General features: G+C 42.2%; 1 protein-coding gene across 9 annotated transcripts; it reads right to left on the reverse strand.

Moving 5' to 3' along the window:
• Window positions 1-2,086: 2,086 nt before the first annotated feature.
• On the reverse strand, window positions 2,087-116,957 carry ECPAS (Ecm29 proteasome adaptor and scaffold). Of its 9 annotated transcripts, none has more exons than XM_070055535.2 (50): window positions 116,662-116,908; window positions 107,286-107,389; window positions 93,037-93,167; window positions 88,207-88,323; window positions 85,584-85,702; window positions 83,958-84,107; window positions 78,728-78,896; window positions 74,782-74,921; window positions 70,890-70,971; window positions 68,352-68,471; window positions 60,131-60,216; window positions 59,845-59,923; window positions 58,043-58,092; window positions 56,982-57,048; window positions 56,417-56,539; window positions 52,676-52,779; window positions 50,160-50,283; window positions 49,152-49,232; window positions 46,316-46,541; window positions 45,794-45,885; window positions 44,139-44,273; window positions 43,219-43,381; window positions 42,647-42,819; window positions 40,753-40,854; window positions 37,521-37,644; window positions 34,707-34,852; window positions 34,222-34,276; window positions 32,576-32,690; window positions 31,865-31,933; window positions 30,408-30,525; window positions 29,970-30,137; window positions 28,596-28,675; window positions 27,341-27,446; window positions 25,831-25,878; window positions 24,842-24,963; window positions 22,772-22,922; window positions 21,107-21,172; window positions 19,097-19,186; window positions 17,413-17,479; window positions 16,490-16,581; window positions 15,933-15,999; window positions 15,545-15,736; window positions 13,444-13,652; window positions 12,593-12,636; window positions 12,305-12,497; window positions 10,124-10,262; window positions 8,089-8,194; window positions 7,814-7,902; window positions 4,177-4,248; window positions 2,087-2,374 (listed from the first exon to the last, which is right to left on the reverse strand). In XM_070055535.2, the coding sequence occupies exons 2-50, from the start codon at window positions 107,305-107,307 to the stop codon at window positions 2,235-2,237; spliced, it is 5,523 nt and encodes a 1,840-aa protein (XP_069911636.2). In that variant the 5' UTR covers window positions 107,308-107,389; window positions 116,662-116,908; the 3' UTR covers window positions 2,087-2,234. The 9 variants fall into 9 exon arrangements, with proteins under 9 accessions (XP_069911636.2, XP_089157728.1, XP_069911634.2 ...); XM_089301602.1 differs by having other exon boundaries at window positions 28,596-28,671; window positions 29,966-30,137; window positions 116,662-116,873; XM_070055533.2 differs by lacking the exon at window positions 116,662-116,908 and adding an exon at window positions 116,044-116,385.
• Window positions 116,958-138,100: the final 21,143 nt, after the last annotated feature.

Below are 138,100 nucleotides of genomic sequence, written 5' to 3' on the forward strand. Positions count from 1 at the left end.
TGAATACTTCTAGAAACAGACTAATAGTCTGTCCCAGGAGCTTTGGAAAACGGGGGCTGGTGACATGAGCATGTGTGGGGGTACTTATGTCAATGATTCACCAGTAGCAATATTCAACAACTACAAGCTCTCCGTTTGTAACCCTTTAAATAAATATGTACACATGTGCACAATGAGCAGCAGCTACATTAGCATTATGAAACTGTCAGTGGTCAAAGGTGAAGCATTAAGTGTATAAACTGGCAATGTCTTACAGAGCTAGAATAAACGTAACTCAACAGCACTAAGCACTAAGGTCTGGGTGTCTCAGCACCACTCTCAGCACCAAGGGGAATTCCCTATGTAGTTAATAACAAAAAGCTTAACAGTAACATAAAATCTGATGAGGTTCTAACACTTGATGTGATTCAAGAGCACAATTCTTGTCCATACACTTACTTCATGAAAATATCTTTCCTGCCCAGCATTCTTGCCAAGAGTGTTCCAAGGTAATTTAAGTACCTTAAGTAGTACTTAAGTACAACTCCCAAGAAGCCAGCTTTATGAAAAACATCCAAAGTAGAGTTTTCCCACAGCAAAAAGCCATGCTCGAGTGGAAGACCATGAGTTTAGTTAAAACTCACGATGCCACTAAAACTCACAATTATATTTCAGTATCAGCAGAGAGGATGTTTTGGTATAAACACTTAAGCTTTTATTTTAAACCCTTTTTCCAATCGGAAACAACTCCAAAACATAGCTATATGTGAGTGTAGCCAGTTTAGACACCACGTACAGCAGTGTTTCTCAAACTGAGTAGCAGCCCAGTTGACAGTCAGGAAATGAATCTGGTAGGTCTGAAGAGCATTTCAAATAGGGGGAGAGATCAGAGTGTCACACACAGGAAGATAACATATTATTACATAAAATATTTATTTTGGTTAAAGATTTTATATTCAGATATACATACCCCCCTCCACACACACACACAAACATACACACAAATAACACACACATGTTGTTCTGGGTCATGATGTAAAAAGTCGTCTTTGTCACTCAAAAAGCCTGAAATAATACATTGGTCAATAGAGACCACTAAAAAATAATAAATAATGGAGATTCCTGGTGTTAATGTCAATAAGGGTACGTACACTGATCTTGGACTCTGGAATCCAAGGTGAGCCAGAGTTCTCAGTCTACCATGAACACTATGTTAAACTTACCCTACGCCTTCAGGCAGGGGCATGAGTGTAAGGAAGCAAAGAAACCCTCGCTGCAATTACTTACTCGGAGTGGTGTCATGCTGCATTGAGGAAAGGCTTCTTAAAAGAAAAGAAAAGAAAAAGAAACTCCCAAATAGCTAATTAAAAGGCTTTCCTCCTCCTCTGTAAAGTCATACTGTTAGCAAAAAAGTGAGTAGAAAATTTTAAGTAATCACTACAGTTTTGAGATTATAAAATAAAGGCAGTCTGCGACTCTGATTTTACTGTTTTTGGTTTTGCAAAATATGCAGCCATAGATACAAAGTCAGAATGAGCAATTTTGGCCAAATCTCTTTCCATGTGTCTATAAGAGGACTTCATTCAGAATTACATGGAAATAACCCATGAAGCTGCTAAACAACTGTTTTCTAAAAACCAGCTGCCTAAACACAGTACAAGGCAATACCAGCTTCTGATGACAAGGGCCAGTTGGGTTCTGGCGTGAGGACTGCCACAGTGGGAGTGGCCTGCAGCGCCAGCACGGATTCTGCAGCAGGTTGTAAAGTAAACTGTGCGATTCAGGACATCAAACACCAGCTCTGGACACAGCACGGCCTAAGAAAGGAAGCTACATCATCTCGGAGCATATTTTCTCAGGTATAAAAGAAGGGAATTAAACTAAATAATTTATAGGATCCCTTCTTGAAATAATTTTATTCAACATGGATGCAGTTTTAAGTTTTATCCAACTTCCTCTGCAACTCTATTAATACCTTTAGTAGCAGCTTTAATAACTAGTTCTGCCAGTCGCATTTACAACCATCTCTCAAACATCCAAGGTTCCATAAGCTCACTCAGCCATTACTTCAAAATATCAAGTAAAATAAAGCAAATAAGGAACGAAATTTAAGGCTCTTCTTTTATTATTATTTCAGCCAAGGAATGATGCATGCTACAGATTAATCTTTACTTTTCCCCACTTGGTTTGTCAAAGTATGCCACCATCTCAACTCCCAAGGAACATGGCACTTGTTTGTGTCTTCCCCTTTTAACTTATTCCAGATTTTCAAGTGTCTTCTTCAGTAACGATGCTTTCTCCTGCAGCTCTGGTCTGCTGTCTGTCTCCATAGTGGCTAAAGACTCAATCAGGAGCACTCTGCATTCAGATGTCAAACTCTGCCATTGTTTAGATTCTAATGGAAGAAGAAAGAATGGAGGGAAAAAAAAAAAAAAAGAAGCCTTACAGAACAAGAAGAGAAATTAAAACTCTTCCATATACCCTAGTCCCAAAACATAAAGCAATCCCCTGATAACAGATAAGCCTCTAACAACCTCAGGTTTAACAGGTATCTTAAAAACCAATTACTGACAACAGCCTGAAAGCACATCGGGAGTTTCATCCCCTTGCCCCAGTATGGGCAGGACCAGGAGAAATAAACCATCCTGAAGGAAAATGGGAAGTATTAACAATGTAACACATACAGTAGCAAAACAGTCATTTCAACAGTAACAAAAGGCCACTTTATAAAATATGTTCAATAAAAAAATCTTTTAAAAAATTACACAATTGCAAAGTCAACTTAAGTAAACATTTTATTATTCGTCAAGAAAAGTATCTGAGCACTTTATACATATTGAAAAATTTAGAAAATAGTGCATCAAATCTTCAATCTTATTTACAAGGTTCTGTCCTTTTCTAGTGATGTGGCTTCAAGCAAGCAGCTTATTAACCTTTGAGCTTCACTGTTCCCATCAAGAATATATTAGCACACATCTGGCAACTCGAGAATTTGGGATTATAACGAAGTACTCACCTCTTCTTTAACAAAAAAAAAAAAAATACAGGTAATGAAAGGTATAAAGGTCTGCTTTATGGAGCCCTCAGAGAGGTGTTTTAATTACTAAGCAAAGAGAGGAGAAACAACAAATATACAAGGTGGTAGAGACCACTGCTCCATCTTCCCAGTCTTAATTCAGGGGATCAAAACAAACAAAAAAGAGGCTTCCTTTCAAATGAGTAAGTTACATCAATGGGGAAAGTGCCAGCAGTTCTCTTACAGTTGATGTAGCAGACCACCAGAGGAACCTGCTTCTTGATAAGACTTAGAAACGAAAACTCCAAAAAAGTAAAATAATATTACGAAAATTGCTACTATCAAATCTAATGACTCAGGGAAACAACTGTTAAAATGTTTTCCCAGCTCCTCTTCTTCGTATGTCAGCTTGTTTATTTACATGCAAACACCACTATGCCGCAGTCAACACTCCTATAATTAACTAAGATTAAGTCACAACTCACGAGTGAAACAAAAGCTATTACTTTGAGATAACTAAAGCTGAATAATACATTAAAAGTATATAAAGTAAAAGAGTACCAAACTTAAATACTCAGTAAAATGTAATAGTTTCAGCTTTATACATTTTTTTTCTTATATGTGTATTTGGGAGTCCTCAAAAAGTTCACAGAAAATGCATAGTATAAAACAAAACTGGGGCCAGTGCTATGTATGGCATGGCGTGGCGGGAAAAGCCGCCGCCTGCAGCGCAGGCATCCTATATGGGTGCCAGTTCAAGTCCCAGCTGCTATACTTCCAATCCAGCTCTCTGCCATGATCCGGGAAAGCAGTGGAAGAGACCTGGAGGAAGCTCCTGGCTTTAGATCAGCACAGCCCCGGCCGTTGCAGCCATTTGGGGAGTGAACCAGCGGATGGAAGACCTCTCTCTCTACCTCTGCCTCTCACTGTGACTCTGCCTTTCAAATAAATAAATAAATAAATATTTGGAAGGAAAAAAAAAAACTATGTGTGAATTTCAAGTTTTGTACCAATATAAAGTTATCTTTTAATTTCATTATTCACAAATTTTCCAAATTCCTCCCTGATTTATTAACTTGTATTTTAGATTATATGCAATACAGAAAACAAAAATTTCTAAAACATATGTCATAAAGTGGCCTGCATGACTGGCCTTCCAATTACAACTATCAAGAACTCACCTTCAAGTTTTTTAAGCAGTAATTCTATCACAGATAAAGCTTCTGTTCTCACAGATGAGTAGGTCTTATTTTCTAAGAACAAAATCATATAGTTCATATGAATGCCTTAAAAAATAGAACCTCCAAGATTAAATTAGTGTTACTGAAAGAAAGGTGTTCAGAAATTATCACTCCATGAGAAGATAAATCTGTTTTAAGTAGGTTTCCCTTGGCTAATTATCACCAAATACTCAAAATGTGTCATGTCCATATTTCCTATTGTAGGTGTGTGGGGGAGATAGACCTGTCAGCCAAATACACACACACACACCCCCCGATATATACCAATATATGCCACCATGAATGGCAACAAAGGGCCAACTTTAGAGGGAGGAAATCAAAATACACTATCCCAAACAAAGTCATCTCCATCTCACACCTAAAAATGGTCTTTAGGTTTGCATGACTCTCTTCATTTTACCAAAGAGCATTACACAACTCAATATTAAAGCCATTGCAGGGACACCTGGAACCCTGTAACATCAAGTTTGTTAGTTACTGGTTCTTTCTGCATAAAATCAGGCTACTTCCAATAACTGCAGCTGAAACATGCTCCTTTGGAGTCTACTCTGACACAGCAGCTAGTTCACAGAGAAAATTTTTCACCAAAAAATTTAACCCACACCAAGCCCAAGGCAGGGAAGGAAGTGCTAGAGAGAATGATGGTGACCTGTTAAAAAGGACAGCAGAGTCAGCCTAAAGGGGTTCCCACTGGCCAAAGCTAGACAATCTGAATAACAAATTAAGTAACTAATCATAATCCGTTGGGAGATGAGGAGAGTGGAAGGAAGCCATGAATCAATAGCAGTTAACCAGATAAATACAGGGGAGAAAAATATTACCTACAACAGAATGTCAACTACCCAATGATAAATGTAAACAAAGTGCTACAAGTGGAATTATCTTCGTAAAAACTGGTTCAGAAGAGAGCTATCAATGAATGCCAAGTCTAGAGAACCAAGTTTGAAATCGAGACCTATGTGCATTGTCTTCTAAGTGTCTTCTCACAGCCCCTTGCTAGACACAGTTATAAGGAGCAGCAGATTACCTGAATGGCCTTAAAGTGTGTTCCACCATGCTGCTACTTACTATACAAAGAAGACAATCAACAGTCCTTTAACCAGGAAATCAAAATTCAGATCACAATGAACACAGACAGATAATGTGTGCCTTTGGATGTGAGGCCAACAACATGTCCTGTGCAGTTTCCCAACTGGGAATTTATAACCTGCACCTAATCATCAGGAAACAGACAAATACCCAATGAGAAATATTTTGTTTTGTTTTTTCAAGAATAGGGAAAAGGACTTTCGTCTTCAGGTTTATCAATGCCATATAAAAAGGGCTAAAGAAGTGTTACAGATTAAAGGAAACTAAGAAGATATCACAACTAAAATCATTGAATGATCCTGTACTGAATTCCTTAGTAGAGGGGGGAAAACAAAGGACATGGCTGGTAAGTGATACTGTGTCCATGTTACACATCCTAAACCTGGTAACTGTACACTGAAGAATTTAGCACTAGGGGTATCATGTGTTAAGAAACTGGCACAGTTGTAGCCAGGTGGCCGCATGGCCCAGCTACCTGAGCTAGGCTCCACTCCCATCCTAATGGGATTCCTATGCTCCTGCTTCCCTGCCCGCCCTCAGGCAAAGTCTTAAAAGGGCCTGTTCCTGCACACGTGCTCTCTTGGCCCTTCTCTCCTGCTCTCTCTCGGTTCCTCTCTCTAGCCTTCTCCTCTGGGCTCTCGGCTCTTGGCCCTTCTCTCCTGCGCTCTCTTGGCTTCTCTCCTCTCTCTTCTCCCTCCTCTATCTCTCTCTCACAGTCTCCTTCTCTCTTTTTCCTTCGCTGCCCCTTCACTCTGGTCTGTAGGGTGTTCCCCAATAAACCCTTTCCCTTACTCCCGTGTCCAGTGTGCTTTGCGACGGCTAACATTAAGATATAACATCATGTAAGCAACCTATTTTCAACTGATTCAGAAAAAAAAAAGTGTGTACATTTACAGAAGGCCAAGTGATAAAGCAAATGAGACAAAATGTTCACAGCTGATCTGGGTAGAGTATATACTAGTATTATGTCCACTGCTGCAGATGTTCTATAAATCTGAAATTTTATGAAGTGTTTGTCATAAAGTCTTTTCTAAACTGGGTGCTCTCTGCATCCCCATAGAGAAGCCATTCCTGCTGGAACCTGTCCTGACTCCCCTTCCCAAAGATGCCCCTTTTCAGAGTGAAGCAGCCAGATTGATCATCACCCAGTTCCCCCAACAGATGTTAGGGTTTCCATCTTTGGGAGGAGGGAATGTGAGGATTCAGATGGGTTAATAGATAGGGGATCCCAAAGGAATTTGGAGTATACAATATTTGATTCCTTCCCCAAAACTATCTTTAGCAAGAACAAACAGGCCTCTCTTTCTTTCAGAATCTCCAAATTTACCATGAGAATCATAAGGGAGCTCTTTCTGAGCTCACAGCTTATTGTGAAAACAAGTTATCTATCCTCCCTTAGCTGGCCAGACAGAATGGAGAATTGTAAATGAGGTCTTTTGATGGTTTTTGTCCCCGCCCAGTAACTGAACACCAATCTGATTGTCAGGTTTTTGTTTTTGTTTTTTTTTTTCCTTCAAAATTGTACTTAAAAAGCTGACTGCAACTAGTCTCTTTGGGTTTTCATCTCTTGGAAGCCCCCCTCTACAGTGCTCTGGCTGGAGGTCCTTGATTCTAATAAATACTTTTAAATCTCAAAAATAAAATAAATAAAAAAACTAGGTGCTCACATTCTATTATAATTCCAGATTATAGTATTTCAATCTTAGGGATACATATAGATTCTATTAAGTAGGAAAGTTCAGTAGTTGTTCCAGAAATTTAGTTTAGGACAAGAGCAGGGGACATTTGAAGCTCACTCCCTTAGCTTTAAAATTAGGACTCTTGGGGCAGGCATTGTCACAGCAGTCAAGACACCACTTGTGGGCCAGTGCCATGGCACAGGTTAATCCTCCACCTGCAGCACTGGCATCCCATATGGGCGCTGGTTCTAGTCCCAGCTGCTCCTCTTCCCATCCAGCTCTCTGCTATGGCCTGGGAAAGCAGAAGATGGCACAAGTCCTTGGGCCACTGCACCCACGTGGAAGACCAGGAAGAAGCTCGTGGATCCTGGCTTCAGATCGGCGCAGTTCTGGCCATTGTGGCCATTTGGGGAGTGAACCAACGGAAGGAAGACCTTTCTCTCTGTCTCTCTCACTGTCTGTAACTCTACCTCTCAAATAAATAAAATCTTAAAAAAAAAAAAAAAAAAAAAGACACCACTTGGGATGCTTGCATGACAAATCAGAGTGTCTAGGTTTGAGTCAGTTTCACTTCCAATTCTAGCTTCCTGCTAATTCATGCCCTGGGAGGCAGCCGGTGAAAGCACCCATGTGGGAGACCTGGACTGGCTTCAAGCCTGGTTCAGCCCTGGCTACTGCAGGCATCTGGGGAGGGAACCAGCATCAGATGATCTCTGCCTGTCTGTCTCTTTCTTTCAAATAAATAAATTTTAATATAATTTAAAAATAAAATTAGGACCTCCTTATCAAGGTCTGTTGAGTACACTCACCTAAAGAATGTGTGATTGATTTACAAGTTTCGAGGAGAATTTCAGCCAAAGCCTCGGGATCTGCATGTTCTTCTTCTAAAAGCATTAACCTACAGAATTCAAAAAGCAAAACACAAACATTAATCACCAAGCATCACCCTAAGACCTTCTGGCACAAATTCTATCAGTATGTATCATTTTATCAAGTCGTTTTAGCTACTAGCTTAAAACCCTACAAGAATTTCATTGACAAGAGGAAGGAGTAAAATTAAAACCGTAACCATGAAGCAAATTACCCCTGAAAAAAGGCATTCATTGACTGCAGGACCCCTAGCTGCACCTTCCATGTGCTGAGTTTTAGCCGTTCACACATCAACTTGCACAGCTCTTGACGGTAGCAACCTGCGGAAAAGAGACAAAGTGGGACAGATCAGGAGGGAGAATGGGAAGGATTAAGAGACACAGCAAATGAAGAATGGACAGACAGAGGGAAAGGAAGCGCACTAGAGGAGGGAGAGGGGAAGGGTGGGAGAGAGAAGAAGGGTGAGTGGGGATTAAGGCAGTATCTTTAATTAAAGCCATGACGTTTCTGGGAAGTTCAGCATGACGGTGTACCCAATTAACAGATAAAATGTCCTTGACCACAAACCCCCACCCAGGTGCCATGTAGCTGTCCATAAATGTTGGCTTTCAAAGCATCCCACCCTGAATGAAACTGAGACAGCACCTCAACCACATTCCCTTGTGCCCAGGAGACAGTGGAAGAAAGCAGTTCTGGAGGCCAGCTCTCTAGATAAGCCCAAGATGCAGCAAACTGCAGGTTTACAAAGGCAATACTCCATTATCACTAATTTGTTAAGCCAACTGCAACTGTTAGTATAATTACACAATTAATATTATGCTAACTGACAGGTCAGGAGTACAAAGCTTGACAAAGGAGTTACTTCTTAAATGCTGTAGAATTTTAGTAGGGCTCAAACAAATGTAAAGATGAGGGAAGCAGTTAAACAAAATTCTGCACTTGGATTGCTTTTCTAAAAGTTTATGATTTCTATTTCAAAAAGCAAAAACAGAAATTGTACGTGATGAGTAAGACACAAATGAGAAGACAATCTGTAACAGTAAATTCTCAAAAGAAAGCCCCTGGCTCTGAATAACTGGCAAAAAGATAGCAATTTCTATGTCATTTATTAAAATAAGCTGCTTTGTAATTATATCATCTTTTTAAATATGATTCCTTACTTTCTCTACCTATCAAGTAGAAGAAAACAGGTCCTAACAGTGTCAAATAACTGGACTTCCACTGCAGTCCATAACATAGTACCAACAAATAAGACCACTTAAAATGTGCATCTGCTGAGAAATCTTTCCTGTGTTTATACAGCAATCATGTTTTAAACATAGCAAGTAATTAAGTTCACAAAGAGTGACAGCTCAAATAAAACCCTAAGTCGGATTTTAGACATAGTTAGTCACAAATAATCAACAGTATTTTTATACTACTTCAAGAACACTGAGAGGTTCAGTGACATGCACTGTGGGACCCAACACAACTTACAAGAGTAAGAGTAGCATCCACCTAAGTGTAAGGCTCCCATCAAACTACAACCTCATCCTCCAACAAGGGCTTAGTGCTATTCATCTAAGCCTCTGGAAATACATGTCCAATAATGGAGACATCAAGGAATCGTGAGTTTCTCAGGGAGACAAATTTCATTTGCTCACCGAAGATCTGGTAGGAAGGCCAACAATTTTGAGATGAAGAGATCCCACCAGTAAGTTCTGTAGATTCCTCAGAACAGATTCAGGGTCATAAGAAGAGTAACAGAACTTTCTTATAAATCTGTATAAAATGTATCATAGTTCTCAGGGGCTGAATTGTGTCCCCTAAAATTCCTGTGTTGAAGTCCTAACCCCTAGGACCTCAGAAGATATGAGAAGATAGGTGTTTACAGGAGTATGTAACTGGTGTCCTTATGAGAGAAGATGACAACGCAGGGGGAAGACACAGGCAGAAGGCCATGAATAAGCCTTAGAGAGAGGCCACAGAAGAAGCCAGCCCTACACACATCTTGATCTCAAATACCTATCTCCAGAACTATGAGAAAACAGTTTCTGCTTAAGCGAGCCTTACAATAGCCCTAGCAAAGTCATACAGTGATTGATGAGATTATTTGCTGACATGGGAGTGCAGTTTATAGTGGATAATTCTCAGTTGATTAACCAAGTTCTACAAGAAACAATAATTATAATTTGTCATACAGAAAATCTTTGCTCTCATTAAGTAACCTCTGGTTATAGCACTTCTTCAATGCAGGCTCTGGGGCTTACGTTGAGTCTCCACGTTTCGGGGCCAGGCTTTGCCCAGACTCTCAAAGGCACCCAGCAAACACTCCAGTTGGAGTTCCCTTTCCCTCTCATTGTCATCTTCATTTTTACTTGTCCGGACCCCAGTGCTTTCCAGTGAGTTCTAGGATTATCAAAGAAATAAAAGAAAAATTTAATTATTTCCTCCTTTAAAGATATATACTATACTATAAAAGCAATTCTTCTCTTCCTTGCCCTGGCCTCTAGCCAGGAGGGCTAGATGCTCTTCCACATGGCTGGTCCCTGGTGCTCGATATGAACCCAGATTTACCTCTCTCTATTAGATAAAGCCCTCATTCTCCTGTGCATCTTTCTCACTAAATAAAAGCTTAAAATGTAAAAAAAAAAAAAAAGAGAGAGAGAGAGAGAGAGAGAAGAAGAAGGAAAAGAAAAAGATAAGAAAAGAAAAGAAAGCAATCAGGGTACCAGTGTGGGAGAGTTCATTCACTGCTAGGGGCAGGCATTGGGTGTAGTGGTTAAGTCACTGCCTGGGACTCCCACATCCCAGGTCAGAATGCCTGGGTTTTTTGAGTCCCAGCCCTGCTTCCAATTCTAGCTTCCTGATAATACACTCCCAAACACCCACATCCCTATCACACATGAGAGGTCCAGTCTCAGTTCAGGGCTCCTGGCTTTGGTTTGGTCCAGCTTAGTGTAGGCATTAAGGGAGTGAACCAGCACATGGACAATCTCTGTTTCCCTCTCTTTCAAATAAATATAAAGAATTTTTTAAAAATTCAAGAATTAAATGTTAAGTTCTCTAGCACAATTTACCTATTTATAACAAGAATTTGTAACAGGATACTGTATCTCTAGTTAATTTAGGAAAAATATCTTAAAGAAATCTGTAAACAAAAGTGAAAAATGGGGCCAGTATTGTGGCATAGTGGGTTAAGCTACCACCATCCCATATGGGCCCCATTCAAGACCCAGCTGCTCCATTTCCAATCCAGCTCACTGCTAATGCATCTGGGAAAGCAGCTGAAAATGGCCCAAGTGTTTGGGCCCCGCCCCCATGTGGGAGACCTAGAAGTTCTGGGCTCCTGGCTTCAGCCTGGCCCAGCCCTTGCTGTTGTGGTCAAATGCGAAGTTAATCAGCAAATGGAAGATGCCTCTGCCCCTCTGCCTCTGCCTTTCAAATAAGTAAATCTTAAAAAAAAAAAAAAAAAAAGAAAAGTAAAAAATACTGTGCATGTATTTTGAGCCCAAGACTTGCTTTAGAATCAGAGAATTAAAGATGGAAGGAACTTGGTAATGACCTAAATCCAAACTCTTTCTTAAGGTAAAGGGAAACAGAGGCCAGAAGCAACTCATCCAGACAACTGGTGACAGAACCTACTAAGACACCAGTCTCCCAAATCCATCCACTGTCATTATGCATGTAACAAATTATCTAAGCAGCCTAATTACTGAAAGGAAACAACTGCAAATTTGCAACAAAAATGTTACAAATGCAATTTCAAATAGTTAATGCTTCACAAATAGGTAAACTACATTCTTCTTCCTCTCAATGTCCAACCTTTAAACATGAGTATTCATTTTCCAAATGACACCAGTTTTGTTTTGTTTTAACCAAAATCCCTCAGTGCACAGCAGAGGCAATCGCCATGACACACTGGCTTCCTGTCTTCACTCTCTAAGGTAACTGGGGTGGATTCTGCAGACACACCAAGGCAAAGGTCATTACGATACTACAAATCCACTTGCCCCTTCTCCCATGGAGGGCAAACCAGTGCCCAAAACAGACTGCTTTCCCTAGCTTCAATTGCCACCAAGGGTGGCCACATGGCCAAGCACTGGCCAATGTGATATGACCAAGTACCAGAAGGCAGCTTCCAGAACTCTCCTTAAGAAAGAACTGACACATCCACTGTGACTGCTTTGTCTCCTCTGCCAGCACCTGCTGAGAACAAAGACAGGACAATGCCATTCCCCAGGGATGGCGGAGTTGGGAGCTGCAAGGAGCCAGAATCCCAGAAGACTTTGTGAGGCCCCCAACTACTAGTAAGAGACAAACTGCCCATGATATTTTGAGATTTTTCTGCTATTTGCAGCTAAACTAATACTAATAAAACAAGCACTCACGACACAGGAAAATTTTTTTTAAGTATAAACCAGACGAGAGAGAATATAAGTGATTATTACCTTCTTTATGAGAGGTATGACAATGTCAGAAAACTCCTGGAATCTGTCTTCTTTGGTGGCCTTCAAGACATCAGCTGCACAGCTGATTGCTACAATCTTGTACTTGAGATTCTCTTTGCAACACTCCTTCAGAACAGCCTGAAGAATTTCATTCGTGCTGGGTTGATTGGGCACGGACTTCTCTAGCTCTGCACTGTACGATCCACAAAAAATAAGAAAACCATTAATAAAGGCTGAAGCGTTCAGGCTCCGTTTAAGCAATGCTATCTTGAGGGATAGAACAGTTACCTGCAAGCTGTCACCACACAGGCAATGGCTTTCAGTAGCTCTTCCTAAGGAGTTGGTAGAAGACAAAATAGCATTAACTCAAACATGTCATTTACACTTTCTCCATGTTCACTCAACTTGGAATAGTTAGTAACTGTGATAACAGAAATTCACAAGAGTCATCTTATCCTTAACGCACTTCACTGTCACAGGCACACCCACTGACTCTGACTCCCAACCACGGATGCTCTCCATTTCCTAGGAAGGGTCTTCAGAAAGTTCTTGGAAATGCACATTATCTTTTGATTCCACTTCCCCATGAGTTGCTGACATCCCCCTCAAGGCCAAGTGAACAGATGTGACCCAGGTCACACGGGCACAAGTACCACAGAGTAAGACACATGTGAAGAAGATACTGGATAAAGGAATCAGACAACTCCGCATCATTGGCCACCACTGACTTCTACATGCGATTCTTCATTATATTCAGATGCTACCACAAGCTCATGTGCCCTGCAGACTGTCCACTGCATGTATCTTACTACAGCCCTTGTGGAAGAATGACTGCTACTAACTTACAGGCCCTACGTGTGAAACAAGCTTGTCTTGCTAATCATTTATGCCCAGCCTGGACCTGATCATAATGCCAACAAACACAAAATAATGACAACCTGGTTTAAACAACTTGGAGGCTGAATATGTGAAATAAATCAATCTCCATCATTACTCTGTATTAGTCAGACACACGGGTTACACTTTCAGATGAACTATCACAGTTAATTAGATGAAGTGCACCCGTTTATAGAAAACAAAACGGAGTCATAAGCGTTTCAGGAACCCTGTGATGTAACAGGGCACGAATGGTTCTTTACCTTCCCGGCCCACGTTCTCCCAGCCAGGCCTTGCAGCAGTGCACTCAGGACCATTCCTAGGTAGGGAGGCACTAGGGAGCTGGTTTGTTTTGCAATTGATGCCATGGCAATTGCACCCTGGGCTTTCATTTTCCAGGACTGAGACTGTAAAGCCTTCTGGGTAATGGTAATCAACTCCTGCAGGTATAATCGGATGCCACCAAAGGAACCTAGGTTTTAAAAAGTAAAGTTAAAATAACTTGTAAGTGACAAGAAAAATTAACTGAATTTTCTAAGCCTGAATAAAAGTCAGTGACCATCAGTCGAAAGCAGAAAATACATGCCACCCTCTCAAAGGGAAAGACAGTGAGTGGCGCTGTAACTTCTTTTTACAACAGAACAACTTTAAGAACTTGCATACATTTGCAGGAGGGTGTTATGTAAATGGTCATCATCTATTAATATATGTCAAGGGGAAAAACACATCTGAGAAACTTTACCCTGAGGCAGGCATTTGGCCCACCACTTAAGATGCTCACATCCAATACTGGAGTGCATGGGTTCAAGTCTTGCCTCTACTTCCAAACCAGCTTCCTGCCAGGGCACACCTTAGAAGACAGTGGGTGATGGCTCAAGTACTTGGGTCCCAGCCACCCACATGGGAGACTGAATTCTAGGCTGCTAGTTTTGGTCTGGCCCAACCCCAGATGTTCCAGGCATTTTGGGAGTAGATGAGAAGATGGAATACACTTCTTTTTTTCAAATTTATAAAAAATAAGGAGGTAGGGCTGGCGCTGAGGCATAGGTTAAGCCTCTGCCTGCAGTGCTGGCATCCCATATGGGCACCTGTTCAAGTCCCAGCTGCTCCACTTCCTATCCAGCTCCCTGATGATGTGCCTGGGAAAGCAACAGAGGATGGTCCAAGTCCTCAGGCCCCAGCACCCACATGGGAGACCTAGATGAAGCTTCTGGCTCCTGGCTTCTACCTGGTTCAGCCCTGATCACTGTGGCCATTTGGGGAGCAAACCAGTGGATAGACGACCTCTTTCTATTCTATATTTCTTTTTTTTTTTTTTTAAAGATTTTTATTTATTTATTTGAGAGAGAGAGTTACAGACAATGAGAGGGAAAGACAAAAAGAAAGGTCTTCCTTCCGTTGGTTCACTCCCCAAATGGCCGCAACAGCCAGAGCTGCGCCGATCCAAAGCCAGGAGCCAGGAGCTTCTTCCAGGTCTCCCACTTGGGTGCAGTGGCCCAAGGACTTGTGCCATCTTCTACTGTTTTCCCAGGCCATAGCAGAGAGCTGGATGGGAAAAGGAGCAGCCGGGACTAGAACCAGCACCCATATGGGATGCCGGATCCACAGGCAGAGGATTAACCTACTGTGCCACAGTACTGGCCCCTCTCCTCTATATTTCTATCTTTTGAATAACTAAGTAAATCCTTTTTTAAAAAGAAATAGGAAGCAAGGAGTCAATGCTGTGGTGTAGCAGGTAAAGCCACCACCTGGCAGTGTCAGCATCTCATTTGGGCACCGGTTTGAGTCCTGGTTGCTCCTCTTCCGATCCAGCTCTCTGCTAGGGACTGGGAAAGCAGTAGAAGATGGCCCAAGTGCTTGAGCCCTTGCACCCACGTGGGAGTCCCGGAAGAAGTTCCTGGCTTCTGGCTTCAGATTAGCACAGCTCCGGCTATTGCGGCCAACTGGGGGGTGAACCAGAAGATGGAACACCTCTCTCTCTCTCTCTTTGCCTCTCCTTCTCTCTCTGTGTAACTCTGACTTTCAAATAAATAAATAAATAAATCTTAAACAAAAAAATAGGAAGCAAAAATTTAAAAACTAAAATATATGCTAAGGCAATAAAAAATCACTATTATATTCCCAACTACAAGTAAAGCTCTACTTAATTTGAGTTTTTATTCCCCCTGTAGACTGAGATGAGCAAGCACAGAGAAAAGTTTCAGGGGTCAACCTTGAGAACTTAATTATTCCAATGGGCTTAAAATTAAATATGATGAATGTTGTTAAGGTCCTGAGGAAGTAGCAATAGAGGAGCTTATGAATAAAAAATTCCAGCAGTGGCTCCCAAGAAGCAGTTATAAATCATAAGCAGTGCTTACTAACCAGGTACATTTTCCTGCCACACTTCAGTCCATAAGTTACATTCTTCTTTTTCGGATTTCTCCTCATCAGCGATTTCATGCATGCCCAGAAATGCCAAAGGCAGAACTTCTTTGGCATGGTTCTTCAGTACATCAGGGCTGTATCGTCCAATTGCATGAATAGTCAAAGCACAAGAAGTTTTATAGATGGGTTCTGGGAAGAAGCAGAAGAATGCAAAATTTTTATGGTACTATTGCGCAATGTGTACCACAGCAAAGCTAGTAAACAGATAAAATCGATTAGAAATCTTTCTAGTTAAGTAAACAAAATCAGAGCATAAGACCTAATTTGTATGGTATTATTAGGTTAACATCTAAACTTAAAGACATAAAGGAGAAAAGGAGGATACCTTCTTTCTCCATATACCATGCATTGAGCTTCTGCAGAAGTTTTTCAGTGCTGCTATCCCGTGAAGTCTAAAAAATAAAAACAAAATAAATCCTAGTCATTTCTTTCTAATTATCAAAGTGTTTGGAAGCAAATGTTTGGTACAGGATTTAAGACACTGCTTGGAACATCTCCACATTCCATGTTGAAGTGCCTTGGTTACAGTCCCAATTCCACTTCCAATTCCAGCTTCCCACTGATGTGCACCATGAAGGGAAGCAGGAAATGGTTTAAAGTAATTGGGTGTCTGCCACCCATATGGGGGATCTGGACTGGGTTCTCAGCTCCTGGCTTCAGCCTGGACCAACCCTGCTGTTGCAGGCATCTGAGGAGTAAACCACTGAACTGAAAATCTCTCTCCTCCTGTGTCTGTCTTTCAAATAAATAAAGAGAAAAAGCTTTTAAAAAGCTGCCATCAGCAAGAAACCTCCACCTGGCAAATACTCGTTCATGCAGCATTTCCCTTTAAAGAAGAAAAAAAAAAAAGGTTTATTTAACTAAATAACAAATTCTACTCACCCGAACCAAATGGCCCATGGCAAACGCACAGGATTTCTGAATCACACTGTTCCGATCTGTCAGGCTACTAAGCAAAGCACTCATAAGTTTACCTATCAGAAATAAAGCAAAATATCTGACACTTGGTTGACCAAATGTTCTACTTTGTTTCCAAGACCAAAACAAATGTAATCTTTTAACTCATATCTGATTTAACCCTAGTAGTTCTTCAACTTTATGTTGCTACTATCTTTTGTTTTCTCTTACTTGATATAAAATTAAAAATTAACCTACATCTAAAATATTGTAGAAAAAGTTGCAAGAATGAGAGCTAGATGAATAAAGTTCATTAGCCTTATATAGGAGTCAGTCTAGGTTGGAAAAAATGTTCACATAAAATCACTTACAGGAAGCAGGCATTTAGCCTAGCAGTTACAACACCTACATCCCTCATCTGAGTGCCTAAGTTCCATTCCCAACACCAGCTCCCGCTCCAGACTCCAGCTTCCTGCTAATGCAGACTGGGAGACAGCATGATGAATCAAGTAACTGGGCTCCTGCCTCCCACTTAGAAGACCTGGATTGAGTTCCTGGCTCCAGGATCAGGCCCAGCCCAGTCCTAACCATGGCAGGGATTTGCAGAATGAACCAGCAGATGGGAGCCCTGTCTCTTTCTCCAAATAACTGTTTCAATTTTATTAGCTATATGGTGAGCAAATCCTACAGAATGGGAGACAGTGTACCTCCTTACACCACCGAGAAATAACCACATTTATTTGTAAGGCAGTGAAAACTTGCTAAACTCTGCATGTCCTGTATACAAAGAAATGGGGGGCAGACAGCTTCACAGGCATTTCTCAGTGGTTATTATTTTCCCTTTTAAAACTGTGTCACCTAAGACATGACTTTAATCAATATCACTATACTTCACTTGACAAACTCACCTGAGTAAGGTGTTAGGTCCTGGGGACACTGAGTAGTTAATGACACAATGACACTGGCACAGCCTCCCTGCAGGGTGACAAAAGCAAATATTTAAATGTGACAGTCACAATGTCCTACCAAATAATTTGGTTTAGGCACCAAAGACTTAAAAATATGATACATAAAGTTAAACATCTCTCCAGGATCAATGCAGAAAATGGACAACTCTTATTTTCAATTAGTAGTGCAGGGGTGGACATTGTGCAATGGCACGTTAAGCCACTGCCTGCAATGTTGGCATCCCATATGGGTGCCCATTCAAGTCCTGGCTGCTCTGTTTCTGATCCAGCTCCTTACTAATGCACCTGGGAAAAGCAGCAGAGACGGCTCAAGTACTTGGGTTCCTGCACCCACGTGGGAGACCTGGGAGAAGCTCCAGGCTCCTGGCTTCAGCCTGACCCACCGCCAACAGTTTCAGCCACTTGGGCAGAGGACCAGTAGGTGGAAGATCTCTCTCTCTCTCCCACCCCCTGTCTCCTTCCCTCTCGGTATCTCTTTCTCTGTCTCTCTCTCTCCACCTCCACCTTCACCTCCTCCTCCTCCTCTCTGTAACTCTGCCTTACAAATAAATAAAATATAAATCTTAAAAAAAAAAATTGGTATAATCTTCTGGGAAGGCAACTATACAATAGGTCATTTTGTCTATCCCTATGCTAATATCTCTATTTCTAGATATTTAATAAAAGAAAATAGCTTCCAGTGTGTTCAGATATTCACCCCATGCTTTGTTTTATCATAAACACAATTTGAAAAAGAATCATGTGTTGCTTGAAGGATTAAAATACATGCTGTTGGCCGGCACCGCGGCTCACTAGGCTAATCCTCTGCCTTGCGGTGCCAGCACACCAGGTTCTAGTCCTGGTCGGGGCTCCAGCTTCTTTCCCGGTTGCCCCTCTTCCAGGCCAGCTCTCTGCTGCGGCCAGGGAGTGCAGTGGAGGATGGCCCAGGTGCTTGGGCCCTGCACCCCATGGGAGACCAGGAGAAGCACCTGGCTCCTGCCATCAGATCAGCGCGGTGCACTGGCCGCAGCACGCCGGCCGCGGCAGCCATTGGAGGGTGAACCAATGGAAAAGGAAGACCTTTCTCTTTGTCTCTCTCTCACTGTCCACTCTGCCTGTCAAAGAAAAAAAAATACATGCTGTTACAGCCAACCAATGGTCTCATATAGCCTTCAGAGATAATACTGCAGAGACATATGCACAGAAAGACACAGGAAGCAAGGTCTCCAGAATTAAGCAGTTAACTTTGCATAGTAAAATTATGGTTAATTTTTATTTTTTAATTTTCTCCTGGTTTATAAATGCTGAAATCTTGAAACACAAGTGTTTCCCATGCTGTGAACTGTGCTAACCATTCCCTGAGAGCCCAATGATTATTGCCGTCAACTGATGATAAAGGAGAACCCCAGGGCATGCATCTGGCAACCAGGAAACAAACAAAGACTCCATCGAAAAAATAAAATGGTATTTCCTGAATCAGCTACACATTTTATTGTGCAACCACAGAAACAAAATAGTTAATACACTACAACATAAGGTTTTATTTTAAAAATATTATGACTTTCAAACTTATGCACTGTTATACTTTGGTAGTCAAAACTAATTAAGATGCACACTTCTTCCTGTGAAAAATACACTTACTCACCTTAGTTCCAAGACCTACACCACTTCTGATCAGTTCACACAATCTAGGAACTAGCTCACCCAGCACCGACACATCTAGATATTGCAGGCACTTTTAGGAAAAAATAAAGATAAAGGTAGACCTTAGCAAATTATTAAGTCATGTTCACTTCTTCAATCAAAAACTGCCTATGTCAAATATGTACCCACTTGATTGGAGATGAAGTTGAAAAAAAAAATCACAGGTTTCATTCTGTTCTGATTTCAATATTAAAATTATCATTCTACAAACAAATCATTCACCATGGCTCAATACTTAAAGGGGGGGGGGGGGCGCACAAGTGCTATAGCATAGTGAGTTGGGCCACTGCCTGTGGGCACCAGCCAGTTCGTGTCCTAGATGCTCCATTTCCAATCCAGCTCTCTGCTATGGTCTGGGAAAGCACTGAAAGATAGCCCAAGTGCTTTGGCCCTCACCCACATGGGAGACCCGGAAGAATCTCCTGGCTCCTGGCTTCAGATCAACCCAGCTCCAGCCATTATGGTCATCTGGGAAGTGAGCCAGCAAATGGAAGACCTTTCTTTCCCACTGTCTGTAACTCCACCTCTCAAATAAAATCTTAAAAAAAAAAACAACACACACACAGAGGGGCCAGGATTGTGGCTCAGTGGATTAAGCTGATGCTTAGCAATGCCAGCATCCCATTCAGAGCTCTGGTTGGAGTCCTGGCTGCTTCACTTCTGATCCAGCACCTTGTTAATACACCTAGGAAAGCAGAGGAAGATGGCCCAATTGCTTGGGTCCCTGTCTCTCTATGGGAGACCTGGATGGACTTCTGGGCTCCTAGCTTCAGCAACTGCAGCTATTTGGGGAGTGAACCAACAGATCAAAGATCTCTGTCTCCCTCCCTATCACTCTTTCAAATAAAATCTTAAAAAAAAAAAAAAAAATCAACAACAACACCTTGCCTGCAGCACCATATGGGTGCCAGTTCAAGTCCCAGCTGCTCCACTTCTGATCCAGCTCCCTGCTAATGCATCCAGGAAAGAACATCAGATGGTCCAGGTCCTTGGGTCCCTGTACCCATGTGGAGACCTGGAAGAAGCTCCAGGCTACTGGCTTCAGCCATTGCAGCCATTTGGGGAGTGAACCAGCAGATGGAAAATGTCTCTAACTCTTTCAAATAAATAAAATAAATGTTAAAAAAACACAGGTGGGGTGCTTAAGATGTCACTTGAGATGCTCACACCCTGCATCACAGTGCCAAGGTTGAAGTCTGGGCTCTGTTTCTGTTTCTAATTCTCTCCCCTAACCCTGCCTTTCAAATAAATAACATGAAAAAATTTTAAACATAAAATTAAAAAAAAAATCTTTGCTAAAGGAGAAAAAGACTACCCAAGAATGAAAGATCTCTCTGAATCTACTTTCTCTTTATTAATCCATGTTTAGTGTCAAAGTACTAGCCTAATACTGATCTTTCCAGGAGGCCTATCCCACCAAATCACTCCCAGTAAGTCAGTCTCTTTAGGTGAATTCCCTATAATTTGTTATCTATAAGTTTGAAAATGCACATACCTCTAAGTGCTTACTCTATGGTGTTCACTAACTGCTCCTTATTTCTTTAAGCTTTATTTTCTAGTAATCCAATAAAAATATATTATCCTTAGACTAAATTCTGGTAATGGTCTCCCAGGAGACACTAAAAAATATTTCTCTTGTCCAACTTTGTGATCCTGGTTAACTATCAGAGGACAGTTATAGATCTACAGAGGTTTCTTTTAATATGTTGTAGTATGTTGTTCTACCTTGCAACACAAATTTGAACTCATCAATTCTAGTATTTGGAAAATTATTTACTTCACTTAGAAGCATAGAAAAAAAAAGGCTTAACCCTGAGCTAGAACTCTACTCACAACAGCTGCATGATGCACCTTTAAATCTTACTTCATTCAACATAATGCAAAGATTCTCAAGAATTACACTCTAAAGTAAGCAAACCAACAGGCTTTCTCCTTACATTTAGACACTCACCATGTTGATTGTTTCCATCATGGGAGAGGATTTGGCAGCACTGAGTCGGGCACTATCCATTGCAGCCTGAAACATACCAATTCAAATCATTCAGGTCATTCAGTTACTTAGGAATAAGTCAAAGGACTTTACTCCCATCATAAAGAACTTTTAATAAATAACCCATTGGTATAACAAAGTCAAACCTAAATCTAACTCTGATTTCCTGTGAGCCACACTCTACAATTTACTTGTAGAGGCAGCATCTCACCAGGGTGAGATATTCAGAAACAGTTAGAAATGAACATGGTCTGACTGGGCAAGTCATCCAGCCAACCTGAGTCTCAGCTTTTCTATCCACTAAAAACAGAAGCAGATTACAGCTCTAACTACAATCTTGAAAAATTGTATCCTCCAAACAATAAAAATTTCATACATTTAGTGCTTTGACTTTGTAACAAGGCTTTGTAATTTGTATTTTAGTCTAATAACCATGCTAGAGGATTTACACCATCAGCACAAAATAAATGAAGAAAGTACGGCACAAAAAGTGATTTGCCTAGGGCTGCAACATTTGGGCCAGAAGTATGTTTCCTAATGCTCAATACTTAGTAAACATCCTAGGAGACCTAAGAATGAGAGAGTTTACTGCCGAAAAAGGAAAGAATAATGAATGAAGAACAGACTGTAATACTACAGGCCAAGGGAAAAGAATAAATTGTCAGAGCAGACGAACTGAGAGAAAACACACTGTACATAACAAGGATATAATAGTCTTTATAAACAAAGGCAAATGTAAAAAAACAAAGCAGTCAAGTAGAAAAACAGGCATGGACTAGAAACAATTCACAAAAGAAATGTAAGTGGCTAATAAAATTTGAAGAGACAAAGGACAATGCTAATAAAAGAAAACTACAAAATAGAATGACAAGATTCTTCCCTGTCAGATTGACGTTATTCAATGTTGGAAAAAGTAGAGAGAAGAAAGAACATTGTAACTTCTGATGTTGTAAAACCTCTCCCACAAAAATCCAAAAGCACTTCCCTAGATATGCATGCATTCAAGAGTGAAATAAAGCTATAAGAAAACAGAACATAGACAAGTTGCATACCAACTTCCACAGTCTGATTCTACTTTAAAATTCAAATGTTTGTTTGGATTTGTTGCCTATGACTACAAAAGAAATTGAAACAACACAAGGTTGAACCTGCTCAGGAGAGCCTGACAGGAGAGGAGGGCCCGAGGGAATTGTCATTTCATTCAGAAAGTATGTTTCATTTATAATTTTAAAAATTTTGGCTAAGCAACTATAGTGTATCTGAAAAGCAGAACAACTCTAGGTTATGCCAAACCTTCTACTTATAGGGCAGGGGGCAACCCACAGAAGGACTCTGAAGGTGTATATTCAACCTTTAAAAAAATGTTACCAAAAATGTGCTGAATATTGACAGTTTTTAGATGGAGATACCAGTTTTCATCTGATACATAAAACAGTCTATGCACAAGGCTCCCCCTCACCAATACTAAAATATGACGTGGTCACAGGAGAGGAGCTGTGTGAGGAGTCAAGGGCGGGTGGAGTCATAGAGTCCCAGAACCCTAGAGGGATCACACAGATGAATGTGGTGCATTACTAGGGTGTTTCTTTCATGACACTTACCAATAATCTTGGGTCATCAACTCACCTTTTCTTGGTCTGTAGCCCGAAGACTCAAATAATTGAGAACTTGGGGCTCCAACACACTTAAGGACTCCAACAGAGCTGGGATGAGTTTTGGTGCATGGGGTTTTAACATGGCTCCTGCACTTTTGCTGATCTTCACAAGGGTGTTAATGCTACAGACAAAAACACAATCCCTGAGGCCTTTTACCAAAGCTAAGGAGCCCTGCAAGTCTACTCCTGAACCTATTCTCTACATACAGGCACAGAGTTACAGAGCCCAGTCTTTCTACTCTTCTTTTTTGAATCCATTATAGAAATTCACACAAAAATATCAAAGTAGAAAGAAACATAAATGAAAGGCTATGTATTCTCCACCCAGTTCAACAATTATAAATAATTAGCCAATTTTGTTTCATTTATACCTCCTCCACTCATCCAGGCACATATACCCCTTACAACTGTATTATTTGGATGCATCCCATATATCTCCAAGAGACAAAGATTCTGTCATAATCATAACACCACCTTCACACTTCAAAAATATTAATTTTTAAATCATTCAATATCCTCATTTCTCTAATTGTTTCACTTCTTCTTCAGAACTGTTTTAACGCAGGAGGCAGCAATTTACTGCATTCCTGGAATCTCCATCCCTCCCCTTTTCTTATTTGTCATAGACTGTATTCTAGTTGTATACGATAACATGTTCCTCTCTCCTCTGTGCATTTCTATAGACTAAATCAAGTTCAGGTTCAATTTCTTTTTTTTCCCCATAGGTGATGCAATATGTGTCCTATTCCATCATATCAGAATGTATATCATTTTTTTAATTTTCATTTTCATTTTATTTGGAAGATAGAGACAGAGATTGTTCTTTATCTACTGATTCACTCTCCAAATGCCAGTAACAGAAAGGCCCGGGCCAGACTCAAGCCAAGAGCTGGGAACTGAACCCAGGCCTCCCACCTGGGTGGCAGGAACCCAAGCAATTGAGCCATCACCTGCTGCCTACAGGGTGCACATTAGCAGAAAGCTAGATTGGAAGTGGAGCCAAGACTCAACCCTGGGCACTCTGTGGAATACAAGCACCCATGTGGCATCTTACGGCTGTACCACTCACTCACCCCTATTTATCATACTTTTTTAAAAACACTTAAAATTTTTTTGATTGGCAATACTTGTATATATTTGTGGGGCACACTGTGACTATATATATGTACACATACACTATATGTGTACACACACATATACACATTCAGTATATGTATCCAATGTGTCCTAATCAAATCAGGGTTAATTAGCATGCTACCTTCTTTCCCCATTAAGAGTGATTAGAGGGTTCAGATCTGGTTGGCCTAAAGCACCATGAAGCTCCATCGGCCTTTCACCATGGATTTAGGAGCCTCTCAGAATCACTACTTAAATTACTGAGACAGCAAAACAGCAATACTAGTTAAGTGTTGTACACAACAAACAAGCCCCTGAGGATTTCTGACATAAAAGGAATCAGTGCTTCCTGGGACAGGAACAGATGATAATAGAGTTGAACACAACTCAAAATACAAGTGGGAAACAAGGTTCTCATGAAAATATTACTGCAAAAAAAATTTTTTTAAGCTTTATTAATTTACTTGAGAGGTAGAGTTACAGAGAGAAGGAGAGACAGAGACAATGATCTTCCATCCGCTGGTTCACTCCCCAAATGACTACAACAGCCAGAGCAGGGCCAACCTGAAGCAGGAGCCAGGAGCTTCCTCCAGGTCTCCCATGCAGGTGCAGGGGCCCAAGCTCTTGGGCCATCTTCCATAAGCAGAGAACTGGGTCAGAAGAGGAACAGCTTGGACACGAACTAGAGCCCATATGGGATGCCGGCACCGCAGGCAGAGGCTTAGCCCATTATGCCACAGCACCGGCCCCTCTGCAAAAAAATTCTGACTCACAAATTTTCATTAAGGCTTGGGTCACCTCAGTGTATTCTCTTCAACCCATTTCTTTATATTTTCAAGAATCTAACATTTAATGAAAAGAATTCTACTATAGGCAAGGAACTAAGCAAATCCAATACATTCATTTCATTAACTGATCCACACACCTGAGGGCTCGAACTTCCGTCACAGGACTCATCATTCCTTTGTCCAGAAGGCAAGGCAGAAGGACAGCAATGGTTCTCTGGCCAGCTGCTCCCTTGGCAGGGTCACACATTTTCACACAAACCTCACATACAAAGGACATGGACATTAGCGGAGCTAATAAAGCATAATCTGACCAATAAAGCAATTACTTGACAAAAAGCTTTTTTCTTTACATCTCAATAGGAAAGATTAAGTGAGTCTATTTCCATGACTCCATAGGGAGAAACAGAGGAATGAGACCTGATACTGAGACTTTGATCTGCCAGAGAATGTGGTAATGTATTTTACTCTTTAAGCTCTGGTCTTCTAATGTGTAAGTGAAACAAAACAGTTGAAGGTAAAATGAGAAAGTACACAAAAAAGTACTTTAAAATTGGCTTAGGCTATTAATATCAACATCCTCATCAATAATTTGGCGTGGCAGCACCATATAGTGGTCAAGAACATCAGTCTGGGGTGAAAAACACCTAGATTTAAAACGTGGTTTTACTACTAAGAATGTAACGTATGGCAAGGGTTATGCAATATAGAAGTGTCAAAGCCTTTGATAGACAAGTATCACAAAATCAAGTTCAAGTGGCAGCCTAGTTTCAAAAAGCTTGTTAGCCTCTGGAATGCAAAAAGTAGATCTACACATAAACACAGCCATGATAACAGAAAAGGCAGCTGATGCTTGATCTGATGAGTAATGCATTCTTCAGGGTCAAGTGAAAGTCACACATTAGTAGAAGTCCACAGAAGCTACCAATCAGAAAGACCAGGGGTATACTTTGCTTGTGATACTAGCATTCCAGTGTAATAGCACCTACTTTTTCACATACTCTAAGAGCAATGAAAACACACAGCTAATTACAAAGCAACTAATGTACTCACACTAGCAAAACATTATTTCTTATAGTCATATAGAACCCGGCCTCATTCCAACTCACTGTAAAATAGAAATTCTCACCTTGCTCAGAGTTTTCAGAGCTAATTCTGCTGCTTTTCGTACAGATTCCTAAAAAAAAAAAAAGAGAAAAGTTTAGTATCATACAAGTTGGAGAGTTCATTCTAATTCAGCCCACAATGCACACTTAGCTGTCTTAGGCCCTACACCAATTAGTAAAAAGCAATACTTTCAACATTAAGTATAATCTCTTTTTAAGTCATTAAGTTTGTGAACATTTTTGACAGTAACAATAGGTAATCAGACTCTCTTGTTACTTGAATCCTGGGGGTGACTGAAGTTCCATGAAACAGATGAGCACAATCTCTAGTGTTAAAAGTCAAAAGACTGAAGAGATCTGGGAAACTTGACAGAAACTCGCTAGTAGGGGCAACAACATACTGATCACTAGCTCCCTGATCCACAAATAAGTATTAGTACATGACAATTATTTCCTTATAATCATCATTATTAGAATATAAATAATGTGGTGTGCCTTTAAAAGCCATTTCTTAAGTCTAGATGGAATGTTTGTTTTGTTTTGATTGTGCTTTTCCAATGTTTCTAATCACTAAAGCCTCAATAAATTCCTTTCTTCTAAAAAAATATTAAATGTAAAAAAAACATTTTCATTAGACTTTCTTCTCATCATGTGACATTACAAAGCAATATTAATTTTTAAAACTCAGGTATGACATGATTTTGCCTTATATAACATCCATAAAGAATAACAGTTCAGAGGCCAGCATTATGGCGTAGCGGGTTAAGCCACTGCCTGTAGCGCTGGCACCCCATTTGAACAGTGGTTTGAGTCCTGGCTGTTCCACTTCCAATCCAGGTGCCTGCTAATGCACCTAGGAATGCGGTAGAGGACAGCCCAATCGCTTGGGCCTCTGCACCCACTTAAGAAACCCAGAAAAATCTCCTGCCTCCTGGCTTCAGACTGGCCCAGCTCAGCCATTACAGCCATTTTGGGAGTGAACCAGCAGATGGAAGATCTCTCTATCTCTATATCTCCCTATCTCCAAGAAATGCTGCCTTTCAAATAAATAATTAAAAAAAAAAAAAACAGTTCAGTAATTAAGTGTATTACACAAATATATTTTAAAAACTATGAGGATTCTCAAAGGCTTAATCTCTCATGAATAAAGCAAAAAAGAGGCAAAACAGCAGTGCCTAGTTTTAATCATTAGACACCAAAATATGCCTACAATTTAGATTGTCCAGATAAGTTTCAGAGGAATTGGTCATGTCACTAAAACTAATCTAAGTGAGTCATTATAAATTAGCTTAAAACTGTTATTCGTCCTTAAGCCAGTAACATGAGGTCTCTATTAAAGTATGTCAAATGATAGCTACTTTCTTTTTCTTTCAATCAAGTCAATTAAATTGCAATTTCAAGACATCTAATTGGAATTTTGGAGGGAAATTGTGGTCTCTGAAAATTATCTGAACATGGAATTTTGACACATATATTTTAGCAGTTCCAGTTTTACCTATCCTAAAACTTTACATAGATTTGTTTTCATGATACCTTGATATCATCTTGTACTCGAAAAAGTGTTTCCCAAATTTCTGGAAGTTTATCAATGATGTCATCTAAGGGTCTTCCTCTAAGTAAGTCATTCAAAGCTAAACAGCTGAAAATAAAAAAATTGTTTCAAATGTGTTCAACAAATTCAGTACTTTACTATATAATGTTCATATCAAACAAGAATATGGATTCTGCCCATATTTCAAGTCCTAATCCCCTTACCCCAAGACAGGCAGGATTACTGTCTCTTGGCAGTGTCTCAAATATATACGTGTGTGTGTGTGTGTGTGTGTGTGTGTCCACAGCACTTAAAATCTTCAGATGTTTATTTCTCACTACTATAATATAATCTCTGAGATAAAATATCGTTTTTCTACTGTGTGCTCCTAGGGCCTATAACATTGCTAGGCATATAGTAGGCACCTAATGAATGCAAATTATATACATATAATAAATGCTATAACACAAAGCCATGACAGTATATAAATCTTGATACCTACCAATTTAACAAATGGCCTTCAACTTCTTTAATCTTTCACTTACATGAAAGTATTTCAAAACATTCATGGAAAATTAAATCAAAAGACAAATTTTGGTGCAAAAAAAATTTATTAGGGGTGGTGTTTTTCTTTTCTTTTTTCTTTTTAAAGATTTTATTTATTTGAAAGGCAGAGTTACAAAATGAGAGGCAGACACAGAGAAAGAGAGATCTTTATCCACTGGTTAACTCCCCAAACGCAACAATGACCAGGACCAGACCAGGGCAGGCCAAAGCCCAGAGCCCAGAAATCCTTCAGGCTTCCCACATGGGCCCAAGCATGTGGGCCATCTTCTACTGGTTTCCCAGGCACCCTCACAGGGAGCTGGATCAGAAGCAGGCAGTGGGACTCGTACTGACACTCATATAGAATGCCAGCATCACAGGCAACTGCTTTAACCTGCTGTACCACAACATGGGCCTGTTTTTTCATGAAGTCTTTGGAGACTGTCTGCATGGATTTCAAAACTTCTTTGCACCAAATAAATATAACTTTTAATTTCACTTTCCACCAACATTTTGAAGTGCCCTTGTATAAATTCAGACAACTTCAGAAGACCACTGACATAACTGAAAAACATTAACTGTCTAACCTAACTAGAAATATGTTTCGTAGTAGTTTTAATATATTCAATTCGTACAAAGTAAAAAACTAACAAGTTTGAAGAAAAAAAAAATCAAGTGTATTTGACCAGTCTTATATTTCCAAAGTGGTACCTGGATTCTCGAACTCGCCACATATTGCTGGTAAGGTTCTTAACTAAATCTTGAAGAATTTCCTTCAAATATTTATCTACCTAATGAAAGCAAAATAGTAAAATTTAAAATGTGAAATCCACCACCAACAAATCATCCACCTTTCAACCACACTGACCATTTAACACTGTTTTTAACAGCATTAAGTATCTCTCTAGGCACTGTGGCCCATAAATCTCTTCCCACTTGGGTTGCTATATGCTGAGGGGGGAGTCGTTCTAAAATGCAGACTTGATTGTCTAGTTCCCTTAGTGAGAAGAATAAAGTTCAATCACCTAGGCATACATACAAAACCTCCAGGACTCAATAGCTACAAATAATAGTCTGTCTCACTGCCACTCACTGGCACACACCACCTCTATCTACACCACTTTTCCACGTCCTCCTTGCTTGGGTAACTCCCACTGATCCCTCCAGTGCAGACTCTCCTCTGTGTTCCCACAGCACTCTCTCAAGGTGCATCACACAGACCCTAAGCAACCATGCTGCTGCACCACACAGAAGACTGAAAAGCAATCATGACCTGTTCATCAGGAAAGCATGAGACAAAGAAGAGAGTGGACTTAAGGACAATTTTGGAAGCAGAGCTAAGAGATTCTGCTACTGGATTCATATGGGAGATAGGTGGTCAGACAGACAAAAATAAAGAATGACACCAAGTTTCCTTGCTTAAATAAATGAGATAATGGTGAGGAGAACAGAAACAAAAGGGTGTTAAGTCCTATTCCAGACATGCTAAGTTTATGGTATCTCAAAACAACATCCAAGTGAATATGTCAAATAGTTAGACAAAGTCTGGGGCTCAAGTCACATGCAAAGCCGAAGTATAAGGCTGGGAACTATCACAGTAAACACAGCACTGACATGCCCTGGAACTGACGCAGACGAAGTTGAGAAAGCAGAAGATACCCAAGTGAAAGCCAGGAGATATCTAAAAGCTGGACAGAATAAGATAAATGGCTAGATGACAGAAAACAAAGAGGAAAATACAGTAATTGTCTCTCCAACTTAGTGAACTCTTCAAAGATACAATCATGACTGCTTCTCCAGTGCATCTGTAGTGCCTATCAACATACAGTATTCCATTTGTGTGAATATACTGTCACTGCCCTAACCATCCACCTAGCAGACATTTACGCTGATTCCATTTTTGAGATTTCAATAAATGTTGCTATGAGGGTTTTTGCTATCTTGAAAGAAGAAAACAAAAGGATGAAAGTGTATTTTTATGAATAAATAAGTGTCCGAAGTCAAAAGAAAGATAACACTGGGTTTAAATCCTGTGTGTGATCTCAGAGAAGCTGTAGAGTATTTCCCTAACACAGAGATACTTGCCATGGATTTGTCAGTGACTAGTGCATTCCAAATACTTGTCATGGCCTGTCGAATGCCAAGGTTGGGATCAAACTGATAGCGATAAAGACGAGGAACTAGCTGAGGCAGAAAAGGAGCCAGCTGTTCTCCAGCTCTGGTGGCAATTACATTAAAACCAAAAGCAGCACCCTGAAAAGGAGAAGATGGAATTGCTCAGCACATGTGCAGTAGTTAACATATTAAATGTACAAGGATCACAAAATTCTCCCTCCCAAAGTGTCCCTACATAGAGCCTTATTTATTGGGTAGCCCAGCTTTCCTGTATGGTGGTTTCACTCTCTATACTGAAGCATAGACTATCACAAGACATGCCGCGTATCAACGGCCACTACCTGCCCATGTAACATGTTTGGTTTGGGAGAAAAGTCAAAAATAAAAACCTTCCAGAGAGTAACTTACCTTTCTAGAGTTCCACATTGCATGATGGTTGGCTAAATTCATAAATTTATACACCAGATCTGGCTGACTAAGATCACTTGCCAAAGAACAAAGCTCCTTGTAAGTAGAAAGGCCCTGGCTTGGAAACAAACAAGCAAAAAGAAGTGTGCAATCATATATATATTCCAAGAGTGATAAAAATTACATGATCAAAATTACTTGGACATTTTAAAATTACATTGTCACTCAATTCCTAACATTGAGTTATCTATCACCATGGAGACAGAAAACTCATTAAGAATACAAAGGGTCACCCAACTCAATTACCAAGCATTCCTAAGCCCCTCTACACTGCTGCTGCTAAGTAACTGATGCACCTGCAACGCCCGGGAGGTGGAGCCTCACCACCCTGGGAAGGAACTCAGTACTTCTGCTTCACATTGTGCATGAATCTCTCTCATCATCCTGAGATTCGGCTGAGCTGAAGACAACACGTGTCTCCCGAGTCTTTTCTGAGATAGACCACTCCAATCCTTGCAACAAATTCTTTGAGTCCTGTTTATTTTCCCATGAGCAAATAATATTTTGTTCAAATATCTCATCATTTCTCTTTCTATGAAAAATAACTTTTTAAAAATTCAAAAGGGAGTCTACAAGGAGAATGAATATGGAGTGAAAACAACTTTTAATAAGAAAACAGTGACTATGAGAGAATGAATGTCAAGGATGAAACAGAAAAATGCAGCCAACAACTCTGCATGACACACAGGAAGGCAGAGGGTTGCACAGATACGCCTGATAATTCTTACAGGAGGCGCAATGATATAACCACAATGGAAAAATAATAATATAAAAGCGGTAAAGCAATCGATTAACTTGAAATGTCAAATGGGTGGACTCTGGGATTGCAAGCTACACTCCCTAAAGAGCCAGGATCAGTGGACACTGAGCTGTGCGCTCAGATGCCCCTCGCAGATGCAGCTGCTGGACCCGACAAGTCTCAGCCCAGTCTCCAGCAACTGCCTCAGAGCAAGCTCACAGCCTCCCACTGGAGCAGCGCACCACCAGCGGCTAGTCACTGAGGGGATGTGAAGACCTTACAGGCGGAGGTGAAGCCTCAAAACAGGGAGGCGCTGATGGGTGATCTCATCCCAGCAGCCAAAGGTCCGAGAGGTGCATATCTGAGGAAATGATGGCAGAAATCCAGCCCCTTCCTCAGCTTCTGGCCCTATCCTGCTGCCTCACTCCACCCAGGGGTGATCCCCAGGCACTCCCCAGTAAACTGCCCACCTCAGTCTATTTCCCAGGGAAGCCAAGCTAAGCTAGTAGGCTTTTTCCATACAAGTTTTCTTCATCCACCAACACATGACATTTCCTAACAGGGTGGAAATCAACTTCATGAGTGCTCTATTTACCAAACTAAAAAATTATATTGAAAGATATCTACCATAATTGACTGATGGATTTGGCACACTTACCCATCTGGTGTTTTACCAAGGGAACCCCCTTGGAATACCACAGTCTCTCCAGAAACTTCATGTTTAGCTCTAAATCAAAACAAGAACTTAATTTAGTCCCAAGATTTTATACCACCATTCACCTAAAGATACATCCCATTTGCAAACTGATAAACTCCTCATCAAGTGCCTGCTGTATGCAAAATATAAAAGTCAACTACTCCTTTCCATGAAGCTGGGAATTTTACAAAAAGGAACCTAGAATAAATAAATTAACAGATGTGAAAGACATCTCATACCAAGTTATATATCAAATAGGGCCACTAAATTTACCTATTCTCTAAGGCAGGCAACACAGCACAGCAACCAGTTAGAAAATAACTCTTCACTCACTTTCACAGATCAGATTACAAATGATATACAATCAGCTCCTTCATATCTTAATTTTCATTCAGTCACAGGTAATTATGTTTCTTACTAATCCAATGCTTTAATTGTCCTGAGTCCACATCAATTTTTAAAGCTTGACCTACTACTGTGTTCGTGAAGCAAACAGTACACACAAGAATAAGTAAACTGCTATCCACAGCATAACAGCAAGTGACTTGTGATTTAGAAAAGGCTTAATAAATAGGAAACTGGAATTTGAATTTCGTCTTCCACAGCATGTTCTTAGTATGCACATGTATTTGCCCTATGTATTCAAATCTGGAATTTTTAAGTTCATCATACCTTTTGCCAGTCATAAGTGTTTCTACAAGTGTAGACACCAACTCCTGTTGATCTTGCTCATTGCCTAGTTCGTAAACTAACCCTAGGCCTTTTGAAGCAACATCTTGGCTAAGTTCTATTAAAAAAAAAAAATCAGACAAAGTTATAACACCTTGGGAAAAATTTGTCTACTGATTAACAAATCAATTTTTTTTTAAAAAACTGTGTTAACTTTAATCCAAAATTACACCAAAGATATAAAATATAATCAATCTATTTTGCTAAAAACATACTAAATCATCCTAGTGATGGAGATGGCAGCATGAGTCACTTTTTTTATTTAAAGAATACAAATTTCATGCATTTCCTATATACAAATTTAGGAACATAGTGATTCCTCCCACCCTACCTCCCACCTGCCCATGCTACCTTCTTCCTCCTCCCTCTCCCATTCCCATTCTTTTACAAAGATCCACTTTCAGTTAACTTTATACTCATAAGAATAACCCTACACTAAGTAGAGAGTTCAACGAATAGTATGAAGAAAAAAGAAACAAAAAACATGGTTCAACAGTCAAGACAAGAGCTGTTCAAAATCATCACATCAGTGTCAATCTCACTTCTATACATTACCTTTTAGGTACTCTATTATAGTTACCACAGTATTTGTCTTTTGGGGACTGGCTTATTTCACTAAGTATAATGGTTTCCAGTTAGAACCATTTTGTTGCAAATGACAAGATTCATATGAGTCACTTTTAATAAATGAAAACTATATGTACAGAGGTCCAATTCACAAACCCAGACAACACTGATGGACCCATGATGTCACTACACAGTAAATAGTGATAGAATAGCCAAGAAAGTTGCACACATCACAGATTTAAAAAAAAAAAGCCTCAATACACCCACATCCAATTTCTTTTTTAGAAATGAAACGGCAATATAAGACCATATATTTAAAACAAGGTACAAAACAAAGCTACTAATTTTTATTTATTTGAAATGGAGAAAGGCAAAGACATATCTTCTATCCACTGGTTCATTCCTCGAACACCTGCAACAATCAGGGCTGGGCCAGGATAAAGACAAGGACCTGGAACTCAGGTCTCCTACATGGGTGGCAGGACCTCAAGTATTTGAGCCATCACCTGTTTCCCACCATGCGTGCCTGCATATTAGCAGAAAGGAATCAGAAGTTGAATGAGGACTTGAGCCCAGGCACTTAGAAATGGGATGTGGGTGTTCCAAATACATCTTGAGCAGCATGCCAAATGCCCCGCCCACAAGGTTACTATGCACACAACTAACATACACGCATTTACTCTTTCCCAGCTTTACATCAGGAAAAGTAAACAGAAGTAGAAGAAAACTACTAGTAATAGTGCTAATGTTAAAAGAAAAGGGGGGTGGGGGAGTCTATTCCATTTCTAAATGCAAAGCTGAAGAACATACTCTAATTTATAAATAATAATCCAAGCTTCCTATATCCTAACCAGAAATTCTGTTTGTTTTTTAAGCCAGTAACAGAATGCTTATCCTTAATAATTAAAGTTTAATTTTGCCTTATTTTTATTGTTCAAGTTTTATTTTCATTAATTTAGACTTCAAAATTTAAAATACAAGATTAATAAAGTTCAGAAATCAAATATTTACCAACAACCTACCATCATTTTCTGAGAGTACTGAAACAAATGCACTCTGGATTTCCTTAAGATGAGACTGAAAGAAGAAAAAAAGACATTGGAACACTGAACCTCTACCCCTTTAGAGAGTAAGAATCTCCCTCTCAGGGTGCACAAGACCTGTGAAGTCTCCTGAACCAAGGCAGTCACACACCCTATTGTGTTCTCATTTTCACAAGTGCCCAAATTACCTGAAGTTGCATCACTTACAGACAGCCTAAAGGCAATCTGACCTTTGCTCCCATCTGAGCCTCCCCATCTTTCGTGCTGCTGACTTTACACTTTCAAGTTCAAAACCATCTTCCAGCCAACAGGTATCAGGGCACCACTGTCTTCCCATACACACAGCTTATTCCACTCTCTCTGCCACTGGCTGACAGCCTCCCTGCACACACTTTCCTTCCTACTTTTTACCTGTAATTACTATGATTTCCAAAAGAGCTTTTCACATAGACTGCCTGGCTTACCTTTACTTCCTTATGGGAGCTTAGCTTCCTCACGAGGGAAAGGAGCCAGATGCAGGCTGCTTGCCTCACATGTGGGTTTGGGCTGATGATATGTTTATTTAAGATTACATCCAACACCCATGGCACCACATCATTCACTTTGGCTCCTGGGGAAAAGCAAATAAACAGTTAAAATAATTCAACAGAGTTTCCTTTAGAAATGAATTTAAATCAACAATTAAATACAACAATGTTGAATTTAAATACAATGCCATAACACAACATATTAAAGTCCAAATGACTAAGGTGTTTAAAAAAAGTTGCTGAAGGAATCTATCAAAGGTACTCAGGTAACTTTAGTACCCTACAATGAAAACTTGCCCACTCTCTCCAGTCACAATTTTCTTTCTCTAGCAGACCTCATTTTCCATCTAAAAGCAAAGCTCTTTCTACTTCACTTTCTTTCTGCAGGTGCCACACTGTTTTTTTCCTTTCCTTATGACTTCAGTTTCCTCACCTCAGCACTCGGACCTGGGGCTAGATAATTCTGCTGGGGGCCTGTTCTATACACTGTCGAGTATTTAGCAGAAGCCTGTGCCTCCTCTCGTGAGACACCAGTAGCACCTACCTCCCCTGTATCTACGTGTTTTCTATTGTCCTCCGTGGGGCAAAAGTCTCATCCTCCAATCGAGACTTAGCACTTTCTGTTAAAACCCTCCGGAACAGTTATCTACACTATAGTCAAACTACACTGCTCATTTTTCTTGAACCCACTCCAGACATCTGCCTTTTACCTTCTCTTCTCCACAGAAATCACTCACAGAAGTTATCACTACCTTCCCGTGGCTAAGCCCAATGTCCACTTCTTAACTCAACTGATCCAACAGCAGTCTATGAGCAGTCAGTCTCCTCCACTTCCCCTGATCACAGTAATCTAGTTCTCACAGTGGGACAGAATCCCTTATTCTTTCACACAACCATATTGGGGGCATCTGCAGTTCTCTAATCTGAACAACTACAATCACCAAAGCCACAAGCCCTTATTAGAGCCCCACATGTGCCACAGATTACATGCTAAACACAACAAGATGGCCAAGACCAAGGCCCTAACTGGCTTCTCAAATGCTCATCTTTCTATTCACAAGATTGGCACACTATTGGGGCTGGCGTAGCTTAGCCATTAAAGCCACTGCCTGTAACACTGGCATCCCATATGAATGCCAGTTCGTGTCCCAGCTGCTCCAGTTCCAATCCAGCTCTCTGCTAACGGCCTGGAAAAAACAGCAGAAGATGGTCCAAGTGTTTGGGCACCTGCCACCCATGTGGGAGACCTGGTTGAAGCTCCTGGCTTCAGCCTGATCCAGCCCTGGACATTGCATGCAGCCATCTGGGGTGTGAACCAGCAGATGGGAAGAGTCTCCCCACACTGCCAATCCCCAACACCCACCAACTCTGAATTTCAAAATAAATAAATATTAAAAAAAAAAAAAAGATTAGCACACTGCCAACAAAAAATGACATCCAGAAGGCTGATTAATACTCAGATGAGAATGACATATAGAACATGGCATAATCAAAAATCAGGTCAAAGACTCATCATCACCCTCTTCTCCAAAATATTTTATATTTTCCTTTCCCTAAACAAAGACAGAAGAACCTTAACATTTAATGGACAATTTGGGATTCTTCTGGATGAATAAAAAGCCCAACAGGATTCAAGCTTCCAAGAAGTTGAGGCAACACAGAGGATGGTCAGAAAGAGGAAGACTAGCATCGATACCTACTAGTCTTTATTTACTACAGTGACTATGCAAACACCCAGGGACGCAGAAACATGTCTCTTAACAGCAAATCCACTCCTCAGGGCGAGCCCCTCCAATATTGCCTCTCACGTGCTACGTGAGCATTTCCACTTCAAGTGTGGTTGCCTTTAGTTCACAAGTCACTTCCCCTCTTTGAGCACTTCCTTCCTTTTACACAAATTTCTCCTTGCCTCAGATGCTTTCAAAAAGAAGCCTCAGAGAAATGACTCGAGATCAGCTTCCATCAGTCCACCCTTCTCCCAAATAGAGTACAAACAAGAGTGTGTTTTCTGTTTCCTTTACATCTTTTTATGGTAGCTAATGAAAAAATAAGCAAGCACATTATTGCAGTGTTAAATGTTTATAAATGTTAACTACAACACTAGGTACAGTGACTATAGTATTCATGATAGAAACAATTTATAATAGAATGGTTACCATGAGGACACCACCCTTTAATTTTTCTCAACTAAGAAAATAAAATATAAAGCTTAGAGTTTTTTGAATTAAAGAGTTTTTAAAATTCTGGTTCAAACACTGAAAAAATATCTTCAATTCCAAATTCAAATTAAGCCATGAGATATTCTGAAGTCACAGTTATCTCTAAGATACAGTCAGAACCTATGTATTCCTCCCATTATATAGTCATTAAGAGCCACTACACCTTCAGGACAATGGCACACTAGGAGAAGACATTCAAGGGTCATTAGAAAATAAAGGGTGAGGAAGACACACAATTTAAAAACTGCTACACTTGGAATTCTGAAACTGGCTAATTACTCACATGAGAGCATAATATTAAAGTGATCCACAGCTACCTTCCCTGTTCGCCAGGTGCATAATAAAAGTTCCTGTTAATTTCATGCTCATCAACTATTTTTCTTGACTGAACCGAACTGTGAAGACAGATACAAATTTTTGAAAAAGAATATGGAATGTGTACATAAGTGTGTGTGTTGCTATTGCTACGCTGTTCTGCTTCAAATGTAATGAAGAAACAGAAAAGGGTTACTGATGACTACAAATCCAGTACCAGCAGGGGGAGTATATTCTTCTTCAGTCATGAGCCAGGCATCTCGGGCAGCCACAGAACTAGTTCCAATTGCAGCACTGGTAATGGCTTCACCAACAGTGAACTGGAGCTCTATCTGCTTGGCCTGCAATGAAGGACGCAAAACCATGAATGAAAGAGAACATTTCCCAAAAGCATCTACTTCTTTTTTTTTTTTTTTAACAGAAAAATGGCTCAACTGTCTTGTTTCTTTGCAAGCTATTTGCACTCTTCTGTCTGGCTTCCTTTCAGTTAACCTGGTGGTTCACAAGCAGGGAAGCTGAGGGAGTGGAGAACGCAGGACTCACTTGAAGATGTGTTCTCAAGTCCATGCTGTCCTTCTGTCCCTCAGCAGAGGACCACTTTGGAAGCCTGGTAGGGGTTGTCGGGAGGACACTGGCCTCCACCAGTGCAAATTCTAACACACATGCGCTCTCTCAGTGACAAACCCTTATTTAAACTTCTCTGAGACTTAACAACTTCATCTGTGAAATACTCATTACCAGCTACCTCATAAGGCTGTAAGAATAAACTAGGTTAAAGTACATTAAGATTCTACTTTACAGTATGCTGAATTATAATAGCTATACAACAAATAATAGCTATTGTAATTTATACTTATTTAATTATTTATATTTATTAACTCTTTGTACTCTTAAATTATATGATTATCTGTAAGTTACTCTCAGATGATTCAGAGAAAAACAATGATAAATCAATGTAAAATGTTAAAATTTGGGCAATCTGGATAAAAGGTATACAGGAATTTTTTATATTATCCACACAGTTTTACTGTAAATCTGAAATTGTTTCAAAAGTTAAATGCCAAAAATTGCTATGTAGCATATAATCAAACATTTTAGAATTCGATGTAGAAATGTTGACATGCTACACAAGTATGAATCATTGACCCAACATGGAACTGGACGTGCCTTGTTCACTGTGAATTGGAAGAAACCTAAGAATTGGAGGAATAACGGAATGAAGGGACAGCAAATGACAGATATTGGAACAGACACCGAACAAAGCACACCAACAACAATTTGGCCGCTTCTACATTCACCAGCTGACTGCTCTAAGCACTTTAGCTGGGCGCTTGAGAGGCGTCAACTGCTGCTGCTACACAAGCTTCTAAGACCAGGAAAAAGATGAGGGCTTCCATAATACCATTTCCCTGGTCAACACTTCTCTGACAGCTGTTTCGGGGCTGCAACCTGTGATGTTGGCATGACATATGGGTGTCAGTTCGATTCTTGGTTGCTCCACTTCCAATCCAGCTCCCTGCTAATGTGCCTGGGAGGGCAGAAGATGGCCCAAATGCTCGGGCCCCTGCAGCCACATAGGAGACCTGGAAAAAGCATACAGCTCCTGGCTTTGGCCTGGCATGGCCCTGGCCATTGCAGTCATTTAGGGAGTGAACCAGAGAATGGAAGATCTCTGTCTCTGTCTCTTTCTCTAACCCTCTCAAGTAAAAAAATAAATAAATCTTTAAAAGAATAATAAAATCAGGGGGCCAGCACCGTGGCTCCCTTGGCACCGGCATCCCATATGGGCACCAGGTTCTAGTCCCGGCTGCTCCTCTTCCAGTCCAGCTCTCTGCTGTGCCCTGGGAGGGCAGTGGAGGATGGCCCAAGTGCTTGGGCCCTGCACCTGCATGGGAAACCAGGGGGAAGCACCTGGCTCCTGGCTTCGGATCGGCGCAGCATGCTGGCCGTAGCGGCCATTTGGGGGGTGAACCAACGGAAAAGGAAGAACTTTGTCTCTGTCTCTAACTCTGTTTGTTTGTTTTTGGACAGGCAAACAAACAAACAAGAATTAAGGCTACAGTAAGCAGGAGACAGATCTGGCCATGCTACTGCACCAGCTTCTGTTACTTCTGCTTGTGGTCTGCTCCACTACACTGGGCATCTGGGGACAGAAGCTAAATCACTGGTCTCAAGAATGACTGCAATACCAGTACTATGTACCTACACTTCACCACGTTTTATTCACAAACTGTTGGAAAAGATTTTTCCCTTATAGATGATTAGCTAATGCTCTGCCTATCACAGTGGTGAGCCTAAAGCCAAGTATTTGGTGAACAAATGAGTAAAAGTTTAAATAAAAATCTAGAGCAGGGTTGGAACTTGGAGCAACAGTTAAGATGCTGGTCAGAATGGCTGCATCAAATAGCAGAATGTCTGGGGTTTTGAGTTCTGGCTCAGCTTCCAATTCCACTTCCTGCTAATGTGAACCCTGAGAGACAGCAGGTAATAGCTCAAGTAGGGTCCCTGCCACCCAGAGTGGGGATCCAGATTGATTTCCAGGCCCCTGATCTCAGCCTGCCCAAACCCAGTTGCTATAGGCATTTGGGGAATAAACCAGCATATGGAGAACCTCTCTGTCTCTGTCTCTCTCTGCCTTTTTTTTTTTTTTTTTTTTTTTGACAGGCAGAGTGGACAGTGAGAGAGAGAGAGAGAGAGAGAGACAGAGAGAAAGGTCTTCCTTTGCTGTTGGTTCACCCTCCAATGGCCACCGCGGCCGGCGCACCGCACTGATCCAATGGCAGGAGCCAGGTACTTCTCCTGGTCTCCCATGGGGTGCAGGGCCCAAGCACCTGGGCCATCCTCCACTGCACTCCCGGGCCACAGCAGAGAGCTGGCCTGGAAGAGGGGCAACTGGGACAGAATCCGGTGCCCCAACCGGGACTAGAACCCGGTGTGCCGGCACCACAAGGCGGAGGATTAGCCTAGTGAGCCGCAGCACCGGCCTCTCTGCCTTTCAAATAATTTTTTTTTAAATCTCACAGAATGCAAAATGACAACTAAAAAATGCCATTTATTTAAAACACTATCAGGGCTAGCCCTGTGGCATAGCGGGTAAAGCTATCGCCTGTAGTGCGGGCATCCCATATGGGCCCTGGTTCGAGTCCCAGCTGCTCCACTTCCAATTTGGCTCTCTGCTATGGCCTGGGAAAGCAGCAGAAGATGGCCCAAGTCCTTGGGCCCCTGCACCCACATGGAAGGCCCAGAAGAAGCACCTGGCTCCTGATTTTGGATCAGTACAGCTCTGGTCAGATGTGGCCAACTGAGGAATGAGCCAGCGGATAGAAGACCCCTCTCTCTCTCTCCCTCTCTCTCTCTGCCTGTCCTTCTCTGTGTAACTCTTTCAGATAAATAAATCTTTAAAAAAAATAAATAAATAAGGCTACCAATCAAACAGTAATAATAAATACCTCCACGGAATCCATCAGACCTTGCAAGAGAAGTTTCTGGTGAGGAAAATCTCCATCTCCAACTGGAAAATATCCCAGTGTTTGGATTGCTCGTTCCTTCATCTGAAATAACAGAATTTTTCTTTTAACCAAAGGTGTAACAGCTTTCCCACAGAACAGCATTTCCAAAGGGCAATGAGAAGAGCAATCTCTCTAACCAACGCACCAATGCACACATCTTTATAAAAACCTCCAATTATACAGTTCTATGTCTCTGAGATATCAGAGGTAGAAAGACATAAAGTTGAGACCAGTGAAGATCAACAACCACAAAAAGAAAGCAAGCAAAAACCTATAGAGTTATCATCCTTTAAGCTCTCACAGAAAAACAGGTTCTGGGCCTAGAGGTCTTAAGACCAAATCACACCTCAAGCACTTACGGGTGTGTGGCCTGAGCAGGTTACTTCACTTCTCTGGGACTCTCTTTCTGCATGTTATCTCACACAGAGAGGGCAACTGTGACTCCTTCATTAGATTTTTTGGGAGGCTTCAATTAATTCATACATGGAAAACACTTGGCATACTCCCTGGAACATTACAAGTACTACACAATGGTTGATAATGAATAAAAACTACACTATGTAATGTTCTCAGTTTTAAATAACAGCTAAATCAAGAATAATATGCTTCTCTAACTTGTTGTAAATTGATTCTTCTGCTCATTAAGTCATACTCCAACACTAAGCTACTTTGATCACAAAGAATGTTTCTAAGTGTATGAAAGCATTTATTTAAAACTGAAAAACTGGGGCCAGAGCTGTGGCATAGAAGGTAAAGCCACCACCAGCAGTGCCGGCTCCAGTTCTAGTCCCGGCTGCTCCACTTCCGAGGCAGCTCTCCGCTATGGACTGGGAAAGCAGCAGAAGATGGCTTAAGTCCTTGGGCTCCCACACCCACATGGGAGACCCGGAAGAAGCTCCTGGCTCCTGCCTTTGGATTGGTGCAGCTCCAGCCACTGCGGCCATCTGGGGAGTGAACCAGTGGATGGAAGTCCTCTCTCCCTCTCTCTCTCTCTTTCTCTCTTTCTCTCTCTCTCTCTCTCTCTCTCTCTCTCTCGGCTGCCTCTCGGTAACTCTGCCTTTCTTTCTTTTTTTATTTGACAGACAGAGTTAGACAGTGAGAGAGAGACAGAGAGAAAGGTCTTCCTTCTGTTGGTTCACCCCCCAAACGGCCGCTATAGCCAGTGCTGCGCCAATCCAAAGCCAGGAGCCAGGTACTTCCTCCTGGTCTCCCATGCAGGTGCAGGGCCCCAAGCACTTGGGCCCTCCTCCACTGCCTCCCTGGGCCACAGCAGAGAGCTGAACTGGAAGAGGAACAACCGGGACTAGAACCCGACGCCCATATGGGATGCTGGCACCGCAGGCGGAGGATTAACGAAGTGAGCCACGGCGCCAGCCCAAACTCTGCCTTTCAAATAAATAAATAAATCTTAAGAAAAAAAAAAAAAAACTGAAAAACCAGCAATGTCCTTTAACTCAGGTTACTAGTGCCCAGACTTCTTAAAACCAAACCAGTTACAGGAGGTTACGATTTAGATTTGGTTTACAATTTCAAAAAACAAATAACATTATTATCTACCTTCTGTATGAAAAGAATATTTTTTCTGTTTAATTCAATACTTCACTCAAATCTTCATAGATTTCCAATCTCAAAGTGAACAACTGGATCAAATGATGGTTACACAGACTTGTAAAAAAAAAAAAATCCCTAACTCTAAAACACCTCGACTTTCTTCTTTATCATTCTTTTATCCATTAAATCCTTCCTCCAGCTACAATTATTCTCATTACAATTTGATTTTTATTGGTTTACATGTCTGTGAATAGAAACATGAGGAAAACAGAAAGTGACTTGCCTTATTTGTTTCTTTACTGGAAGGTATTCTATTTAGTAAGCTTTCTACAAGGTGCAATTTGGTAAAGCCAGATCCCTCACTTTGGATTGGGAGTGGACCATTTCTGCCAATCTCACCCAAGGCTGTACAAGCAGCAATCGCCAGGAGGGGCGACGTACTATCCAAAAATGAGCCTGTAAGCATAATTAGACACAACAGAGAGAATAATGTACTATTATCTTTGTAAGCCAAAACACCCAGCAATGTACTACAAAAAAAAGATAAAATCTAGTCTTTGATTAAAAATTGTTAACATTTATTCAATAATAAATAACTAGGCAACAGAGCACAAAGCAGTGTCTCTTAAGAATGTTTAAAATTTCCTCCCACAACAGAATGATCTATTGTATGCAAACATATAGGAGAAAATGTACACACACAAATATCTTTATCATTATTAAAAACACAGAATTTACTTAACACCTATAAGGTTTTATGGAAAAAACAAAAAGCAAAAAACCTTGTGCTGTGAAAAGAAATTAAAACCACATAATTCAAAAGTTGCAACGCCCACGTCAGCAGACATTAGTCACCTATGGTTTCTGTGGCACTCCGAATGAGCTCCTCCTGTTCGGGCAGGAAATCAGCATCTGCTTCTAGGTCTTGTTGCTCTGCTGTTCTCATTTTCTTTTTAGCCAAATATCTTCCCACTGTGAATCCCAATGCAAGCAAGGATCCATGCTGTATTTCGGGGCTCTGAATTTAAGAACATAATAGCAAATGTTTCTTTCTCTCACAAAGAATACACTGAAATAATTGTATATTACAATCATCTATCTGATAAAACTTAAGGCCAAAGAATAAAGTGACCACCTGAGGTTCCACTGGATGTGAGTGAGTCAGGGTTAGGGAACAAGAGGCACTCTGAGTTTCTAACACAGACAATTCTGGGAAATAAGGCAGAGTCCTGAAGTACATCCAGATTCACACTGCCTACTCCCAGTCCCACTCAACTCTGGGCCAGGTGACTTTCTTGTATGCTCTCACAGCTCCCACGCTTTCCTCTGGGTTTACAGAGGTTCTGTAACTATAGGATCATAATTTCCTAACAAAATTGCTCCCGATTGCCAACAAAACACAGGTTCTATTTCTAAATGCTAAAATCCCTAAACACAGAGTAGCCAATAAACTACTTGAAAACAGCTTGTTTTATTATAGGCACAATGGTAAACAGCAGATGTAGAAGAATAAAAGAAGCTACATTTTTCAGTAACAGGCAGTATGAGAAATTCTCCTGTGTTTACTTGCCACTGTCTTCCTAGCACCTGAGACAGTGCTCTCAAATTTGTTAAGTGAACTGACTCAATCAATGTCTTATTTAATCTTTACAGTTATAAAAAGACTCGAACTTTATTTTACAATGAGAATACAAAAACTAAAAACAGGTTAGATAACACGGTAAAATCGTACTATTTGCCATGGCAAAAGAATGAAGACAAAACTGATAACATACATGATTGTCTTTTGTAGTCTTTATAAGCTGTTCTATCATTGACTTCAACTCATTTCCCGACACCGTTGATACCACCACAGAATAAAACAATGCTGCCAATTCACGCATTTCTTCTTTACTGCTGTTCATCAGACTCTGAGCAGTATAGAAAAAGAAATGCATACATGTTATATAACCATATTTCTGTTGCCATCTAACATTTAAAATTAAACAACACATTGTAAGGTTCAATTTATTGGTATCCATGGGAAAAGAACACAAGCTATTTCAAAAAACAAAATGAAAGCTAAATGATATATCAAAATCAAGTACATTTTCATCAAAGATACAAAAGTACTAATAGGAGAAATTAAATACAGCTGAGGTAGAACAGAGGTCAGTGGTCTTTTCTGTGAAGGGCACAACAGTCTTTGGGGGCCATCAGGCCACTGCTGCCACTGTTCCCTTCTAGCGCTATGGTGCAGCCACTGCCACAGACCGTGCACAAGCCAGTGGGTATGGCTGTGCTCCAATATGTCATGGACACTGTAATTTCACACCGTGAAATGTTAATTGCCTTTTGGATTTTTTTTCTCCAACTACTTAAAACTGTAGAAACAATTTTTAGCTGGAAGGCCATATTTGTACTATATATGCAAATAGTATGATATCTCTGATCTAATAATCAAAGCTCAAAATTTACAATATTACTTTAAAATTTGTAAATATTCATAGAGAATACATGCTTTTTAAACTAGAAGCAATTTCACAAGACAAGATTTTCCAGAAAAGTGCAAAACTCACATTTCTTGGTAAATCACAGTCATGTTTTCACTCTTAAACATGTAATCTGTATGTTTTGCCATAATTCAAACTGCATTTCCCAAAAAGGACTGTTTTATGTAGCACAAGAGGTACATAAAACTATATGGACCATACTGTTACTAAACAAACTAATCACTGTTTATCTGAAACTCGAATTTAACTGAGCATCTTGTATTTTTATTTGCTAAACCTGGCAACCCTTTGGGTGCAACTGTGGAACAAGAATATTCTCACACATGGCTGGTAGAAGCATAAATTGGTCCCATCCACATGGTGGGTGTGGCATTATCTATCAAAATTACAAAAGCAAATGCCCTCTGACCCAGCAATTTCACTTCTGGGAAATTCATTTAAAAAATAAACATTCTCATAAGCAAGATGACAGACCATTCATTGCAGCAAGTTGGAAGTTCCCTAAATGACCATCAACAAGGATGCAGAGTAAACTATGGCACATTCATACAGAGGAAAATGACAAAGCTAAAGAGGATATTCCCTCCACAGCTACAGAGGACATTCCACTGTTAAGTGAAAGAAGATATAAAATAGTGTGAATAGAGAGAAAAATTTTAAGCATGTTTTAGTCTGTGTAATGCATAAATAGATTCCAGAACTGCTGATCTATGTATACTATCAGACGCAAGAGAAGAAAGGGCAGGACGCTGGTGGAATTTTGGGTAGATGGGAGATACTTACGGAAAGGAAATATTTTATATATTAATTTAACATGCAAATCTACTACCTTACAAACAACTTTTTAACTAAAGGCAACTTTGGTAGGAAGAAGAAATCATGAGGCTAAAGTTTGAAATTTACAGCATCAAAGAGAAATAAACATGCACAGGGCATACCTTTATCCATTCTGTTTTGTCTACAAATTTGGTGGCCAACTTTTCTGGATACACTGACACAGCTTCCAACAAACAGTACATGACTGGCAAACCTAAAGAATTCAGAACCATTTTAAGTTTCAAGAAAAGTAACAGACATAAAGGGATCACAAAATTCCTTTAAAATGTAGTTATTCTTTAGTATTAAATCTATAGGCAATATTAAAGTATGAGGCTACTATTATACCCTCAGTTCTATAAAAAAATTACACAACCTAAATATAGTATGTGATTCAGAACAGCAAATTTACAGATGAGTTATCTATATTAAGAGATGTCCTGTTCTTTACACCCACTTCCAAAGTAAAAATGAATTATCTATTGTTAGCATTTCTTTCTGAAAAGAGAAACGGTATTATCAAGGCTGAATCAAGTTTAGAAAAGAAACAAAGACAAATGCCCCCTTACACAAATGAAGGGAGAGAATATTTTGCGCTAAGTTTAAGTACTTTAGTGTGTTTCCGTAGCATCATGACTTCCTACCTCCAACACCCGCTAACAGTTGCTGAAGCAGGCCAATGTAGATCTGAACAGGGTTGGTTTCTCCACTCTTATTAGAAGACGACGAGGTTGTTGCCTGGCTGCTCGACATTAGAGTCCGTATGTAGCGCCCAATGGCTGGGGCATGATCTTGCATATCAGCCAAACTCTGAGAGGTGGGCACCACCCCAGCACTGTGAGCAAGACACATGCGCAAGTACAGAACTATCTGAAACAGAAGAGGAGGAATACCAGATACGCTTCCCAAAGGTAGAGGGGGAGGGGTCCCTTGAAGTGACAATTTCTAGTTAGATTCCCCAACATAAAGATTCCCCATTCCCCTTCATAAAGACATCACAATCCTCACAGAAGCCAGAAAATAGAACTCAATACATTAAGTAGGGACCAGCATTACGGCTTAGCAGGTAAACCCACTGCATATATACATGGGTGCCAGTTTGTGTCCCAGCTACTCTACTTCTGATACAGCACCCTGATAACAGCCTGGGAAAAGCAGTGGAAAATGGCCCAAGTGTTTGGGCCACTGATACCCATATGAGAGACCTGGTTGAAGTTCTTGGCTTCTGGCTTTGGCCTGGCCCAGCACTGGCCATTGTGGCCATCTGGGAAGTAAACCAGTGGATGGATGATCTATCTTTCTCACCCTGTCTCTCCCTCTCTCTAACTCTCAAAAACAAATAAACCTTAAAAAAAAAAAAAAAAAAAGACATGTTAACTAAACTATGGTGGAAAAAAATTATATAACAAATCCAGCGTGCTTTTAAATGGAGTCTGATGGAGTTAAAATACAAATTCAATTTTTGAAGTCTAAAAATCACAATGAAAAACATTTTAAGAGCTGTGTGTGTGTGTGTGAGAGAGCGAGAGAGAATAACACATGCATGTGTATACACACACATACACAATCAGAAGCCTAGAGCAAATGGCCTATTCCTATGGAATTCCAGTTGTTGCATGTCCACTGACTCAAGAATTTGAGAAAGTAGTTGAAATCATTTATAGAAAAACAGGACACCATAAAAGCCAGTTTTAAACTTGCTATCAAGGAGTCCTCTAGAAGCTCCTCCACTGGTAGCTAAGAAAGAACAGCCACAATTTATTGTGAGTATTCTTACTCCATGCAGGTTATCTTAAAACTTTGTACAAGTGATATCAAATAATCTCCTACCTTCAAAACTAGATAACTCTAACAACCTCAATAATATGGTGGCTTTAAAATCCAAAGTTAACTTGCTGCCCAGCAGTAGCACCCAGCATTGTGGTGCAGCAGGTTAAGTCACTGCTTGCAAGACTGGCAACCAGTGTAAATGTGCCAATTGATTTTCCAGCTGCTCCAATTCCAATCCAGCTCCCTGTTAATGTGCTGGGGAGGCAGTGTATAATGGCCCAACTATTTGGGCCCTGGCAACGCTGTGGAAGACCCAGATGGAGTTCCTGGCTCCTAGCTTCATCGTGGTCCAGGCTGGTTGTTATGCCTATCTGCAGAATGGAAGAAACCTCTTCCCTGCTCTCCCTATCATTCCTATGCCTATCAATAAATGCCTATCAATAAATATTTTTGAAGAAAAAAAAATCCAACAATAATCAATGTAGAACATCCAGTTATTTCACAAAGAGAATACCACCAAGATAAATACATAGACTCCACTATATATTAAGAAAATATCAAGTACTATTTTTTTCATTAAATAAATAACCTGGGGCTAGCGCTGAGGCACCACGGGTAAAATCACTCCCTACAGGGCTGGCATCCCATAGGGGCACTGGTTTGGGTCCCGGCTGCTCCACTTCCAATCCAGCTCTATGCTATGGCCTGGGAAAGCAGTGGAAGATGGCCCAAGTGCTTGGGCTCCTATACCCACATGAGGGATCCAGAAGAGGCTCCTGGCTCCTGGCTTCAGACCAGCCCAGCTCCGGCCGTTGTGGCCGGAATATCCACTGATATTCACTCCCTAAATGTAACTCTGATTTTCAAATAAATAAATCTTAAAAATAAAAATAGGCCGGCGCCATGGCTCACTACGCTAATCCTCCGCCTGCGGCGCCAGCACACCGGGTTCTAGTCAGGGCACCAGTTCTGTCCCAGTTGCTCCTCTTCCAGTCCAGCTCTTTGCCGTGGCCTGGGAAGGCAGTGGAGGATGGCTCATGTCCTTGGGCCCTGCACCCGCATGGGAGACCAGGAGAAGCACCTGGCTCCTGGCTTCGGATCAACGCGGTGCGCTGGCCACAGCGGCCAGTGTGGGGTGAACCAACAGAAAAGGAAGACCTTTCTCTCTCTCTCTCTCTGTCCACTCTGTCAAAAAATAAAAATAAAAAAATAGGGGCCGGAGCTGTGGCGCAGCGGGTTAACACCCTGGCCTGAAACGCCAGAATCCCATATGGGCACCGGTATGAGACCCAGCTGCTCCACTTCCCATCCAGCTCTCTGCTATGGCCTGGGAAAGCAGTAAAGATGGCCCAAATGCTTATGCCCCTGCACCCACGTGGGAGACCCGGAAGAAGCTCTTGACTCCCGGCTCCTGGCTTCAGATCGGCATAGCTCCGGCCATTGCAGCCAACTGGGGAATGAACCAGTGTATGGAAGACCCCTCTCTCTCTCTCTCTCTGCCTCTCTTCTGTGTTAACCCTGACTTTCAAAAATACATAAATAAATCTTTTAAAAAAGATAAAAATAAAGAACCTGGGAAAGAACAATACCACAATATGAGTTTACCTATAACACACACACACGCACACCCCCACCCCAGACATCTCTTTGAGTGTAGTGTTGTCTTTTCAAACCTTTATGAAAGCAAATAGAAAGACATGAAGGTCCTACCTCTCCAAAGGCTGCCGGATTAAATGGAAGGACGGTGGTCCCAGTCATGTACTTGACTGGAGTTTTCATCCGATGGGAAGCCTAATAAAAATAAGCCCCAAAAAAATATAATTATTGGAAAATGAAAGGCCGGTGCCCTTCCTCAACTCAAAAATAACTGCTTTTCTAGTTACATTATTGTACAAGATATGTTTCTCTTTCTAATCAAAACATTTTACTATTAATCCTACTGAGTGTGCATGTACCTCACAATCTAAATGGCACGAGCATTGCACTTTTCTTGCATTTTACCGGCTTGTCAAAAAAAATATATAGCTACTGAAGACATCTACTGACACAGTCACCCATGCCACTGCATCCAATCGTTTTAATAATGGAGGTAGGAGGAAAATACGAGTACAGGACACCTTTGGACCACAAACAGGACTGTACTACAGAAAAGCGAATCATGGCTGCTCCAATAGGCCCCCAGCTCCCCTAAAAGCTAGGATCCCCAGCAAAGGTGAAAACCAACTCTGATGCAAAAAGTGAGACAGAGTCAAGGCTGGGGGTCATACTTCCCATCCTCTAATCTGTCAGCAAAAAACACTGTGCAGAAGCAAAGAGCTAGAAAACGTGACGGGATACTCTGTGACGATCACTGTGGAGACAACCTGAACTGTTCCCTACAACAGCCTCCCGTGTGCCATCCCAAAGAGTGCCCACAAAAACAAGACAAGACAAGTATGCTTAGGCTCAGCATACAAAGAGGAAAAAACTGTCAAAATGCTGACAAGTATGAAAGCAACTGCAAGTAATTCAGATTTAGGTAACACACATCAATCACATTTAAGAATCATACTTTTCTTCTTATTTTGTACCTCCTTCATATTCTAAATATGACCATTGCTACAGAATGTACTGCTGTTTAACATTTACTGATTACACTTTTCACTTTTAAAATGTTTATTTTTATTTTCCTCATCCATTACATAATTCAGGCAAGCTATCTGAAGTTGGGTGCCGTACCTTTTCCTGGATGTAATACACCATCTCTGGGAAAGAAGGCATCTGCTTAGCGGGCCCTTCCTTTCTGTTCCTACCAGGAAGACACCTCAGCACTCGCTGTGCTTCTCCATGAACTTCTTCTCGTCTTTCAGAAAGAAGAACAAGAATAAACAACAAATTTCACCAGTGGGAGAACGACCATTTGAAGAGTAACAACTGCAATGTGTAACTGGATTTCTGAGAAAGCAGCTTAAATATACTCATGACTATCTAAACAAAGAATCAGTAAAATACATTTTTTAAGAAATTACTTTTTTTTAGGCCGGCGCCGCGGCTCACTAGGCTAATCCTCCGCCTAGCGGCGCCGGCACACCGGGTTCTAGTCCTGGTCGGGGCGCCGGATTCTGTCCCGGTTGCCTCTCTTCCAGGCCAGCTCTCTGCTGTGGCCAGGGAGTGCAGTGGAGGATGGCCCAGGTGCTTGGGCCCTGCACCCCATGGGAGACCAGGAAAAGCACCTGGCTCCTGGCTCCTGCCATCGGATCAGCGCAGCGCGCCCGCCGCGGCGGCCATTGGAGGGTGAACCAACGGCAAAGGAAGACCTTTCTCTCTGTCTCTCTCTCTCACTGTCCACTCTGCCTGTCAAAAAATAAAAAAATAAAAAAAATAAAAAAAAAAGAAATTACTTTTTTTTGGAAATGTCTTAGTATTTGAAAAGTCATCTGTCTTGCATCTGACTTTACTCATAAGAAAAAACAAAGCAGGATACTGCAATTCACTATGTAAATATTTATGTGTGCACTTTCTCCTTGTTAGAGGCAAATTATAAGTAATTATAATCCATCCTTTATGTAAAATTCAGTGACTGAACAGTGCTCTATGTATGTGGCTAGAAGTCTGTGCTAGTTTGTAAAAATGTAAAACCCAACCAATTACAGCCCACATGGCCATAGTCTTATTCACATACTACATAAATAACTTTCTAAGTCTTTAATTGCCTTTGATCTACGCCCAATTTTCCTAACACAAAAAAAGACGAGAAGAATTAATAAAGAAAACCTGAAACTGCCGGAGAATTTCCCTTTATAATTTGGCAGTATTAATTAAAATAAAGAAGGAAAACTGAATGAATTATGCTTTGGTTTGGGGTTTGTAAATGAAAATAACTTTCAACACTTGGAGATAAGTTACAGCAGTTAAAAGCTTTGCTCAGCTCCCTGGAGTTCATGATACAGTCAAGGCCACCAGGTCCTGGGGTGTCTGGCCTGTGGTTGGGAAACTGTTGTAGAAAAATGAGAAGCAGCAGAGCTGCAGAACACAGCTCAACAATTCAAAGCCACTTTCACCAAATCTAAATGCAGCTATATGAGAAGCAGCAGCCATGATTAGAAGTGAAAAGCAGGGCCGGTGCTGTGGTACAGTAGGTTAATCCTCCACCTGTGGCGTAGCATCCCATATGGGTGCTGGTTCAAGTCCCAGCTGTTCCTTTCCCAATCCGGCTCTCTGCTATGGCCTGGGAAAACAGATGAAGATGCACCCAAGTGGGAGACCAGGAAGAGAAACCTGGCTCCTGGCTTCAGATCGGCACAGCTCTGGCCAATGTGGCCATTTGGGGAGTAAACCAACGGTTGGAAGACCTTTCTGTCTCTCCCTCACTGTCTGTAACTCTACCTCTTAAATAAATGAATAAAATCTTAATAAAAAAAAAAGTGAAAAGCTAGAACCTAGAAATAACTTTAATATCCAATTAAAATTCCAACCAAAAAAAATCACAGCAAAATATATACAAATTATCAAGAAAAAAGGTTATCAGGGACACACTCTTGGAGCAACTAGAATACTGAAACTGTTATCAAGAAATCATTCATTTTTAAAGAAATGGACTGTACAAGTTGATAAGCAAGTGTATTCACCAATGAACACATAATTTTATGTAAGCCATTCCTCAGCGTGAATGAGGCTTTTTAGTCTTCCAAGGTAAGGCTAACTCTGATAACACAAAAGAAAAAAATATATACAAAAGTCTCACTTAAGAAATAGAAAGCGGGCCAGCGCTGTGGCACAGCAGGTTAACACTCTGGCCTGAAGCACCGGCATCCCATATGGGCTCAGGCTCAAGACCCGGCTGCTCCACTTCTGATCCAGCTCTCTGCTATGGCCTGGGAATGCAGTAAAAGATGGCTCAGGTCCTTAGGCCCCTGCACCCAAGTGGGAGACCAGGAGGAAGGTCCTGGCTCCTGGCTTTGGATCGGTGCAGCTCCAGCCGCTGCAGCCAACTGAGGAGTGAACCAGCAGATGGAATACCTCTCTCTTTCTCTCTCTGCCTCTCCTCTCTCTGTGTAACTCTTTCAAATAAATAAATAAATCTTTAAGAGAGAGAGAGAAAGCGCCTAAATATTCAATGCAGTTGTATAAGTCTATATCATAAAGGTCATACTTTTAACTATTTAAAAAATTGCTTCTAAATTTCAAGCTACACAAATTTTTTCAAAACAATTAAAAATGAACACAAACTCAAATTAACACCTTTAGAAACTTACGGGTCTCCAGCAGCCAGTAGGAGCAAATACCTGGAAGGTATATGATCTGAGGGAAACACTGTGCTGGCAAATTTCACAGCCACCTGTCGAACTTGAACTTCAGGCTGTTTGAAACATTAAAACACACAGACCACCACAGGGGAAAAAAAGTCAATCACCAGCAATTCATTCAAGATAAGTCACCATCCTAAATGTAAGCAATACAAAATTTAAGTTGCCATTTTAGTAAATATATATGTATAAATAAAATCAAGACAAATCATTTGTTCAATGACTTCAATCATGTTGTTTTAAAAAGTCTTGGCCGGCGCCGCGGCTCAATAGGCTAATCCTCCGCCTAGCGGCGCCAGCACACCAGGTTCTAGTCCCGGTCAGGGCGCCGGATTCTGTCCCGGTTGCCCCTCTTCCAGGCCAGCTCTCTGCTGTGGCCAGGGAGTGCAGTGGAGGATGGCCCAGGTGCTTGGGCCCTGCACCCCATGGGAGACCAGGAGAAGTACCTGGCTCCTGGCTTCGGATCAGCACGGTGCGTTGGTCGCAGCGCGCCAGCCATGGCAGCCATTGGAGGGTGAACCAACGGCAAAAGGAAGACCTTTCTCTCTGTCTCTCTCTCTCACTATGCACTCTGCCTATCAAAAAAAAAAGAAAAAAAAAAAAAAGTCTTTTGGACAGTGCACCTACTTAAGTACCTTTCTCAAGCTAAGAGCATCCTCCAAGTAAAGCAGGAAGGCACACAAAGACCACAGCTGGGAGGGCTCTCTGTACATGTACATTCTCAGCCCAAAACTTTGGGACCAGTAACACTGTGGCAGTGTCTGGCCATTAGCTCTGCCTCCCCGGATCTCAAGTTCTGTCACACAAAAGAAATTCAGGTATTTTGAAGCAAACACAAATATAGCTTACTTGGAATCCCTATAAACTTTTAGCACAATAAACTTTAATGTTCTCAAATTGGCTCTAAAGTTAAAACTGACCCCAAAACCAGCTTCAACTACATATTCAATTGAACTAGATTAATAATTTATGAATACAAAGTTCAACCAGAAAAGCAGCTTTAGAATCCACTGATCATGGGGGCCGGTGCTGTGGTATAGTGGGTAAAGATGCCACCTGCAGTACTGGCATCCCATATGGGTGCCAATTTGAGTCCCGGCTGCTCAACTTCCAATCCAGCTCTCAGATATGGCCTGGGGAAGCAGTGGAAGATGGCCCAAGTCCTTGGGCCCCTGTACCCAAGTGGGAGACAAGGAAGAAGCTCCTGGCTCCTGGCTTCAGATCGGCCCAGCTCTGGCCATTGCAGCCATCTGGGGAGTGAACCAGCGGATAAAACACCTCTCCCTCTCTCTCTGTGCCTCTGCCTCTCTGTAGCTCTGCCTTTCAAATAAATAAATAAATCTTTTAAAAAAAAGTCATTTCCTTAAAAAAAGGACTTTCAAAAAAAAATAATCCATTGATCCTGAAGGTTTGCTCTCCTGCACTCTCCCCTTGGGTTACTCTTGCAACCACAAACCTAACACAAGATAAAAGCAATACTACGAAATGTATACTGGTCTATTTATCTTGATATTCTTGCTGTTAGAATTCCTTGAGCTATATTAAAGAGCAGCTCCTCTGGGTGTGCCCAAGTCCCTGTTCTGCTTCCACTCCAGCTTCCTGCTAAGCACACCCTCAGAGGCAATCCACATGAGAGAACCAGATGGAGTTCCAGGCTCCAAGCATGTAGGGAGTAAACCAACAGATAGAAGATCTCTGATATGTGTCTGTCTCTCCATTGGTCTGCCTTTCAAATTAAAAAGCTGGAGAGGGAGAGAGAGGGAAAACAATGATATTAAGGATTAGTCTAAATTAGATTACTTAGCCTAGAATTTTGCTTGCTTTAAATGTTGTCTACAAAAAGAAATTAGCTTTGAAAGCCAGTACTGTGTTGCAGTAGGTTGTCATAACCCTTGCCTCCATCCCATTTTGGAGTGCTGGGTGGAGTCCAGGCTGTTCCACTTGCAATTCAGCTCCCTGTTAATGAACCTGGGAGACCAGCAAATGATGACCCAAATACTTGGGTCCCTGCTACCCATATGGGAGACTCAGATGAGTTCTGGGCTCCTGACTTCAGCATGGCTGAGCCCCAATTGTTGTAGCCATTTGGGAAGTGAACCAGAAGATGGAAGGTATCTCTCTCTTTCTCTCTCTTCCTCTGTCTCTTCCTCTCTCTGCTTTTTTTTTTTTGCCTCTCAAATAAATAAATAAATCTTTAAAAAGAAATTAGTTTTTCTTGGTAATATCTTACATGATTAAGTGTGCATGAGGAGAAACAATATCTACAAACATTATACAAGCATCATGCTTCTTTGTTACCTAGGAAAAGTTTTCTCCTTTTTATAGGTTTTAAAATTTAACAATTTCTAACATTTTGCTACATTCACTTCAAATGTAAACATACACACACACACACACACACATACTCTTCTTTCATGAAAACAGAAATAGTAGTAACACAAAATGAGGAATCTGTGACAACTGTAATATGGGGAAAGAAAGGTGTATCATCATCTACATGGTATAATTCAATGAAGCAGTATTTATAACTAAATCCTAAATGATGTGACAGTCATACAATTTTTATACTCTCTATATATACATTAACTTCCACAAATAAGAGGATGTGATATTTATCTTTTGGGGTCTAGCTTATTTCACTTAGCATAATGATCTCCAGTTCTCTCATTCTATTACAAGTGTCAGGATGCCATCCTTTTTTATGGTTGAATAATACCCTACTGTGTGTATGTATATCACATTTTCTTTATCCAGCCATCAGCTGATGGACATCTAGGTTGATTCCATCATCTCTGCTCTTGTGAATTGAGCTGTTATGAACACAGAAATGCAGGGAAAGTGTTAAGTATTCTATTCTAATGAGCTTCTAAATAACCCTAAAAGTCTGCTGTCCATTATGTGTGACCATGAACCAGGTGCTTCTGACAATGGAATTCCTCACATACAGTAAGCCTTCTGAATGCACACAACAGCACAATTTAACCCTGCCATATTTCAACAGAAACAAAAACTTTCTGGAACCTTTCATGACTCCCTCAATATAAATGTATTAAATCCTATCAGTCTAATCTCAGTAGGACACAATTTATATTAATGTCACCAAAACATTTTGCCATCATTCTTTCTTCCGATCTTGTAGAAACGGGGTTACAAAGAACTGACTAGTGAAAATACACATTTCTTTGATATTGTGTATTACACATAGGTATGAATCTACACACTCCAGATTCTCGCATCAACTCCATGAAAGCCAAGTAGAAGACCAGAAGGCAGCAGAGTATGTATGGTAGTACTGGCTTACTTCCTATAGACTCAGTCTGACACAGGAAACTTGTCTTTCTTTCCTTCTGCTTTTCTCTGGCAATGTGACCTGCAGAACTCTGCTCTCCTGCATTATTTTGCTCAGCTGCCAATCAGGAAGACAGGATACTTCCACTTTGGAGGACACGCACTAGAAACTATTTTCTCACACAGAATCTTTCAAACCTAAGCATTATTCTAAACACCATGAATATACTCCTTTTCCCCTAAAATCAGATTTCCATCATGAAAAATAAAAATTGATCATAAATCATAAATATAATCAGCAAATACCTCTATTAATTATCAAAGCAGTTAAGGAGGAAAGTAATTCAATAAAGTAGTAAAATATGTATACTACCAGGCATTGCAGCTCATGGTTGGACATACCTTTATTAAGTATGAAGCCACAAGGGCCTCCATGAGAGTTCGCTGTGCTCCCTCCAAAGTACTATAAGCTCCAACCATCATAGATAATGCTTCCTGAATAGCAAGTCGAGTTTCAGGCTCTTCCTAGAAAGATAACAAAACAGTGTTTCTCTCCCAGTTGGATTTCCAGGTGAACATCCAAACAGAAAGCATAGAGGCCGGGGCTGTGGCGCAGTGGGTTAACACCCTGGCCTGAAGCACCAGCATCCCCTATGGGCGCCGGTTCGAAACCCAGCTGCTCCACTTCCGATCCGGCTCTCTGCTGTGGCCTAGGAAAGCAGTGGAAGATGGCCCAAGTGCTTATGCCCCTGCACCCACGTGTGAGATCTGGAAGAAGCTCCTGGCTTCGGATCGGCGCAGCTCCAGCTGTTGCAGCCAAATGAGGAATGAACCATCGGACGGAAGTCTCTCTCTCTCTCTCCCTCTCCCTCTCTCCCTCTCTCCCTGTGTAACTCTGACTTTCAAATAAATAAATAATAAATCTTAAAAAAAAAAGAAAGCATAAACACATGAGCCATTTCCCTACCTTACACAAGGCTTCAAAAAGCTGCTGCACAAGAGCTATATCCTTAGTGAATAAATGAGGCATTCGACTGTAAGAGAATATAGGAATATCATTACTAACACAAATTTCCACAAAAAAAGAGGCAGGGGAGGGGGAATGGAGCTAAACACAATTTTTCTGAACTCAACATTTTCCCCTCTGAACATAATCTCAGTATCACTGGATTAACTCCCTTAAGAGTACAATATTTGCAAAGTAAATATTTACTTCAGTTGTCCAATCCAGGTAATCCTTGTTAATATACTTCCCAGATATTCCCTCTGTAATAGTCCATGCATTCAGGTAACATTTCTGATTGTAACATGAAGAAAACAGACTAAGCTGCAATTTAAACTGAAGGCTATTATGCTAAGGGCTCTGCTACTTCTCATCACCAGGCGAGGCAAGGTCTGCTGGAGACCCCCACTGGCTCAGCCTGTCGGGGGGGATTTTCTTCAAACCCAAAGCTCCTCTCCCTGCACAGTGGGCAAGACCCAGTCTAACTGGCTCAATACAGAACCTGTGCAGAGTGCAAAGCAGCACACAGTGCCACTGAGGATGCTCCACAGCTGTCTCCCTAACTTGAAATACAGTGACAGAAAATGAAACCAGGAGGAACTGCACTGAGGAAATCACCCTGAGCAGAAGAAAATAAATCCATCTTTGGAAACAGGGATACTAAGAATCACAATATGAACGGTATCAGAAAAGAGAGCCATTAGAAAAGTCTTGATTATTGGGATTATAAAGACAAGTAATAAGAGGCAACAAGAACTCTTTAGATCAATCAAAGGTCTCTAGGGTACAAAAATTTAATCCATGATAACACCATTCAGTTGAAATCTCATTTCAAGACTATTATTTAATATGGTAATACATCTTCAAATGTAAATAAAAATATCTCACATCTTTTCCCTTCTACAAGAATTGCCATTAAAAGCATTCCTCGCAGACTAACAACAAAAGTGTTCTCCATCCAGTATTACAAGCTACGTCATTTTGCTCAGTTTACCAACCTCTCACTGAAAAAAGAGTTTACTCACCTGGAGAGTTTTCCAACAGCTGAATATGCCATTGACAGTAGTTTAGGGTCCTTGAAATTAAAAAAAAAAAGAAAAGAAAAGAAAAAAGAAAAGAACAAAAAACAGACAAAACAAAAAATACAGTAAACAGCAAAACCTTTTCGCTGCAGTTACATGCATCACCTTACTCCCTGTTCTATGTAGGTCTCACTTTGGCTAGCTGCATGTTAGTATCTGAACAAAACTTTCAACGTCCAAACCCAGAATCCATCACACTACTAAAGGGAAAAACAAAACAAAATCTTGTAGCCCCAACTCATTCCACAAGGTAAACCCAGTGGTCAGATAAAAGGTTTCTATTCACTAATACTAAGCTCATGATATTTCAACACTGTAACCTGCACACACCAAAGTTCATCTTCAACACACTAAGAAAACAGCTCTACTCATTAGAAAATGTATCACTGCCCAATAGACTAGGATCTTCCCTATCTCACCAAAATTGCAGTAAATTGTATAGCAATTTTCTAGAAATCTGCACTTTAATAAACAGCATCCTCTCTCGTCTTCCGCCACACAAAATTAAGGACATCACAGACCTCAAGTAAATTAGTGCAGTTCCTTCAAGATACAGACAGAACTTCACATGACTTTATGAAAACCAGCAGTCTGACTGATTATTCAGAAGATAGTTTCAAACTTCTGCCAGATGAATTTGACACACTGAACCTAGGATTTGCCCTTCCATGCCTAAACAGCCACTCTCACAGATTCATCTGTTGGGGAGATGTCAACCTGAGGTAATGCGATTCAGCGGCTGTGGTTTATCGGCCTCTCTAACCTATTTTTAAATACCCAGTGTCATTCCAAAAGCCCAAAAGTATTTTTTGTTATTATGAACTACTCCAAAGTATATGACTATATCATCATAAAAACAATCTGAAAGGTCCCCTAAACCTTAAACATCAGGAAAATATTGTCCAACAGGAGAAAGCAGCTAGGAGAGCCAAGTATGCCACTACCCTACAGCACAGCTGCACAACAAATGATCAGCTTTTCACTAACATATACCCATGTGCCTTGACTGTGCTCCTGAATCTATGTGAACTAACTCAATCTTCCCAATACTCCAATATGATGGCATCATTATTTTAATTTCTCAGATAAAGAACAGACATCCAGAGAATTTAAGTTACTCCCCCAAAGAACAAAAATAGGATTCACACTCAATTCTAACTTCAAATGACGTGACAAGATTTTGATCTCACTATATTGTTGCAAACATGCATTCACATTTAGCTACAACTAAGGAAAATAATGCCAGCTAGGGTTCTTGATACATTACCTTTTTTTAGCAAATTCCCCTGAAATACTGGAGATAGTGAGAAAAATGCAACAGGGAAAAACAGGATTTGAAAACCTACAATCCAAGGAATCCTCATCCCACTTAGTTTATGGAATCAAAAATTTACTGAATGCATGTTTAGATAGAATTTTCGATCAGCAAAATCTCAGCCTCTAAGGGGTAACACTTTCCCAATACAAGCCAAATTCAAACTGTCCCATATGGAAATAAATCACAGTGGAGATCTCAGCTAATTCCTTCAATTTTATGTCTATACAGTGCTTAGGAGCAGCATAAGACGTCCTTACTTTAAAAAATGTTAAATAGATGATAAACCCCCTCAATCCTTGTATCACTTTTTAACACTTGTTTCTATAAAAAGTAAAACATGGCAGTGATTTCTGAAATTTTTTCCATGTCAAGCAAAAATGTTAATAATATAAAAATATTAACAGATATTTAAAAATAAGTCACTTACTTCTTTATATTCATTGATTAGCTTAGTGAGGCCATTCAAAAGCATTGGACCTAATGGTTTAATCTTGATTTCTGGACAGCTTTTGAAAAAACACAAACACATACAAAAAAAAGGTAAGAATCCCATAATTACATACCTTTTCAAACAATTACTTAGAATAGAGAAATAGCTGAAATAAGGCAAATAATATATTAAAACTTTAAAAAATTTTTAACATGAGCTAACACAATTTATTTCTAGAGAAAAATCATCATTTGAAAACTTTAAAGTAGCTCAAAAAACTTACGTTATACAAATGTGATGCACAAATTGCAAGGATAATGTTCTTAACTTTGAATTTGTATTTGCGCCAAAAAGTCCATCATATACAACCTACATAAAAGGAACAAAGTCAAAAACATAAGTTTACAAAAATAACAATTTAAAATTTTTGAACAGTAGTCAGGATTCAGTAGCAGACTTTTTGTTCTTCATAAATTAATTATCTTTCAGTACAAACATTGGCTGACCAACTGAGCCAAGCAGTAGTTTCTATCAATAGTCTATAAACCAACAAAAAACAATCACAATAGTTGATCTCATAAGTCTGCAAAACACATGAGCCTACCACTAGGAAACAAGGCACAATCCATCCTGCAGTGGGCCAGCACTCTTCCACCCCACCAACAGGCAAGATCATATGGGGGAGACTGAGGTTTCTGAATTACATGTAATCATTCAAAATTAATTATGATAAAATCTTCCTAGAAAATATCAAAATTAAAACACTTGGTAAGTATGCAGACAGGACACAGGTGCTCTATGTATTCTGTCAATCATGTCTGAAAGGCAAAGACCATGCACATGAGCCCCAAGCAACATCCAGAATTCAAACATTAAACATCAACATCAAAGCTGTCTAAATCTCTCATATTTCTACTTTTTATGTGAAAGATTAGTCTCATATTTTTTTTTATTTTTTTATTTTTTTTATTTTTGACAGGCAGAGTGGACAGTGAGAGAGAGACAGAGAGAGAAAGGTCTTCCTTTGCCGTTGGTTCACCCTCCAATGGCCGCCGCTGCAGCCGGCGCACCGCGCTGATCCGATGGCAGGAGCCAGGAGCCAGGTGCTTTTCCTGGTCTCCCATGGGGTGCAGGGCCCAAGCACCTGGGCCATCCTCCACTGCACTCCCTGGCCACAGCAGAGAGCTGGCCTGGAAGAGGGGCAACCGGGACAGAATCCGGCGCCCTGACCAGGACTAGAACCCGGTGTGCCGGCGCCGCAAGGTGGAGGATTAGCCTATTGAGCCACGGCGCCGGCTGATTAGTCTCATATTTAAAAACGACAGTCCATACTCTTGTACCTCAACTACTAATGACACTCGGATCTTAATTAACATTAATACCTGAGTTCCAGGTCAGTACCAAGTATCTGCCTTATAACTGCCCTACGTTAAGAACCACAAAATACCAAAAAACAACAAAACAAAAACATTGCTATTGGGGCCAGCATTGTGGCACAATGGGCTAAGCCACCACCTACAACACCAGCGTCCCATAACAAAGTGCCAGTCCAAGTCCCCACCACTCTGCTTCCAATCCAGCTCCCTGGCAAGGTGCCTGGGAAAGAAGTAGAAAATGAACCAAGTCACTTGGAGCCCTACAACCCCCACAGGAGACCTGGATGGAATTCCATCCTCCTGGCTTCTGGCCTGCCTCAGTTCTAGGCCTCTGCTGCCATTTGAGCAATGAACCAGCAAATGGAAGATCCTTTCTTCTCATTCTCTCTCTTTCCCCATCACTGTGCCATTCAAATAAATAAAATAAACCTTTAAAAATAAAATTAAAAAATGAATACCCTCCACCTGAGAAATCAAGACGTACCTGTACATTAAAAATGACACAGAGGGGCCAGTGCCGTGGCACAGCAGGTTAAAGCCCCAGCATCCTGGCTGCTCTACTTCCAATCCAGCTCCTTGTTAATGCACCTGGGAAAGCAGCAAAGGATGGCCCTGCACTCACGTGGGAGACCTTGAAGAAGTTCCTGGCTCCTGGCTTTGGCATGGCCCAGGCCTGGCCTTTGGGGAGTGAACCAGCAGATGGAAGACCCTTCTCTCTCTCTCTCTCCCTCTATCTGTAACTCTACCTCTCAACTCTGACAGGCAGATGAAGAAGAGGTCAGGGCACAACAAGCAGGAGACTGCTAAAGACATCATTAGAAATAGGCATGGAAGCAAGAATGTTTTAAGTGATGTACAGTGAGTTTTGTCTTTGGAAAGGCTCAGTTTCAGCTAGATTTTTGTTTTGAAAACATAAACAGCTAGAAATAAAGTATAAACCTATAGGAAGCATATTATGCTAGCAGATTATTATGTAATGTGATGTTATTACAACCACATTTTTCTGAACCAAAATTTTCAAGATACTGCCTGGGAAATGGTGCTTGGAAAATGAAAGCTAAGAAGCTCTACAGCAATTTTATGTTTATGGAGACACAAAATACCTGAAATTTCTCAAATGTTATAGTATCTATTAGACAAAAGTAATGAGTTTTATCATTAGAAGGAGAAAACAGCCATATGAACAAATAAACCGAGATGCAAAGAAAGAAGTCTGTGACTGGCGGGCAGCACAAGGACAAGGGAGGTATTCTCCATCTGGGAGTGAGGAGGAGGAGAGGCAGAAAGTGGGAGCATTTCAGAGAGGAGGTGGCCCCTGAACACACACTGGAATATAAGTAGGTGTTTACCAGATTAAAAGGCAGAGGGAGGGGCCAGTGCTGTGGTGCAGTGGGTTAACACCCTGGCCTGAAGCGCCAGCATCCCATATGGGCGCCGGTTCGAGTACCAGCTGTTCCATTTCCTATCCAGCTCTCTGCTATGGCCTGGGAAAGCAGTACAAGATGACCCAAGTCCTCCACGTGGGAGACCTAGAAGAAGCTCCTGGATCTTGGCTTTGGATCGGCACAGCTCCGGCCATTGTGGCCAATTGGGGAGCGAACCATCGGATGGAAGACAGACCAACCGACCTCCCTCCCTCCCTCTCTCTCTCTGCCTCTCCTCTCTGTAACTCTTTCAAATAAAATAAATAAATCCTAAAAAAAAAGGGGGGGGGTGCAGAGAGAGAGGAGGTTTTTCAAGATGGCAGGCAGACAAGGGAGGGTGCTTACTGCTTTAGTCTAGGGGAGGATACTTAAGAAAAGTGGAGAGAGTGCAATCACAGGGAACGGTTAGGGAGAAAATGGTAGAGGAAACTCCACACAAATTGGGGGTACACTGTGGACCTACATGGACTTGTGAAAGTTTTACCCAGAGCCATTAAGCAAGAAAAAGAAATCAAAGGGATACAAATTGGGAAGGAGGAAGTCAAACTATCACTATTTGCAGATGACATGATTCTATGTACAGGGGATCCAAAAGACTCCACTAAGAGACTACTGGAACTCATAGAAGAGTTTTGTAAACTGACAGTATATAAAATCAACACACAAAAATCAAAGCCTTAGTATACAAAGACAATGCCACCACTGAGAAAGAACTTCTAAGATCAATCCCCTTCACAATAGCTACAAAAAAAAATCAAATACCTTTCAATAAATTTAACCAAGGATGTCAAAGATTTCTATAATGAGAATTACAAAACATTAAAGAAAATGACACACAAAAAAATGGAAAAATCTTCCGTGTTCATGGATTAGAAGAATCAGTATCATCAAAATCAATTTACAGATTCAATACAATACCAATCAAAATACCAGGGACATTAATTTCAGATCTATAAAAAAATTATGCTGAAATTCACATGGAAAATCAGGAGACCCTGAATAGCTAAAGCAATCTTATACAACAAGACCAAAGCCGGAAGCATACAATCCCAGATTTCCAGAAATACTACAGGGAAGTTATCATCAAAACAGTCTGGTACCAGTACAGAAACAAATGGATAGACTAATGGAACAAAACAGAAATGCCCAAAAGCAACCCAAATGCTTCTACAACCAGCTTATCTTTGACAAAGGAGCTAAAAGCATTCTCTGGAGCAAGAACAGTCTCTTCAACAAATGGTGCTGGGAATTCTTGACCTCCACATGCAGAACTATGAAACAACACCCCCACATTACACCTTACATAATAATGCACTCAAAATGGATCAAAGACCTAAATCTATAACCTGATACCATCAAATTATTAGAGAACACTGGGGAAGCTACAAGACTTTGGCACAGGCAGACTTCTAGGGAAAGACCCCAGAGGCACAAGCAATCAAAGCCAAAATTGACAAATGGGATTACATCAAATTAACAAGTTTCTGTACTGCAAAACAAACACTCAGCAAAGTGAAGAGGCAACCAACAGAATGGCAGAAATTATGTAACTGATAAAGCATTAATAATAATCAATATATAAAGAGATCAAGAAACAACACCAAAACAACCCAGTGAAGCAAAAAGCAAAGGACTTAGACATTTCTCAAAAGAAAAAAAAAAAAAAAAAGAAATCCAAATGTCCAAAAAACACATGAAAAAGTGTTCAAGATCACTAGCTGTCAGGGAAATGCAAAACAAAACCACAGTGAGGTTTCATCTCACCCCAGTTAGAATGGCTTTCATAAAGAAAGCAACAATTAAGAAACGATGGTGAGGAAGTAGGGAAAAAGGTACCCTAATTCACTGTTGATGGGAATGCAAACTGATACAGCCACTATGGAAGACAGTATGGAGATACTTCAGACATTTGAATGCAGACCTACCATATGACCCAGCCATTCCACTCCTGAGAATTTACCCAAGAGAAATGAAATCAGCATATGCTTGTTGCAGCTCAATTCACGATAGCTAAGAAATAGAATCAACCCAAATGTCCCTCAACTGAAGCCTAGATAAAGAAATTATGGGATATGTACACCATGGAATACTACACAGCAGTAAAAAAAAAATGAAATCCTCTCTTTTGCAACAAAATGGATGAAACTGGAAAACATCATACTTAGTGAAATAAGCCAGTCCCAAAAGGACAAATAGTGTGTGTTCTCCCTGATCTGTGATAACAGAGCACCTAAAAGGTAATCTTAAAAAGTGAAATTAACACTTTGAGATGCAACGACTTTGAACAGCCCTTGTCTGGACTACTGAAGAACAGTTGTGTTTTTTTTTTTTCCATATAATTCATTGAACTCTACTTAGCATAGTTAATTGTATGTATATAAAGTTAATTGAAAATAGATCTTAATAAAAAGTAAGCATGGGAATAGAAGAGGGAGGAGGAAGAAGGGTAGGAGTGTGGGTGAGAGGGTGGGTACAGTGGGAAGAATCACTACATTCCTAAAGTTGTATGTATGACATTTATATTCCTTAGATAAAAGGTTTCTGGGGAAAAAATAAAAATTAAAACAAAAAAGAAAGAAAGAAAGAAGGAAAGAAAAGGCAGAGGGATCTGCTGTACCCAGCAGAGGCAGCATCATGAACAGAGACACAACACCACGAAAACCATACATTTGTGATGCTGTCATCTTTTTTGGAGGTTTAAGTACAGAGAAGGAGTGACTAAAAGATGAAACTGGAAGGGAAATGACTTCTAATATTTCCTAATTGAATGAGTACTAATCACTATGTTCCATACTTTCTATCCACATTCTATTCAATCTTCACAACACTGCTTTTAAAAAGTGCTTTTAACACTGATTTTAAAAAGAAAAAACAGAATAAAACTTGAAGCTTAAGACCAAAAGTAGGGCAGGTGATTGGCATAGTGCTTAAAATGCCACTTGGAACCCCCACATCCCATATCAGAGGGTCTGGTTTGAGTGCTGGCTCCATTGCAGACTTCAGTTTCCTGTTAATGCATACCCTGGGAGAGGCAGCAGGTGACAGTTCAAGTACTTGGGTCCCTGCCATCCACAGACTGAGTTTCTAGTTCTCAACTTCAGCCTGGCCTTGCCCTAGCTATGCAGGCATCTGGGGAATGAACCAGTAGATGAATGCCTTTCAGATAATTTTTTCAAAATTTTCAAAAATCAAAATCAAATAACTGACATTAGAAGAAAACTACAGACTAATATCCTTTATAAACATTGAAAATCCTCAACAAAATACCAGCAAACTGAATTCAACAGTGTATTAGAAAATACACTGGCTCAAGCATCTGGCACCCTATCACCCATGAGGAGATCAGGATGGAGGTCCTGGTTCCTGGCTTCAGCTGGGCCCAGACCTTGCTGTTGTAACCATTTCGAAAGTGAACCAATGGATGGAAAATTAGTCTCTCTCTCTCTCTCTCTCTCTCTCTCTCCCTCCCTCCCTCCCTCCCTTTTTTTCCCACCCCCCTCCCTAGCTCCCTCCGTGTGTGTGTGTGTGTGTGTGTGTGTGTGTGTGTGTCACTCAGCCTTTCAAATAAAATTTTTAAATTCTCTTTAAAAAAAGAATTATACAGAGGTCGGTGTTGTGGAAGAGCAGGTTAAGTTTCCACCTATGAACACCAGCATCCCATATGGGTGCTGGTTCAAGACCCGGCTGCTCCACTAAGATCCAGTGCCTTGCTAATGCACCTGGGAAAGCAGCAGAAAATGACCCAAGACTTTGGGCCCCTGCACTCACGTGGGAGACTCAGAAGAACCTCAGGACTCTGGGTTTGGCCTGGCTCAGCCCAGGCCGTTGTAGCCATTTGGGGAATGAACTAACAAACAGATCTCTGTCTTTGTCTGTCTGTCTGTCTGTCTCTCTGTAATTCTGCCTTTCAAATAAATGAAAAATAAATCTTAAAAAAAAAAAAAAAGTATACATCATGACCAAGTGGCATTTATTCCTGGAAGGCAAAGAGGTTCATATACCAAATTAATCCATATTTCAAAATGAAAAGACAAAATGATCATCTTAATTGATGCAGAAAAAAAAGGACAACATTCAATATTGTTTCATGATTAAAAAAAAAGAAAAATCAACAAACCAGGAACAGAAGGAATCTACATCAACCTATCACAGGCCACATCTGAGAAACCTGCAATGAGCACCATTTTCATGGTGAGAGAATAAAAGCTTTTCCTCCAAAATCAGGAACAAAGCAAGACTCCCAGTTGCCACTTCTATTCCACATAATACTAAGAGGTCTAGCGAGAGCAATTAGGCTGGAAAAACAAGTAATAGGCACTCAAACTGGAAAAGAGGAAGTAAAATTATGTCTGGCGATGACAGGATTTTAAATGTATAAGACACTAAGGATTACACACAAACCAGCATTGTGGCTAGCAGGTAAAACCACTGCCTGTGATGCCAGCATTCCATAAGGGTGCCAGTTTGTGTCCCAACTACTCCACTTCTGATCTAGCTCCCTGTTATTGGCCTGAGAAAATAGCAGAAGATGGCCCAAGTATTTGGGGCCCCACCACCCACGCCGGAGACCCAGATGAAGCTCCTCCCTCCTGGCTTCGGCCTGGCTCAGCTCTGCCTGTTGTGGGCATCTAGGGATTGAATCAGCAGATGGAAGATCTCTCTCTCTGTCTTTTCCTCTAATTCTGACTTCCCTTCAAATAAAGAAATACATCTTTTTAAAAAGATGGAAAAAGCAAATAATTAATGAAGAAAAAATATAGCCAAATCTATCTGCCTCCAGAACTGATCATAACTTAGATAAAAGATCTTTTGGCCAGCGCCACAGCTCACTAGGCTAATCCTCCACCTGCAGCGCTGGCAACCCGAGTTCTAGTTCTGGTTAGGGCGCCAGATTCGGTCCCAGTTGCTCCTCTTCTAGTCCAGCTCTGCTGTGGCCCTGGAAGGCAGTGGAGGATGGCCCAGATCTTTGGGCCCTGCATCCACATGGAAGACCAGGAGGAAGCACCTGGCTCCTAGCTTCGGATCGGCACAGCACACCAGCCACAACACGCCGGCCATAGCGGCCACTTGGGGGGTGAACCAACGGAAAAAGGAAGACCATTCTCTCTGTCTCTGTCAAAAAAAAAAAAAAATCTTTTGCAAAAGACCTTGCATCCTTCACCAACAGAAAGTACAAGGATTTGCAACTGTAGATAATTCTTGTGTCAACAGAGAAGATGGGCTGGATGTGGGCAGAACTAGGGGGAGGGAGACATGGGAGACAATGACCAAAATCAAAACTAACAGTCTCAATCTGTATCAGCATTAGGCAAGAGATGAAAACTTTAAGAGAAAAGCCAGAGGATTTGGCCCCTACCTTCATGTGGGGTTTCAGATAAGGGTAAATCAATTTTCACTTAAGTGCCTAAGTTCCTAGTGGTGCCATTTTTGGAGAAAAGTCACACATTCCCAAAAAAAATAGTTTGAAAGGAACTATACAGTTAAGGTGAATAGAAACCATTCACACAATATAGTATATGCTATAATAAACTTTAAAAAATAATTTCTACAGCTAAATTTAAGGTAAGCAAAACAAAAAAAAAAACCTTCATTAATCTTTTTATTTACATCACCTACTTAATATATATCCATTAACTCAGCTCCTTCTCTATTTAAATAGCCATGAAAGTCACAAAGAGGCCATTTTTCTTTGGAAAGAAATTACCTGAATATTAGCAGGGAACGTTTCGGCTGCTTGTCTAGAACGAAGGAGATGGGGGACAATCTTTAACTTGACTCTTGTACTGACTGGGTCCCTTTTCAGCTCTGGCTTCAAAACTGCTCCCTATGGAAAATACATTCGATTAAAACACTTCAAATTATTTTTTACTGAAAAAAATCATGAGAGTTCTCCACCCTTAAAAATTACTGAAGAGTCAAAAAAACTCTTATTTTTATCAGCATAACTTATCAATATATTAAATTATAACTGAAAATTTTATACTCACTCATAACTTTAATAAACTGTTTCATAAATGACACATTTTTATAAAATAAATATACTTGCCAAAACAAAACACTGCATGGAGGCAATAAAACCATTCTACATTTTCTACCAATCTCTTCAACAAATATGATCTTACTAGAAGACAGCTGGATTCTTCTATCTCCTTCCATATTCAGTCCGCTGTGATAAGTTGTCCTGGTTGAAGTATGTGACTAAAACTCAGCTTGCACAGATATGTAGTTAGAAAATTAGGGATAACTTTGGCCTTTTCAGGCAACTGTAGATATTCTTCCTTGATACTACACCCAAAGTTGACAATTTGTTCAAGGTTAGCCCTAATTTGGAGTTTAAGCCACATCCCATGAATATGTGCATATTCTAATATACTAAATTCCACAAGTCCACCTTGCATTTTCAGTGGTCCCTGTTTACTGTTAGAACATCACTAGTTGGTTGGGGCTAGCGTTGTAGCATAGCAAGTTGAGCCTCCACCTGCAACACTGGCATCTCATGTTCAACACTGGCATGCCAGTTCAAGACCCGGTTGTTCCACTTCCAATCCAGTTCCCTGTTAATGCACCTGAGAGAAGATGGCTCAAGTGCTTAGGCCCCTGCACGGACATGGGAGACCCAGAAAAGGCTTTGGCCTGGCCCAGCCCCAGCCGTTGTGGTCATTTGGGGAGTGAACTAGTAGATGGAAGTTCTCTCTTTCTCTCTCTCTCTCTCTCTCTCTCCTCTTTCAAATAAATAAAAAACAAAAAATAAATTAAAAAAAAAATCACTGGTCATCTGGAAACAATGTATAATGTTTAAATAAACACCAAAAAAAAAAAAAGTGTTTACATCACCATTGATCTCATCAGAAAAAAAAATCCATTAAACACTGATAAGCTGTCAAGTCACTGTGGTTTGTCTGTTTATTCACGTAAAATACTTTTATTATTTCAAAGATATTCTTATTCTTGCTAATGCGCCTGGGAAAGCAGCAGAAGACGGCACTGGTGCTTGGGCCCCTTCACCCACCCTGGGGTCCCAGAGGAAGCTCCTGGCTTCTGGCTTCAGTCAGACTGGCCTGGCGCCAGCCACTGTGGCCATTTGGGAAGTGAACCAGCAGATAGAAGATTTCAGTCTCTGTCTTTGTCTCTCTCTCTGTGTTAATTTTTGTTTGTTTAAACAAACAAACAAAAACATAAAAATATTCTTAACTACAGCCAAAAAAAATTTTTTTTGGTGCCATGAGCACAAGACAGTAAAGAACAGAATGGCTCCTAGAATCATTTAGTGGCATGGCTTTGATTTGTGGTAGGACCCTAGCATGTACACCTAACCACTGCTTCCATACAATCAGTGCAAATAACAACACAGGAAACAGGTGAAACAATCTTGCCTTCTCAGATCCCTAAAAAGCTCTGTGACCCCAAAAAGGTCCATGTCCCACATCCTGAGAACCACTGCTCTGATTCAGCCTGTCAGTGAGGCCCAGAGAAGTTTTGTAATCAGCCAACCCCTGCTCCCAATACATTCATGCGCAGCTACTCATGGACTGAATCCAGAAGTCTTCATTGTGGTCTCATCATTCCTTCTGCTACACCAATTAAATCTGAATGGAGATAGGTGATTTTTAAAACAACTATCTATTGTTTAAAGATTTGGGATATTATTAAACAGAGTAAACTAAAACAGAACTTAGGTTATTAAGCAAACATCTCACTTCCAGTTTTCAAAAAGAACCCATCTTTTCCCTCTAGATTCTAGACTAGGGGTCAGGAACTAAATTTAGCCAATGGGCCAAATCTGGCCTACCATCTGTCCTTGCTAAGGCCTGTGAGTTAAGAATTGCTTATATATATTTAAATGGTTGGGGGAAAAAATCATGAAATAATATTTTCTAACACATGAAAATTCAATTTCCACAATTTTACTGGAACACAGCCACAGTCATTTAGTTACAGACTATCTATGGTTCTTCCACATTAAAGAAGAGTTGAATATTGATTAGATACAGCCTCAGCAAAGCCTAAAATATTAATTTAAAAAGTTTACTAATACCTAAACTGGACAGTGCAGCATTATTTAAACACCTAAACTGAAAACTCCAGATCTTGTTAAATTTACCTAGATTGGTACTGTATTAAAACTACTATTTCATAGACTTTTGATGCACCTTGAATCAAAACAATGCAGAGAAAACATATATACATTCATATGAAAAAAATGTTTTTTATTTTGACATGAGAATAAATCAAAACAACCTACCTCTTTTGTCTTCAGTGGAATATCTCCAAGGTACACCTTGTACATCTTATTAACGATGGCAGGATTATTCCAATCAATTAAGCTATGGAAGGTTTTGAAACAGGTTAAAAATTTTTTTTTCCTCCCACTTCAATGATTTCAAAAGAAATCATAGACCCAATATTTGTAACAAAAGGAAAATGTTAGAAGCACACAAACGAAACAGGCAATTGATACCGCAGAACAGAAGGGACTTTTTAAACAACAAATATTCAAATCACTTATCCTGACCCAGTTTAATAGAGTATTATATCCAATGGTCCAATCTGGTACTGCCTAAGAAAACAGGACTGTGTTCCTTAACAGATGGGTTCTCAGGGCCAATGCCCTGGGAGCAACTCTAGCAGAGCTTTCTGTTTAACCACTGGAAAACTCAAAAGTGATGAGGAAAGTCTCTCTCTCTCTCTCTCTCTCTCTCTCTCTCTCTCTCTCTCTCTCTCACACACACACACACACACACACACACACACACACTGCTTTTTACCCATTAAAGCCACACCCTAGGAAGCTTGCAACCCTATTCTCTGATATTGTGTTACTGTCCTTCCCAGCATCCCCCCCTCTTCTTATCTACCAGCACATGCTTGCAGTTTTAGCACCCAGCTGAACAGAGCAGTCAAACTGCCATTAGTCACTAAGACTTAGTCTTATCTGGGCCCTTCAATGAGGTGACTTGGATAGAAGATGACTAATGATTGGCACCCCTGCTCCAGAGCAGCCCCCATCCAAACAAACCCCACTAGTAATGCAATCCTTCATTTCCACTTGACTGGTGAGGTTTTGCCATACATTCTTCTCTCTGCCCTTTGACATTAGTTCTGCTTTCGGGCTATGCTGTATGTGTGCAAACACAATTTATAATACTGCTGTGAATGCTTTTCTTATCCATCTCTTCTTTAACAATTTATCTGCCCTTTTTTTTTTTTTTTTTTTGGATAGCCATAATCCCACTATCCTTAAAGACTTTCTACACTTTTGTTTTAAATACCTACATCTTTTTACCTTATTGCCACCAACTAACTTGCAAGTTCCATTGTTTCCCTTCTATTAATTCTTCAGGATTAGAGATTTTTAACAAACTACACACACAATCTGGTAAAACAAGCTAAAACCTTACTAGTAGCTCACTAGTAAGGACAATTTTCGCTGTTCCTTCTATTTTTCCTCTTCCCATCTTACTAGTTTTCATCTTCTGATTATATCATTGTGAAAACTCAGAAATAATATGGAAAATAAAAGTCCTTGCACCTGCACCATATCCCTACTCCTTTTCAACAGATCAACCACTAACTTCAGTGTATCCTTGTCTGTATTTCTTATATGTGTAAAATAGGAAGAAGGTATGGCAGCAAGTAAAAGATCAATAGGTGGCTCTCCTAAAGAGATATTTTGGGATTTTTCTTTGACAAAATGGAATAATATCTACATAACTTGCTCTTTATCTATTAACAATGTCACGGCAGACATTTATTTTAACACACAATACCAAAATTAATTAAAACACTTAAACACCACATTTTGTATTGTCCACAATCAAACCCATTAAAAGGCATAAAGAATGGGGCCAATTCAAATATAATAAGTAGTTTAATTTAAAAGATTTTTGTGTGTGTGTGTGTGTGTGGTTTTTTTTTTTTTTTTGAGAGGCCAGGGTCGTGGTACATTGGGTTAAGTAGTTGCTTGCAACACTGGTATCCCATATTGGGATACAAGTTCGAGTCTCAGCTGCTCTGCTTCTGATCTAGCTTCCTATTAGCTTCGTGTACCTGGGAAGGCAGTGGGAGTGGCCCAGGTACTTGGTCCCCTGTTACCCCCATGGGAGACCCAGATGAAGTTCCTGGTCCTTGGCTTCAGCATGGCCCAGCCCTGATGCAGCAGCCATTACAGGAGTGAACCTGTGGATGGAAGATCTCTTTCTCTGTCTCTTCCTCTCTGTCACTCTGCCTTTCAAATAAATAAATACATCTAAAACCAAAACCAAAACCAAAAACCTTGAAAGTGATGTCAGAAATACTCAATTACAAACATCCTGAAAGAATTTAGGCTTGGGAGGAATGCTGAATAGAATCCAGCCCAACTGTTATTTTACAGAGTCTAAGGCATGGCAAGGTTAAGCCAAGTCTTCCAAAATCATACAATCAGCAAGAGGCATGACCACAGTGAAGTCCATGACTAAACACCCTTCTCCAGCACGCCACCTCACATGCTCCCCAGAGGCAGGCATTCCCCACCACCCCTACCACTGCCCCACCTCGCCCTCCCACACACACACACACACACACACACACATTTCAGCAAGCAAACTGAGAGACCATGAGGTTAACTTCCTTATTCTGTTACACTTACTCATTTCAGTTTTCTTACAAAGGAAAACTGCAAAACCTGCAAGCTCTACAAAGCATTGAGGTTTTATCCATATTTCACAGTTTTCTAGCATGTTATATATAAGCACTGAAATGAATTAGAACTACTCCATGATTTGACTGTTTTAATCAAAATTTTTATGTTACTCGTCAATCTTCACACATCATTGATAAAATTTACAATTGGCACATTTTATATATTCTGCTTTATTCATTTGCTACTACTTAGTGGCAATTTATATGCTGTTATACCATTTTTTAATTATTGTAACAGATAGCATTCTGTAATGATATATACAGTAACTTACTTAACTATATCTCCATCGTGGAAAACTGAATTTCTTTCCACCTTTTAACAATTTTAAGAAACGATATAATGAATAAATATATAACATTTCCTAAATAAAATCTTTTTTTCTATCAAAGGATTTCTTCAGGGTAAATTACCAGATTTATTTTTAAAGATTTATTTATTTATCTATTTATTTATTTGAAAGGCAGAATGAGAGAGAGAGAAAGAAAGACAGAAAGAGCTCTTCCATCCCCTGGCTTACCTCTCCAAATGCCCACAACAGCAGGGTTGAGCCAGGCTGAACCCAGGAGCCTAGAACTCCACCAGGGTCTCCCAATCGGGTGGCAGGGATCCAACTACTTGGGCCATCAGCCTTCATCCTCTACCTTCCAGCAGGCAGCTGGATCAGAAGCTGAGTAGCCAGGACTCAAAAAGGCACTCAGGAGACGCAAGTATCCAAAGCAGCACAACACCTGCTGCACCCCAACTCCCACCCTTCCCAAAGAGACTTAAGTAAAAGACTACAAATATTTTTATTTCATTATTTACTGCAAACTGCTTTCCAAAAATTATTTCAATTTATAATACCAATCAACAGGGTCCAGGAATAGCAGTTTCACCAGAGATGTAAATCAATTAGTCAACTACTTACACAATTTACCAATGGATACAAATTAGTATCCCAGTGTTTTATCTTTCACTGTTTTCATATCTTATATAGAATATTTTCTACATGTCTGTTAACTGATTTTTTTGATCCTATGTGAATCTATTCAGTAACTCTTTTTACAAATCTAATTTTATATTAACCACAATATATACATATCTATTAAAAGCAATCTTAAAACAATTTAAAATCGCAAAGGAAGAATCAAAAATGATTAACTTCTTCAGTGAGACATTTTTCTAAACATCAGTTTTTTAAATACATTTACCTAACCAAAGTCTCATTTCTTATGATGACATTCCTAACCTATTCCAGCTTTGAACCGCATTTGCCAACAGTTTTTCTTCCTCAGCTTACACAGAAATCTGTTATCAACTTTATATATGTCAAACTAGGTACATTTCCTAAACTTCTAAATGGAGTATCTCGTTGTTACAGAAGGTCCTAAATGTACAAACACGGCTGGGTAAGCTGTAAGCTGTTAGAAACCCGGCCCCTTCAACTGTGAAAGCTTAACTGGAAAGCAGTTACCTTTGCTTGCTTTTCAATTCCAGATCCGCTGCTGTTGCCACACTGTGGCGTGTGTCACTAGAAGCAATGACCAGGTGGAGAACAGCTTCAAGTTCAGGCACCTGTTCGGCTTCTATAAATTTCACTATGCCCAATTTGCACTGTTGATAAATGAAGGGAAGGAAAAAGAATGGTCAGGGAAACAAAGTACAGTCTAAATGTGCTGTTTAACACATCAGTGTGGTCAAAAACCAAGCATTCATAGTAACAGCAGCAGCAGCTCCTATTGAGGCTTACAATGTGCCAGGGACTGGAATAACCATTCATGTTTGTTATTTCATTTAACCCTCACAGTCTATGATATAGGTATTATCATACCCATTTTTCAGATGAGGAAACAGAGACTTAAATGATGAAGGCACACACTAAGTGATGAAGGCAGGATTCAAACCCAGGTCTCTCTGATCCAAAACTATTATGATACGGAGTTAGACAGCCTCCTGAATGATGAAGGCTTGAAGTCTGACTCCAGGGCCTCCAGGGTAGTACAGTAAGAATAAGGCTGCACTGGGGCTAGCACTGTGGCATAGTAGGCTAATCCTCTGCCTGTGGTACCAGCATCCCACATGGACACCGGTTCTAGTCCTGGCTGCTCCTCTTCCAATCCAGCTCTCTCCTATGGCCTGGGAAAGCAGTGGAAGATGGCCCAAGTGCTTGGGCCCCTGCACCCGCGTGGGAGACCTGGAAGAAGCTCCTGGCTCCTGGCTTCAGATCGGCACAGTTGTTGCAGCCATTTAGGGAATGAACAAGTAGAAGGAAGACCTCTCTGTCTCTCCCTCTCACTATCTGTAACTCTACCTCTCAGATAAATAAATAAAAATCTTAAAAGAAAAAAAAAAAATAAGGTTGCACCAAGGATTTTTATACTCATATTCCATGGAGTTTCACTCTACCATTAACGTTGAAATTATTGCCCTCTTTATTCTTAGATATTAAAAACAAAGAGTATGATTTCAAGTGTACTCTACACAAGGCAAGTGAAATTCCAATCAAACAGTATTCAATCTAACCAGCTGAAATGAAGCAAAGACCAAGAGAGAACCAGTTTATCTTTATGCAAAAGGCAGAGGTTACAAATTTCACTACAAGCTACTCTAATGAGGATAATACACCTGAAAAGAAAAACAATATCTGCATCTTAATCAGTTACATCACAGTTCTGAAATATATTAATTAGGAATAATAAAGTTGACAATTACTAAATAAGAAAGGTGCAATTTAAAAAGGCATAACAGATCATATAAAGGCCTGCCTTCCCTCTCCTGCTCAACACAACTTACTATATTAAAAACAACAACAGAAGGCCGGCGCCGCGGCTCACTAGGCTAACCCTCCGCCTGCAGCGCTGGCACACCGGGTTCTAGTCCCGGTTGGGGCGCCGGTTCTGTCCCGGTTGCTCCTCTTCCAGTCCAGCTCTCTGCTGTGGCCCGGGAGGGCAGTGGAGGATGGCCCAAGTGTTTGGGCCCTGCACCCGCATGGGAGACCAGGAGGAGGCACCTGGCTCCTGGCTTCGGATCGGCGCAGCACGCCGGCCATAGCGGCCATTTGTGGGGGGGGGGGGGGGGGGCGGTGAACCAACGGAAGGAAGACCTTTCTCTCTGTCTCTCTCTAACTCTGCCTGTCAAAAAAAAAAAAAAATTGAAAAAGACTCACACATTTACATAAGCCACGAAAAGGACAATTACACAAGTTGAATACACAGATATTATTAAAAAGGTTGAAAATTACACAGAAGACCCTCATTAGAAGCCTTGGTTAAATATATTACATGTAACTAAATTTTTTATAAACATTTAAAAAAGGAGGACATTTCCTCAAAACCTGAAGTACTAGTTAAATGGGAAAAAGCTACAAATGATATATAAGTAAAAATGCATTATGTAAAACTATTACACACAGAGAACAACTTATAGATGAATGATAAACTAGGACAACATGATTTTTAATCTTTATACCACTCTTGACTATTTGAATCATTACCATTAAGCTTTTAATTAGAAACAAAAACTGCTTTACTTGGAAGAAAAAAGTATAAAACAAGACATATTTAAAAATTAAGAGGTACTGGCCTTGTGGCACAGCAGGTAAAGCCACCACCTGTGGCACTGGCATCCCACACGCAGGCCGGTTCCAGCCCCGGCTGCTCTACACTTCCCATCCAGCTCCCTGCTTATGCGCTGGGGAGAAGCAGCAAAAGATGGACCAAGAGCTTGGGCCCCTGCAACCACAAGGGAGACCCAGAAGCAGCTCCTGGCTCCTGACTTCAGATCAGCCCAGCTCCAGTCGCTGCAGCCAGTTTCAGAGTGAACCAGCAGATAGAGATTTCTCTGTCTCTGCCTCTCTTTCTCTGTAACTCTGCCTTTCAAATAAATAAACAAATCTTAGAAAAAAAAATAAAAAAAAAACAGCTTTCAATCTTGAAACTAAACTATTCATTTTAACTAGACTATGAAACTAACACGTACAGAGGCCCTTACAATTAGCAAATAATGACCAAAGTAAAGTTACAATTCAGTATTAACTACTCTTCTCTAGCAATTACAGATCCCGCCCTCAGACAGTCCTAGGTTCAAAGCCTGGTCCTTGGCCGGCGCCGCGGCTCACTAGGCTAATCCTCCACCTTGCGGCGCCGGCACACCGGGTTCTAGTCCCGGTCAGGGCGCTGGATTCTGTCCTGGTTGCCCCTCTTCCAGGCCAGCTCTCTGCTGTGGCCCGGGAGTGCAGTGGAGGATGGCCCAGGTGCTTGGGCCCTGCACCCCATGGGAGACAAGGAGAAGCACCTGGCTCCTGCCTTCGGATCAGTGCGGTGCGCCGGCTGCGGCGACCATTGAGGGTGAACCAATGGCAAATGAAGACCTTTCTCTCTGTCTCTCTCACTGTCCACTCTGCCTGTCAAAAAAAAAAAAAAAAAGCCTGGTCCTAGAACATTGACCTGGATGAATCTCAAAACAGCAGTGCCTTTTAGAAAATAGAAGGAACAAACTTCTATACCCCATTGGGAAGCTGTGAGGATTAAATGAGATAATGTACAGTGCCTGTCACACAGATCACACTCAATAAAGAGTAGCTTCTGTTACTATTTACCTTTCTTACTTGCATCATAGTTTAAAGAGGAAAAAAAAATAAAGACCTATAAAACATGAAGAGGTAAAGCTAATCAACCATACCTCTTAGTGAATAAAACATTCTACCAATTTGTAGGTAGCAAGAATGTCCCACTCGTCTTTTTTTCCCTCTCCTGGGAACATTCTTTTGATCAACGGTCACTTACATTCCCAAAAAGAAAAGGATCAAACCATTTAAACTGCCATGGAGAGATGAAGGAAGGATTAGAGGACTAACCCATGTTGCTTGAATTCCAAAATAATTACATACTGATCTCATCTGTTCTTCCCTGAGGTGCCTGATGACACAGACACACTGAGGCACCTTCTGTGTGTAGAGCACCAGTCATTTTTAAAAGCTGCTCAGAGAACATCTGTGTCCTGTTTAAATCCAGAATAAAATGCTTAATGCCAATTTTTAAATTCCCAGGAAGAAATATAAAAGGGGGTCATGCTTTTCCCCCACATTTTCACTTTTACTGCACCCAAGGAGCTAGGTGACTATCAAACCTATAACTGAAAACTAAGACAACAGAAGTTAAATATACTCAATTTACAAGGAGGTTGTGTTTTATACTTGAAATACATAAGCAATCCCAGAGAAACTACAGAGCACTTCCCACTCCTCCCTTTCCCTGGGGCTCTAACAAGTAACTGACAGAAGACGAGCACATTACATCAACTGCTCCTTGCCAACAGAGTACTTGACTACAGAGCCAGATACACTGGAATTACGTTGCACATGCTTCCATGGACTGCACAGGGGCACGTGTACAGGATCAAGAGCAAACAGTGTCACATACCTGTTCCAACTGTTCAGGTGTCCAGGGGTTATCACCAATAACTCGCTTAGCTGCATAAAAGCTCATTCCTGGGGGAGGCTGTGGAATTCCAGCACCTCCCCCACTATTTGAAGAAGAACCCTGTGCAGAAGATGAATTTTGGCGGCTCTGGGATTCATTTAACACGTATCTGGAAAGGAAATACATCTTTAACTCTCTACAAGAGCAACTGCATTTACACATAAAATTCAATCATACACTGTCCTCCTGCAGTATTTTTCTAGAAAAATAAATATTTGAAATAAAAATTTCATCATAAAGAAAAATTCAAGGTTAAATAAGAACCTACATCTTCTAAAATTAACCAGAAGAATATATCACTCAATGTGGTTATAAACAAATTACAACAGTTACCAGCAATGAAGAAAAACATTTTGTTCACCCTTAATCGATAAACCATTGCCCTGTGAGAGCCACCATGGACCTACCACATTCTGAGCTTTTAACTGACAACTGACAAATACAGAGAAACGTTTGCTGACTGGGACAAGTGGTGAGGACCCAACACTCTATACCCAAGAGCACACTGTTATGACCATTCTCATCTCTACTAAGATGTAATTCAATTCTTCTTGAACTCTTTATAATAGAAAACCCACTGGAACTTTCTTTTAAAAAATTTTATTTGAAAGGCAGAGTTACAGAGAAAGGCACAGAGAGAGGTCTCCAATCTGCTGGTTCACTCCCCAAATGGCTACAATGGCTGGAACCGGGCCCAGGAGCTTCTTCTGGGTTTCCCACATGGGCACAGGGGCCCAGGCACTTTGGCAATCTTCTTCTGCTTTCCCAGGCACATCAACAGAGAGCTGGATCCGAAGTAGAGCAGCTGGGATTTGAACCGGCACCCACACAGGATACCAGCACTGCAAATGGTAGCGTAACCCATTGTACCACAGCCCTGTCCCCCCTACACACACACCTGGAACTTTTAAACCACACAAGCACATAATGTCCCCAAAATAAAAAAATCAAAAGGAGACCAAGGAGAAAAAGTCACAAGAGAATTAGCTTTTCCCACTACATATTCAAAAGTCCTTTGTAGAACCTCATTACTGATTTATCATTTCCTTTTTAGCATCAAGTATAAATTAAAATTCCAATGAATTCATATTGATCCGATTAAATTGGTATTTTCTCATGTACAAAATCAAATTTTTACATAAATTCAAATCCTTTCAAACTCTAAAATCCTATCCTGAAAATTTTATTATCATACTGATTATTAAAATACTCACTATGATACAAGTTAAAGAAAACACTCAGAACCAGATAGCATATGAATTATTCTATATTACTTACATCCCATATTCATTCAATTTATCTATTTTCTTAAATTTATCTATTTTCGGGGCCAGCGCTGTGGCGTAGTGGGTAAAGCCGCCACCTGCAGTGCCGGCATCCCATATGGGCACCGGTTCGAGTCCTGGCTGCTCCACTTCCTATCCAGCTCTCTGCTGATGGTCTGGGAAGGCTGTAGAAGATGGCCCAGCCCCTGCAACCACGTGGGAGACCCGGAAGAAGCCCCTACTCCTGGCTTCGGATCGGTGCAGCTCCGGTCATTGCGGTCAACTGGAGAGTGAACCATCGGATGGAAGACCTCTCTCTCTCTCTCCCTCTCCTCTCTCTGCGTAATTCTTTCAAGTAAATAAATAAATCTTTAAAAAAATATCTTTTTTTAAAAAAACCTACTGAAGAACCACTTTAATATTTATCTATAATAAGGTAAGTGCTCACTGGTAAGAAAAATGTGAGGAATCAGTGGATTATGTTCTTAAATCTGGAATTCAAGGTTTACCTGGAGTCTTCAAAAATTTAATGGAAAATATGCAGTATGAAAAAAACTATGAATTTCAAACAATGCACCAAAATAATCTTATCTTCTACCTCAATTTTTCAAGTTTTTTTTTTTTTTTAATTTGAGAGAACAGAGAGAGAAAGAAAGAATGAGGGAAGGGGAGAGAATGAGAGAGAGAGAAGTACAGGGAGAGAAGGAGAAAGTGAAATGCTCCCATCTATCAGTTCACTTTCCAAACACCCACAATGGACAGGGTTGGGCTAGGGCTAAAGCCAGGGGCTGGGCACTCAACCCAGGTCTCCTATATGGGTGGCAGGAACCCAATTATCTGAGCTGTCACCACTGTCCCCAGATCTACCTTAGTCAGAGCTGGGATTGAACCCAAGTACTACCTGAGTGTCCGAACCACTAAGCTAAATACTCACTCCCATTTTCCATGAAATCTTCAAAGTACTCTCATAATTCCCAAAGCCAATCACCTGGCAATGCTAGCTGCCTGATTTAACATATGTAAAAGGAAGCCTCCATTTATTTCTAAGAAATATGAAGATTAATGGCATTAACTTGATTACTAAGTACTGAACAGCTAACATTACAAAACATCAACCTAAATACAAGAAATATAAGGCGGGGTCCGGCATGGTGGCAAAGCAGGTTAAGCCACCACTTGCAAAGCCGGCACCCCAAATAGGAGCCAGTTTCAGTCTCCGCTGCTCTCTTCCCGATCCAGCACCCTGCTAATGTGCCTGGGAAAGCAGTGGAGAGGATGGCCCAGGTGCTTTGGCCCCTGCACCCATGTGAGAGATCTGGAAGAAGTTCCTGGCTCCTGGCTTCAGTTTGGCCCAGTCCCAGCCATTGCAGCCATCTGGGAAGTGAACCAGCGCATGGAAGATCTCTTTGTCTCTTTGTCTCTCTGTCTCTCTAACTCTTTCAAATAAATAAATCTTTTAAGAAAAAAAGAAATACAAGGTCTAAGTCTGGGATGTGCCATCTGGAGCAAGCTGAGACAACACAATACATACAACAGCATCTGCCATGGCATCAGAAGCAAAGAAATCACAGGGATGTAAGAAATTATATGACCGAAGTAGTAGGAGTGAATACAGCATTCAAAAGCCCCCAAACTAGACAGACCGAGGAAAGCAAACTGTAAGAGAAAGGAAGCATAAGAATGAACTCTCTTATTTGTGGACTGCAGAGCAGATAATTTGGAGCCTTGTATATAGAGCTTATCATGAACTGGTTATCAGGCAAGAAACCTGATGAAAGGAGAATTTCAAAAAAAACTATTCTGGCAGAGGACAAAGTGAGCAGGCTAGAAACAGATCACAACCCGGGCCCTATGCCAAGGACAAAAGCTAAATAAAATAGGTATTGTCTACAAGAGGTTCAAAATCCATCAGACAACAGAAATGTCAGTAATGCAATAAACACACAAAGTAGCCGTAGAGCTAAGATTTCAATGTTATAAGGACATAGAAAACAGTAAAATTCTATCTGCCCAGGGCAAGAAATTTTATGTCAGAAATAGAGTTTCTACCTAAGTAAGTCTGAGGTGCTTTCTCAAAGCAGTTTTTTTGTTGTTGTCTTTTGGTATTTCTGTATTTCTTTTTGATAGGGAAGCACTCTAAGCAGAGGGAATTGCATTCTCTTGAAAGATAAAGGCTGGGGCCAGCACTGTGGCACAGTGAGTGAAGCCACCATCTGCGACACCGGAATCCCCTATGGACAACAGTATGCCCAAGCTGCTTCACTTTGGAAAGAGCTCCCTGCTAATGCACCTGAAAAATGCAACAGACGATGGCCCCAGTGTTTGGATCCCTGCCAACCACATGGGAGGCCAAGGTGAAGCTCCTGGCTTCTGGCATCAGCCTGGCCCAGCGCTGTCCTTTGCAGCCATCTGGTGAGTAAACCAGCAGACTGAAGACCTAACTCTGACTTTCTAAAGAAATAAATCTTTAAAAAATAAAAAAGTTTGATAAAAAGGCAAAGACACATATTGGAAAATGAGAACCCAGGGATTTTGGTGAGATCTGGTAAAATCTGTGTTTTAAAAAAATCAGGAGGGACCAGTGCTGTGACATAGCTGATTAAGCCACCATCCACAGTGCCAGCATCCCATGGGGTTGTTTGAGTCCCAGCTGCTTCACATCTGAACCAGTGCCCTTCTAATGCACCTGGGAAACAGTGGAGGATAATCCAAAGTGCTTGGGCCCCTTCACCAACGTAGGAGACCCAGAAGAGGCTCCTGGCTTCAGCCTGGCACAGTTCTGGCCGTTGTGGCCACTTGGGGAGTGAACCAGCAGATGGAAGATCTGTCTCTTTGAGTCTCTCCCTCTCTCTGTAACCCTACCTTTCAAAAAAATGAACAAATCATTAAAAAAAAAAAAAAGTCTATACTACCTAAAGCAATCCACAGATTCTATGGAATCCCTATCAAAATTCCAATGCTATTCAATAGAGAATTACAAAAAAAATTCTGCAATTCATATAGAATCACAAAAGACCCAGAATAGCCAAGGTGATCCTGAATAAGAAAAATCAAGCTGGAGGCATCATTAACACCTGACTTGAAAGCATACTACAAAGCTATAGAAATTGAAACGGCATGGTACCAGCATAAAAACCACTGCACGGAACAATGGAAAAGGACAGAGAGCCCAAAAATTAATTCACGTAAATACAGCCAACTGATTTCTGATAAAAGTGCTCAGACCGTACAGTGGAAAAACTGGATGTATCTATGTAGAAGAATGAAATTAGATCCATACCTCTTACTTTATCTATAAAAATCAACTCAAATTTAGGACCTGAGACAATAAAGTTACTGGAAGAAAACAGGAGAAACACTCCAAGACATTGGCGTAGGGACAAATTCTTGGGACAAAACCCCCAAAGCACAAACAAAAGCAAAACTATCTGAAAAAGGATTAATATACAGAATACATCGAAAAATACTACATGTTCTCTCTTACAGGTAGGAGCTAAATTTTAAAAAAAGAAAAAGAAATACCTGAATCAGTATCGCTGCAAATATAGTTTTGTAAAACTCTATCTTATACTTTGTCAAACAAATGGTTAAGAATGTTATACTACTATAGTTTTAATAACCTGTGATTACTTTAAAATTTAGTTTAAAAAAAAGAAGTAAAACTATTTTTATGTGAAAAGACAGCTTTCAGCATGGACAGCCGAGTCTGAAATTGCCAGAGCAGCTGGGCATCCATACGGAAAATAACCAGGGAAGTAGGAATTTAGAAGGCGGATCCACAGCAGAAATTCTGAGATGCATCCATTTACAAGTGAGAGCTGACTCCTTTGAAACAGCACTTGACTCCACATCTAAAGAGCGGTCAAGACAAGGACACATGGTTCCGTCTTTATCTTTCAACTCACCCATAAGGCATCAGAAGGACATCTAGCATGAAGTCCAAAAGCAGCTGCACAGTCTTTGGTTTCTCAGCAAGATTAAACGGAGAAGCTGATTTTGACGATTCAACAGGGTATTTCATGTGAAAAAGGGTTGGTATTAAAAGATGCATTAAGCTGAAAAAACAATTACATTTATTGCAACTACTTAAAAAACAAAAGTTTTTATACATCCAAATGACAGAACAAAAATCACAAAACACTCACTGGCAGTGAGTCATTCATTTTCAACACTACACTAAGGTCCAAAGCCCTAATCTAGGGACACGGTAGATCCCTTTGTTTTTGAGAGCTCATTATGCACTGAGTGACAACTGGCATTTAGCCAATCTAGCTCATCACTAAAAACGTCTGGAAAAAATGTATCTAAACTGGATCCAAGCTTAACATCTGAAGAGATTTAATAATGGATCTTAGACAAAGTTCAACTAACAGCATTCCCTTTCAATAAATTTTTTCTTTTGCATACAATTAAAATGACGTTTTTCTAAATCTTAAAAAAGTAAAAGTTAAACTATCAATATTTTGAATAGTAAAAATTCCACGTGTAAATTTAAGTAACATAGCTTCAATAATTCCTTCTTTCAGTAACATTTTTTGATATCTTAAAACACATGAAAACAATTTCAAACAGTGTTTGTAAAGTTTTTAACTTATAAATTAAACTTAAAAACTGTGGTGTGGTATAGTTTTTTTTTCTTTCGTTTTGTTTTGTTTTTGACAGGCAGAGTGGACAGTGAGAGAGACAGAGAGAAAGGTCTTCCTTTGCCATTGGTTCACCCTCCAATGGCCACTGCGGCCGGCGCACCACGCTGATCCGATGGCAGGAGCCAGGTACTTATCCTGGTCTCCCATGGGGTGCAGGGCCCAAGGACTTGGGCCATCCTCCACTGCACTCCCTGGCCACAGCAGAGAGCTGGCCTGGAAGAGGGGCAACCGGGACAGAATCCGGCACCCCGACCAGGACTAGAACCTGGTGTGCCGGCGCCGCAAGGCGGAGGATTAGCCTAGTGAGCCGCGGCGTCGGCCCAGTTTTTCTCTTAACATAAATATGCTGTAAAAAGTGAACTGAAAGTATTATTAAAATCCATCTTTCTTCCACAATTTTGCACTCTTCATAATGATTCTACGACAGGACTCACACCCAGAACTTGGGGATAAGGCCAGAAACAAACGATGCTATGTAAAGCCGGCCACCTCTCCAATCCCCATACCAACACAAACAGGCTCTGATCCTCCAGAAAACTGTCCTGCAGCTTTATGTTCTCCAATATGGAAATGTTCTGTTGCAAAGGATTTCAACTATCATTTTTGCAATCATAAAAACTTAACTGCTTCACAATAACCAAGCGAAAAACACATTCAATTTAGAAATGGTTGTTCGTTCAGCTCATTTTTCGATATTCATATGAAGAAATTCTGTAATAGTATTAATGAATCAGTGACTCTGAAGTTGCATAGAAAGCTGAATTATTTACCAGCTGAAAGAGCTCAAGCCTGCCCATTTGCCCAAGCGAAAGCAAATGTACGGCTCTGCATTTGCGAAGCAGCTGTGTCTGCAGGAGAGCAGTAAGGTAGCTGAGGAAACCATACCTATCCTGCTGGGGCTGAGGCTTCCCTTCCATGGCAGTAAGAAGCGTGGGGGCCAGTTCACATTGCTTCTCCACTGGTAAGCGAGGATAGCCCATCTTAACATAAATTATAGTAAAATTCTAATACAACAAGAGAAAAGTATGTGAGCCTGAAGGAAATATTCTGTGATTTCAACAAAAACATGTGGTCAATAACCTAGGGAGTTAGAGTTACAACAAAAACAATCACAAATATGAATCATCCTCTTTCCGCAAGTTTATCACAGTTTCACCAACTACTAAATCTCAGAGGAAGAATTCCAGTCCCAAGTACTCCAAATGCTTAAGGTGGGTATCATGTGAGGAAACATGACCTGGAGTCATATACTACTACTAATCACCGAGGAGGAAAAATGATCATTTAAGTCTTCTAAGCCTGGACAGCACACTGGCATCAGATCTCCCAGTTTGCTGTGTTAATCTTTACAAGCTAGAAGACCATATGCTAGCAAATCCTAAGCACTGGTTAGTCACTTCCCAACTGATCAATTACTAAAATAACCTATGATACTGCATCACCAATGGATGAAAAAACAAGGGAAGCTGGGTGCTATGGGTGTTTGAACCACTATAATGTACGTGAATGTCACATTTTAAGCAAATCCATAGAGACATTATCTGGATTTACCCGTAAGATAAAAATTTGCTCTTCCAAGGATTCTCCACTAATACTAACAAGCTCCATAAGCTTATTTATTTAAAGACATTCTATCTGGCATTTTCATTGGCATGTGGTTTTCTACCTGCCTACTGACGGAAACATGTATGATGGAGCTGTGTATCCAGAATGGTCACAGATGAAATGTCTGGACCAGTAAGTAAGTGGCTCCAAAATGTCTGTGCCTCCTGATGTTCAGATTCATAGACTGGGCCTCAATACCAGGACCCATCAGGAAAAGAGATTTATTGCATCTTCAAATTTATTTCAAAGGATTATCCTTCTGAATACATACAGAGGGTTTTTGGTTTTGATTTTTTTTTTAAAGATTTTATTTGAGACGCAGAGTTAGAGACCAAAGAGGGAAAGACAGAGAGAAAGGTCTTCCATCTGCTAGTTCACTCCACAGATGGTTGCAACGGCCAGAACTGGGCCAGTCCGAAGCCAAGAGCCGGGAGTTTGTTCTGGGTCTCCCATACAGAGGGACCCAAAGACTTGGGCCATCTTCTGCTGCTTTCCCAGGCCATAGCAAAGAGATAGATCAGAAGGGGGCAGCCAGGACATGAACCAGTGCCTATATGGGATGCCGGCACTGCTGGCGGAGGCTTAGCCTATCACACCATGGCACCAGCCCAAGAAACAGTTTTAATTCAAGCCTTCACACCTCTTCTTGCCATTTTATTCCTTTATTCTTCTATTATCCTTTGTTCATATCTATGCAACATAATTCTTCCTCTCTATTCATAATCAAATCATATAATCTCTTACAAGTAATCAAATCATTCTTTATTATATATCAACAGATCTCCAAGTCATATTGCCATCATCCCTTTGCCCAACGTAAACTGCCACTGATTACACCATTCCTACCATTTTCTTTAAAGCAGTCTCTTCTCCGAATTGCAAAAACAGTGTATCTTTTTAAGATTTGTGTATTTACTTTAAACTCAGAGTTACAGAGAGAGAGAGAGAGAGAGAGAGAGAGAGAGAGATCTTCCATCCACTGGTTCACTACTCAGATGGCCACAACAGCTAGTTCTGGGACAGGCCAAAGCCAGGAGCTTCATCCGGGTCTCCCACGTGGGTGGCAGGAACCCAAACAGTTGGGCCGTCTTCTGCTGCTTTTCCCAGGCCATTAACGGGGAGCTAGATCAAAAGTAGAGCAGCCAGAGTTGCAGGTGGCAGCTTTACCTGCTGTGCCACAAAAACTTGCCAATACACTGATGAGATACGACTGAAGGTCAGATGTTTTCAGAAAGAAAACGTACTATAAGTCAAAACATGTTCCAAGATAGACATTTGGCCTCATGGCTAAGACACCACTTCAGACACCTGCACCCCAGAAAAGAGTGCCTGATGGGGCTGGCATTGTGGCTCAGTGGGTAGTCACTGTCGGAGATGCAGCATCCCATATCAGAGCACAGTTCAAGTCCCAGATGCTCCACTTCCCATCCAACTCCCTGCTAATGTGCCTGGGAAAAGCAGCAGATGACAGTCTGACTGCTTGGCATGCTATCACCCACATGGGAGACCCAGAGTTCCTGGCTGCTATCTCACCCTGGTCCAGCTCCATCCATTGTGCTCATTTGGGGAACGAATCAGCAGAAGGAAGATCTCTGTCTCTCTGTGTGTCAATCTGTCTTTCAAATAAGTTAAATTTATCTTAAAAAAAAAAAAAAAAAAAAAAAAGAATGCCCGAGTTCCATCACCAGCTTCACTCCTGATTCTAGTTTCCTGCTAATGTGCTCTCTGGGAGACAGCAGATGATGGCTCATGTACTTGGGTCCCTGCCACCCACATGGAAGATTCTGATTCACTTTGGCTGGCCCAATCTTTATCTGTTGCTGACTTTCAAATAAATGAAATACAATTTTTTTTAAATGAAAGATAAAATCATTTTAAAAACATGATCCAACATAATACTCACTGTGACAAAGGAAACTGCGGCAGGATCCTGGTACTGAACCAACAGTGTTTCTACTGGGAGTTGTATTTTGGGGCGGCTTTTTATACGCTTATTCAGGTGGACTAGCAGTTCCATTACCTAAATACAGAGACAGAAATTGATGTTACCCATCATATCCTAAGACAAATTCATCTCTCAGATATTACTTATTTTTGTAAGTAGATATTTTGTTCTTTTAAAGGACATAAATACAACATCCCAGCAAGAGAGTACACGATATCAGAGCCTTGTTCCAAAATGCCACCACCCAAGAATCCATGCACCAGGGTTTTACTAGTAAATTTATTTTTACAATGTCTTATGGTTAAAGTTGAGATTCAGGGGCTAGCAACACCAGCACCCCATATGGGCACTGGTTCGAGTCCCAGATGGTCCACTTCCAATTCAGCTCCCTGTTAATGACCTGGGAAGAGCAGAAGAAGATGCCTCAAGTGCTTAGATCCCTAATACCCACATGGGAGACCTGAAAGAAGCTCTTGGCTCCTGGCTTCAGCCTGGCCCAGCCCTAGCCATTGAAACTATCTGAGGAGCGAAGCAGCTGATGAAAGAGATCTCTCTCTCTCTGACTTTAAAATAAATAATATATCTTAAAAAAAAAAAAAAAAAAAAAAAAAAAGTTGAGATCCAAGTTGGGCCTAAACTGCAGCACAGTCCCCCAGAAAACAACTGACTGCAACACCATCAGAACCACAAAAAGGTTCAAGATACTGTGGATTTACAGAAGTATTCGCTGCCAGATCAAGGACAACTCCATGGAAAATAAAAGATAGGAACACTGAGCCTTAGAGACTACATGAATCTCACAGAGGATCAACTGAGGGGTCTAAGAGAACACAGCACACTGCATCTGATGCTAAGTCCAGAGTGATAAGATGTCATAAAAGCAGCATTTAGAGGCAAGCATTTAGCCCAACAGTTAAGAAGTTTACATCCCATACTACAGTACCTGGGTTCAACTCTAATTTCAGCTTCCTTTAATGCAGGCCCTGGGAGACAGTGTTGATGGCTCAGGTAACTAGGTTCCTGCCATCTACTTATGAGAACTAGAATGAGTTCCCAGCTCCTGGCCCAGCCCTGGCCACTGCAAGCATCTGCGGAGTAAGCCAATGAATGGGAAGTCTTTCTAGCACATATTCTAAGTATGTATTTAAAAAAAAAAAAAAAAAAAAAAAAAAAAACCAGGGTCTGGATTAACAAAAAATTCTAGCAAACTGCCTATGTATTTTTAGTTTATTCTGAACATCATCTGATCCTACTAAATGTAAGTATGAAATAACAAGCTTCCTCTTCCAAAGGAAAGGAAAAGAGCAGAAATAAGAATTGACAAGTCAATGGTTCCCATGGGTGGGAGCAGAGATAAAGGGGCTTAAGACATGAATGGCTTACGAATGGAGAGACTATCCACTAAGAGAGTAAACTGAGCACTGAGAACAGATTTTCAGAAAACCTCAACTAAGAAAGACTCAAGAATTAAAGATAGTTATCCTGGAGAGCCAGAACTATGCTATCCTCCACCACTTCTGAAATGTGTACTCTAGCATCAGAGCAAGCATTTAAGAAAGCTGTAGGGATGCTTAATAGTGACAGCAAAATTTCAAAGGAATTTAGAGCAACAGTGAAATAGGTGAACTGTGTTTAAGAATAAAAACAAATCTTTAACCAATGTTTGTTAAATGAATGACAAAACAGTAATACAATAATCATCACTTACCAAGTAGTTTCATTGTACTCTGCACTTGTGCCCAGCATTTTGTACTGTATTCTCACAACCACCGTGAGGTGTGTCATAATTCCCAAGTTACAGAAGAGCAAGCATAGTTTCAGGAAAGTAAAGTAACCTGGCCAAGGATACAGAGCCAGCAAGTGGCATAGGCAGGATGGGACTCCAGGGGCTGGCATTGTGGTGCAGTGAGATAAGCTGCCACCTTCAACATCAGCATCCCCTATCACAGCACTGGTTCAAACTGCAGCTGCTCTACTTCCAATCTAGCTCCCTGCTAATGCACCTGGGAAAGCAGAAGATGGCCCCTGTACTCTGGGCTCCTGCCACCAACCTGAGATTCCCAGATGGAGCTCCAGGCTACAGCTTTGGGTCGTACCAACCCTAGCCATTGTGGCCATTTGAGGAGTGAGACAACAGATAGAAGATCTCTCTTCATGTTTTATATAAGCCAGGACTAAAAGTGCTTGGTCATGCAGTATGCATCAGTAGATGTTTCCAAATTGGTTGGTTACACTCATGATGCTCCTACCACCAGTGCATGTGTTGGTTCTTGGTATATGGTCACGTTTAAATTTTTAGCTATTCTGATGAGTCTGAATATACAAAACTAGCTATAAAGAAGAATTCTACATGACAAGTCTTTTTCCTTAAAATAGGAAATGTATACTAATGACACATCAGCAGAAATCTCAAACTTTCATTTCTCTCTCCTTTGCCCAATTTACTCACAAAGTATCAGCTATGCTACAGAATATTCTGGTTAAGTCTAATGTGCCTTATCAAATTGACAGTAAGGAAATCAAAAATCCCTTACAACAGACAAAACACAGTACAATTTTAGTTTCATCAATTATAAAAGTTTGTATATTGAGTTTATACTTTTTTCTTCATATTCCTATTTATTTTTAAAATATTTTAAAAATTTTCTTTCAAATGAGTCTAATTTTATATAGCAGGAAAAAGTTCCTTAGTAGTAATTGCATTGTAGATTTGTGTTCAGTATTTGTAACTTTTTATTAAGAATTTCTTAAATCCAATTATTACATTGGTTTTATAATCTGCAAGAAGCATTAATATTAGTACATGACTCTAGAAATCATCAAATCTGATAAAGCTGCTACACTTCAAAATAGGAAAAAAAAAAAGGGGGGGGGTGGGATGTACATCAAGTGAAAACAAAACATGCAGGAAAACTTTTGTTTCCCAAGTCATCCTGTTGTCTACCCTCAAAAGATTTTCCTTAATTGACCTTTTGTGTACTGAATTCACGTTCATACATAATATAAAGAACACACTTAACCATGACTAGAGGCAGTACCTAGCAGAAAACAGTTGAATTTTGGAAATATATTTGTAAACCCCACTGTTAGTCATGTGAAATAAAGCAAATTATTTAACTTCTCTGACCCTCAGTTTTTTCATCTATCAGTAAAAGTATCTATATAATGCAAAATGAGAAAATGGCCACATAAACATTCAATGCTTTAAGCCATTATTATTAATTTCATTCGTAGAAACCAAATGGTAACATTTCAAAGGCTATTATGAAGATCAAATGAAACGACATGTCAGGCAGGTGTCTGGCACAACACTTAAGATGCCACTTGGAACGCCCACATCCCATATCAGAGTGCCTGGGTTGGAGTCACAGCTCTGCTTCTGGTCCAGCTTCCTACTAACAGGCACCCGGGGAGACTGCTGGTGACAGCTCAAGCATTAGAGTACCTGCCACCCACAGGGAACACTGATGATTGAGCTCCAGGTGGCGGCCTAGCCCTGACTGTTGTAGCATTTGAAGCGTGAACCAGAAGATCTCGTCTCTGTCTCTGTCTCTACCTCTATCTCTACCTCTCCTTCCTTCTCTGTGTATCTCTGACTTTCAAAGAAATAAATTAATCTTTAAAAAAAAAAGTTTATTTTGGTGCAGAAAGTTTTGAAATTCATGCATATGTGGATTCTTCAAAAAGTTCATAGAAACACATATTATAAAAAACTATGGGGGCCCAGAGTGGTGGCACAATAGGTTAATCCTCCGCCTGGGGCACCAGCATCCCATATGGATGCTGGTTCCAGTCCCGGCTGCTCCTTTTCAGATCCAGCTCTCTGCTATGGCCTGGGAAAGCAGTAGAAGATGGCCCAACTCCTTGGGCCTCTGCACCCACATAGGAGACCCAAAGAAGCGCCTGGCTTCTGGCTTCATTTCACCCCAGCTCCAGCCATTGGGGCCATGTGGGGAGTGAACCAGAGGACAGAAAACCTTTCTCTCTGTCTCTCCCTCTCAAAAGTCTGTAACTTTACCTCTCAAATAAATTCTTTAAAAAATAACTATGTACCTGCATGGATTTCAATGTCTTTAAGACTGATTTTACTTATTTGAGAAGCAGAGAGAGAGACAAAGAGAGAGATCTTCCATGCATTGGTTCCCTCCCCAAATAGTTCCAATGGCCAGGGCTAGACCAAGCCAAAGTCAGGAACCAGGAATACCATCCTTGTCTCTCACGTGGGTGGCAGGGACCCAAATACTTGGCAATCATCTGCTTCTTCCCCAGACATATCAGGAGGGAGCTGGTTCAGAAGTATAGCAACTGTGACTCAAACCAGCACTTTGATATTGGATGCTAGTGTAGCAAGCAGCGGCTTAAGCCGCTGAGCCACAAAACCAGCCCCAGATTTCAAATTTTTTGCATCACAATAAACTTAACTTAAAATTCCATTTTATATGAAGTTTCTGAAGTACCCCTGTTCACTGCCAGCCAGTGGTTGAAGAACATTTTTTCCCCATAACCACCTGACTTTCAGGAGCAAGGATTTCAGATCAAGCTTCCATACATTCCAGAATAACTATCTGGCACTGATGCCAAGTGTACAACTGATACTAAATGTAGCTTTGCTAAGCAAACAAAAGCTACTTTTAAATCACCACAGCTGGTTCTAGATTTACTCTCTGTTTTGAAGGGCCATTATTAAGATCATGAACTTAGATTTCAACAATGGAAATGGAAAACTCACTTTGGAATATGTATTATTCATCTGTCATTTATTTCCCACAACTGTCCCAACATACTTACCTTTTTACGTACTCCTTCTTGGGTGCTGGACAGTTTGAGCAGAACTGGAGGGAGGAATTTAGATATAATATTCTGTAACTGTTCATCTGTTTCAGCATGGCCAAGTCGTAAAAAGACCCGTTCAAGCTGATCTACAATTTAAAAAGGAAAAAAAGATAATTTAGCAAATCAAATATGATAAAAACTTTTTATAGCTTAATTCTTCCTTCTGTACTGCAAACCCTTCACTCAAAACTTTAACTATATCCAGCCCTGTACACAGATGACTCTCGAGACAGCTGCACAACACTAGAGGTTCACTAGCTAATTGTGTAATAACTGTCATGCTTAACTGACCTACAGAAGGGAGGAAAACAAAGCCAAGAATAAAATTCTGTCCTAAATCACAGAAAGTTCCTGAGTTTTTCAAAAGGACTTGGAAATGAGAAAGAATACAAGATTTCGAAGGAGTTTAGACCCTGCTAGCAGATCAAGGCAGGAAAACTTTCACCAGGTGCCAAGGACAACACAGCTCTGGTGAAGTTTCTCCAAACACAGCATCACCGGCCCGTGAACTATGCTGGGAGAAGGGATACCCAAGCCCCTCAAAGAAAGCCATGGTTGTTTTTTAAAAAAAAAAAAAAAATCATGGAGGATGCTCTCTGCATTCAAGTCTGAACTATCTGGAATTTTCTTTTGTATATGAAGGGATGTAAAAAAAAAATTTAGTCCTGTAGGATTTTTTAATCATCTTCATTGTGAAATAAATTACAAAAAATATAAAACACAAATGCACAACTGTGGCACACAAATTATTATACTCACATAACTTTCTTCCAAGAGAAAAATTTATTTTGAAATCTACATAAAAATGTGTACTGGACTTACACAGTTGGAAAGATTGTGTAACACGAAAAAGCAGGGAGTCTTCAGGAGTCCCTAAGGCAACGAGCAGCAGAGTAAGAACTTGAAAGTAGCTGTCATCTAAAACACCTTGCCTGCACCATCCACCTATGAGTGACAATGACCCTGTTTTCAAGGAGTTCTGCTTGAGAAAATGCCCAAAGATTCAAAAGTGTCTCATTCAGGCAGTACTCACAACAATGGAAAAATATACAAATTTAAAGTCAGAAAACATCACTAGAAAAAGCTCACTGCTATAAAGAAGCAGCCCACATAAATCATGACAAACTGCAATTCAACCTTCTTCCTCCTCCTCCTCCCTCCCTGCTCATCTAAATTCACCCTTCCGTCCACACAGCGCTCACTCCCTTATTTAGGTCACGCTTTGATTCATTCGAGTATGTAGTTAAACCCTACTTTGTGCCAGAGCTTGGCGGCCACAGGTATACAGCGTGATGGGAAAATCATGGACACTGTCCAGATTTACCTCGCACGTCTGTCTGTGTGTACGTTTATGTTGTGTATGCACATACACACATGTTGTATATACAATACTGCACACAAGCAGCCTGAGGACAGCAGCATCTAAGGATAGAAGGAGCGTTTGAAAAAGGGAAGGACAGGCAATAAACAAAAATAGGAAGAAACTGAGGACTGGGTCAGAAGAATTATTAAGGAGTTTCCAGGAGGCAGCAGTGAATCATTTCAAATGATGTAGCTAAGACCTAAACAGAATCCAGTGTTTTTACCAAGAGTTCACATCTGACCTTGGTTCAAGCAGTTTCAATGAAGTGGCAGAGGGAAAAGCAGACTGCACAAGGTACCGGAATCAGCAGAAGATTAAAATGATGTAGGGAAGGAATAATCATTTTTCATTGCTTCGATCAAATGAGATCTGAATATGTTTAAATGATGAGAAAAGCCACAGGAGATAGAGAAATTAAAGAGCAGGACATGTGAAGAACTACCTTTGATAGAAGGAGGCCATCTCTGTCCTAATAACAGGAGGCAAACAGAAGCACTGGTACTGACTAAACCAGTGTTCTAAATTTTATGGAAAAGCCTGGAAGAATTCCCTTCTGATGGCTTTCACTGGTGCAATGTCCTCTGTGGAGAACTGGAGGCCAGGGTTGGGGCTAACGAGAGGTGTGACAGTAGAAGGCAAAGGTTTCTAATTGTCACAGTGAAGAAAAGGAAACCAGCAAAATAAACAGCCATGAGCAGTGTGCAAGACCTAACAGAAGTTAGTACACATAAATTTACAGCAGCCCTGGTCCACACAAACTGACCACAACACTCAGACCAGTGCCTAATGGCTGAAAAAAATACAAAAACATACAACCAAGGTTTTCCAAATGTCAGTCACAAATGTGACTTGAGAAAATATCCTTTGTTTCACATGAACCAATTAAGAACTTATGTCAAACATCTAGATTGTACATGTGTGCATAAACCAACATGCACATGGAGAACATGAGAAAAATTTAAATGGCCAATATTCACAAACTATAATTACTATCACTTGTGAAAGCCCAATTAACAGTTCTCTTGGAGACTTTAAGAGATATAGTGAAGCCAATGAATCTGTATTTTCATGGCACCTTCCTTACTGGTTTTAGTTAATAAACTAAAACTCTCAGGTAATTTTCCTATCTACAAAGAGCAACACAAGGCAGCTGCACCAGGATACTGGGAGGATGAAATGTGCGTGTGAAACATTATATAATATTATATGCAGCTATCATGTTGAATGCCTATTTCATGTAACTGAGTAACAACAGATCTCTGCAGACCTCTGGCTTCATTCTGGGGAAGTAACCCTAACTGTGGCACTGCAGCCAGCAACTGCACTACCTCTGTTCATGGCAGGACCCTCTGATCACCCCTTGAGAGCTTATGCTAAGGAAGGAACTCACAGTGGATCCCTAAGGATATCTCAGTTTGAGGGCTGATCACTCTACAACTAACTATATGGGGCTGGCAATATGACCCAGCAGGTTAAGCGACTGCCTGCGACGCTGGCATCCCTTATGGGCACTGGCTCAAGTTGCAGATGCTCCACTTCCCTTCTAATGGCCTGGGAAACCAGCAAAAGATGGCCCAAATGCTTGGGACCCTGCCATCCACGTGGGAGTCCCAGAAGAAGCTTCTGGCTCCAGCCTGGCCCAACCCTGACTATTGTAGCCATTTGGAGAGTAAACCAGCAGATGAAAGATCTCTGTCTTCCTCTTTCTCTCTGTAACTCTGCCTTTCAAATAAATCAATCCTAACAGAAAGAGAAAGAGAGAGGGACAGATAGAAAAATCGCAGGATTACAGTGTTGCAGCTTTGAGCCAGGGAGCTAGAAATCAAGTCACACAGACGACGTTTCAATCATGCTTGGTCAAGGAAAGCCCTGGACACTAAAGCTCAGCGAGGCTTCCCCGGTCAGCAGTACTCTCTGTGTGAATCATCACACACCAGTGTGCTGGGAGAGGAATGTGGGGCAGCAGAAGCTTCCCATCCGGAGCCCTCCCCAACCTTGCCCTACTCGTCTGCCCCGCTGGCTGGTTCTAACTTGCATCCTTCTGCTATAAAACTGTAATCATAAGCAAAGGGTTTTGCTGAATTTTGAGTCACTCGGGCACATGATTGAACCTGACAGAATTTGTGGGACTCCCAATCTGTAGGTAGCTAGTCACATGTGAGGATGGCCCTGGAATTGCATGAACCCAAAAGTGTTATCTGAAGTAAGCACAGTCCCTAACTCTAAGTAAATACGTATCATATAAAATATATAATGTGGAGTTATAACTGCAACAATACATTACTCCTTGAATTTTAGCCCCTTTTATTTTCTTTACTGGAGAAGCAGAGAGAGGCGCAGAGAGAGCTCCCATCTGTTAACTCACTCCCCAAGTGCCCCCAACATCTAGCACTGGGCTGGGATCAGAACCAGCAGCCAGGAACCCAATCCAGGACTCCCACGTGGGTGGGGCAGAAACTCAACTACTTCAGCCAGCACCTGCTGCCTCCCAGGATCTTCAGTGACAATGAAGTTGGAATCAGGAATATGAGCCAGGACTCTTAATATGTGACATGGGCATCCTAACCGGCACCTGAGCCACTAGGCCAAATGTCCACTGCCTCTTTTTTTAATAAAGCGAACTACTATTATAAAAATAAACAAATCAGGAGCCTATCAAATATTGAGAATACACATTCCATCAGCTGGGAACAGAAAATGAATTACAGGTATTAGCAGAATCTCACCCACAATATCCACATAAGCTGGATGTTACTAACCCCAAAGGAAAACCAAGTCAGGCCAAAAGCTAAAGTCCCATACTATATATAACACCTTGGGGACAGAAGAGTTCATCAAATGGAGACGCACTGGGCACAGAGTCATTTAAAGGATTCTTCTATTACTTCTAACAATAAAACCACAATGATAAAACTTGCAATTGAAACATTTGCCTTTAAAAACAGGTTAAAGTCATTTTTAAATTACCACAAATACTGAATCTATTATTTTTAAAAAATTACCACAATTATCACAAATTACCACAAATACTGAATGTATTATTTAAAAAGAAAAATGCCAGGACCTTATGAATTCACTGAATTCTTCACAACCTCTTCCAGCGATGAAACATTGCCTTCCTGTTGCGTTAAGAGGTAAGCACAACCCCAGAACCAAACAAGGCTATCCCAAAAGCAAATAAAATCTCTCTCTCATGAATACACACAATTAAAATAACAAAATATTAAATTCATAAGTAAAATACAGTCATGTGCTCTTAACACAGGGATATGTTCTGGAAAATGTGTAGGTAGCTGATTTCATCATCGCCCTATATCATAGAGTGTACTTACACGCACTAAGGTGGCTACAATGAGGCACTATAATGTTATGGGACTATCATCACATACACAATCTGTCACTGACCAAAACATTGTCACGCAGAACATGACTGTAATAGCAAATCAAATCTAGTGACATATAAAAGGGAAATACTCATACATCATGCCAAAATGGGACTTATTCCCATTATGTAAAGTTGGTATACATTTAAAAATCAGTGCAATGGCCGGCGCCGCGGCTCACTAGGCTAATCCTCCACCTAGCGGCGCCGGCACACCGGGTTCTAGACCCGGTCGGGGCGCCGGATTCTGTCCCGGTTGCCCCTCTTCCAGGCCAGCCCTCTGCTGTGGCCAGGGAGTGCAGTGGAGGATGGCCCAGGTGCTTGGGCCCTGCACCCCATGGGAGACCAGGAAAAGCACCTGGCTCCTGGCTCCTGCCATCGGATCAGCGCGGTGCGCCGGCCGCAGCGCGCCGGCCGCGGCGGCCATTGGAGGGTGAACCAACGGCAAAGGAAGACCTTTCTCTCTGTCTCTCTCTCTCACTGTCCACTCTGCCTGTCAAAAAAAAAAAAGAAAAAAAAAGAAAAAAAAAAAAGAAAAAATCAGTGCAATCAAGCACACTAACAAAATAAATAACAATCAAGATCATCTCAGCATATTCAGAAAAGGTATTTTTAAATTTTTATTTATTTATTATTGTGATTTACTTGAATGGTAAAAACAAAGAGACAAAGACAGAACCTTTCATCCACTGATTCAATCCCCAAATGTCCACAACAGCCAGTCTGAACATGGCCAAAGCTTAGAACTGCATCTGGGTCTCCTATGTGGGTGACAAGAACCCAAGTACCTGAGCCATCACCTGCTGCATGCCAGGATGCAAATTAACAGGAAGCTGGATCAGAAGCAGAGTAGGAACTCCATTACAGGATGTGGGTATTCCAAGTGGTGTCCCTGCCAAATGCCTCCCTCAGAAAAGGTATCTGATCACATGCAACATCCGATTCATGTAAAACAGATGAGAATAAACTCTCCATGCTGAATATACTAGGAAGACAACTCTCTTAATTTGATAAGGGATGTTTGCGAAAAATAACAAATATACTTTCTAGTAAAACACTAAACACCTTTCCCAAGTTCAGGAGCAGGACAAAGACATTCACTATTTCCAATTCTATTCAAATACGTTTTCAAATTAATAAGAACATTTGCTCCCAAAGGAAAACTATCAAAACTCTGAAGGTCTTAAATGCCAAACCAAAACCATAAACACAAACATACACTTTCCAGTTTAGCTCACATCAACTATTATATTCACTTAAGGAGAAAAAATATATTAAAAATATATTCATGGGGCTGGCACTGTGGCGTAGCAGGTGAAGCTGCACCTGCAGTGCCAGCATCCCATATTGGGCAGCAGTTCGAGTCTCAGCTGCTCCATTTCCAACCCAGCTCTCTGCTATGGCCTGGGAAAGCAGTGGAAGATGGCCTGAGTCTTTGGGCCCCTGCACCTTTGTGGGAGATCTGGAGGAAACTCCTGGCTCCTGGCACAGGTGGGTGCAGCTCCAGCCATTGCAGCCATCTGGGAGGTGAACCAGCAGATGGAGGACCTCTCTCTCTCTGCCTCTCTGTACCTCTGCCTTTCAAATAAAATAAATAAGTCTTAAAAAATATTCACTTACTTTAAGTAATTATTTAATTCATACCATTCACCTGTCTTTAGTTTCATCCTCTCCTCCTACTACTTCCAAGGAAAAAATGACGATAGGCTAAAGGACTTCATTGTTACCCAAAGTTAGCCTATAAAATAGAAATAACTTCATACTTTCAGAACTAAGAAATAACACTATCAAATGAGTTTTAAGGTAATAATACTATCCAGACAAATTACTCATTCTTAAAATGGTCTAAAATAAATAACTTTGACTTCTGAGTTAAGCAGGTAAAGCTATCTTCTTACAGGACTTAAAAAGGTAATACACCTATAATTAATAGTTTTTCACTCATATCATTCATTACTTGTGGAAAAAACATGTGAAAAAAAGGAAAAAGCAATAAATCAGTTTCCTTAGATACGTCACCTTTAAAGAACAACCTAAACACCAAAACATTCTTCAGGAAGTATGCAAATATACACATATACACACTTATGTATACACACATACAGCTCAAATATACACATATACACACTTATGTATACACACATACAGCTTAAAGAAACAGGGAAAGGACTGTATTTAAGACAGCAGCATTGGGACCGGCGCTGTGCAGTGGCGAGTAAAGCTGCCCATGTGGACGCCAGTTCAAGTCCTGACTGTTCCACTTCCAATGCAGCTCTCTGCTGTGGCCTGGGAGGGCAGTAGAAGATGGCCCAAGTCCTTAGGCCCCTGCACCCACGTGGGAGACCCAGAGGAAGCTCCCGTCTCCTAGCTTCTGATCAGTGCAGCTACGGACATTGCAGCCATCTGGGGAATGCACCAGTGGATGGAAGATGTCTCTTTCTCTGCCTCTGCCTCTCTGTAACTCTGACTTTCAAGTAAACAAATAAAAATCTTAAAAAAAAAAAAAAAAGATAGTAGCATTTCACAGGACTCTTTTCTATTTGTTTATACTGTTATTAATTTATTTCATATACATGAATTAGTTGTGTAAGTTAGAATGAAAACATGGTTATTTCTGAGCGGTAAGTTTCAATTTTTTTGTTCTTAAGACTTACTTATTTTATTTGAAGACAGAAACACAGAGAGAGAAGGGAGGAGAGACAGAGAGAGGGATCTTCCATCCGCTGGTTCACTCCACAAATGGCCACAATAGCAGCGGCTGGGCCAATCTGGACCCAGGAGCTTCTCCCAGGTCTGCCACACTGGTGCAGGGGTCCAAGCACTGGGGCTATCTTCTCTGGCCTTCCAAGGCATGTTAGCAAGGAGCTGGATAGGAAGTGCAGCCCCGGGGATTTGAACTGGTGCCCAAATGGGATGCCGGTGTGCAGGCTTTACCTGCTATGCCACAGCACCAGCCCCAGGTTTCAGGTTTTTTAAGGCTGATAAAATTTTCTAGAAAGAACCAAATCTTTTCTGAATATGAAGATAAATTTCAAAATACACACAAGTTGAAGGTCTTAAGCAGAAGCTGAGCAAGAAGGGGAAGCTGAAAATATCTAAACTACTGGCCCTCACATCATACATCAATTAATAATCTAAAGCTAGAAGGTATTTTAATGAAGATCTATTAGTGGGGTGGGCATCTTGGCCTAGCAGTTGGGACACTGGTTAAGACACCCATGTCCTACATCACACAGTGTCTCAGTTCGACATGCAGGCTCTGCTGCTGAGTCTAGCTTCCTGCCAGCGCAGACCCTGGGAAGTAACAGTGATGGCTCAAGGAACTGGGTTCCTGCAACCCAAATCAGAGACCTGGATGGAGCTCCAGGCTCTAGGCTATAGCCTCAGCCCAGCACTGGCCATCACAGGCATTTGGGGAGTAAACAAGCAGATGAAAGCGTGCTTGCTCTCTTTCTCTCTCACTCTCTCTCTCCCTCCTCCTTCTCTACTTCCTCCTCCTCCCTCTCTCCCCCGTTTCTCTCTAGTAAATAAATTATTTTTTAAAAAAAGATCATGGAAACATACTATAATAAAATATTTCACAAAGGAATATTTTGGCGGGGGGGGGGGTGAGGTGGGGAATGCATTTGGTGCAGTTTAAATCTCCTCTTGGGACACCTACATCCCAACAGAGTTCCTGGCTTTGAGTCCAAGCTCCATTCCAGATTCCTGGGAGGCAGCAGGTAATGGCTCACATACTTAAGTCCCTGACACCCACCCATCTCAGGGACCCAGATGGAGTTCTAGACTTCCGGCTTTGGCCTGGCCCAGCCCTGGCTATTGCAGGCATTTGAGGAGTGAACCAGTGGATGAAAGATCTTTCGAATAAAATGAAAATATTTTTTAAAAAGGAAGAAATAGTTTTCCTAAGGTATTTACTTTATTCTGATTTGCATACAAGGATACTTCAAAAAGTTTGTGAAGATGGAATTAAAAGGTAAATTTATTTTGGTGCAACAGAAACTGAAATCCATGCATATTTGTTCATATTATGCATTTTTTATGAACTTGCTTTAGACTTCATACATACACACACACACACACAAATACACACCACAGTCATAAAGCAATTTAAGATGGCCTTTTGAGCCTCAGAAAAAACACTGAGGTAGAGTGTCTCTACATTTACAGCTTAAAAACTGGGACTCATAACCTGACTGATCTACCAAAGATCACCAAGCTAATAAGACACAAACACAACATCAGAAGTTGAACCCAGAGAGGTTTTCACCCTACACAGGCACAATGGAACACACCACCACCCTCCAATGCATGACCTACCAACTAGGCAAAATTAGCCCCAATTTACAAGTAAGGAAACAGCCTACAAAACACTGTCAACCAAGTTTGCAAGGCAATTAAGTGGCAGGGGTAAGTTTCAAACCCTAGGCAGTCTATCTCTAATGCTCTTTCTAACTACAGGAAGGTTGAAGCAGAGAAAAGTAGATGAAGATACTAGATCTTACTAGACAACTAAGTGTAACAAGACTTTGTACACTGGCCACAGCCAACATGCCAGGGACAGGTTCCTGGCACAATTCATCCCTTCCTAAGGTCATCAAAACTGGGATCAAAGAGGTAAGCCTCCTGAGTGACTAGATTAAGAGTAAGACACGAGCACCTTCAGCCCACCCCATGAAGCACAACATCAGAGAGAATGACGTGGAGGCAAGTCCGGATGACTTCAACGCCAGAGTTCTGAACTCTTCTCGAAAGCCTCTCTTGACTCCACAGGACTTCAACTCCTTCTAAGGACCTCATTTTCACTTAAGCCAGTTTACAACTGGCTCCACACACAAAAGGAAGGTGTTGCCAAGGAAAAAGATACAATTCCGTACGTCTCCATTTTTAAAGCAGCAGCAATCCCACCCCTTTGGCCTTTGATGATCATCAAAACAGAGGAGTGTTTCTAAGAGTAGATCAATCTATCCCCAAGGGACCTTCTGTACCACACTTGCTATCACTCCTTAGCAGCCATTCAAATTCCAACAGCTTTTTAAGCTTACACAAAGTTCTATAAGCCAAGAAACTCACTCAACCAGGAATATTCTCAACAGCTCCAGACCACCCTTCAATTCATACTCCCTAAATCCATCCCATTCAAGGTCCATCTCAAACACAGTATGCCACACACACACACACACACACACCCTCTCCCTCTCCCCCTGGTCCTACAGACTACCACAGACCTTTTCTGTATCTCCTGGCACTTGTTATCTTTTACTGTATGACTATGTAATTGCCCAATTTGTCCTTCCCTAAACCATAACAGTAATTTGAGGCCTGGTTTGAATCAGATTTCACCTGATTTCCTACTTAATATCCATCTGTCACCTCTAGCTCAAGTTGAAAAACTGTAACTTAGTCCTGGCACTTACCTCAGTGCTGTGCAGAGACTGCCTGCTCAAAGACCTGTTGAATGCTTGAAATATTAATTCTTCATGCTTTGGAAAAGTTATTTAGAGGCTTATACATCTAACATCTGTAGCACGGGAAAGGAGAGGACTGGTGGTAATTTATAATACCAACATCAGAATCTTCAAAACGGCACCATATGTTTTTCATACCAGTGCTTAGGGATTTTAAAAACTGAAAAATGAGATTCCTGAGGACCTGTGTGGCAGAACTATTCTGCTACTAATCAGGAGAGGTGCAGCAGTTACTGCAGAGAGCAGAGCAAGAGAACAGAAAAAGCAAAAGACTCAGAGGGATCAGTGAAAGGCCAGGAAACCAAGCATTCTCAAAGCAAATCCTTTCCCTGGGATTCATCACCTCTTAACTCCTGCGGCCACTGCTGTGGCACAGCAGGTTAAGGTCTGCAACTCCAGCATCCCATATGAGCACCGGTTCCAGTCCCAGCTCCTCAACTTCTGATCTAGCTCCTTGCTAATGAACGTGGGAAATCAGTGGAAGGATGGCACAAGTGCCTGGGCCCTTGCCGCCCACATTGGAGACCAAGATAAAGGTCCTGGCTTTGGCCAGACCCAGCCCTTACCATCGTGGCCTTTTAGGGAGTGAACCAGTGGATGGAAGATCTCTGTCTCTTCCTCTTTTTCTGTAACACTGCTTTCAGATAAATTTTTAAAAAACAAAAAAGAATTAACTCATGTGTGGATGCCTAAACCAGTGAAACAGGTGGACTTCATGTCCAAGCTGACATGAGAGGAACGAAAGCAACATTTTTCAGAAATAGAAGTCCATAAGCTGAGAAAGCTTAAGAAATTACATTAAAAGAAACTCAAGAATTCCAAATAACAACTTGGGGAAAGAAAGAGAATGAGCACCTCCAGACTCTGAAAATCTCTGAAATTAGCAGTTTGAAATGATACTACAAAAAAACAAGGAAACCCTGGCTGGCATCTACATTTCATGTGTAGTATTTTCAGGGCCAGCATTGTAGCACAGTGGGTTAAGCTGTAGCCTGCAATCCCAGCATCCCATACGAGCACCAATTCAAGTCCTGGCTGCTTTACTTCTGATCCAGCTCCCTCCTAATGGCATGGGAAAAGCAGAAGATGGCCCAAGTGTTTGCACCCCTGCCACGCGTGTGAGAGACCCAAATGAAGCTCCTGACTTCTACCTGGCCCATCCCTGGCCACTGTGGCCATCTGGGGAGCAAACCAAAGGACAGAAGGAATCTCTCCAACCCTTTCAAAATAAACAAGCAAACTTTTTTTTTTGGACAGGCAGAGTCGGACAGTGAGAGAGAGAGAGAAACAGAGAAATGTCTTCCTTTTTCCGTTGGTTCACCCCCCAAGTGGCTGCTTCGGCCGGCGCGTTGCGGCTGGCGCTGCGCCGATCCAAAGCCAGGAGCCAGGTGCTTCCTCCTGGTCTCCCATGCAGGTGCAGGGCCCAAGGACCTGGGCCATCCTCCACTGCACTCCCGGGCCACAGCAGAGAGCTGGACTGGCAGAGGAGCAACCGGGACAGAATCCGGTGCCCCGACCGGGACTAGATCCCGGGGTGCCGGTGCCGCAGGTGGAGGACTAACCTAGTGAGCTGCGGCACCAGCCAGAGCAAACATTTTAAAAATAATCATCAGCAGCAACATTTTCTAGTCGATCAATCTTATGAATCTAACCAGATACTAATAACTGGTAATACAGTCTACTTCATCTGTTGACCCCTAAACACCATCTCAAATCACAAAGTGCTGCTCTACTCTTAGCAAAATCTAAATCAGATCAGCAGGATACTTCTCTAGGAATTAATGCCTACAAACTTGATCTTGATGCCTGTTTGTCTAAATACAGGATTGCCCCCACCCTCAGCCACCTTTTAAGAAATGCATTAGGGGCCGGCATCCCATATGGACACCATTTTGAGTCCCAGCTGCTCAACTTCTGACCCAGCTCTCTGCTATGGCCTGGGAAAGCAGTGGAAAATGGCCCAAGCACCCATGTGGGAGACCTGGAAGAAGCTCCTAGCTGCTGGCTTTGGATTGGCACAGCTCTGGACATTGCGGCCATCTGGGGAGTGAACCAGCGGATGGAAGACCTCTCTCTCTCTCTCTGCCTCTGCCTCTCTGTAACTCTTTCAAATAAATAATAAATGAAAGAGAAGAAGGAAGGGAGGGAGGGACGGAGGGAGGGATGCATTAAGTGCAAATATACTCAACAGTCAGGTGGCCCAACAGTAAACACAAATGTATCAAGTTGAGGGTAGAGAGAAGATCCGTTCCCACAAAGAGATCACCCATCACAGCTCCTGCAAGAGTTGCCTCCCCGCAGCCAGAGCAGCCCAGGGAGTAACAATGAGAACCTTTAGAGGTAATGAGGTAACCAGAGCAGGAGGTTCCTGCTGAGGCAATCAGATCAGCTTCCCAACCCTAGCCCCCCAGTCTGCCCTCTCCAGGGCCCAGGCAGATGCCCCAGTCTGGAAACCCCTACAACTGAATGCACTAGTGGCTCGGCCCTCAAAGCAGGGAACAGAAGAGTCCTCCTTCCCCTGCCACTTTCAAAGTCCCAGCTTCTGCATAGGATGTCAGGCTGTTTCAAATCCCACACCACCCAGAACAGCCCATTACAAGGCCATTCCTCCTGCTGACACCCCACCTTGATGCCTCTCCCTCTACCCCCAACACACACACACAAAGAGGTGAGAGTCACAGGGGTAGCCTGGCAGGGTTGGGCCAGGTGATGAGAACTCAGTCCTCATCTGTACTCTAGATTTAAAGTCTAAGTGCCAAACACCTGACACACTGAGGTGCACAAACACTTCCATCTCCCAGGAAGCCCCTTCCCCTAGAAAGAACAGCTGGCAAATACCCAGTTAGAAACGAGGCCCAGTAAGGTGATGAGCAGGATTAACTCAGATTCTGACAGCCAGCTGAGGGGAGATAACATATAAGAGATCAGATTGCCTAAAAGTCAAATATATGATAGTTAAGATCCACCCAAGGCAGCAAATAACTTAGAAAAATGCTCATTTGGAAGTGTAAACTCCAGAACATTCTGTAAGTCACCATTTAAATCCCAGCATTTGTGATATGAACGCTTGCTTGCCTTCAGTGTATCGTAACGGCACTAACACACCAATCGAAGGCCCAGAAGACAAAAACCTAGAAGAAAATAATGCCCTTGTTGCTCCCTAAATAATTCTTCAGCCTCCCAAGTTTCCAATTCTCTACACATTTTAGGAATGAAGATCCAAAAAACAGCAAAAATAAACCAAAAATCATTCTAAAAATCATCTCTCAAAATTCCACCTACATGAATGAAGACATCTCACAACAGCAGCAATATGCATACTGAGAAGTAAGAGAATACACTGGGAGGGGAGGAGCCAACAGACAAATTGGAACATAGCAAGAAAATGCACTTCTGAAGTTAACATGAAGCCCTAGGTATTCACAGGACATTGAGTCCATATCAGAGAATTACAATCTGAACTTAAGTTTTAACAGAACGAGCGACCATGCAAAATCACACCCAAGTGAAACTCACACCATACTCTTGTTCTGCCTCAGAAGGAAGTAAAATTAATTTTTTAAAAGGGAAATCAATGTCAAAATTAGCAGAATTCAGAATGTCCAGTTACTACAATGGTGCCTCCTTCCATTCCTCTTTTCAGAAATAAAACAATTTCATAGTGACATTCTTGGAGTGTGTGAAATCATCTTTTGTGATTGTGGTAGACAATGTTCCTTGATCATTACCACCCCACTGTCTTTTCCTTGTGTACACTCTTAAGTTTTAGCTTTTTTGTTTTCTTGCTAATTTTTTTATATTTATCATTACAAAGAATAAAAGCTTCAGCATTTACAAACTAACACAAACATCACTGATTCTATCAGGACAACCAGAAAAGGTGGGGGGGGACATCAAAACCTTGGGAGAAAATTGCTACCTTATAAACCTATGCATTTTAAAATGCTGCTACAGAAAAAAGTACAAATCCTAAGAAACTAAGTCTACTAACCTCTACAATCAATGTGATACATGGTTTATCCAATCTTGACAAAAATCCTCTGGGTCACCAATGGTATGTTCATCCACTCGTACATATGCAATTGTATAAAGAATCTATTATTCAGAACACCAAAAAAAATACAATTAAAAGATTTATACGCATAGCTACCATTTTAAGAAAAAAAGCACTTTTCATTTCTTGCTAAGATCTTTGATGCCCTGCTTTGCAAATTCAGAATGAGGAGTAAAAATTATAGTGTTTACCAAATTTGGGAAAGAATACAGAAGATGTCCATAAATAGAATTTACTGAGAATGTGCTAATGTTTAAAAAATACTGATAACTATTCACTGAAAACAAAAAAACTCCATCAATACAATATACATTTGATCATATATATGTCTGTATGCATGTATCATACACATAAAAACTTACATTAAAATTAGAAGTGTCTGAATTACACAACAGCTTTACAGGTAAATGTTAGTATGTACACGTGTCTTACTGGCACATTACAACCGACTGGCCTCTCAGCAGTCACTCCTTCCCTGCCCATCTTCTCCTACTGACGTGTAGCTCCCAGACACTGTCCTGTGTCTCTGGACAATTTGTCCACTCTCAGGATTCCATCATCCTCACTCCCTCCCAAAAGTTCCCACATATCTGCAATCCACGCCAAGCACAGTGCAACTTTTGATTATGTGTTATCGCTTCCCAGTCTTATAACAATCAAGACACATTGTATTATTAATCCCATTTTACAGCTGAGGAAACAGAAGCTGGGTCTCTTATTCATGGACACAGTGACTAAAGAGTGGCAAAGCCAGAATTCAAAACTGGCTCTGACTCCAATTCCAGAGGTGTTAGCCACTGAATCTAAACAAGTCTTCCTGAACAACTCAACATGGGTGCATTAATAATTCCCCACCTATTCAACGAAGTATTTGTTGAACACAAATCTGTTCTCTTTTCTCTACTTCCGTAAATCAAGTCTAGAGCCTATACTTCCTTACTTCTCCACCCACCATCTCCCCAAGGTTAAACTCTTGGAATCATCTCCAACCCTCATCTGCTTGACCAACACTTTCTGCCCATTTTGGGGAATTTAGATTATACTCATAGAACCTCCTTGCCAAACCCTTCCATTGTCCCAATTCAGAACGCTGTGATAATCTCCTAATTAGTCTTATTGCTCTTGGTCTCCAGACCCTTGTAATCAATGTTACACCACTGCCACCTGTTATCCTCATAAAAACAGATCTACTCATGTTACAATCCTGTTTAAAAAGCCTTTGATGGTACTCTGCCATCCACAGAACAAAGTCCAAACTAGTTGTGTTGGCACTCCTACAACACACTGGTCCCAACCCATCCTCCCAGCGTCATCTGCTATTGCTCCCACTCCAAAAATAATAATTTATACACAGCTTACATGTTTACAGAGTTCCTTTTTATACACATTGATCCTAACAACTCTCTCAATGATTCTTGCTATTCCAACTTTATGAAAAAGGAGGTAAGGTCATCTGACCAAGATCTCAAATCATAAAAGCAGCATGGGCCAAGTCTCAAATTCCCAAGGTGAACTCCCTCCCCAGCATTTCACATGGTCAAAGCGCCCCCATCCCCATCACATCATGCTCATTCAGCTTCTTCTGAAAATATCTCCCCACCTCCAGGTCTCAGCTCAAGCTATGACTCCTCTAGCCTAGAATGCCATTCTCATTCCTTGAGGTTTCCAAAGTATTGTTAGGTATTTTTCATATTGTGCTTCATATTAGCCTTTGACATATAAATTTTTTTTTTTTTTTTGGACAGGCAGAGTTAGAAGTGAGAGAGAGACAGAAACAGAGAAAAAGGTCTTCCTTCCATTGGTTCACCCCCAAAATGGCCACTACGGCCAGCGCGCTGCACTGTTCCAAAGCCAGGAGCCAGGTGCTTCTCCTGGTCTCCCATGTGGGTGCAGGGCCCAAGCACTTGGGCCATCCTCCACTGCACTCCCTGGCCACAGCAGAGAGCTGGACTGGAAGAGGAGCAACCAGGACAGAATCCGGCACCCCAACCAGGACTAGAACCCAAGGTGCCAGTGCCGCAGGCGGAGGATTAGCCAAGTGAGCCACAGCGCCGGCCATATATCTGTCTTTAGACTTAACTATAGGCCATATGAGGGCAGGACCATAAATTGTCCATTCAATTTTAAAAGTCTGCCTATTGAACTTAAAGATGTGTGGATAAAACAAGCATATTAGATGGCAAACATCAAGGCAGAGACTGGCAAGATCTAAAAGGAGAGCTCAGCAACTGGATCAAAATATGTGAGCACACTGGCAGTGCCTACGATACCCACATCTACCCTCTGAACACGGTCAATGTCCCAGCGCCAACTATTCTCACTGAGAGGCCTTTATTAAATACAACAGTATACAGAAAGTGTAATACAAAATAAAAATGGATGAAAGTGAAAAACTGGAATGGAAGTAGCTAAAAAATAGAAATATCCTGGCCATTTTCCATATGTGGTTAAGTAACCAAAATTTAAAGGACACAGGCTTGACATAGCCTTTCTACAAAAACCAACTCAGCAGCAGGTACGCCTGTCCTTAAAGGGACCATCGTCTTGGAGCTATGTCAGTATGCCTAGAGAATCACATACAGCTACACACACAGCTTCCCACATCTCATCCTCCAAGAGGCACCAGGACTCCTGCCACCATAAGAGACTTTCTCTCTCTCTCTCTCTCTCTCTGACTCTGATAATTGCTCTGATTATCTGGCCAATTTCTGTAACACAAGTCTCCCCGGGCTATGTCAAGTGGTCAAACTGAATGGCACACACTTTAAGATCACAGGCTGCTGCCCCTTCTAGAGTCGTCTTTATCCCAACAAACACTAGATTCTAAGGAGGCTTTGTTATTATAAAGCCCAGAACACAAAACCACTAAACAGCTGACCAGGTGAAAAGTCTCAAATGCTTCCTTCCCTATCAGAAATCTCTCTACTGGCTGCTGAAATCTAACTACAATGTCAACTTTTCCAGGAACTGGCAGAGGACAGTATTAGAAAACCTGCCACATGCCCTGCATTGAATTTTCGTTTTATTTCCAACAATTAAGCCAACCCAAATATAAAGAAAGACTCTGACCTTAAGACTCTGACAAACTAAACTACCTTTAACAGTCAGAACTAATTTGTTCTCCTTTTTTACATGTTACCCAAAAAGTTAATGATCTGTTCAACAAACGTCAGATACTGCCGAAATTAAGACACCACAGGAGATTCCTTCTAGATACTAGCAAGACATGGGGTTAGGGGAGCGACCCTGATCTTGTCATAAACTGCAACACAATGGTGGAGCAGAATTAACATAAATTTGGGAATCGGAGAATCTGAGTTCAAGATAACTATATAGTAAAGGTCTACAGAGACAACAATAGCAGCAAACTCACACGGTGGTTGTGAGGATTCACAAAGCAATGAGAACACGTGGCACAACCTCATAACAGCTTTACTGGTATGCTAGTATAATCAACTGACTCCCAAGGAAGACAATATGAAGTTAGTGAAAAGAGAACAAATCCTAACAAATACGAGTTGCAGGGCTATCCTGCAACTGTTTCCTAACCTTTTGGCAATGTTTATGCTCAGTAACAAAAAAGAAAAGGGAGGGTAGAGGAAAGAAAGAAAAAAAGCAAGAGGGGAAAAAAAGAAAGAAGGAACCTAACAGTCAATCCTGCTTCCCAGGCGCTCCTGCAAAAATGTGACGGCAGTGATAACTAGAAGCAACTATGGATTTCACTTAAATTGATGACACCTATATTTGCTTGTTTCAAGTACAAATGTAGCAGATGTTGATTTGAAATCTGTAGAAATGCAGTGTTAACAGCCACATCTTTAAATAAGAGACCTGAGAAACACAGATGGCTATTACTTCAGCTTTTGTTTTTAAGATTTACTTATTTATTTGAAAGTGAGAGTGAGAGTGAGATGGATCCTCCATCCTCTGGTTCACTTCCCAAATGGCCACAACGGACCAGGGCTGGGCCAAGCCAAAACTAGACCCTGGAACTCCTGGGTCTCCTACGTGGGTGGCGGGGGTCCAAGCAGTTGGGCCATCCTCTGCTGCTCTCCCAGAAGCATGAGAAGGGAGCTGGAGCTGAAGTGGAGCAGCTGGGACTTGAGCCGGCACCCACACGGGATATGGCATCACAGGCAGGACACTACCACAATGCTGGTCTCTGCTTCAGTTATTACCCACATCATATAATCTTAACATTTGGTCCTTGCACATCTCTTTATTCTTTCCCTTCCTCTGTAGTATTATAAATACTCTGACAGGCTTTAGCATTTCTTTTGTACCAAAAAGCTTACTAACAGTCTCTGAATTAAAGCAGTATCTAGTTGAGACTCTAACCATACATCCACCCTGAGCTTTTCCTCAGCCAGAACACTGACCATGGTATTCAAGGCTAACCTGGCCTCAAGGCTGGTTACGAGTGCACTGGAGTCAGACCCCTGGGCTCCGTTTCCAGCACCACGCTTAGCTGCAGGACCCAGGGGATCTAAGGAGTCTTTCTCATTCCAAAAACAGCAATAGCAATTTAATCTACCTCTCAGCATTATTCTGAAGAGTAAAACATATACAAACATTTAAAGCAAGGCTGGTTCTGAAATATTTAGAGAGAGAAAGTGTGTTGGTGTCACCAATGTACTCTGAAGTACACCCCCAAGGGGTCCAGCACTGTGGCACAGAGTTAAGCTGCTGCCAGTGATACCGACGCTGGCATCCCATAAGGGTACCTGTTTGTGTCCTGGCTGCTCCACTTTCAATCCCGCTCCCTGCTAATATGCCTGTGAAAGCAGCAGAAGATGGTCCAAGTGCTTGGATCCCGGCCACCCACATGGGAGACCCCAATGATGTTCCAGGCTCCTGGCTTCAATCTGGTCCAGCCCTGGCAGCTGCAGCCATCTGGGGAGTGAACTAGCAAATGGAAGCTCTGTCTTTATGTAACTCTGCCTTTCAAATAAATAAATCTTTAGAAATGTACCCCGAAAATATGTAGTACTTAATGCCACTGAACTGTACACCTAAAAACAGTTAAATGGCAGGCATTTGGCCTTGTGGCCACGACACCAACATCCCTTACGGGAGCAGCTGGGTGCAATTCCCAGTTCCAGCTCCTGACTCCAGTTTCCTGCTAATGCAGGTTTTGGGAGGCAGCAGTGAGAGCTCAAGTGGATGGGTTCCTGCCACTCATGTAGGAGATGGATTGTGTTCCTCGCCATTCCAGGCATTTGGGGAGTGAACCAGCAGATAGGAGCTTTCTCTCTCTCAAATCAGTAAAAAAAAAAAAAAAAAAAAAAAAAAAATTTAAATGATGATAAATTATATACTGTGTATATTACCACATTTTTAGAAAATAAACAAATAATTTTAATTTTTTTTTAAATTTAGGGGCTGACACTGTGGCATAGCAGGTAAATCCGCCACCTGTGGTGCCCACATCCCATATGGGTGCCTGTTCAAGACCCAGCTGCTCCACTTCCAATCCAGCTCCCTGCTAATGCACCTGGTGAAACAGAGGATGGCCCAAGTGCTTGGGGCCCTTGCACCTACATGGGAAACCTGGAAGAAACTCCTGGCTTCGGGTCAGCACAGCTCCAGCTGTTGCGGCCATTTGGGGAGTGAACCAGTGGATGGTAGATCTCTCTCTCTCTCTCTCTCTAACTCTGCCTTTCAAATAAGTAAATAAATCTTAAAAAAAAAAAAAAAGATACATGGTACCCCATAAATGTGTATAACTTTTTTAATTTAAAAAATGTTTAAATCAGAATAAAAGATTATGATAGAATAATTCAACTATCAATGGTAAAATCCAAGTGGTGAATATATGAATGCTCATATGTTTCAAAACTTTTCTGTATATTTGAAGATGTTTACAATAAAATATTAGAGGAAGAAAACAGTGTTGGTACCCAGTGGTTTGATTTCTATCTACTGGTCAGAAATAACAGCAAATAGTCAATAATTAGGTGTTTTTTAGAGGTAGAATTTTAAGAGGCATCTTGTAGCATAGCCAGTATAAAAGTAAAAACGGTTTATTTGAAACTTCTGGACCAGTATGTACAAGGGAACTTCAAACAGTTCACAGAAAATGAAATTAAAAGGTAAGTTTATTTTGGTGCAGAAATTTGAAAACCATGCAGAGTTTTTTCATAAAATGCATTTTCCATGAACTTCTGGGAGAGCCCTCATGTGGCTTCAAGCTGCTTATTTTAAGACACCAATTGCCAAGTATTTAATCTCTCTTGAAGAAATACGGAAAACCAGTCAACATACACCTGTGTCTCATTGATGAGTTGACCAAACAAAACAACAGAAGGTAAAGACCAGAATTACTTGTTCCTATCTTTTCACTAGCTGCTAAAGCCAGTAAATCCATTAACCAGAAGCACAACCAACAACTTTAACACTGTAACAGGTATCTGATGCACAGCAGCACACTGCATATACACAATACTTACCCAATTCTTCCTCTAGCTTTCCTCCCCATTTCTACTGGGAATTCAGATTTTAACATGTTTAGTGCTACAACAGGAATGCAGACATACAGTAAGTCATTTTAAAAAAAAAAATCGAACATCCTACACTCATTACCACGCTTACTACTGAGAATACGGAAAACAAGTGTTGTTGAGAACATGGAGAAACTGAACACTCATGCAGTGTTGGTGGGAATGTAAAATGGTGCGGCCACGGGGGAGGTGGGGAAGGACAGCATGGAGTTTTTTTCTCAAAAACTAAAAAGCAGAATTACATATCATCCACTTCTGGGTATACACTCAAAAGACCTGAGAGGCCTCAAGTTGATATTTGAACAACCATGTCCACAGCATCACTGCTCACAACAGCTAAAATGTGAAAGGAACCCAAGCGTCCACAGATGGAATGGATGAGGAACCACAGCATATACACACATACAAAGGAATATTCAGCCTTCAGAAGGAAATTCTGACACAAGTTACGACATGGATGAACCTTGAGGACATTACGCTTAATGAAATAGACCAATCACAAAAAGATAAATACCGTCCGATTCCGCTAACATAAAGCACCTAGAGTAGTCAAAATCAGAGACAGAGTAGGATGCCGGCTGCCAGGCGCTGGCGGGAGGAGGGAATGCAGAGTTGGTGAGGGGGTGCAGTTTCAGCTCCGAAAGACGAGGAGAGTTCTGGAGATGGAGGGTGGTGATGACTTAACAACGCGAAGGCTCTTAATGCCACGGACAAATGGTTAATGTGGCTTCAGACGACTTATTGTAAGACCACTTACAAATGATTAAGATGGTAAATCCTATGTTACGTGCACTTTACAAAAAAAAATAATAATAAATTGAAAAATAAAATCAGGGCACTGCATCTCCAGAGGCCTGCTGATGCTGCCACTTGGAACAGACAATCAATCAACTCTGTGGCTATCAGCCTCCATCTACTTCCAACCACAGGTCCTGGGTCACAGCGAGTGTTTACTTCAGCTCCAAGAAGAGCAAACAGCACTCCTGCTCCACCAGTTCTGGGTCAACATAGCAAGGAACTCAGTATCTTTAAACCTGCCTCCTCTTCTATAAAAACAAGGATAATTCCTACCTAGCTGCCTCACAAGGTTGTTATGAGGGCAAAAGTGAGCTCATGTATATAAAAGCAGCTTTCAACTGCCAAGCACCAAAGAAACGTAAATTATGTTTATAACCGCTTTCAAATGGAAATTAAGAAGGAGCTTAAACAACATAAGCTTCATAAACACAAGCTTGCAACACTTCACCCATGCTTCATTCCACTTAAAACTCACATCATGCCCCCAAATAACACCGTTCTTGTTTTTGCCATCGACTGAAAGTACTTGTTTGGGGGGGGGGGGGGACGATGGACCTCAAATACATACACAGCACTTCAACCCATCGCCCAGAACGCAGTCACAAAGTGTCTGATGCGTGCAGTGAACATTCAAGGCTGCTGACCCCAGCGTGGGTCCTGCGGAGCCCCGGGACTACACTTCCCACAAGCAGCGAGGCGCACCCGGGCGCGGGCGGGGCGGCCTGGGACGCAGGGTGACCACCGCTGTCCCCCGGAACACTGCGGGGTGGAGGGGCGGGCGGGCCCTGGCTCCCCTTCCTGAAGGCGCTGTCACCCCTCGGTATCGCCTGCGGCTAGCACCGCGGCCCTCTCGTCCTCCCAGCTCCGCCCGAGGTCACCGCCTGCCCGTGACCTTTCGGCTGATTCCTAGGGTGTCACAGAAAAGCACCTTCGCCCTCTCCCGAGAGCTCTATTTCTAGAACTCGCCCAACTGTCGGGACCCGGGTCCGTGGCGGGGTCAGACGGGACGGGCGGACTGTGCCCGCCGCCCCGGGGGCTCCGGCCCCTGCTCCAGCCCAAGGCACGGCGGGCAAGGGGGCTGAGCGCCCCCCACCCCTGGACCGGGGCGGATCTCGGGCAGAGGTGGCTCCGCCCGAGGCTCCGGTTTCAATTTCGCAACGTGACGGTGCAAACCTGAGGCCTACACACGCCGGCGGCGGCGGCGGTGGCGGCGTCCCGCGCCCCGCCCGCCAAGGCCCGAGCGCCCCAGCCCCCAGCACGCCACGGCCACCGCCCGCCTACCGGCCAGGCGCCCCGCAAGCGCGCCCCTGCCCTCCGGCCCGGGCCTGGCCGCCGCCCCCAGGCCCTACGCCGCGCCGCTGCCGGCTCGGAGCCTCAGGCTCGGCCACGGCACTTACTCAGCTCGTCCTGGGAGGCGGAGGCGGCGGCCGCAGCCATGTTGAGCCGGGCAGGGAGCGAAGGAGGGGCCGCAAGGGGGAGGGCGCGGGCGGGCGGGCGGCGCGGGGGTCTCGCGGCTCTCGATGCGGCAGGGGCCGCGAGCTTGCCTCGGGGGGTCACTCGGCGCGGGCCGCGCGGCGCCCGCCAGGCCCGCTCGCTGCCGCCACGGCTGCCTGCGTCCTCCGCGCCGCGAGCGTCGCTCTCGCCGCCCCCCGCGAGCTCGCGACTCGGGCGCTCCCGCAGCCCCGCGCCTCTGCGGAGCCGCCGGTGCGGCCGAGTTTCCCGTGCGCCCCGGCGGCTCTGCGGCTCCGCGCCGTGCTCGCCCGGCTCACGCCGGTTTTATATTTAGAAAGAGCTGAGCCATCCTCCCAGCGGCCCCCCCGCCGGGCCCCTCGCGCGCCTGCCCGCCCGCCCTCGCTCGCTCGCTCGCTCGCGGCTCGTCCTGCCCACCTGCCGCCGCCCGCCCCGCGAGCGCTCCCCGCGCGGACCCGGCACGCGGCGGTCTGCGCGGGCGGCCCGGCCTAGCCGCCCTCCGCGCGCCGTGCAGCCTGCCGCGGCCCCCGGCGCGGGCCTCTGACCTGCGTCCGAGCCGGTCTCCATGCTGGGGATGCTGCGCCGAGCGCCGCCGAGCTGGGGGCCGCCAAGTGAGGCGTGAGGCGGGCCGGGCCGCGGAGAGCCTGTGAAGGGGGCCGGGCTCGGCCGCGCGGGGCCGAGGGCGATCCTGCCGAGGCGGGGCCCGACTGCCTTTTTAAAGGTCTGCGGCTGTCACGTTGGCCGGGCCCGACCTGAGGAAACACGCCTGTCCAAAGGAAGAGACGTGGACTCGGAAAAGTAGAGCCGGGTGCGGAGTCGGCGGGAGGAAGCCCCGCCCTGCGCCTCCCGCCGAACTTCGCGGCCCCGGCGCTGACTCAGGCCCCGGCGAGCCCCGACGCCCGGGCGGCCCCGCGGGCAGGTGGAGGGGGCCGTCGCCCCGAGAAACTGGCTCCCAGGTGCAGGGAATTCCCAGGCGCTGCGAAAAGTTACATGAGCTGAGGTTAAGTTCACCTGAAGCGTAGACGCTTCCATGAGCTGTTAAGATCTGTTTACCCCCCCCATACCTGTGTTCCCTTTTTGGGGGGGTAACCCGGGTGACTGCTTTTTGGCATCCGGACTTTAACTGAAGCCTTCGATTTGAACGTGAGGTCGATATACTTGCAAAGTAGCTTCGAAGTAAGAGGTTGCATAATCGCTGTACTTAGTGAAGTGGTGGTACTGTCATAACAAGTTGGGGACGAAATCATATACTTCTCTTTTTCTGCACAGGGGGACGAAATCAAGATCCTAACTGGATTGAAAGGGTCTTTATTCCTAAGAGCAGAAATATACAAAGCTCTAATTAATGTCCCTGAAATTAAATATTTGTCGTTCCAGATAGGCAAGTTCAAGGGACTTACACAACACTAAAGACATAGCTATTGTTACAGAATTCCCTGACTGCGCTAGCGTTCTGGAGCGCTGGCTAAGCCCCCTGTCCCTGGTGAGGTCCCCATCCCATATGGGTGCTGGTGAGTCCCGACTGCTCTGCTTCAGATCCAGCGCCCTACTAAAGGCCTGAGAGAAGCAGGAAAGATGGCCCAAGTGCTTGGCCCCTGCACATACGTGGGAGGTACGGAAAAAGTTCCAGGTGCCTGACTTCGGCCAGGGTTGTCTCCGTTTGGGGAGTGAAGCCAAAAAAAGAAAAAAGTTTGGTGTGTGCAACCTTTTCTATTTCTAGGACGGTCTCTGCATGGATTTTCCCACCAAAGTAATCTTTTATTTATTTATTTATTTAGACAGAGTGGACAGTGAGAGAGAGACAGAGAGAAAGGTCTTCCTTTGCCGTTGGTTCACCCTCCAATGGCTGCTGCGGCCATTGATCCGAAGGCAGGAGCCAGGTACTTCTCCTGGTCTCCCATGGGGTGCAGGGCCCAAGCACTTGGGCCATCCTCCACCGCACTCCCGGGCCATAGCAGAGAGCTGGCCTGGAAGAGGGGCAACCGGGACAGAATCCGGTGCCCCGACCGGGACTAGAACCCGGTGTGCCCGCGCCGCAAGGCAGAGGATTAGCCTAGTGAGCCGTGGCCAGTAATTTTTTTTTTTTAAGATTTATTTATTTGAAAGGCAGAGTTACAGAGAGGCAAAGAGAGGTCTTCCATCCGCTGGTTCACTCCCCAATTGGCTGCAACAGCCGGAGCTGCGCCAATCCGAAGCCAGGAGCCAGGAGCTTCTTCTGGGTCTCCCACGTGGGTGCAGGGGCCTAAGCACTTGGGCCAGCCTCCACTGCTTTCCCAGGTGCATTAGCAGAGAGCTAGATCAGAAGAGGAGCAGCTGGGACACAAACCACTTCCTGTATAGGATGCTGGCACTGCAGGCAGAGACTTAATCTATTCCACTGCTCCGGCCCCCAAAATAATCTTTTAATTCCATTTTCCGTGAGCTTTCTGAAGTACCCTCATATGCATATATGGAATTACTAGGCAAAAAAAAATTTTTTTTTTCATCATTGTATATACTGGTTTTTGTGGAAGGTTACAAGCCTACTTCCTGATCACTACTATTTAACCTTTTTTAACTTGCTTCTCCCTTCAAACTATAGTTTCTTTTTCTCGCTAAATAGCCTCATAATCCTATGAAGCATTTTGGTTTAGAATAGCAATCTAGAATTTACTTCAACTTTCAGTAACATACACAGGAAGAATTGGGAGGGAGCCAGAGAAGAGGCCATTGAGAAACCAAGTAAGCTACCATTCAAAATCCATGAACTAAAAATTTCTTCTACTTCTTAGAAAGTCCCCTCTTTCCTTTTAGGCCCTAGTTACACTTTAGTGCATACACAGCCTAAAAAAATCAGATAATCTTGTTTCCAGAATTAATGCAGAATAAAGAAGCAGAAGGGTGGTCATTGTGACAAAACAGGTTAAGCGGCTGCTTTGGGTGCACACATTCCCTATCAGAGTGTCTGGATCAGCCCTGGTTCCTCCACTTCCCTGCTATGTGCCTGGGAAGACAGTGGGAGATGGCCCTAGTACTTAGGTCCCTGCCACCCACGGAGGAGATCCAGATGGAGTTCCAGTCTCCTGACTTGGGCCTGGCCCAGCCCTGACTGTTGCACACATTAGGAGAGTGAACCAGCAGATGAAAGATCTCTCTCAATCTCTCTCTCTCTCTCTCTCTCTCTCTGCCCTTCAGGAAGGAAGGAAGGAAATTACATCCAGGACAGCATCATCAAAAAACAAAATATGGAGTAGATTTCAGTAAGTTTTTCATCAAAAATGGTTATAATGAGCAATTTTAAGTGCCTAGATTAGTCCTAAATTCTCCAGAACATTAAGTTATCCCAATGATCCGTCCCCAAAGAGTTCCAGACAAGTCAGAATTCTCTAGAAATAAGTCTCAGCAGTATTTGTTTTGGTTGCGGGAGGTCAGGGGCTGGGTCCAGCCTACCAGCCTAGTTCACTTTCATGATCCTCGTGTCTGCTCTTTTCTGTTTTTACAGACAGACTTCACCACACATGAAACCATGTCATGACTTAGAGCAATCCACTTCCTAAAAATCACACTGGGAAAGTCTCTAACCGCCAGGCAGACTCCTTCCACTGTTCTTCTCCACTTCCCGTGAATACGAGCCCCGTACATCCTCATCATCTCCAGCGCTGCAGCTGCTCTCTGGGCCATGGCTCCTCTCCCATCCCTTGCTCCAGTCCTGGACCAAACTCCGGATTCTTACTAAAACTCCGAATTCTTACTAAAACACCTTCAAGTTCTTTCCAAATGCCAGTCAATTCCCAACCTGGGCAAACCCCGCCATTCACTTTATTTTCCCCTCTCTGAAAGGAAAAAAAAAAAAAAAGGAAAAAGCTGACATGGTTCAATATAAAACAAAGCAGCGGGGGGTTGGGGGGGGCCAGCGCTGTGACATAGTGGGTAAAGCTGCTGTCTGCAGCACCAGCATCCCCTATGGGCAGCGATTATTGTCCCAGCTGCTCCACTTCCCATGCAGCTGCCTGCTAACGCGCCTGGGAAAGCACCGGAAGATGGCTCCTGCGCCCATGTGGGAGACTCAGAAGAAGCACCAGGCTCCTGGCTTCCGATCACCTCCCCTCCCCTCCCCTTCCTCTCCTCCCCTCCCCTCTCTCTTTTCCTTCCTCTCCCCTCCCCCTCCCCCTCTCCCTCAACTCTGCCTTTCAAATAAACAAATACATAAATATTTTTTAATTAAACAGCATATATTAGAAAACAAGACAATCAGGGCTGGTGCTGTGGCGTAGCAGGTAAAGCTGCAGCCTACAGTGCTGGCATCCCATATGTGCGCTGGTTCAAGTCCCGTGGCCAACTGGGGAGTGAACCAGCAGATGGAAGACCTCTCTCTCTGCCTCTCCTTCTCTCTATGTATAACTCTTTGAAGTAGATAAAGAAATCAAGAAATCAAGAAAGGAAGGAAGGAAGGAAGGAAGGAAGGAAGGAAGGAAGGAAGGAAGGAAGGAAGGAAAAGAAAGAAAAGAAAAGAAAAAGAAAAAAGGAAACAAGACAGTCTTACCCCATTCGAAAATTTATCCCTGTACCAAAATATCTTAATTCTAGTTTTCTTTAAACAATGTGTTCAAAGGTTTTCATTCCAACACCTATAAAATAATTTTTAAAAAGTGTAACCCAGTCACGTATGTATGAGTTGACATCTAAAACTTTTCCTCATAGCTTAATTGAAAAGGAGAAATTCTGACAAGTTCTATTGTAAATAATAAAATATTTATGGGTTAAGAATTGTAAGATCCAAACTTTGGATTCAATCTTGGGTAAAATTACAAGAAACCATAGATTGCATTGATATTGGATGACATGAATCTTGAGAATTCAACACACTTTGCTGGTCCCCAAATTTCTCAACTAAAGAGATAATTAGAGAAAAATCACTTTTTTTTTTTTTTTCATTTTATTTGAAAGAGAAACAGAGAGAGATCTTCCATCTGCTAGTTCATTCCTCAAATGACGGCAACATCTAGGCCTGGGCCAACTTGAAGCCAGAAGCCCATAGCTCATTCCAGGTCTCCCACAAGGGTGACAGGACCCACATATCTCAGCCGTCTGCTGTTTCCTACGATGTTCAGTAACAGGAAGCCGGACTGGAAGCAGAGCTGAGACTTCAACCCAACCATTCTGCCAATGTGGGATACAGGTATCCCGAGTGGCAGCTTAACTACTGTGCCAAATGCTCACCCCTATGCCAAATGCTCACCCCTAAAACTTCCTTTCTGATGACTACAGGAACACAGTGAATAAGAGATAACTAAAGAGCAAAGATTGTGTGTGTTTCAAATCTATGTGGGCTATATTTCTTCTTATCATGATTGCAGTTTCTTTAATAATAATAAAGAGGCTCCTGTTTTAAATAGTTGAATTTTTCCATTTGTTCTGTAAGTGATTCTACCCACCTGTGATCACAATCACACTTTTGTGTGGGTTCTTTTGTCACACCAAGAGTTACTTTGGCCGATTCCTTCCCATAGCTGCAGACATTAAAGTCATCTCTGATACAGCTGATACAAACACAACACAAAGTCTATTTCTTCAACAGTGTCAGGAATAAAATCTTGAGAAGGTAGGGTTGATTGACTTAGCATGGATCATAAGTGCACCCTGTGTTGGGTTGTCAAGACAAGAAGAGGGGCTGGCACTGTGGCATAGCAAGTAAAACCGCTGCCTGCCTGCAGTGCCAGAATCCCATATGGGTGCCTGTTTGAGTCTCTGCTGCTCCACTTCTATTCCAGCTCTCTGCTATGGCCTGGGAAAGCAGTAGAAGATGGCCCAAGTCCTTGGGCCCCTGTACCCACGTGGGAGACCTGAAAAGAGCTCCTGACTCCTGGCTTTGGATTGGCGCAGCTCCAGCTGTTGCAGAGGGAACCAGCAGATGGAAGACCTCTCTCTCTCTCTCTGCCTCTGCCTCTCTGTAATTCTGTCTTTCAAATAAATAAGTAAATTTTTAAATAAAAAAAAGATAAGAAGAGAGGTGAGGAAGTTAAACAATAAGACATTAACAACTCTAAATAGCAAATATTCATTCTGCTTAAAATAGCTTGAAATTGTCACTTTGTGCCTCAAAGCCTCAGTCCACTTTCTTTAAGCCATCTTTTGGTAAAAAGGGGTTCTCAGTCTTTAATCACTTACACTCTGGTTCTGGCTTCTACCCTGCCCATCAGTTACTCTCAAAGTTTACCAGTGGTTACTCAAGTTATATCTAGTGGTTTTTCAAGACAGTTTTGTCTCAATGAAATCTAGCAAATATCAAACATTTCTTGCAACTCCATCTTCTTGTCATCCTTGACTCATTTTTTTTTTGTTCCCCCCTTCCTGACCCTATATCTATCACATTAAAGGTTCTGCTTAACCTTGGAGCAATGAGGAGTAGAAATGAGCAGATATGCATTTCAAAAGATTACACTGGCTGCAGAGTTCAAAAAAAGATAATGTAAAAATGAATGAATGTGATTGCAATCCCGACAGTCTATTTCAATCATCAGAGAGTCACAGAAATTTAAATTAGGGTGGTAGTGATGTAGATGGAGAGATTTAGATGAATTCAAGAAAGATTGAGAAACAAAGGTTAATGAGAGACTAGCTAAGGACAGTAAGAATGACACCCAGGCTCCCAACTAACAAGATGTATGGTACATGGAGCCTATGGTGTGTAGGGGAGGATGATTGAGGTCAGCTCAGGTATGTGGAGTTGGAGGGGACTTACAGACCTTCAAGCAGAAATGTCCAGTAGGAAGATGGATAGGTGAATCTGGAGTTCCAATTACTCTGTGGAGGAAACAAATATGAATCTGTGAATTATCTTGATATGTGCAATATTCGAAGCTAAGACCATGAATGGGCTCATTTATGGAGTTAGTATGGAATGAAGAAAAGGTATTCTAGGACCAAGATCTGGCTCAGCAGAGAATAAATTGGCAAAGAAGACAAAGAGGTGAGAGGACAGCCAAGGGAAGAACATTTCAGAAACAGAATCATCAGAGTTTGCCGGGAAGACAGACACAGAACTTTAAAACGCCTGTTGGTTTTATTTTAAGTCTGCTAATCTTAGCAGCATGTTTATTTGATAACTTTCAGTTCTCAAATTCTGAGTCAATATTTCCCCTTGACCTGTGTTTGTGTGCTTACCTTCTCCATCCAGGCTTTTTTTATTTTATTTTTATTTTTATTTTTAATGCAGGGGGTGGGGACAAAGGGGAGTATGCCCTTTGGTGGAGGCACATTCGCAAGGCAGCTCTGCTCCTACATCGTACAGTTTCTCTGGGGATAGCAATTGCCCTAGCTCATGTGGGCTACCAGAATGGAATACAATCAACTGAATGGCCCATAATCAACCGTCCCTGACCATCCTGGAGGCTGGGGAGTCTGAGGTCAGGTGTGGCGTTGTGGTGCCCAGTGACAGGCCTGGCTCCTGGTTCATAGCCGTTTTCTCACTGCATGGACACAGACAGAAGGGTGCAGGGGTTCTCAGGGGTCTCTCTCATAATGGGCACTGCTCTGGTTTGATCATATTTCCCAAGTGTTGGAAACACATATTAGGGACTTTGAAAATTTCATGGAAAAGTGGAAAGAAAAGATAAAATATATTTTCATACAGACACTTTGAAATCCATGCATAGTTTTTTCATAATATGCATTTCCTGTGAACTTTTTGGAAGTTAGTGGTATTTGGAGGTAGGTCTTTGCGAGGTAATTTGGATGAGCTGAGATCATGAGGATGGGGCCCCTATGATAGCATTACTGGCTCCATAAGAAAAGGAAGAGAGACTGGTGTTGTGGGCAGCATGTTAAACCATCAGTTGCGATGCCAACATCCCATATAGGAATGTTGGTTTGAGTCCTGGCTGCTCCACTTTTTTTTTTTTTTTTTTTTTTGACAGGCAGAGTGGATTGTGAAAGAGAGAGACAGAGAGAAAGGTCTTCCTTTTGCCGTTGGTTCACCCTCCAATGGCCGCCGTGGCCAGCGCACTGCAGCTGGCGCACCGTGCTGATCTGATGGCAGGAGCCAGGTGCTTCTCCTGGTCTCCCATGGGGTGCAGGGCCCAAGCACTTGGGCCATCCTCCACTGCACTCCCTGGCCACAGCAGAGAGCTGGCCTGGAAGAGGGGCAACCAGGACAGAATCCGGCGCCCTGACCGGGACTAGAACCCAGTGTGCTGGCGCCGCTAGGTGGAGGATTAGCCTAGTGAGCCTCGGCACCGGCCACCACTTCTGATCTATAAACCTGCCAATGTGCCTGGGAAGGCAATAGAAGAGATGGCCCAAGTGCTTGTAGTCCATGTGGGAGACCAGAATGGAGTTCCTGGATGTTGGCTTCTACTTACCCCAGACCTGCCTAGAGTAAACCAGCAGATAGGACATTTCTCTCTCTCTCTCTTTGCCTTCAAATAAATAAATAATATTTATGGGCTGGTGCTGTGGCATAGCAGGTAAAGCCAGCTGCCTGCAGTGCCAGCATCCCATATAGGCATGGGTTCAAGTCCTGGCTGCTCCACTTCCAATCCAGCTCTCTGCTATGGCCTGGGAAAGCAGTGGAAGATGGCGAAGTACTTGGGCCCCTGCACCCACGAGGGAGACCCAGAAGAAGCCTCTGGCTCCTGGCTTTGGATTGGCTCAGCTCCAGCTGTTGCAACCATCTGGGGAGTAAACTAGCAGATAGGAGACTTGTCTCTCTCTCCCTCTCTGCCTCTCCTTCTCTCTCTATGTAACTCTGACTTTCAAATAAAATAAATAAATAAGTCTAAAAAAAAAAAAAGAAGCAAGTGGCTCTGGTGGTGGGAATAAGCAGCTTTTAAAATAATAATAATAATAATAATAAATTTAAAAACTGAAGAGAGACCCATGCTAGCACGTTTGCTCCATCTCACCATGTGAGGGCCACCACTGTATTTTGATGCAGCAAGAAGCCTGCGCCTGATGCCAAGCTGAGACCAGCACCAGACCATGGACTTCCAGGCTTCCGTAACTGTGAGCCAAATAGGAATCTAATAAGTCTAAAATATTTCATCACAAAATCACAAAATGGATTAGGACAGCCACTGATCCCATTCGTGAGGGCACAGCCCTTGTGATCTAACCACCTACTAAAGGCACTACCTCCACCCACAGTCACTTTGGAGGTTAGGATTTCGACCCATGAATGGTGGGAGAACACACTTTTTTTCTTTTTTTAAAGAATTATTTTATTTATTTGAAAGTCAGAGTTACATAGAGAGAGAAGGAGAGGCAGAGAGAGAGACAGAGAGGTCTTCCATCTGCTGGTTCACTCTCCAATTGGCCGCAACAGCCGGAGCTGTGCCGATCCAAAGCCAGGAGCCAGGAGCTTCTTCTGGGTCTCCCACGCGGGTGCAGGGGCCCAAGGAGTTGGGCCATCTTCTACTGCTTTCCCAGGCCACAACAGAGAGCTGGATCAGAAGTAGAGTAGCCAGGATTTGAACTGGTGCCTATATGGGATGCTGGCACTGCAGGCAGCAACTTTATCTGCTACACCACAGCCAGCCCTGAGAACACACATTTAGTAACTAATATAGATGTTCAGGAGACATCTCTTAGACTAACAAGTAGATTTTTAAAAAGGGGAGAGGGGCGTTGCCTAATATCCTTCTTGCCATGATAAGAAACAGAGTTGATATTTTGGGAACCCTCCCTTGAAAATTGTGTATGTTAGAATGTGTTATGATTTGAATAGGAATTTGATTTCCCAAACTCATGCCGATGTTCAAACCTCCAAATCTCCCATTAACAGTTAATGGATTAGGGAGTGGAGACTTAATCTAATTATGGTATCTGAGAGATGGTCCTTGTGGGAGGCCTTTAGGTCACTGGGTGCTACCTCGGAGGACAGTTAAATAAGCCGAGCATGCTCCTTGTGTCTCTCTCTGCTTCCCGGTTCACCATGGCAGAGTTGCTCTGCACACACTCTCCAACTGCTGGCCTCCACCAGACAGACACCAGACCAATGGGACTGCCTCATCTTGGAACTATGAGCCTCCATGCCATAACCTGAAATCAACCTTTTCCTCCCCAAAAAGCTCCACATGGGTATTTTAAAGTACTGAAAATCTGATTAATACAACGTGCTAGGAACAGAAAAATCCAGACCAAGGCAATTTAAACAAGTAGAATGTACTACTGGTTCACCCAACTCAACAGTCCAAAGGTAAAAGATTGAGAGATTCATGTTATCTCTGATTTTCTTGGCTTTACTCTCCTCCATGTGTGGCATTTGTAAGCTGGTAATAGCAAAAATGTCTGCAGCAACTTGAATTACATTATTGCACCATAAGAAGCAGACATAGAAAGTGTCTTTTCTGGTACAGTCTCAGAGAAGTTTCTATCCTATAAGCTCTAAAATAATACCTTTTTATTTTGAACAGATTTGGCTCCCCAACTCATAATGAGGTTTAAACCCCAAAGTCTTATGTGAATGGCTAATGGATTAATGTTAAAGGTAGCTGGATTAAGGGTGGAGACTTGATTCTGTTGTGGAGATTGGGAGCTGGGTCCCATGAGAGGTGCTTGGGTCATTGGGGTGTTTCCTTGGAAGGAAGTTATCATGCAAGGATTGACCCCATAAGCCAAATTTAGCCTAACCTCTCACTCTGCTTCCTGGCTCACTGTGTCATCATCCCTCAACTCTCCTCTGGCATCACCAGGTGCCTGAGCCAACGGGGCCTGCCCAACCTCAGGCTGTGAACCTCCAAAACTGTAAATCAGAATAAACCTTCCTTCCTAAGATGCTCCACTCATATATTGTGGTTATATTGACCAAAAGCTGACTAGTTCATGACCCCACTACCTTATTGGAGCCTATTAAATCATACATCCACCCCATAATAAATGTACTCAGTGTGCTGGCCGGCTTGGGATCACAGCAGAACTGAGGCATCAACGTCACCTGCATACACGGGAGGGGGGTGGATGCTATGATCTGAAAGTTTGCGTCCCACCCTCCCCACCCCCACCACCCATGTGATCACCAATGTGATGATGTTAGGAGATGGGGCTTTGGGGAGGTGATTATGTCATGAGGGTGGAGCCCTCATTTTTAGGGGTCAATGCCCATATGTTAGAGCTTGCTAACCCCTTCCCCAAGTGACAGCAGAAGGAAGAGCCCCACTTACGAGACGTGAGCTGTTGCCAGACACAAAACCTACGGGTGCCTTGATCTCGGACTTCCCAGTCTCCGGATTGATGAGGAATAAATTTCTGTTTAGAAGCTACTCAGTCTATGGTATTTTGTGTAGCAGCCTGAAAGGATTCAGACAACGGATACATGAATTAAGGTTGGGATACTACTGCTCAAGGGGGGAGCAATGGATGCTTCATGGCCAAAGCACCAAGAATCCACTAGAACTACCACCTTAGCCTTCATCAGCATCCATGCTTGTAATCCCTGACTGCTACCGCCACCACTGCCTGTCACTGGTTAGGATATGGGTGTGATTCTAAAGCAGGAAGTAGGGGCAGGTGTATGGCACAGTGGGTTAAGGTGCCACCCAGGACACTAGCATTCCATATCAGAGGGCCCATCTGAGTCCCAGCCCCACTGCTTCTAATCCAGTTTCCTGCTAATTCATCCTAGGAGGCAGTAGATGATGGCTCAAGTATGTGGGTCCCTGACATCCCCAGAGGGGGACCTGGTTGGAGTTCCTGGCCCCGGGCTTTGGTCTACCCAGCCCTGGCTGTTGCAGACATTTTGGGAACTAAACCAACAGATGGAATATCTCATTGTCTTGCTCTCTCTCATTCTCTCCTTTGCTTTCAAAAATATAAAACTTTTTTTTAAAAGACTATGTGGCGCCGGTGCTGTGGCATAGCAGGTAAAGCTGTCACCTGCCATGGTGGCATTCCATATGGGCACTGGTTTGAGTCCCTGATGCTCCACTTCTGATCCAGCTCCCTGCTGTGGCCTGGGAAAGCAGTGGAAGATGGCCCAAGTCCTTGGGCCCCTGCACCCACATGGGAGACCTGGAATAAGCTCCTGGCCCCTGGCTTCAGATCAGCTCAGCTCTGGTGGTTGCTGTTGTTTGGGGAGTGAACCAGTGGATGGAAGATATCTATCTCTCTCTCTCTGACTCTGCCTCTCTCTATAGCTCTGTCTTTCAAATAAATAAAATAATCTTTAAAAAAATGAGTATAGTAAGGACTGGATTTGTGGCATAGCAGGTTACACCACTTCCTATAATGCCTGCATCCCGTATGGGCTCCAGTTCAAGTCCCAGTTGCCTGCAAAAGCAGCTGAAAATGGCCCAAGTTCTTGGGCCCCCTGCATCCACGTGGGAGACCCTGATGAAGCTCTAGGCTCTCAGCTTTGCCCTGGCCCAGTCCAGGTTGTTGCAGCCATTTGGGGAGATTCCAACCAGCAGATGGATGATCTCTCTCTCTGTAACTCTGCCCTTTAAATAAATAATTAAAAAAATAATTAGTACAGTAGGAGTATGTAATTTAGAGAACATGAATGACTATGGTGATATGTTTGATAATACACATCTTCTATGGCATTTGTGAGACGGTACTGACAGTGATTTAGAGTGCAGGTTTTTTGGAGCCAGGGTGCCTGGGTTTTCAATAGTGCCGGGACCACTTACCAGCTGGATGGCCTTGGGAAAATTACTCAGTTTCTCCGTGGCTTGGATTCCTCATCTGAAAGCAACAGAGGTAAGAATCATACTTGCTTTAGAGGACTTCAGCAGTCTCAGTACTTACTGGTTCCTTTCATCTCCTTGTTTTCAGAAGGGCCCTCTGGGCGTCCACAGCACCTAGTGTCCCCCAGGTCAGGAGTCCTCTCTGTTACCCTCTCTAGACAATAAATTCCTAAATCTCTGGATAAGTGAGGGTCCTGTTGCTCTAAAGATCAGTTTTCTAGGATTTGGTAAGTCTTTTACCATTTATCCTTGTGCCTTATCACTTACAAACTTTGGGGGCTGTCATCCCCCCTTCAGTCCTCATGTCTTTTTGAAGGCATTTTTTTTTAACTCTTATTATGTCGTGAATTCATAGGGAAGAAGTTCCAGCAGCTCAGGCTCCTTTCCATTGGCTCTGACAAAGTGGGCTTCTCTGGGTGGAGCAGGCTGGCGCTTCAGCTGAACCCAGGTACCTTTCTCTTTGCCTTTCTTCTGTTTCTGATCATTTTCCTAAGAGCTATCTGGGCTCTTAGAGTGATTATCATGCTCATTATGCACATTAATTCTCTCCGTAGAAATCGTGCTCTGATCTTGTTTGTTTGCACCAATGCCAACAGCATCTGGGTAATGTGTTGTCTTACACCAATGCCAATAGCATGGCTCTTCCAGTTTTGTCATGATAACATTTATGGGGCTTTTTTTTTTTTTTTTTTTTTTTTTTTTTTTTTTAGAAAGAGAGATCTTCTTACTTTATTTCTTTAAAGATTTATTTATTTGAAAGTCAGTGTTAGGCCGGTGCCGTGGCTCACTAGGCTAATCCTCCGCCTTGCGGCGCTGGCACACCGGGTTCTAGTCCCGGTCGGGGCGCCGGATTCTGTCCCGGTTGCCCCTCTTCCAGGCCAGCTCTCTGCTGTGGCCAGGGAGTGCAGTGGAGGATGGCCCAAGTGTTTGGGCCCTGCACCCCAGGAGAAGCACCTGGCTCCTGCCTTCAGATCTGCGCAGTGCGCCGGCCGCGGCGGCCATTGGAGGGTGAACCAACGGCAAAAGGAAGACCTTTCTCTCTGTCTCTCTCTCACTGTCCACTCTGCCTGTCCAAAAAAAAAAAAAAAAAAAAAAAAAAGGAAAGTCAGTGTTACACAGAGAGAGGTCTTCCATCTCCTGGTTCAATACCCAAATGGCCAAAACCGCCGGGGCTGGGCCAGGCTGAAACCAGGAGCCAGGAGCTTCCTCTAGGTCTCCCATGTTCGTGCAGGGGCCCAAGCACTTGGGCCATCCTCTACGGCTTCCCAGGCCATAGCACAGAGCTGGATCCGAAGTGGAGCAACCAGGACTCAAACCGGTGCCCATACGGATTGCCGGGGCTGTGGGCCACTTGATAGAACAATTTTGCCCTCATTTACTCTGCCTCCTTTCAGTTGTCAATCTCCAGGGGTCCTTTATTTCCCATACATCTGTCCTTAAGTAGTGACAAAACTCCAAGAAACTATTAAGGTCAAACACGTCAGTTCCTTAACTGGTTCTGCCACCACCAAAGAACCCTCCTGGAACTTTGTCCTCCTGCTTCGGTCTGGACTCGTTGCTCCCTATCTGCCACACAGATCATCCTAGGATCACCTTTTGCCATCCCTGTGGCAAGTCCCTCTGAATACTTTGCTTTCCATTTGCTTTCCTGGTTGGCTGGCTCTTTTTGCTAGAAATATCCTCCAGGACAGGGATCAGCAGCATTTTCCTGTCAGGGGGTAGACAGTCAATGGTTTAGGCTGTGTGTCCATACAGCAGCTCACACAACCCTGTCCTAGGCAATTCATAGGCAAAGTTTATAAAATTTCATTTACAAAACAAAGGAGTTAGGCGGATTTGGACACAGGGCTACAGTTTGCTAACCTCTGTCCTGGGAGCTCCCTGAGACAGGGAGAGGAAGAGGTAAATGTTTGCTACTTGTATGTCTGAAAATCATGCTGATACACACGGAAGCATCCAGATGGCTGGGATAAAATTCTTAGTGGGAAATAATTTCCCTTCCTAATTTTGAAGGTACTATTCAATTTTTTCTACCTTCCAGTTATTGAGAAGACCACTGTTATAATATGATATTTTCTTTTTTCTTTCTGCTTCTCTCTCTCTCTTTCAGCTTTTAAAACTACCCCATGTATCTTGTTTCATTGATATTGCTGGTCATACAGCAGTTGTATCAGTTTCCAGAAATTTGTCTTGGAATTAAAAAATTTTTTTCTTCTTCTTTTTTTGTTTTTTTTAAGATGTACTTATTTAGTTGAGAGCTATAATTATAGACAGAGAGAGCGAGAAAGATCTCTTATCTGCTGGTCCACTCTCCAAATGGCTGCAACAGCCAGATCTGAGACCAGGAGCTTCTTCTGGGTCTGCCATGTGGGTGCAGGGGCCCAAGGATTTTAGCCATTCTCTACTGCCTTTCCTGGCCATAGCAGAGAGCTGGATCAGAAGTAGAGCAGCTGAGACTCGAACCAGCACACATATGGGATGCCAGCACCGCAGGTGGCGCCTTTAGGCGCTATGCCACAGGGCCAGCCCTGGATATGACTGTCTTAACTGCCAGACGAAATATCCACTCCTTTCATTGTTCCTTTTTCCATAGCACCCTATAATTTTTCATGGATGCAATACCTTCTGTTATTATTTTATTTACTATTATTATTACATTATTATTGTTTTGAAGATATCAAGAAAACTTGATAAACTTTTTTCTCTTGCACAGTTCCTGTTTTATCCATTAATTCGTTGTGTTTCTACTTATCTGATCACTTCTCTATTGTATATTAGATCTTTCCTCGAATGTTGGGTGGTCCTCATCTTAGAGAATGAGGCCTAATAAAGCTGACTGGAAACTTGGGTTGCAGGGACAAGTTTTTTCACTGATGAGTCCTGGAATGATTTTCCTATTCGTTTCTCTGGGAGATTTATTTTATCTATTAAAATACATTTATTTGTTTGTTGATTTATTATTTTATTATTAAAATATTTATTTTTTTGGGCAGATTTAACACTTTTTAAACTATTTTTCCTTGGTGGAGTAGGCTTTCCCAGAAAGAAGCTTTTGCTTGTGGGGAGGGGAATCTTTTTTCTGCCAAGGGCCATTTGGATATTTATAACATCATTCACAAGCCCTACAAAATTATCAACTTAAAAATCAGCCTGCTGGACCAGTGCTGTGGCATAGTAGGTTAAGCCTCTGCCTGCGGCGCCAGCACCCCATCTTTGCACCAGTTCTAGTCCCAGCTCCTCCTTTTCTGATCCAGCTCTCTGCTATGGCCTAGGAAAGCAGTAGATGATGGCCCATAGGTTTGGGCCCCTGCACCCGTGTGGGAGACCCAGAAGAAACTCCTGGCTCCTGGCTTCAGGTAGGCCCAGCTCCAGCCGTTGCGGCCATTTGGAAAGTGAACCAGCAGATGGAAGTCCTTTCTCTCTGTCTCTTCCTCTCTCTGTCTGCCTCTCAAATAAATAGATAAAATTTCTAAAAAAAAAAAAAAAATCAGCCTGCTATAGATTTATTGAATTTCAGGTCCCACCTACAGTTCCCTTGGCAGAGCCTGACTAAATGATTTCTTGGGCCTGGTGTTCCCCACCCCTGTCGTAGGCAACCAGGTCTCCAGAGGCGGGAGATAGAGTGGGACTGAGTGTCTCATCATTAATTATTAATTCTCTTCTTTTCAATAAATTGTTTTATTCTTGCCTTTTAGTTATGATATGCTATTCAGAGATTTTCATACTACTTTAGGGAAAGGATTAAAAATCTAATTAGTAGTCACTTTTAATTCTCTTGTGCAAACTCCTGCTGTCAGATGAATTATATTAAAGGGATTATAACACATTGAATTTTTTCAAAAGAGTTCATTAGTCCATGATATGGAAATGAAAGGGAGGAGTGAAGTCCAAAGCTCCTTTCTTAACAGAAGACTGCTAGATAATACATATACAATGATGGAAACAGAAGAATCACTATTTTTGCAACGTCCATGGTAGCCACTGATTCAAATATCAAAACAGGACTGGCACTATGGCACAGTGGGTTAAAGCCCCAGCCTGCAGTGCCAGCATCCCACATGGGTGTTGGTTCAAGTCTTGGCTGCTCCTCTTCCAATCCAGCTCTCTTCTATGGCTGGGAAAGCAATAGTAGATAGCCCAAGTCCTTGGGCTCCTGCACCCTCCTGGGAGACCCTGAAGACTCTCCTGGCTCCTGGTTTCGGATCAACTCAACTTTGGTCGTTGCAGCCTTCTGGGGAGACCTCTCTTTCTTTCTTTCTCTCTCTCTCTCTCTCTCTCTCTCTCTGGCTCTAGCTCAATCCGTAACTCTTTCTTTCAAATAAATAAAATAATTCTTTAAAAAAAAAAAGAATATCAATGTCTACTAAAATCACTGAATGAAATAGTACCAACAAAAAATAAGTCATTCAAATAGTCTCAAAACATCACCTCCAAATTATTTCTTACTTACAATGGAGAAAGACAATATATTAAATGCAGTAATTCTAACAACTTACTTTCAAATGTTTAAACAAAAATGAAATGTGTATGTGTGTTCTGTGTATGAGAAAGAGACAGAGAACAAAGGTGACAAATTGTTATCACTAGTACAGGTGAAGATATTTGAATATTCCTTCTACTACTTTTTCTAATTTTCTGCAGGATTGGAATTTCCTTTTTTAAAAGATTTATTTATTTATTTGAAAGGCAGAGTTACAGAGAGAGGTGGAGACAGAGAGAGAGAGAGAGAGAGAGAGAGAGAGGTCTTCCATCTGCTGATTCATTCCCCAAATGACCATAACGGCCAGAACTGAGCTGATCCAAAGCCAGGAACAACGAGTTTCTTCTGGGTCTCCCACGTGGGTGTAGGGTCTCAAGGACTTGGGCCATCCTCCACTGCCTTTCCAAGCACCTTAGCAGGGAGCTGGATTGGAAGTAGAGCAGATGGACTTGAACCGACACCCATATGGATTGCCAGTGCTGCAGGCCAAGGCTTTAACCTGCTGTATCACAGTATTGGCCCCAGGATTGGAATTTCAAAATAATGAATATTTTATTTTAGAGATAAAATAAATAGCTAATTACATAAATCTCTCACAATATGAGGTTACAGTATCAGATATATCACAACATAACTTAATACTACTAGATCACATTTGTTTTCTTCTTTATCTATTTATTATGTCAAATGACCACCATGGATGATACATAGCAATTGAAAATATGCCATGCGGAGCTGGGGCTGTAGCATAGCAAGTTAAGCTACCATCTGCAGCACCAGCATCCCATGTGGGCAGTGGCTTGAGTCCTGGCTGCTCTACTTCCAAACCAACTCCCTGCTAATGGCTCGGTAAAAGAGTGGAAGATGGCCCAAGTGCTTGGGCCCCTGCTACCCATGTGGGAGACCCAGATGAAGCTCCTGGCTCTTGGTTTCGGCTTGGCCCAGCCCTGGCTGTGGTAGCCATTTGGGGAGTTAACCAACAGGTGGAAGACCTCTCTTTATCTCTCTTCCCTCTCTCTCTGTAACTCTGCCTTTCAAATAAAATAAATATTTAAAAAAGAAAAGAAGGTTTCTCTCTGTCTCTCTCTCTCACTGTCCACTCTGCCTGTCAAAAAATAAAAAAAAAAAGAAAAAAAGAAAAGAGGCCAGCGCTGTGGCGCAACGGGTTAATGCCCTGGCCTGAAGTGCCAGCATCCCATTTGGGCACCGGTTCTAGTCCCGGCTGCTCCTCTTCCAATCCAGCTCTCTGCTATGGCCTGGGAAAGCAGTAGAAGATGGCCCAAGTCCTTGGGCCTCTGCACCCACGTGGGAGACCTGGAAGAAACTCCTGGCTTCTGGCTTCAGATCAGCGCAGCTCCGGCTGTTGCGGCCATCTGGGGAGTGAACCATCGGACGGAAGACTTCTCTCTCTGTCTCTGCCTCTCTCTGTAACTCTTTCAAATAAATAAAATAAAATCTTAAAAAAAAGAAAAGAAAATATGCCATGCAGAGTCCTGGACATAATTAAGCCACAATAAGGGAAATTTACTGGGGAAATATATGTGTGTGTGTGTGTGTGTGTGTGTACTTGAATTCCCTTTTTACTTTCTTTCTTTTACTTTTCCCAACTAAGCAGATGTCTTTGAAAAGGCAAAGTAATTGTAGATTTCAGTGCAAAACAATGCACCGAAATTATAAAAGCTAAAGTTTGTTTTGTAAGTGCTTTACTAAGAGGAATCTGAAAACCCTAGGCCTTCTGACACAGACAGAAGGATCTAGGCTACCCTTCCAGGTAAGAACCAGAAACAAATTTCAACTGTGACATAACTCCAGAGTGGACACTGTGCCCTGTGGCGATTTCTATTCCCTTTCACCCTGTTGTGTCTTCTTTTTGCTGGGTGGAAGGAGAGAACTTAGCAATACAGGGCACTACGCTTGCAACACAAGGTAGAAGGGAGCTTGTTTTGTAGATGTTTTGTAGAAGGCCCTAAGCCTTCTCCTTGAGGAGGGAAACATCTAGGTTACCCTCCCAAGAGCAGAGATCATCTGATGTCTGGAACAGGTGTGGTGATTGGGACCCCCGGATTAGATTGTGGAGATCAGGAGCCCTGGCTGAGCTAGGAAAGACCGACCCCTGGTCAGACTTAGTCCAGGTTCTTATGTTCCCACGTGTGGGGATACAGCTGAGTGGTGTAGATGGAGATAAGCAGAAAAACAGGCAAAGAGATAGTACACACACTGATGTAGAAGTTCGGGCAATCTCAGGAGGGAGACTTGCCCCACCCAGGCTGGGGCGGTTTTTGTATAGGATAAAGGGTGGTGCTCAGGACTGGGCCTGATTGGAGGTTCAAAGGAGGCAAGTTTGGGGGTGGTGCGGCAGCACACGTGGTGATCTCCGGGCAGGTGTCGTGGTGGCTGGATCATGATGGAAAGTGAGACTTAACTGCGTGATAGGGAGTAGGCGTGTCAAGCCTTCAGCCACGTGGAATTGGCACAGAGCAGGATGTGATTTGGGTGGTGTGTGCAGGCTGCGTGGAAGCAGTCCTTAGCTCCTGGCCACTCACTAGCTATCTAACTCACCGTATCAGAATCTTGTGACTTCCTACCTCCTGGGGGAAGTCTGAGGAGCAGAAATCCCAGACAGGGAGAAAGAGTAGAGATATTTCAGAGTCCAATCTAATAGAGTTTCTGAATGCTCCATGAAGATAGACCTTGGCCTGTGCCGCGGCTCAACAGGCTAATCCTCCACCTTGCGGTACCGGCACACCGAGTTCTAGTCCTGGTCGGGGCGCCGGATTCTGTCCCGGTTGCCCCTCTTCCAGGCCAGCTCTCTGCTGTGGCCAGGGAGTGCAGTGGAGGATGGCCCAAGTTCTTGGGCCCTGCACCCCATGGGAGACCAGGAGAAGTACCTGGCTCCTGCCATTGGATCAGTGTGGTGCACCAGCCGCAGCGCGCCGGCCGTGGCAGCCACTGGAGGGTGAACCAATGGCAAAGGAAGACCTTTCTCTCTGTCTCTCTCTCTCACTGTCCACTCTGCCTGTCAAAAAAAAAAAAAAAAGATAGACCTTAAAAAAAATCATGCCCTGATATTGTGTATACATGGGTCACAGGTGCAGGTGCTATTGGAACCCCAATTCTGTCACTCTATTAGTTGTCTAGCGCTAACTAGCTGAGCAACCTTGGGTGAGTCATCTAACCTCTCTGCCTCAATTTCCTCATAGGTGAAATGAAATAACAATAGCACCCACCTCATAGGTTTGTTGTGAGGAAGAAACATACTACTGCATACAACACATGCAGCAAACACTATCCTCAGCTATTCGTCCTATAGACTACATGTATGTTTGTTGGTTGATTTATTTATCTCAGATAGTAGTAACTGCACCTCTTTCCCGGCATACTTAAGGGCTTGTGCATGAATAAGCAGAATCGCTGAACCAGAGAAATACAGAAGAAGGGTCATCTGGTAACCAAGAAAGGACTACACAAACTTGAAGTGTTAAAAGGGTGTGTGGGAGTGAGGATTCATATTACTGGGTATAGGTCATTGTATCCAAGATGCTCATAACAGAAACTCAACTTTGCCACTTGATCATTTGGTACACTATAGATTTGGCATACTGTGGATTTCTTTTTTTTTTTTTTAAGATTTATTTGTTTATTTGAAAGGTATAATTACAGAGAGGCAGAGGCAGAGAGAGAGGTCAATCATCCACTGGTTCACTCCCCAATTGGCCACAATGGCCAGAGTTGCACTGATCCAAAGTAGGAGCCAGGAGCTTCTTCCCAGTCTCCCACATGGGTGCAGGGGCCCAAGCACTTGGGCCATCTTCTACTGCTTTCCCAGGCCACAGCAGAGAGCTGGATCAGAAGTGGAGCAGCTGGGACTTGAACCGGTGCCCATATGGGATGCCGGCACTGCAGGCGGTGGGTTTACCTGCTACACCACAGCACTGGCCTTTTTTTTTTCTTTTTAAGATTTATTTCTTTTTAAAGATTTAGTTATTTATTTGAAAGTTAGAGTGTTAGAGTTACACAGGGAGAAGGAGAGGGAGAGGGAGAGGGAGAGGGAGAGGGAAAGGGAGAGAAAGAGGGAGAGAGAGAGAGAGGTCTTCTGTCAGCTGGTTCACTCCCCAACTGGCCGCAACAGCCAGAGCTGTGCCAATCTGAAGCCAGGAGCCAGCAGTTTCTTCCAGGTCTCCCATATGGGTGCAGGGGTCCAAGGACTTGGGCCATCTTCTACTGCCTTCCCAGGCCATAACAGAGAGCTGGATGAGAAGCGGAGCAGCCGGGACTTGAACCTGTGCCCATATGGGATGCCAGCACTGCAGGCGGCAGCTTTACCCATTATGCCACAGCACTGCCCCCCCCTTTTTTTTCTTTTTAAGATTTATTTACTTTTTTATTGGACAGGCAGAGCGACACACAGAAGGAGAGAAACAGAGAGAGATTTTTCCATTAACTTGTTCACTCCCCAAACGTTCTCCCACAACAACCAGGGCTTGGCCACACTGAAGCCAGGAGACCAGAAGTCTGCCTGAGTCTCCCACATGGGTGATAGGGACTCAAGTCTTTGGGCCAGAATCTGCTGCCTTCCCAGGTAGCCCATTAGCAGAAATGTTGGATCAGAAGCAGAGAAGCTAGGACTTGAACCAGCACTCTGATATGGCATGTGGGCATCCCAAGCAATGCCTTAACCTGCCGAACCACAAGTCTACTCCAGTACACTGCATTTCCACAATCACAATCACAGAATGTTTTACCTTGAGGCGTTTGTCAGAGAACTCAGCCTTGAACTGATTATACCCATCAAAAGTATTTTTGAGACAACTGCTATTAAGACAGGCAGAATGGAACTGTTAA

This window comes from Oryctolagus cuniculus, chromosome 1 (assembly GCF_051225735.1).
Source record: "Oryctolagus cuniculus isolate XC-2025 breed Fujian yellow rabbit chromosome 1, ASM5122573v1, whole genome shotgun sequence".
In the NCBI taxonomy this organism is placed as follows: Eukaryota; Metazoa; Chordata; class Mammalia; order Lagomorpha; family Leporidae; genus Oryctolagus; species Oryctolagus cuniculus.

Excerpts from the sequence above, each read along its gene's own strand:
- ECPAS (XM_070055538.2), bottom strand. The coding sequence starts at position 116,083 with ATGGCTGCGGCCGCCGCCTCCGCCTCCCAGGACGAGCTGA. Across the intron at positions 30,526-31,864 it reads CTTGGTAAAACACCAGATGG|CCAGGGCCTTTCTACTTACA; the intron begins GTAAGTGTGCCA and ends TTTGTTTCCAAG. Across the intron at positions 19,187-21,106 it reads TGATGGAAACAATCAACATG|TGCCTGCAATATCTAGATGT; the intron begins GTGAGTGTCTAA and ends TTTTCCTAAAAG.